Consider the following 121,896-nt stretch of genomic DNA (forward strand, 5'->3'; position numbering starts at 1 on the left):
CGGGACGCTTCTGTGCTGAGCAACACAAACCCCCACCCACAGTCACCACAGCCAACCCCAAGCAAGAGGAGCCGGGTTAATGCCCCGCTTGCCGCCTGCCCAACTGAGCAGTTCAGAAGCTGCCACGTGCTGCCAGGGTCCCCAGTCGCCCACCAGCTGGTCACCCCTTGACTGGCCCTGCTCCCCGCGGTGCCCTGCCTGCTGCGGTGCCCTGCCTGCCCATCCCCGGGGGGCTCTGCCTGCACATCCCTATGGGGCCCTGCAGGGCTGCACCAGGGACACTGGGCACCTCTGGTGGGAGGCACCCGAGCCTGGGGGCTGGGGGTCCAACCCCCGCAGTGCCAGGCCCCTCAGGACTGTGCCGAGGCTCCAAGTGGCCGGTGAGCGCAGAAGCTCTCCTTCCCTGGAAGCGCCAACCGTTGCCTGCAGCAGGAAGGTCGCTGTGGGCCCAACCGCAGCTCACCCAGTTTCACATCCTCCGTCTGCCCTCCCGCAGCCTGCAGAGCCCGGTGGGGCAGCGGCCGATGGCTGCTCCCCGACAGCAGCCACTGCTGCAGCACCCAACGGCCGCAGCCTGCCCACGGTGCCCAGCTGCCCCCGGCCCACGAGCCCCCAGCTCGGTCCAGCGCAGCCCCAGCCACGGGGCAGCAGGGACCTGTCCCTGCTCTGGCCTCGCGACAGAGGGAAGAGCCGGCTGCGAAGCGCCTGCGGTCGCCTGCACGCCGTGGGGAACTCGCTCCTGACCACAGGAAGCTGCCGCAGCCGCGGGCGCAGCGAGGCCAAGGGGCTCTGCAGAGAGAAGCTGCCTCTGTGAGCAAGCGCAGCCCCGACAGACCCCACTGGGGGACCGGACCCCGTGGGGTGCTCGGGCGGGCTCTGCCTGGGACTTGGCCATGGCATTCGCAGTCCCAGGTGCAGCCTGGCTGTCCCCACCACAGGGCTGTGCCGTGGGCGTTGCGCTCCGGCTGCAGGGTGCTGCTGGATGTTGGGGCTGCAGCGCGTGAGCTCAGCTGGTCCCCGGGGCTGCGGCGGAGGGGCTCAGCCTTCTGTGGCAAAGGGGTGCAAGTTCCCCCAGGCTTTTGCCCCCCCCCCCCTCCATCCACCACAGCCGGTTCCCAAATTAGCTTCCTTCTCTGTGGGTTCCCGATAAGCAGCTGCTTCCCATGGCTCAGGTGAGGGGGCCGGTCCCCACCACCTCCCCAAACAGCAGCCCCAGCCCAGCACTGGCTCCTGCCTGCAGCCCGGGCACGGCAGTCCCTGGATCTGGGGGCTCTTCACCTTTTGGGGTCTTCTCTATGGCAGCCAGGGGCTGCAGGGGACCTGGCTGTGGGGGCTCCTGCAGCGGCACTACGACGGGCAGCACAGCACAGCAGGCACAGACCCCAGCTCGGTGCCCCCATCCCAGCTGCAGGCAGGGCCCCAGGCCCCCTCCTGCGGTTGTGGAGCAGACCCCGGTACTCGGTGGGCTCTGTTCCCCCCGGCCCCCACGGCCAGGCTGCCCGTCCTGTGGCACACAGAGCACAGGCAGCGGAGCTGATTTGCATAGTTCTGAACATTTAATATCTCAGTGTCTCTAGCGTTATATCCACATCCATTAAATTAAAAACAGGCTCAGGAGGCAGCTCCCGGCTGATTAAATTACAAGAAAAAATTACTGTGCACCAAAAAGTTATAGAAAAATAGTCCTGTGGCCCCCGGCCAGTGGCTCCGTCCGCAGTGGGCCGGTGCTGGCACTGGCCCAGGGCGGTGGGAGCCTGTGCCACGGCCCCGGTGTGTGGCGGCAGGCGGCGAAGGGGCTCGCAGCACCGGCCCCCAGCCCGCGGGGAAGGGGCAGCGAGGGCAGTGCCGGGCAGGGGCTCCGGCGGGGAGCAGAACGGATTGTCACCAAGTGGGGGCAAGGCACGTCGGGGGGCAGGGGCGCGGGGGCTGGGCTCTGCCTGGCACAGGCAGGGTGCAGGCAGAGCCAGGGCAGCGCAGGCACCGGCACTGCCCGACTGCCCCAGCCAGCAGCGCGCACAGCCCTGCCCGGGGCAAAACACGAGGGGGCCCAGTGCAGCCCCACAGTGCAGGGTCTGTGCGAGGGGTCCCTGCCTGCGCTGGGGGGGCTGAGCTTCGGGCGCAGGGGAAGGCGCTGCCCTGCCCACGCTCTCCGGTGCAGGGGGGCTCCTGCCCACGCTGCAGGCAGCGGCAGCTGCGGTGGGATGGGCAGGCAGCGAGCAAGCAGGCGGCAGGGGCTGAGGCCTGGCCATTATTGCTGTTGAAGGGCATGGGTGGAGGTGGACTGGCCCTTCGGAGGTGGCGGGCTGCCGGGACGCAGCGGGCCAAGCCAGCGCCGCGAGCAGAGGTCTGGCGGGTGCCCGGGGTGTCAGGGGCAGGGGGACGCTGTGCCACAGGCTGGGCTCAGTGCTGGGGGGCAGAGCATGTCTCAGCTCAGGGCAGAGCCACCCTGCCCCGGCCTGCCCAGCCTGAGCAACGACAACGCAGGGACCCCACTCGCTGCCCACCCTGGGGGACTCGCGTGACCCCCAGCAGCAACAGCCCGCCCAGGGCAGGGGACACAACCGCCAGTGCAGGGCCAGTGAGCGCCAGGGCCCCCACGGCTATCAGACACCCCAGCGCGGGGCACAGGATGGATGCAGGGCCAAGAGAGATGGTGCAAGATGGACGGTGCCGAGCTGGGGATGGTGCCAGCAGGGCTGTGCCCGGCAGCCCAGCCTGGGACCAAGGGATGGTGCCGGAGGTGGGGAGCCCCGGGCTGCTGCGGTGCGGGAGGGGGACGGGGGCAGAGTCCGGGGCCCCTCGGCCTCACCTGCCCCAGCCCTGCGGTGCTGGGCAGGGAGGAGGGAGGGGCAGGAGGGCTCATCAAAGGGCACTTTGGTCTCTGATGAAGGCAGTCCTCTCGCCGTGGGCCTCGTACTCCTCACCGTCCGACTCGGAAGGGCCCTCCTCCTGCCAGATGTCAGAGGGGAGCCCCTTGTAGGAGATGATCCCGCTGTCCAGGGCATAGACCTTCACGCCCCGCAGGCTGAAGCCTGAGCGTGCCTGCAGCACCAGGAAGACGGTGACGAAGATGACGACAATGAGGACACAGCTGAGGCTGGCGATGAGGACAGGCAGGTTGGCTGTTGAGGGCGCCTCAGCCAGCCCCTCGCCATCGGCCAGGGCAGGGGACGCGCGGCTGCTCTGCGTCTGGTGGGAGCAGGAGAGGTCCAGGCTGCTGAAGTGGGAGTGCGCGGGGCAGGTCAGGCACTGGTTGGGGCCGGGCCCCACGCAGGTGGCACAGGAGGGGTGGCAGGGCAGGCAGAGGTGGGGCGCGATGGGCTCCACGCTGTTCTCCAGGTTGTTGTATGTGCTCTGGACGCCGGGCGCGAAGCCGGGAGGGCAGCGCTTCAGGCAGCTCTTCTGGTGCAGGTAGTACCCCTCCTCGCAGACTGTGGAAAGGCAGGGTCAGCGCAGCCAAGGGCCCCCCTGAGCCCCACCCCCCGTCCCTTCCCCACCAGCCCCACACTCACCCACGCAGGTCTGGCTGGGGGTCAGGGTCTTGCAGCCGCTGCTCTCCAGCTGGTTGGAGAGGCTGGGGGAGTCGGTGGCTGTCCCATACAGCACGAGCGTGAACTTGGTCAGTGTGCCTGCAGTGACAGGGGGTGAGGACCACCGACACGCCCATGGGACCACCCGTGCTCGGGACAGGCACGAGGGGCTTGGCACTGCTCCCCGCCCCGCGCTGTCAGGACAGCAGAGCCGTGCCCACCCTCTTCTCAGGAAAAGAGCCTGACGCGGGACTGTGCCCCTGCACAGGGCTGCCCGCCGGGCACTGCTGCGGCTCAGTACCGCGTACAGGGCTGCAGCTTGCTATGTCCTCGCTAGATAAAGAGGGGGGAGCCGGGCCAGCTGGCACGGGGCACAGCTGCTGCCCCAGACCCTTGCTGCCGCAGAGCGGCTGCGTCCCCTCCCCGCGTGCCCAGCTCCAGCCTCTCCCCAGCCGGGTCACGGCGAAGCATCCGCGGTGGCACTGGCCCCTCAGCTCAGGGATGCTGGGGGGACACCGGGTGCCTGTGCTGCTCCCACCCCAGCCCCGAGCTCAGAGGCGGCAGCGGCGGGGGCGAGGCCAGCCCAGCCCTACCGTAGTTGTTGGCATCGCTGGTGTTCTCGATCTCCAGCACCCACTCCCCGGAGGGGTCCTCGTCCCACGAGTGCGTCGTCATGAAGGCCCAGTCGTTGAAGCCGTCAGCTGAGAAGTCATGGGGCCTGGGCGAGGCAGGGCGAGAGGTGGGTGCCGGCGTCCTACACACCCACTTGTGCCAGCGCCGGGCACCCCACCGCGCCGCACCTACCTGGCAGCCAGGAGGGTGGAGCGGGTGCCCATGGGGCTGACGAGGTGGACGGCCAAGTCCCCCCGTCGGTTGTAGGACAAGGTCAGCCTGGCCTGTGCGTGCTCCAGCCGGCTGATGTAGTTGGCTTTCCCCAGGCAGGCGTCCACCTTCCGCCGCACCTCCAGGCGCTTCCCGATGTCCCTGCCAAGGACCGGCAAGCATGAGCCCAGTCGCAGCGCAGGGGCACGCGGCAGGGCGCCCCGGGCCCCGCTCCCCGCCACAGAGATTTCCGTCTGCCCCAGCTCCCGGGCGCGGGTGGGTTTGCTCTGCCGAGCACAGGCTGCCCGCTGCGGCCTCCCCAGCCGCTGCGCTCTGCCAGCTCTGAATGGGCCCTTTCTTCGCCCGCCTTGGGGCCGGCTCCACCCTGCCCGGCGCAGCCAGGGACGGGACAGACACGGCCGTCCCCGTCCCACTCCTCGTGTGCGGCCGTCTGCCCCGCAGCCGCCTGCGGCAGCGGCCCTGGTGCCAGCGCAGGATGCCGGTCACAAGGAGTGCCGCTCTGGATGGGCAGGCTGGGTCCCAGGGGTCCGTGGCAGGGCAGCAGGCAGTGCCCAGCCCCGGCTTCCTCCATGGCCAGGGAGGAACCACCACCCACCCCCAGAGCCCCGGGGAGCGCCCCGGCCGCACACGAGACTCGGCACACACTGCGCCGTGGCCAAGCGGGAGTAAAAGGAGCTTCTGTCCGACCCTGAAAAGCCCCTCTGTCTGGGTATGACTGGCGCTGGCTGCTCCCAAACCGCAGCGACGCAGCCTGCCCACAGCCCCCGGCCCAGCCCCAGCAGGCGTGGGCCGGCTCAGTGGTCAGCGCTGGCGCTGGACGGCTGACGGAGGCTTTCCTGGCTCTTCCCAGGCTCTCGCAGGAGGATGGCCTGGGGTCTCGGGGGTAGCTCAGCCCCAGCGATCGTCCCCACTCCCCACCCCGAGGCACCCAGGCTCCCGCACAGGGCCGTGGACGCCAGGCGATGCCCTGCTGGGCTCACCAGCCCTTACTTTGGCTCCGTGAGGACATCGATGACGCACTTCCTCTGCGGTCCCACTGTGGTCCAGTTCTTGGCCAGGCTCACCATGGCCCCGGCATCCAGCAGGCCGTAGCCGTAGGAATGGCTGACTGTCGACAGAGAGGGGGTCAGGGCTGCTCCCGGGTCCCGGCCAGGCCACGCATGCCTGGCCATGCTGCACAGCTCACTGGGAGCCCCGTGGCTGCCAGGGTGCTCTGCCCAGCACCCCCAGGCTAGCGGTGCTTGCAGCACTGGAAGCCCCTGGCCCATCCCCAGCACCCCAGTACCTTTGCGGCCGACGCCGTTGGTGACCCAGTCGTTGGCATTGAGGTGAGCCGGCTTCGAAGTCTGCACCACCAGGTGCTGCATGTCCCGCCAGGTCAGGTTCTTGCTGCGGGGAGACACGAGGCTCAGGCACCAGCGCTCAGTTCCTCCCGGCGCCCCGCATCTCCCTGCCCGAGTGCTGCTGCCTCGTGGGGCCGTCTCGGCTGCCCCAGCCCAGCCCCACTCCGTGCCCGCCCTTACTTGGCTTCCAGGGCGAGGGCGATGATGCCAGCAGCCAGAGGCGCGGAGGCCGACGTCCCTGTGTGCGATTCGGTGCATTTCTGCCTGAGGTCAGTTGTCACCTGCAAGGAGGAGTGTCGGGGTGGGAGCTGCTGCGGGCACCGGCCACATCCAGGAGCCGGCTTGGGGCTTGCACCCCTGTGAGGGTTGCGGGAGCCGAGGCAGAGCCACCGCTCCTGGGGCAGCTCACGAGCTTCCCCCCTGCAGCCCTGAACTCACGGGGCCAAGCCCCGGGAGCGACGCAGAGGGCGGCAGCCTGGGGCCAGCCCCGCTCACAGCACCACAGCCCACTCAGACCCCGGCGGACATCCCCCCCCGTAAGCCCCCGGCCCGCAGACACCGACAGCCCCGACTCACGATCTGCTTCTCGTTCTGGTTGCCGCTGCTGTAGGTGGTGGCGAGGGTGGAGGAGCAGGCCTCGCTGTACCAGGGCACGTTACCGTACTGCGTGGTGCTGCTGATGGACAGCGTGTAGATGCTGTTGGTGTAACCGTCACAGTTGCAGCTGTCGTGCTCGCGGCCCCCGTTCCCGGATGCCCAGACGAAGATGGAGCCCAGCCCCCCTCGGCCCTAGCAACAGAGGCAGGGTGAGGGCCAGCACTGGTGTCACCCGCGCTGCCATAGGTCGGGAAGCCCCAGGCCGGAGCTGGGGACGAGGGGACTGTGCAAGCCCCAGGGAGCCCATAGCCTGAGCAGGAAGGACTGAGCAGATGCAGCGGGGACAGCGGGATGCCACCAGCCAGCCCACTGCCTGGGCGCCCGGCACCCCATCCCTCAGCACCACCATTCCCACGGAGGATGCCGAGGCTGCCCCGACAGGCAAGGCTCTGCGAAGCAGGGGGGCCTGCCGAAGCGGGGCTTCCAAGGACTGATGTCTTTTTCCGCTCTGCCTGCGTGGGATCTGCAGCTGCCCAGCAGCGCTGCGGGAGCTCGGCAGAGCAGTCCCGACCAGCCACGCAGCACCCAAAAGCCACAGCTCCACGCACAGCGTGTAGCAGAGCCAGCGTGGCACAGCGCGGTGGGCTCGCCAGCATGCTCTGCGCAGCCCACGCGTCTCTCCGTGCAGGGAATCCCAGGCAGAACACGGGCACAGCCGAACCAGCCAAGGCACCGGCTGCACTGACAGCACACGGAGACAGCGCGGGAGGACAGGCGGAAGACGTGAGGGCAAGTGGCTGGCACAAAACCAAGCAGGAACCAGCACAGGGCTTCAGAGAGCAGGGAGAGACCGTCCCGGCGCCGGGCTGCACAGGAGCCCTCCAGCAGGGAGGACGGGACTGCTCAGAAGGGTGAGATAAGCAGTCTGCATGGGAGGAGACCTGACTCAGAGCCATCGCGCAGGAAGAACAGGAAAAACCGACAGAGCCTGATCCTGGAGAAAGTCTGGAATACAGCTCATCATGGGAGCGCTGGGACAACGACCAGGGCAGGCAAAGCAAAGGAGATCTGGGGGAAGGGGCAGGAGCTCAGCCGGTGCTCCCCCGGCAAGCTCTCCTGCTCACCTGGCTGACCCCTCGGAAGAAAGCCTCCTCCGCCAGCCGGGCCGGGCCATCCACAGTCTTGCCGTCGTCCTCAGGGCCCCAGCTGGCACTGTAGATGTGGATGTGGTTGGGGTTGAGGCCCAGGGAATGGGCCTCCACAGCATCAGTCACCTCCCCATCCAGCATGCGCACGCCTAGGGCCAGAGAGCAGACGTCACGGGCGACCGACGGGGCAGGGCAGCCGCACGATGCAGGGCAGTGGTGCTGCTGGCAAGAGCCCTCCGTCGGCTGCTGCTGCTGCCCCGTGCCATGGGCCAGCACAGGGCTACCTTGGCCAGCAGCGCCGAGACCCCCGGCACAGCCCACTCCTCCGGCCGTGAGGCACCTGCGGAGTCCAGCGCAGGCTCTGCCCTCGACGCAGGGCAGGGTGGCACCCACCTCCGATCCTGGCGTTGTAAGCCACGCCAACACCGCAGATCCCGTTGTTTGCCACAGCAGCAACTTCCCCGGCGCAGCGTGTGCCGTGTCTGCAGCAGAAACAGGACCAAGCGTGCTCAGGTAGGGCACGAGGATCACAGGGCTGCCCAGGCTGCCTCCACCCTTCCCGAACCAGGCAGCCAACAAAGGCCCCGCAGGGCTTCTCCGTCCACCCTCGTGCTCTGGAGCAGGGGGGACCAACTGGCCTGCACTGGTGGGCAGCCCCCAAGGATGCTGCTCGTGTCAGAAGGGGAGGGAGGGGGTTTCTCCGCAGCGCAGAAGCGTACCCCCGCAGTCCCTGAGGGCCGGTGCTGCCGCCGAGTCCCTGCCGCCCACCCTCTTCCTCACCTGTTGTCGTTCATCTGCGTGTAGCGGGGCTGCGGGTCTGGGTCCTGGTCATTGACATCAAAGCTCGCCCCTGGATCCTGGAAGACAGACCTGGCAGTTAGAGACCACCCACCGCACCCAGCGAGCCCCACCGCCACGGGGCAATGCCTGTACTCCATGGCCCCGAGGCTGGGCCGAGCAGGGGGGCAGGCTCCAGTCCCACCTCCACCGCTTTCCTCCATGTCCCGCCACAGCAGGCACAGCCTGGTGCCACGCACCCCCGGGGCCGCACCGAACGGACTCAGCTGCCCAGACAGGGTCCCGTGGCACATGGCCCTGCGGCATTGCCCCACACTTACGTAGTTGCCCTCCAGGTCAGGGTGGTTCTTCTCAATACCATCATCCAGGATGGAAACCACAATGCCCTTGCCCGTGTAGCCCTGCTCCCAGGCCTGACGCACATTCAGGTCCCGCTGGTTCGTGTTGTACTGCCGAGAGAAGCCCTGGCAATAGCAGCTGCACCCAGTTGCTGGCACTGCAGCAGGGTGTGCCTGGACCCCTCCCAGGCCCAGCTGGTGGGCGAGAAGCAGCCTTCCCCCCGCCCTGCTGTGGCATGGGGATGAGGAAACCCCAGGGGACCTGGGCACAGAGGGCTGGGCACCGAGAAGGGCCATCCAAAAGGAGACCGAGCCCCAGCTGTGCTTGGGCCCCATAAACATGGCTCCCTTCGCAGAGATCAGGCTTGCGCCCGAGCGTGATGACACGGACAGGCACGGGCACAGACTCGTTCCTGGGCCAGGCAAAGGGCTGCTCCCACCTAGTCCAGCCCCGGGTGCTCCCCAGCCCTGACAGCCACCCCTCAGGTGCCACATCTGCATCCCCAGAACCTGCTGTCGCGACCGCACAGCTCCCCTCCTCGCCCAGCAGTGAGCAGCCCCTGCCTGGCACTCACCAGGTACCACTGCTGTGGGAACTTGGGGTCTGTGGGCTCCATGAAAATGTCTCGCTTGGTCCTGCGCTTTGCCACCTGCTGCTCCAGCCACTGCACCTGGGGACGGGGAAGGCATGGGGCTCGCCTGCTGCCCTCTCGGCAGCTTCCTGGCCCGCAGCCAGCAGCCTGCCCAGAGGGGCTCTCCCTGGGGAGCTCACAGCCAGCCCTGGGCTGGCAGAACAGCTCACCCCACCAGCTGCCGCAGCACCCAGACCATCCCCCCGGCCTCCCCTGCCCAGCCGCGCCGTGCCGGGGCAGCAGCACCGTCAGCCCCACGAGAGGCTGCGCTCCAGCGGAGCGGGCAGGTCAGAGCGCAGAGCTCTGCTGAGCAGCGGGCTGCCCAGAGCTGCCAGTGCCGCAACGCGCCGCATGCCCCGCTGTGCCCAGCCTGCCAGGGGCCTGGGCCGGAGCCAGGGCACGGAGGGCCTGGCAGCCCCGGCACACCGCCGTGCTGGGACCTGGCGCTGCCGGCAGCGCCCTGCACACCTTGCCCCTGTACAACGACGGAGAGCCCAGCAGGGAGCCGAGGCCACCCCGCGCCCTGGGACCGCGGCAGCCCACAGGACGGCGACGCCTGCTCTGCCACCCCTGCCCTTGCCAGCCACATGCTGGGCTCCCACCGGCACTGCCAGCGGACGGCTCACGGCAGCTCAGCCCCATCCTGTGCCCCGTGCTGGCTCACACGCCAGCGTCAAGTACCCAGGACCAATGCCAGGACCCTGCAGACAGTAGGCAGGGCCCCCCCGCTGCACGTACCTGCGGCTCCCTGGACAAACGGCTGTGCGAGGGCTGGTGGGGCGAGAGGGAACGCTTCACCACACCGCTGTGCCGAAAGTGGTAATAGTCACCAAAGATCTGTAGTGGAGAAAGGAGTGGGACGGACATGAGCCCAGTCTCCCCAGTTCCCCATTCCCCCACCCGCAATCCCGAGCCCAGGTAGGCTGGTCCCCCCACTCTGGTGTGGCTGTGGGGCTTGTGTCCAGGTACCCAGGGCAGGACCTCCTGCGAGAGGCTGCAGCGACTGGTGACGAGGCAGCTGGGGAGACCCTGGGGCCACAGCGATGCAGCCTCTGCCCAGCTCACCCTCCTGCGGGTCCCTGCACGGCAGTAGGTCTGAACTGTCCGACAGCGGCTGCGCCGGCAGGCAGGCCCCAGGCAAGCAGTGGCAGAGCGCGACAGCCCTTTGGAGCCAGCCTGGAAGAGGCACCAACCTCGGGAGACAAACTGCCGCTCCTCTCCCAGAGCCACCCAGCACCCTCTGCTACTGGGAAAGGGGGACCGGGGGGGTCCAGGCCCCACTCCCCAGGCGGCCCCAGCCAGGGCAGGCAGGTCTGAGCCAGCCCCTGCTCCTCCAGACAGGGCACCTGCAGAGCCCTTCACCCCGAGGGCCCCCGGCCAGCGACCCACCACAGCACCCACCCAGTGCTGGCCTCCACTGCGGGGCACGGCCAGCTCCAGCGGAGCAAAGCAAGGGGGCACGCCAGGGTACGACCCCAGGCAGGGGCAGCCGCTGGCCGAGGAGCTGTGCTGCACCGGCCACGGCTCAGTCCCCACGCGCGCGGGGACAATCCCAGCCTGGGCTGGGGCAGGACGGGGCTCCAGCACAGCCCGGCTGGGCCAGGAGGCCGTGCAGCCGCCCAGTCAGTTATTTTTAAACCCCGAACCTCCTCCAGCACTGTCATTTCCTTGTCCCCTCCTGCACATCCCAGAGGCTGGTGGGACCACGGCAGCCCCTCCCCTGCCACCCACGGCCCCCAGCCCAGCAGCCACCCCAGACTCGGGAGAAGGGGGCCGAGCGCCCACCCTGCCCCGCAGGCAGGACCCGGCGGCCTGGGCTGCACCATCACCCGCAGGGCTGGGCTGCAAGGGCTGCGGGAGCACGACGGAGAGGACATCTGCCCTCCACCGCCCCAGGCTGCCGCAGAACAGTTTGGCTGCAGTTAACAAACCCCACCAAGCTTCGCAGAGCTCTGCAGATGGGCCGCCACTCCGGCCGGCCACACAGCCGGCTGGAGCCGAGCCGGGGACGAAAGGTACACCCGTCTGAGCAGCACCCTCAGCCTGGGGCAGCAAATCTGGGCTGCAGCTCTCCAAGTCATGCACTTCACCCCAAAGCCCCTGTGTGCTCCATGGGGCAAGGACAATGCACCCCAGCACCTGGAGACGGGCCTGTACCACCCCCGGTCGGGGTAAACCGCGTGCCGGCAGGCCAAGCCCCTGCCTGCCGAAGGGGAACTGCTCCGCTCCGGAGGGATCCCCCCATGGCACAGCCCCCCCACACCCACTGCTCCGTGGGCAGGAAAGGGAATGGACTCAGCTGGTGGCAGCCCAGCAGCAGCAGCACAGGACAGCAGGAGCCGAACACCGGGGTCAGGACTTGCATCCACAGCTCCGTCACGAGGGGAGTCTGGTGCTCGCAGCACACCAGCACACACCAGCACACACAGCTGGCTGGGCCCCAGTGAAGGGGCAGGTGAAGGCCCCGGCTGCCAGCTCAGGACCCTGCTCCTCTCTGCATGTGTCCCCCAGATCTTGGACCGTGGTGGGGAGCAAGCTCGCAGCAGGGGACAATGCAGTGTGCAAATCAACCCCACACTGTGCCAGCTGGTGTTATCCAGGGAAGCTGCAGACCACACCAGCTGCCCGAGACATGGTGCTCGTGACGGGGGGCTGCGTTTCCTGGTGCCAGTGGCAGCTGGGCTCTGCTCCGGCCCTGGGCTGGTGGAGGAACGGCCAGGACCTGGCCTGCAGCTCTGCACCTCCTCCCTGCGCACACAGCCAGCTGCAGAGCTGCAGCCCTGCCTGCCAGGGCAGCACCGCACCTCCAGAGTCACTGGGGACAGACCAGGCCAGCTCCCCACAGCACACTGCACCCCCCCACTGCACACTGCACCCCCCGCAGCACACTGCACCCCCCCGTAGCACACTGCATCCCCCCCGCAGCACACTGCACCCCCCCGCAGCACACTGCATCCCCCCGCAGCACACTGCATCCCCCCCGCAGCACACTGCACCCCCTGCAGCACACTGCACCCCCTGCAGCACACTGCATCCCCCCGCAGCACACTGCACCCCCCCTGCTGCACACTGCATCCCCCCCGCAGCACACTGCACCCCCCGCTGCACACTGCACCCCCCGCAGCACACTGCACCCCCTGCAGCACACTGCATCCCCCCTGCAGCACACTGCACCCCCTGCAGCACACTGCATCCCCCCGCACAGCCTGGGACGCCCGGCAGCTCTGAGCGCCCGGGGAGGTGCCGAAGCGAAAAGCCTCTGCGCTGGGCTGGCAGAGGGGAAGGCAAGCTGCAGGCCTGCTGCCCTCCCCCAGCACCCCTCACCCCGCCGGGGGTAAGGACAGAGCTCCGATTGTTCCTGCAAGCAGATCGCCGCCCTGCCTGGCCATCCGGCGGGATTAGGTCTGCACAGACACTGCGGTGGCAGCCAGGAGCCGGCCAGCCCACACGCTTCCACCCTAATCCCCACAGTCCCTGTCCTCAGCAAGGGCAGAGCGGCCCCCCAGCCGCGCACGTCCCCGGGACTGATCCCACAGAGAGCAGTGCCAGCTTGCCGCTCCTGCCTGACCTCCCACCACGGCTCATGGCCACCTCGCAGTGCCGGGGCCAGCAGGCTGCCGCCCTCCCGCTGCGTCCCCAGCAGCAGGGCGACGTGCCGGGTGGCAGCAGGGCTCACGGGGACCTGCAGCCCAGCGGTGTGGGAGGTGAGAGCACTCCTCCCTGCGCTGCTGCCGCGGCCGCTCAGCCCCGGGGTCCTGCCCGAGCACCCCGGGGCCGGCACCAGCAGCCAGACCCTTCCCCAGAGCTCCCCATACCCAGCTGGGGCGGGCAGCGCCTGAGCCCCTTCCTCTGCACCAGCGGCACGTACCACCGCAACCCCCCCACTGCCGCATCCATCCCTCCCCTCTGACCCCCGCCCCCCCAGCACCGTCCTTTGGTCTCCTTCAAGGCCCCTGGCACCAGACGCGGGTGCTGGCAGCTCTCTGTCGGAGGCCCGGGGTCTGCCCGCCAGCCCGGCTGCGCAGGCAGCGGTGGAGCAGGGAGTACGCCGGGACAGCACGCCTCCAAGGACAGCGTCCAGACCCCGGGCTGAGGCCAGGCTCCTCGCAGATAAGGACCCTGGGGGCCTCTCACTGGGGCACTGCCAGAAGCACCCGGTCCCCCCCCTCCCAGCCTGGCTGCCGCATCCTGTCCCAGCCGCGCACACCCCCAGGAACAGCAGCCCAGAAACCTCCCGGGGGGGAAAGCCCAGCTCCTCCTAGCCCTGCTCTTCCCACTGCAGCACAGACACCAGGATGGGCTCCAGAATGGGCAAAAACGTGCCCAGCCCAGCAGCTCCGGCGGCAGCCCAAGCTGCCGCAGCTCACGAGGCTCTGCCTGCAGGTGCTGCCTTGTTGCTGCTGCGCCAGCAGCTCAGCGGGCTGGGAGAGCCGGGGGGTGCCAGCCTCCAGCCGCAGAGCAAATGGTGCAGGGAGAAGGTGGGCATGGGTGGGCAGAGCTGGCACAGAGCCTCCAGGACTCACAGGGAAGGACCCCAAACAGGGCTGACAGGCACCCCCAGGCCGGTGGAGACATGGCCGCAGAGCCCGGTGCCCCTCCACCCCGGCAGCTGTGCCTGGGACCTGGCACCGCAGCGCAACGGGAAATGCTGCCGGAGCCAGGAGCAGGCTGATGGTTCCTCAGCCCCGTCCCCCACTCCCAGGGGTCTCAGTGGAGACCCGGCCCAGCAGGACATGTCCTGGGCCACTCCCCCCGTCCCCTCTGCACAGTAGCCACCCTGGCCTGACACGTCCTTTGCCTGACATCAGCTCTGAGATGCTTCCCTGCAGACAGCACCTGTGTACATTGTCCCCGCAGCCCAGATGCCCTTGCTGGGGCCTGAGCCCAGGCCCCACAGATCTCCCTCTGCTGGCACAAGCCCCAGAGGATTTGGGGCTCCCTGTCCCCAGAGCCCTGCGTGCCCACCGCCCCACGCAGGGCTCCTTTTGGGCGGCAGGGCAAGGCGCCCGCCAGCTCCAGCGGCAGCCACCTTCCCCACCGGCTGCGGCTTGCGGCAGCTGCTCACAGCGAGGTCCTGACACCGCAGCCATGAGTTGTGCAATTTCCTCTGGGATTTTGTCCCTTGCTTCCTTCCCGGAGAGCCAGCCCAGCCCGGCGGCAGCACCCCGCTGCGGGGGCAACAGCCCCCCGGGCACGCAGGCAGCCCGCCAGCCTCACCTCGCCGGAGCAGCGCCAGCCCAGCGCCCGTGCCTGCGCGGCGCCCAGGGGTCATCCCGCTGGGCCAGCCCTGCTGCGCCCGCTCCCATGGGATCCCCTTGGCACCCCCCTGGCCACGGCAGCCATGCTGGCTCCATCTCCATCGGCAAAGCCTCCACCTGCCTCCAGTGCCCTGCCCGCAGCACAGGGCCGAGAAAAGCCCGCCAGATCAGCCCAGGGCAGCCGCCACCACGCCACAACAGTGGCATCAAGAAGCGCTGGGCTGCACGAAGCGGCCTGCCAACAGAGACACGTCCTGCCCGCAGCACTGCACTGCTGTCGGCCCGCCCGGCCCCACGGCACTCGGCCACAGCCCGGCTTTCACGCCGACGCCTCGGGAGCCAGGCCTGTGAGCACCCTTGCTAGCAGCGAGCGCACAGCGTGCAGCCAGCCGAGGAAAGCAGAAACAGGGAGCACAGGGGAGCCAGGCCCTGCCAAGGCTGCCGGGAGGAGAGCACCGCGGGGCTCCTCACGCTGGGGACAAGGCCAGGAACAGCAGGGACTGCAGGGAACATGAGGGGCCCTGGTTCCTTCACCGTCACCCCGTCCTCCCCGCCCCGCTGCCAGGAGGGTGACAGCCCCAGCACAGCTGCAGGCGCTGCCCCATCCCACCAGTGGCTGAGGGCACAGAAAGCCGAGCGCGGTGGGGACCTGCTGACAGACCTCCTGTAAAGGGCAGCTTAGGGCCAGGGACATGCGGCTGCTGTCGGCTGCCCGCTCTGGGGACATCCAGAAGCTGCTGCTGCCCCAGCTGGGCTGAGGCCGTGCCATGCTGTGGCAGCTTGCTGCGGGGAGCACTGGTGCAGACCGGGAGCCCTCCCCTTCCCCACCAATGCACAGCACTCCCAATTTCTTCACACTGGGACGGGCTTTTCCTCCTTCCCCTCCAGCAGGCAGTGTGCCGTACCGAGCCGTGCCACGCCACCAGACCATCCCGTCGGCAGGGAGGAGGCCCCAGCTCCATCCAGCTAATTACCACCCTTGAGTCAACACAGCGGATGCCGGAAGGCGGCAGTGAACGGGCGCAAATGCAGTGGCCCTGCTGCCAGAAAGAGCAGCTCCCGAGCCAGCTCCGGGGCCGAGCCCGGCGCCCGCCTAGATCGCGGCAGAGGACACCACTTCTGCGGGGAGAGGGAAGCGGGCAACTTACCGGGCCCAAGTTGAGGAATCCATGCTTCCTGGCCAGCCTGTCAGCCTCCTGGGGCCCTGCGGGGACGAGCACGGCCCAGGTGTTCGTGTAAATACGCTGGGCCAGCACCTCCTGGGCCAGGAGAGCAAGGGCAACCACGAGGGTCCAGAGCAGGAGCAGCGAGCAGGGCCTCAGATCCATCAGAGTATCGGGGTTCCTCTAGCTGGGGAGCAGGAGGGTCCTGGGAGCAGCAGGTCCAGCGGCCTCCCTGCGTCAGCGCCCCGAGGCACGCCGGCCTCTCTGCCCCGCTGGCGCCTGCTCAGCCCAAGAGAGCATGGGGACAAGGCCGTAACAGCAGGAACAGAGCGTCCAGGACAGCAGTACAATCTGCAGAGAGACGGGAGAGCAGTCAGACCGCAGGGCACCTCTCCTCCAACCCAGGGAGGGCAGCTCTGGCACTGGGCGAGGGGTCCTCGGCACACAGCACCCGTGCCCACCGCGGCGGCCGCTGGCTCAGAGCCACTGTTTACCCTGTCGATTGCCCAATGTGCACTTACGGTCTGTGCTTACAAACACGAGAGACGAACCAGCAGGGGAGAGGGCAGCAAAGGAGGGGGAGCAAGGCAAGGGAAGCCGTGCCTCCTGCTGCCATGGTCTGCAGCAGACAGGCTGCCTTCTCCAACCCGAACGGGCCTATCTGGGCACAGAGCTGGGAGCAACCGGGATGGGAAGCCTGCATCTCCAGTCCCAAGCAGAGATCAGAGGAGATGCCCCCAGATACTGCGCGAGGAACCCCGGCTAAACGAGACTGGGAGGAGGAAAGCCAGGGAGAGTCCTTGCTCTCCGTTTAGCAGAGCCCCAGGCCCCAGCACCTCCACAGCCAGCGATGGAGCAGGCAGTGCCTGGCAGCAGTGCCGAGCGCCGCGCTGCCTGTCACCAGCAGCAGCTCAGCTGTGCCCTTCCACCGGAGCACAACATGGTGACACCGGTGTGACTCATCTTCACAACAGAGAGGAAACCGGCACAGGGATGAGGGAAAGGGGCGCACCGTCAGCTCCAGCACACACCCAGGGACCTGCACACAGGGACGCCTGGGGACAGGAGGGCACACACCAGAAGCTGGGAAGGCAGGTGGAGAGCAGGGCAGGGAGGAACCCACCCGGCGCAAAGGAGTGCACAACACGATGGTGCCAGTGCAAGCTCCACAGGGACCCTGAAATATCTGGCCATGTTTCAGAGACAGCGGGAAAGGTGAGAGCTGGCAGTGCCCAGAGCAGCCCCATTCCCCTCTGGCGAGCAGGGAGCCTGCGGCGCTGCCAGGGCAGGAGAGCAGCTCCTGGCAGCCGCCGGAGACCCCGCCGCAGGCTGCAGCGCAGACAGTGCCGCGATTGAGGCACGCTGCGGCTCCCCCCCAGCAACCGGACCTCGGCCGGCTGCGGGCCTGGCTGCCCTGCGAGGCACCCGGGGCCGCGAGCCCCTGCTGGAGGCTGGACCGGAGCCCCGGGCCCCGGACTGTGCCAGGGCCCCAGTCCCAGTTTCCAGTGGGAAGGCTCACGGAGCACCCAGGGAAGGGAAAGAGCTCGCAGGAGCGGAGAGCGGAGCAAGCACAGCACAAGGGGACACTGTCTGCCGCGGCTGGTCCCCACGCCGGCGCCTCGCCCCCCCGGGTCCCCACGCCAGGCAGCCTCCCCCGCCTCGCCGGTCCCAGGGCCAGCAGCCCCCTGCTCCCCCCGGGACAGCGGGCCCCCGCCACGGGGAGCGGAGCCCGGCGCTCCATAGCCCCGGCCCTCGGTGCCTGCTGCCCACCCTGCGAGACCCCCCAGCTCCACTGCACGCCCCGGACCCGCCCGCAGACCTCGGCCCGCAGCCCCGGGAGCAGGAGCAGGGCCGCGCCCCCCGCCCCGCAGCCCCGCAGCGGCACGCCGGGATCCCGCCGGGGCTACTCCCCGCGGGCCGGGCCGGGCGGCGGGGCCGCGGGCGCTGCGAGGGTGGCCGGGACGGGGCCGGCCCCGGGCCGAGGCCTGGCTCCCTCCGCGCCCCCGGCCTCCCGTGGCCGCCGCTCCCGGCCCGCAGCCCCCGGCAGGCGGGCTGTGCCCCGCGGAGCCGGCCCGGGCCGCCGCACCGGGGAGCGCCCGCCCCGGCCCGCAGCGCCCCTGGCCCGGGGCTGCCCGCCGGCCCCGCCGCCTCCCGGGATCCCGCCCGGCCGGGGCCGCCGCAGCTGTCAAACCGCCGGCGGGTCGAGCCCGGCCCCGGCCGCGTCCCCGCGCCCTTACCGCGCGGCCTGCCCGCTCCCCCCGCCGCGGCCGGGCCCGTCTGTCGGCGGCGCCGCGTCACGCCGCGGGGCGCCCGCAGCGCCCGCCCCGGAGCCGGGCCCGGCCCAGGCAGGGGCGGCCGGGGCGGCCGGCGGGGCCGCTTGTTTACGCCGAGCAGCTGTCAGCGCCGCCTCGCCCCGCCCCGCCGACCGACCGCGCGGCCCGGCCCGGCCCGGCCCGGCCCTGCCCGCCTCGGCTCGGCTCGGCCCGGCGCGGCCCGGCCCGGCCGCCGCTCCGCCGGGCGCCGCCGGATGCCGTCACCGCCGCCCGCCCCGCCCGCACCGGCGCCGCCGAGAGCTCCGCGCCTGGCCCCTCCGCCCCGCGGGGCCGGGCTCCCGCGCCCCCCGCCGCCAGCACCAGGGCCGCCCCGCTCGGCCCGGCCTGCGGAGCGCGGCCCTCCGCCGGCACCGGGCACGGCCCGGCCTCGCCCTCCCGGAACACAGCCGCGGGGCTGCCGGTGCCCGCCGGGGCTGCCCGCGCCCACCGGGGCTGCTGGTGCCCCCCGGGGACTGCCGGTGCCCCCCGGGGCCTCGGGGTGCCCGCGACCCCCGGGGCTGCCCGCACCAGCCCAAGCAGCAGCCCCGGACCGGCGCCGTGCAGGGCAGACCCCAGCCCCACGCAGGGGTGCCAGGGCAGAGCAGGGCACCCCGCGGATGCCCCGTCTCGCGCCCAGCGCAGCGGCCGGCGGCTCTGCGACGCGGGGCTGGCAGACACGAGCCCACCCGCACCATGCTCCGGCCCTCGCAGTCACCCGCGCAGGGGGCTCCTGGGGAGCGGCACCGGCCCCCCCGCGCGGTGCGTGTGGCCGGGGCTCAGCCGCCACGCCGCAGCCCGCCGGAGCAGCTCTCTGGCAGGCAGCAACACAAGGAAAACCCATCAGCCCTGCTCCGGGCTTCAGGAGGGAGACACCCACCAAGGAGAAGAGGTGAGCGGGGAGCCGCGGCTCATCTGGGCTCCGGTCACTTCTGAGAAACAGCTCCTGTCCCCCGCGCGCGCGGGACCACGCCAAGAGCAACGCAAAAGCCGGGTCAAGAGCAAAAAGCAAAAGCAGCAGAACCCAAACTGACCTGGATCCTCCGCACCTCGGAAGCGGCCTGGGGAGCCCCGCAGCAGCGGGTCCTACAGCTCCTCACAGAGGAAACGCAGGCACTCGGGTATCACGATCGAGATCATAAAGCATTAGCAATCGCACAGGAAACAGTCACCTTGGCAACGGGGATGCTGAGAACAGCCCAGAAATCCCGGCACAGGGCAGGCTCTGTCAAACTGGGTCAGTGTCGCAGGGCAGGCGCCCGGCTGCAGCGTCGCCACGGCAGCGACTCCGGCCGGGCTGACCCGGCGGCCGGCCCCGACAGCTGTTGCTGGGGACCACGGCCGCGGGGCTGCGGTGTCCCGGGCCAACCCTCCATGGCCGCGGTCCCATCGGGCAGCACTCACCCCTGTGCCACCACAGCCCGGGTGCGCAGCCGAGCCCAGAGCGCCCTGCGGAGAGACGCAGGGGGTACAGGCGCTGGTCCTGAGCCGGACCCCAGCCGGTGGTGGTCGGCAGGCTGCCTCCCGCCCCACCAGCGTGCCTGCGCTGCAGTTGCCTCGCCGGGCGCTGGCAGCCCTGCCCGGGAGGTGACGAGCGCTGCACCCGGCCCCTGTGACATGTCACACTGCCGAGAGGAGCTGACAAAGGGCCTTGTCACCGCAGCTCACCGGGGTGCCGCGGGCAGGCAGGCAGCACCTCCCCTGCAGCCACGACTGGCCTGGGGCCCGCGCTGACCCCGCAGCGCTGCCGAAGACAACGCCTGTCCGCAGGAGCACTGGGCCGTGGGGCGAGGCCATGGATGCGAACGGGACCAGCTTTCCTAGTGGCCCCCCCGCCGGGGCCGGCTGCAGACGGGGCAGAAAGTGGCGCCGCCAGGCTGGGCCTGAGCAGCCACGGTTTCCCCCACGCCTTACGGGGCTGCTCGGCATCCCTCTCCTCAGCCCTGCCTGCGGGGCAGCGAGGGTGCAGCAGCTACCGTAGCCGGGTCTGCCAGGACCACAAACCCTCCCCGCAGACGTTTAACCGACTCGTGGGCCATCGCTCGGAGGCGTCGGCGCATGCCGGGAGAGGGCTGCTCTGTGCCGAGACGCCCAGTGCCCCATCACGCCAGGCGATGGCCCGCGGCATCCCCCAGAGCCCACGCTGCAGGCACAGGGGCCAAACTGCTCCCTGGGGCCGGGGGAGACCTCCCGTGCTCCTCTGCACCCAGCACACTACATGGTGTGGCCCAGCAGCACACAACAATCAATAGAAACCTACTTTCACGGAAAAATCAGGTCAATTTTTGGCTTTCGGGTTGCAGAGATGGCACAGGCTCCAACAGTGATGCAACTGCCCATCTGCGCGCCTTTCCGGGAGGCAGAGCAGCGGCATGGCCGGCCCCCCGCCTGCAGGGACCCCCGGCCCGGGGGGAGTGTGGGGAGGCAGCAGGAGGGCGGCAGTGCCACGGGTGAGGACAGACGGGGAGGGGGGAGGCAGGGCAGAGGGCCCTCAGAAGCAGCAGGGAAAGCCAAGCAGCGGGCAGGCGCGGCAGGCCGAGGACATCAGGGGGACTAGATCGATAACGACATGTTTACCTGGCACCCAGCAGCCTGCCCTGCCCCCACGCCCGTGCCAGTGCGGGGCGAGCCTGCAGACCCTCTGCTGCGCTGCGTTCGCGCTTCCCAGCCCCGTCGCAAGCTCCGGCCGCAGTCCTCTTTCCCCGGAGTCTCTCTGCCCCTCTCCTCCCTTTCCCCGCTGGGTGCTAGCAGCAGGCTCTGGGCAGGCCCCCGTGCCCCCCGAGCAGGGCCTGCCACGGCCCAGCCGGGAGCTGCCTCCGCAGGGTCCCGCCGGCTCCAGGCTGTTCCCAGCCACGCTCCCAGACACAACATCTCCGCAGTCACACGCAGTGCTCGACACCAGACCAAACACCCTGACCTTGCTCTGCGGTACAGCTGCAGACACAAAGAGCGGCGCTCGGGATGGTTCCGCAGCTATATCTGCCGCCGGGTTTGTCAGCAGCAGCCACGGTACCAACCCACGGCGCTGCCCCCGCCGTCGCCTGTCCCCCCAACGCCGGCTGTGCCGGTGCAGGGACGCCCTTGCCCAGCGCCAGCACCGTACGGTGCCTGCGGTGCCCGGGGTCACCACAGAAGTGCCACGCACTGGGACACAAGCACCCGCGTGCAGGAAACGCCACGGGCAGAGCCCACCTGCGCCCTGCAGCAAGCGCCCATTCGCCCGTGGGCTCCGTGGGCTGGGAGGGGTGCTCACAGGCATGGACACACAAACCTAGCCCAGAGCAAGCTGGCAGGGCTCTGAGGAGCAGACTGGCCCGTGCCGGGCGCTGGCCGTGCTCCAGGCTCGCTCCCGCCGGCAGCTGCCAGCCTGACGCAGCCCTGCACCGCCCCGGGAACGGGGGCTCAGCCCCGCAAAGTGCCCCTGGCTCCTGCCGCAGCCCGGCCGCCAACTGCCCAGCCGCTGCAGGGCTGACACGCCAGCAGCCCTGCACTGGGGGACAGAGCTGGGGCTGCCCTCGGCCACAACAGCTCGTGGCAGCCCGTCTGCCGCACCCCAGGGGATCCGGCAAGGGCAGGCACAGAGCCACGTCCCCTCGCGTCCCCTGCCGCACCAGCTCGGGCAATGCCAGCACTCAGCTTGCCCAGCTCGGCTGTGCCTCTCGAGGGGATGCAGGCAGAGAAGACACGTCGCAGGCTGAGGGCCACTCGAGGCCTCCGACGCCTGTGGTCACGGAGCTGAGCCAGGCTGTGACAGCATCTCCCTGTTTGCTGAAGTCTTCAGTTTTGCTTCACCTGAACGGGACATTACATGCTTTGTGTGCAGTCCCCAGTTTTCTTTAACTGGTGTGTCCAATTGTTTCGCCGAGCGCTGCCGGAGCTCACTCCTTGCCACGGTGGCACAGAACTCCCGAGGTGGGAACACTCTGTGACAGCCCTCGAGATTGTATCTCATCAGATGACCAAGCGCAGAGCGGGAGCGCTAATTGTCATCTGGGCATAAAGGCCAGAGACACACAAACGAGCTTTCGCTCGCTCCTGGGCAAGGTGGGGGAGGGCCATCAGCTGCTGTAGGGTTACAGAGCTACGAACGCCTCAGCCACCACGGCAAACCGTAAGCTGCAGCGCAGCAAGGGAGCCCTGCGGCACCGGGATCCCATGTGCACCGCGTCCCTCCTCCCTGCACACCTCTAACGGGGCAGCCCCAGCTCCTCCAGCTGCTGCCGGGACGCGCTGAAGCAGAGGGGCTGAGGAGAGCCCACCGCTTTGCCGGAGGCAGAAACAGGGTTGTCTGAGCCAGCTCCAGGAGGGGGCCGCAGGGCGAGCCTCCCCCTGCGCCGCGGTCAGGACCGAGCCCAGGACGGCCGGGCGCAGGGCTGCGAGGGCTGGGTCCAGCCGCCTACGCCCGCAGCCCGGCAGGGTCCCTGCCACCCGGCTGGGTCTGCCCAGCGCCAGCACACAGAGGTGCCAGGGAGAGTGCAGGGTCCCCAGGAGAGAGCCTGCCTTCAGGCCAGCCCTGGGACCTCTGCAGCCAGTGCCGGGACCCCCACCTCAGTGGAGCCGGGCCCGGACTGGGGGCAGTACCGCTGCCGAGAACCGGGTCTGCGCCCCCTGAGAGCGGATGAATGAGACCCGCCCGGGAGGGCATCTCTCCGCTGGGAACGCCAGAAGGAAAGGAACTCCCTGCACTGCCTCCGGGGCCGCGCTCCAGTGCTGACCCAACTGGAGAAGCACGCTTGCTGCTGTGCTGGCCTCGCCCCCACGGCCCCCGCCAGGGCAGCGCAGGGTTAAAGCACGGCTCGGGCCCTCTGCCTCGAAAACCCCGGACGAAGGGTGCCAGCAGGCAGACCTCCCCCCCGCCAAAACCTCTTCCTTCCTTTCGAGCAGGCAGCACAGGATGGCAGACGTGGCTGCGGTGGCTGGTGACACAGTTCTGCCCAGCTTCAAGAGAAGTCTCACCTCTGCGGCTGGCTGCCAGAGCAGGGCAGCTCGCGCAAGCCAATCGCCCCCAGCGCTGCCCTCGACTTTCCTCTGCGCTGACGTGTGCCAACGTGGGCCGCTTACAGAAAACCCCTCACGCCTGCCGCGAAGCCGGGACGGCCCCAGCCCTTCCCGACATAGGTGCCACCGCCGCCACGTCACCAGTGCCACCGGGAAGCCCGGGGGCTCCCCCAGCCCCGCACCGCAGAACGGCGGGAGCAGCCCCGCCTCCCGGCACCGGCCGGCGCGCGGCTGAGCCAGGATACGGGGCTGCGCCGGGGCCGCTCGGCGGGGCCGGCTGTGCGCAGGCAGAGCCGAGGGCCGGGGCTCGGCTCCGGCTGGCAGAGGCAGCGGCCGCCCAGCTCCGGCTCTGCCCCGAGGGCAGCGACGCGGGCGGCGGGCGCGGCGCAGACTCTCCGGCGGCTCCGCCACCGGGCCCCGCTGTGCGCCAAGCCGGAGGAATGCGGCCTCCGGGCAGGCGCAGGGCGCGCGGCCCCGCGGGAGTCCCGGGTGATACTGGGTTGCCCGGAGCCCCGGAGGCCACCGCGGCCCCGCACGGAACGGGCCCGAGCCCCGCAGGGCTCGCCAGGGCCCGGCGGCCAGCGAGGCGGGAGGGAGGGCGGGCGGACGCACCGCACCGCGCCGCGGCGGGAGGCGGAGGGCCCGGCCCGGCCCGGCCCACCCGCCGCTCCCCCGCCCCGGGCCCGGCCGAGGCCGCCACCGGCTCCGCGCAGGACGAGCCCGTCCCGCAGAACGCGGCGCCCCGGAAGTGATCCCCGGTAACGCCACTTCCGGTTACTCGGCGCAGGCAGTCGGGGGTTCCGCTTCCGGCGGAAGTGGGGTTGCGGTTCCAGTTCTGGGTGAGCGGCTGCGCGGAGCCCTTGCCAGCGGCCGCTGCTCGACCCCGGCCCGGCCTGTCCCGGCGCCGGCCCCGCCGCCACCATGTCGGTCCCCAGCGCCCTCATGAAGCAGCCGCCGATCCAGTCCACGGCGGGCGCCGTGCCCGTCCGCAACGAGAAAGGTGAGTGGCGGGGGGGCCGCGGCGGGGCCGGCCCGGCGGTGGCGGCGGGGGGAGCGGGGCCCGGGCGCGGGGCCCCCGATGACGGCCCGGGCGCCCGCAGGCGAGCTCTCCATGGAGAAGGTGAAGGTGAAGCGGTATGTATCGGGGAAGCGACCCGACTACGCGCCCATGGAGTCCTCGGAGGAGGAGGACGAGGAGTTCCAGTTCATCAAGAAGGCGAAGGAGCAGGAGGTGGAGCCCGAGGAGCAGGAGGAGGAGCTCGCCAACGACCCCCGGCTCCGGCGCCTGCAGAACCGCATCGCCGAAGATGTGGAGGAGCGGTGAGTGCCGGGGTCGGCAAGGAGCTGTGCCCCTGCCTGCCCTGCCGCGCTTCCCCACAGGTTTGCCCTCGTAGGGGGCTGGGGGTGCCGACCCTGCGCTTCTGCCCCGCAGTGAGGAGTTGCAGGAGCGCTGGGCAGCAGCCGGGAACGTTCTCCCGGCAGTGCGGGACAGCCTCTGGCTCTTCTCCATCTGCACTGTACCATGCCTCAGGCTCTGGCCCCGCTGTGGGCAGCCCTTCCAACCCAGAGCTGCCGTTTTCCAGGGCACAGCCTGGGTGCAGGTGAAAACAGGCTCCGAAGTAAAAATTACGGCAGTGTGCTGAGGCTGAGGGTGGTGGGAAGGGACGGTGCCGCGTGAAGCGTGCCCTGGGCAGGCAGTAATCAAGCGCCGTTTGCCTCCTCCCATGGAGCTGCTGCCTTTGGTTCCAGTGACGGGGCGGCTTCCCGCTGGGGGCTGCGTTCCGGCTCAGAGCACAGACGGGGAGGAGCTGCCAGTGCCCAGCCAGTGCAGCTTCCCGGGAAAGAACGTGTGGGGTCTGCCCACGCTGGGCAGTTCCAGCATTCGCCACGGCCTTGTTAGGAATGATTCATCAACAGTCAACCTCTTGCAGCCTCTCTGCATTCAAAGTGCCGTTGTTTAACCGGGGTCTCCTGCAGGCTGGCAAGACACCGTAAAATCGTGGAGCCTGAAGTGGTTGGAGAAAGTGATTCAGAGGTGGAGGGGGAAGCTTGGCGCCTGGAGCGGGAGGACACCAGCGAAGAGGAGGAGGAAGAGATCGATGATGAGGTGCGCTTGCAGGGCCGAGTAACAGGCCCAGGGAAGCCCCTGAACAGCAGAGGCTGGAACCACCTTTTGCAGGGCTGTTGGCTGGAGCTGGAGAAGTCTCACAGCTGGCCGTGACTTTACGGGTGGGTTCCCATCCTCTTGCGTGGGACGGGATGCCGGGAGAGGCCACCCTGTGCCCAGAGGGATGGGCGCATCATCTCGTAGCCCACACTCCACACATCGCAGGTTTTGGACAGAAGAGCGAGAGGGAAGCGGTAGCAGGGCTGGGTGTCTGACTCCCCTCTGCTTGTCCCCGTTAGGAGATTGAGCGTCGGCGTGGGATGATGCGTCAGCGAGCACAGGAGAGGAAAACCGAGGAGCTGGAAGTGATGGAGTTGGAAGATGAGGGTCGATCCGGAGAAGAGTCTGAGTCAGAGTCCGAGTACGAGGAGTACACGGACAGCGAGGATGAAATGGAGCCGCGTCTCAAACCGGTCTTCATCCGCAAGTGGGTGATGCGGCCGTGCGGGGCAGCCCTGGGCGAGGACACCGGAGTTGGGAGCTGGGGCCCGAGCAGACACCGCTGCCGTGGTCTCCTCCTCCCGCTGTGGGGCCGCGGCTCGCCCCGCCGGGGGGGAGCAAGGGCCGATCCCTGCACCGACAGCCCCGCGTCGGCTGCAGCGGTCGCTGCGGATCAGACTGTGGGTCGAAGTCGCAGCGGGGTCTGACTGGAGCCCTCAGGCAGGTGCTGTACAGCAGCAAAGGGAAGCAGGTGGCGGGCCGTGCCCCACAGCCGGTGGTTTGGTCACGCGTCGTTTGTTTGTGCACCCGCAGCTGTAGGGGAACAGCACTGTGGCCCTGGAAAGGGGAGAGCGCTGGGCTTCAGCCCGACCTTGGAGAGAGCGAGGGCTGCACACAGCTGCAGGGCAGGGTGGGGGTGGTCTGCGAGGAGCTGAGATGCTGCGCTGGCTCACGGAGGGGCTGAAGGCTGTTGTGGTCCCTGCCGCAGGAAGGACCGGATCACGGTTCAGGAGCGAGAAGCAGAAGCCCTGAAGCAGAAGGAGCTGGAGCAGGAGGCCAAGAGGCTGGCGGAGGAGAGGCGCAAGTACACGCTCAAGGTGCTGAGGGGTGGGCTGGGGGCCGCACGGGGGGGCAGGCGCCGCAGCGAGCTGAGCTCAGTCCTTGCTGCAGATTGTAGAAGAAGAAGCTAAGAAGGAGCTGGAGGAGAACAAGCGGTCGCTAGCAGCGCTGGACGCGCTTGATACAGATGATGAGAACGACGAGGAGGAGTATGAGGCCTGGAAAGTACGTGAGCTGAAGCGCATCAAACGGGACCGTGAGGAACGAGAAGCGTAAGTACTGTCTGCGCGCACAGGCTGAGGGCAGCTGAGGCGTCTCTTCCTCGAGACTCCCTTTGGCAGCACGGTCTTAGCTAGACTGAGCACCCAAAGCCTCTCGCGCCCGCCCGCGGGCTGCCTTCGCTCCCCCGGAGCCCATGAAGGTGCAGGGCGGCGGCTGGCGACAGCAGCTGTTCCGGAGGGTGCTGTGGGACACGGGGTCTCAGGGGCTTCCCTCCCACCCACCCAGCATGGACAAGGAGAAGGCGGAGATCGAGCGCATGCGGAACCTCACGGAGGAGGAGCGCCGCGCCGAGCTTCGGGCCAACGGCAAGGTCATCACCAACAAGGCAGTGAAGGGCAAATACAAGTTCCTGCAGAAGTACTACCACCGCGGCGCCTTCTTCATGGTGAGTGGTGCTGGGGGAGCCTGGGCTGGCAGCAGGGGCTGGGTGGACCCCCGCCGCAGTGCCTGGGGCTGGGCAGGAGCCGGCCCTCGGAGGCCACACGGGGCTGAAGCGACCGAGGTGATCTGAACTCGGCCAGCTCCGACGGCAGAGGGGAGCAGGGATGCCGCAGTGTTCTGCCGGGCGCTGCCCTGGGGAGCGCGAGCGGGCTGAGGCCGCTCCCCTGGAGCTGCCCTGTGGAGCGTGAGCGGGCCGGGGCCATTCCCCTGGAGCTGGCCGGCGCTGCCGCCCTGCAGTGCGCTGGGTGGAGGGTGCCCAGCCGAGACGGAGCCGCCGCAGCAGCGCTGTCCCTGTGCTGCTGTTGGGGCTGGCAGACCCTGCCAGAACCAAGGCAGCTCCGTGTGGGCTGCAGCCCAGGCTCTGGAGAAGGGGCCTGAGGGGATGCGAGGGTGGCTGCCAGGGGCAGGCCTGCGGGACAGTGATTGCGTCCCCACCTTTGGCAGTGGGTTAGCAGGAGTGCAGGCACCGCAGCAGCCCCCGGCAGAGCAGCGATACGGGCTTCTGGTGGCTCTCCCCCACTGCCACCCGCTGCTGGCGCTTGCTGGAAGCTTGCGGGCTGAGCAGGCGCGACCTTCTCCTGCAGGATGAGGACGAGGAGGTATACAAGAGGGACTTCAGCGCCCCGACCCTTGAGGACCACTTCAACAAGACCATCCTGCCTAAAGTCATGCAGGTGGGTGTGCTGCCTGGGGGGGTCAGGGCTCCTTGGCAGGGCAGGGGGAGCAGCCGCTCACGACCGGTTCTGCTCCCCAGGTCAAGAACTTTGGGCGCTCCGGGCGGACGAAGTACACGCACTTGGTGGACCAGGACACCACCTCCTTTGACTCGGCCTGGGGCCAGGAGAGCGCGCAGAACACCAAGTTCTTCAAGCAGAAAGCAGCGGGTGTGCGGGACGTCTTCGAGAGACCCTCAGCCAAGAAGCGAAAAACCACCTAGGGCAGCGGGCAGGAGGGCACTGCTCTGCCAGCTGCCAGGAGCCGGCGCAGGGACAGAAGGGACGCAGCACCGGGCTGGGCTGCGCGCGGGGCCGAGCCCTGCCTCTGTGCCCCCACAGCACACCTGCCCTGGCGACGTGGCATCCGGCTCCCCCCCCCGGGTGCCGCAGAGGATGATGGCCACACTGTGCCGCCGTCCACCAGCAGCCGCTCCGAGAGCCTCGGCAGGGCCGTGCGGGCGTGTGGCAACACCCCCGGCCCCAGCACGCCCGCTCTGGGGGAACTAAGGGACCCTCACGGTGGTCAGGCCCACAGCACCTCCTGCTCGCTCTGCTCCCCCCGCAGCCAGCTTGGGCCCTGGTGAGGGGAGCAGCGGTGACCCCGCAGGGCTTGGCTTTTCTACCTGTGCAGGGAGGGGTGGGTGATCGTTTTCATTAAAGCAGTTGTTTTCTTACACACTCCGGCCGTGCTGTCGGTGCACGGGGCCGTCCTGTGCCCGGTGGTGGGACAGGAGGGGCCGGCGTGGTCCCAGGGGTGCTGCCAGCGACCTGACAGCCCGCGCCAGGCAGAGCGGGGGCCGCGGCGGCTTCAGCTGGGCCCTGCCCTGCACCTGCCTTGCCCTGCTCCTGCCTGACCGGGCCCTGGCCTCGGGCTCCGGGTGAGGCAGGAGGGGCTGGTGCGGAGCCCACCAGCGGCAGGCAGGGACAAGGCGGGTGGGAGCCACTGCCTGCGCCCCGCGGGCCTGCCCGGCAGCCGCCCGGTGCCGACGTGCACAGCAGGCAGAGCCTTGCCCAGCTGCTGCCTCCCACCCCGGCTGTGAGGTGCAGGGCGCTGGCAGCATCGGCACCGCCGGGCACGCAGCGCAGACCACAGCACAGCCCAGTCCCACCAGTGCCTTTATTGGGGGAGGCGGCGCCCGTCCCCGGCCGTCTCCGTGCCCGGTGCTCAGTTGGTGAGCGCGACCAGCGCCTCCACCACGTTCCCCATGTGCTCCCGCAGGCTGCGCTCGGCGGCTGCCCGCGAGATCTCCATCTCCGTCATCTGCGGGGGAACGGCCGCAGCGCGGCCGTGGAACAGCGTCACGGGGGCCGCAGCAGCGACTGGGCACACCCGGGGCCGGGGACCCGCCAGCGCCCGCCCGGCCCCCGCCCCGACTCACGATCAGCTCCAGGTCCTCCTTCTTGATGGTCACCTTCGCCAGCTCCTTCTCCCTGCGGCAAGAGACGAACCGGCCCCCGGTCACCGACACCCCCCCCGGTGTCGGGACGGGCTGCGCTGGGGAGGGCACCGGGCGGGACGTCGGGCAGAGCCGCCGTGGGCCGGGGCCCGGTGCGGGCCGGGCCGCTCCTCAGAGCCCCGAGAGAGCGCGGCCGTTACCTCTCCTGCTTCGCCTTCTGCTCCCGGGACCGCCGGTCTCCGATCACCGACATGGCCTGCCAGGACGAGCGCGGTCACCGGGCGGCTCGGCGAGGCCATGCGGGCGCGGGGCTCGGGGCCCGGCCCGGCGCGAACCCCCGCGGGCAGCCCCCGTGCCCCGCCCGCCCGGCCCGGCCCGGCCCCGCCGCACCGTCTCCAGGTTGGAGCTCTGGATCTCCTTCTCCTCCGCGTAGTCCGTGACGCGCTCCAGGTCCGCCGCCCCGCTGTCGTGCTTCCGCGGCTTCTCGGCCGCGCGCCCGCCCGCCCCATCGCCGCCGCCGCCGCCGCCGTTCGGCTCCGTCTCCAGCTCCAGCTCCACGTCCCCCTCCGCCGCCATCCCACCGCCCGCTTCCGGTCACGTGCCGCCGCCGGAACCAGCGAGCGGCCAGCGGGCGGGCCAGAGCGGCGCTGGGGGCGGGCCCGGAGGTCGGACCGCCCCCTCCCGGCGGGGAGCCCCGCCCCGCCGCCGCGCGCCAGCCCGCCCCCCCGCACACAGCCCCGGCGGAGCTGGGCCTCGCATCTGTCCCCGCCCCGTCCCGCCACGACCCCCGCCCGCCCCAGGCGCCTGGCTGGGGCAGCGGGGACCGGGACCCCGCGCAGCACGGCCCGGGCGCCGGCGCCGTGTCACGGCTGTGCCAAACTGCTGTGGAGGGGCCGGGGGTCGCAGGGCTCTGCGGCAGCGGCGGGGCCCCCGCCCCCCGGCTCCCCCCGCCCCCCCGGCTCCCCCTGCCCGCGCCGGGGGACCCCGCTCCCCGGCCGGACGTGGTTGTTGCTGTCCCGCTGCCCACACGGTCCCCGCCCTGCGGGGTACCCCCGTCCCTTGGGTGCCTTCGCACCCCTCCAGTCCTTTGGGACCCCCGTGCCCCCCCGACGCACCGCACAGCACCACGGCACCTCGCTGGCACCAGCCGTCGCCACGCAGGACAGCACCCCGCGGACACCCACACCAGCCCGTGGCTCAGCCGGCTGCCGTGGCCTCATCCTGCCCAGGGAGGGACCGGGGGCCCGGGCTGGTGTCCCCGTGGCCGGGGGTCACTGGTGGGCCCTGGGCAGGCTCCTCGCCCCGACGGCGGCTGCCAGGGGTGGCCGCGAGCAGATGGCGGGGCGGGCCGAGCCGACAATCCCCCTAATCCCATCAGGGCAGCGGGGCCGAGCGGAGCCGAGCCGGGCCATGGCGGGCACACGGGCACACGGCCGCCTCCTGCACTCGCTGCTCTGCCAGGTGGGGCCAAGGGGGCTGCGGGGCCGGGGGGGCTGGACCGGGGCAGGGGGGCCAGGCCAGGCTCAGGGGCAGCTCTGGCCCGGTGGGGTCCCTGCTGACCGTGCCCCCCCCAGCTGTGCTGTGGCTGCGGCTCCCGCCGCGGGCTGCGTGCATCCACGGGCACCCGCGTCCTCTACACGCTCCTGCACGTCCTGGCCTCCGCCGTGTGCTGCCTCATGCTGTCCCGCACCGTGGCCCAGGCCGTCAGGGAGAAGGTGAGGGCGGGAGCTGGGACACGCGGGGTGCCGGGGGTCCCCGGGGTACCGTGGGTGCTGGGGGTGGGGAGGGTGTCGGGCATGCTGGGGCTGTCAGGAGTCCCGGGGAGCTGGGGGGGCCGAGGGGTGCTGGGCATCCCAGCAGCCCCATCGCGTCGCTCACCGTGCCTGCAGGTGCCCTTCTCAGCGGTGCTGTGCGAACACCTGCCCGGGGGCACGGACTGCGAGCGGCTGGTGGGCTCCTCGGCCGTGTACCGGGTCTGCTTCGGCACCGCCTGCTTCCACCTGGCGCAGGCCGCCCTGCTCCTCAACGTGCGCTCCAGCACCGACTGCCGCGCGCGGCTCCACAACGGGTACGGGGACGGGGTGCTCCGGGCTGCCGGAGGCTGCAGGGGGACAGGGTGCTCCACGCTGCCGGGGGCTGCTGGGGGCTGGGGGCTGCCAGGGGATGGGGGCTGCTGGGGGCCCTGTCTCGCTGACGCACGCTGCCTCACAGGTTCTGGCTCCTGAAGCCACTGGTGCTGGTGGGGCTCTGTGCTGCCAGCTTCTTCATCCCTGAGGATGGCTTCATCCAAGGTTTGTCCCCCACCCCGGCCAGGCTGGCAGCCCCGGCCCGCGGCCCCTGCGTGCCCCCCAGGCTCACCCCACGCTGCCCTCTCCCCCCAGCCTGGCACTACACAGGGGTCTGTGGGGGCTTTGCCTTCATCCTCATCCAGCTGGTGCTGATCACTGCCTTCGCGCACACCTGGAACAAGAACTGGTGAGTGCCGGGGTGCCGGGCGGGCGCTGCCCGCCGCTGGCTCTGACCCACTCTCCCGGCAGGTTGGCAGGTGCTGCGCAGGACAGGCGCTGGTACCTGGCCGTGCTGCTGGCCACGGCCGCCTTCTACACCCTCGCCGCCGCCGCCTTCTCCTTCCTCTATGAGTACTACACCCACCCGGCCGCCTGCCAGCTCAACAAGCTGCTGCTCAGCATCAACGGCAGCCTCTGTGGCATCATGTCCTTCATCTCCATCACACCCTGTGTGCGGCTCAGTGAGTACCGCACGGCACGGCACGGGCCGTCGCATCACACAGCCGGCTGCGTCCCGGGGCTGGTGGGGCGGCTGTGGGCTCCCAGCTCAGGGCAAGCACTTGGGCAGCTGGGGAGCACCCAGATCCCCGGGGCTGCTGCTGGCCCCTCCTGTGCCTCAGCGCAGGGCGTTGGGAGGGGAGTGGTGGGAGGGGGCTGCCCCAGACCCACCTGGAGCCATCCACCAGCTCCTGGTGCTCCAGGGGCTCTGGTGATGCCTCTGACCCACACTTACAGAGCAGCCACAGTCAGGGCTCCTGCAGTCCTCAATCATCAGCTGCTACGTGATGTACCTCACCTTCTCTGCACTGTCCAGCCGTCCCCCGGAGAGAGGTGGGTGCTCCCGCCTGCTGCCGGCAGCCCCCCCGGCTGGGACACGTGCCTGTCTCACCTCTGCCTCCCTGCAGTGCTCTACGAGGGGCAGAACCTCACCGTCTGCTTCCCGGGCGTGCGGCAGGACGAGCTGCAGACGGAGGACACCACCGTTGCCGTCCTGGGCGCCGCCATCATGTACGCCTGCGTGCTCTTCGCATGGTGCGTGAGCCCCGGCGCGGGCTGGACAGGGCGCCCGCAGCCCCATCCCTTCCAGGCACGGCCAGCCCGACAGGCGCCGCATGGGGACCCCGTCCCCAGCCTGCGGCACGGCCAGCGGGGCCGCGGGGTGTCCCGGGGGGTGTCCCGGGAGGTGTCAGGGCCGGAGCAGGCTGGGCACCTGCAGATGGGCAGAGGCAACACAGGGACCCCGGGCACAGCAGGTCTCCTGTGGGTGGGTTGGATCCACAGTGCAGGCTGGGGGCCGGGCACAGGGTGGTGGGTGCCCATATCACGATTTCCGCCTCTCTCTCGGGCACAGTAACGAAGCCTCCTACCTCGCCGAGGTCTTTGGGCCGCTCTGGATGGTCAAAGTCTACAGCTTCGAGTTTAAAGTGAGTATGGATGCTGCCCCTCCGCAGCCTCCTCCTGCCACCAGCGCCCCAGACCCATCGCCCCAAGCCCTCCTGAGCCCCAGTCCTGGGCCTGGGGAAGGTTCATCCAGCACAGGGGGGTTCCCACAGCGCTCCCCCACTCACGCCAGCTCCTCGGGGCCAGGCAGCCCTGGTGTCGGGCAGGGCCAGACCCTGCGGCAGGGCTCAGCCCAGCAGCGATGGCCGTGGGGCCGAGCTGCCCTGCCCTGGCAGCAGTTGCCACCACACTGCTTCTCTCTGCAGAAACCCTCCTGTTGCTTCTGCTGCCCCGAGAAGATGGAGGAGGAGCTGAGAGGTGGGTGCAGGGTGCTCGGGCACCTGTGTCGCAGCCCAGGGGTGCCTGCATGGAGGGGATGCAGGAGCCACCATGCCCCGTGCTCTCCCAGGCACCGAGCAGACGTGTGAGCAAGTGGAGGAGATTGCCGGGGGACAGTGCATCATCCAGGATGAACGAGACCGGGTGGTCTACAGCTACTCAGCCTTCCACTTTGTCTTCTTCCTCGCTTCACTCTACGTCATGATGACCCTCACCAACTGGTTCAGGTAGGGGCCCGTGCTGCTGCCCAGCCTTGCTCGCTCTCGTTCCCCTTCCATACTGCTAGTGCAGCTGCGCAGCCTGAACTGCAGCCCTGCCAGCTTTGTCACCCGCTCAGCATCATCACCTCGCCGGCTCCGACCCGCTCCCGGCACGGGCTCGGGCTGCCGTGCTGCACTCTGCACCGGCCCTCTGCTCTGGGCCGTGCCAGCATCGCCAAGCTGGCAGCTGCTGGGGAAGCGCCCAGCTCTGCACCCGCAGACCCACACCGCTTCCACCAACAGCCCGTGCCAATGGCACACACTGCAGAGAGACAGGCTGGGGTCTGTGGGCTGGGGGTCTCCCGGCCGGTGGGGTGTGCCCAGGGACACGCAGCTGCTGGGCCATGGGGTGGCCTGGCAGCTGCAGCTGGAGCTGGGATCCCCTGCGTCGGCGTCCCTTGGGCGCCCAGTGCCTGCCTCTCCCACCAGCTACGAGAACGCAGTGCTGGAGACCACCTTCACGCACGGGAGCTGGTCGACCTTCTGGGTGAAGGTGTCCTCATGCTGGGCCTGCGTCCTGCTCTACCTGTGGCTGCTGCTGAGCCCCCTCTGTCTCCGGGGCTCCTCCCAGCACCGGCGCAGCAGCCCAGCCCTGCGCGTCCTGCGGCGACGACGTGCCCCGCAGCGCGTCAGCGTCTCCACGTAGTCCCTGCTGGGATGGACTGTGCCTGGTCCCGTGTGCGGGAGCAGCAGGGGCTGGTCCCTGCCGTGCCCTGTGCCTGTGCCCTGGCCCCACGGGGCCCCACTAGTCCCAGGCAGTGGGTGCTCCTGGGGACACCGGTCCTGCGCCGAACTGGAGCCAGCTGCGGGGCTGGCCGGAGCGGTGGGCGCTTGGCCATGGCTGCTGCCAAGGTCCCTTTGCGGGTGGCTCCGGCCACGCGCCGGCTGCCCTGAGCCTGCCAGGAGAGCAGGGGTCTGCCCCGGCCGCCCCCCGTCTCAGCTCACCCACTAGCACCGTGCTCATTGTAAATAGCTCCTTGAATACATTTTTATACAAAACTCTGAGCCAAGCTGTGCCATCCACTGCCGGGCAGGCTGCAGCTGTGGGGCTGGGCACGGAGCTGCCCGCAGGATCCCAGCGCCAGCCCCATCCCTGCAGCAGCCAGGTCCGGGGGTGCCTTCGGGGCAGCTCTGCCGCAGAGAGGGGCAAGCAGGGAGGGTGGCAGGGCAGGGAGCGTTGCCCTGGGGCCCGGTGCCTCGCCAGGCCCAGTGGGAGGTGAGACTGGGGGAGCTGGAGGCACTGGGTATGGGTACCAGTGCGGGTACTGGAGCAAGCTGTGGCATTGGGGGTCCCAGCCCAGCCCCCCGGGAGGGCTCAGCACTGATGCAGGATCCTGGGCCAGCCCCAGGCCCCCACTCCACCTGCAGAGCAAACACGGCAGGTTGGCTCCACGGGGTCCGGCAGGGCAGCAGGACCGTGGCACCAGCTGCACCCAACGGGCCCCACACCATGCTGGCGGCAGTCGGTGCCGGACAGGGACCAATGCCCATGGCCATGGCTCCTGCAGTCCCTGCGCCCACCGCAGCCAGCATGGTGCAGCCCACAGATGAGAGCTGCATGGCAGGGCAGATGACACTGGGGTCCGGGCTGGTCCGGTGCAGCAGTGCAGTGGCCGTGGGGTCCCCAACAGCAGCAGCAGGGGCTGCACCGGGAGCAGGGGTCTGCAGTGCCAGGTGTGGGGCTGCAGCTTGCTCCTCTCCCTCCCCAGGAGAGGGAAGGACCCACACAGGGTTCTGGGATGGGCATCAGGCAGCTACAGCTTGGGGACATCACTCAGGGCTGGAGGGAGTCCCCACAGCCCTGGGCACCCAAGGGCCCCTAGGCCCAGGCTGCGCCCCAGCGGGAACCTGTCTCACCCTGCCCAGGAGAACGATGCGACACATCGCACCCTGCGTGAGGCCGAGCACCACGTCTCCCAGCTGTGGGCAGGGCTGGAGCAGCTGCAGGGGGATTTCTCCAAGCAAGGCTGGCAGCACAAGAGGTGGTGTTTTGGGGAGAAGGGGATGGCAGGGCTGTCCCCAGCTCCGCAGGAGACCCTGCCCGCACACGGTCCAGCAGCCGGGCAGGGGCACTGCCCCTGGGTGCCCCACAGAGCCCGGCCATCAGCTGGGGGTCTGCCAGACCCTGTGCCCAGCTGCTGCGGGGACAGCCAGGCGCCTCTCGGGGAAATGCTGCCCTGCTCAGCCCTGTCGGGAGCACGGCGGCTGGGAAGCTTGCCTGGAGCTGCTGACACGTCCGTCCCTCCAGGCCTGCTGCCAGGGAGCCCTGTGACGCTGGGTGTCCTTGGGGCTCCCCGGCTGACCCAGCACCTCCACGGCCCCAGGCGTGGGAGCGCAGCCCCGTGCCAGCCCAGGGGCCCATCCTCGCAGGGGCCCTGCCTGAGGATGCTGAGTCCCTGCAGGGAGCAGCGGGCCCTGCGGGAGATGGTGGAGGAGAACCTGGCATTTGCGAGCTGCGTCAGGATGTGGCAGTCCAGCCAAGCCTGGCCAGGCAGTGGTGGGGGATGCTCCTGCCTGGGCCGGGGGCTGCCATTGCTGCAGGCACAGCCATCCCCATGGTTGGCCCTGGCTGCCCCGGGCCTCAGGCTGCTCGATCCCCCCAGGACAGCGAACAGGAGCCTCTGTGAGAACAGCAGCCACCTGCCCTCAGCCCTGCTCACACGTGGACCCACGAGCGGTGAGCCCTGCCGCTGCCGCAGAGCACAGGGCCAGCACCCACAGGTGGGGAGGGCAGCGACAGTGGGTGCTGGCCACAGGCTGGCTCGGCTGCCCTCGCTTGCCCTGTCTGCACCCCCAGCCCACGGGGACACAGCACACAGGCTGCCACTGGCACTCGGGGACCCCCATGAGCCCCTGGAGCTGGAGGCCACAGAGCCCCCCGGGTAACCCTGCACCCCTCCATGCTGAATACCCTCTCCCCCACAGCCAGCCCCCCCTGGGGGCACCCGCAGCAGGTGAGCAATGGAGGGCAGAGGGGCAGTGCTTGCTGCAGACCCCCCTCCCTGAGCACTGCTCTCCAGCACAGGAGCACAGGACACAGCTTCCTGCTGCACCATCCCAGGCACAGAGACCCAGGCCACGGCAGTGCCAACCTCAGGCAGCAGCGGAGATCAGCCTCCAGCACAGACGCAGCCTCCTCGCCCAGCAGCGCCCGCAGCTGCAGCTCAGAGGATGGCTGTCCCCCCCCAGCCAGGGCACTGAGGTGAAGGATCTGTTCCTGGCCTGGCATCCCGGGCTGGGGAGAGGGACACAGCTCTGCTTGCCCACAGCTCCCAGGCTCCAGCCCCTCACTGTGGTGTCTGTCACCTAGCAGACCCCCGCCCCGCGACCTGCAAGGCCGAGGGACCCCACTGCTCCGCCAGGCACTTCAGCAAGAGGAAGCTTCCCGCCTCTGCACCAGAGGTAACCGGCAGCTCCCCATGCGGTGCGAAGGCCCTGGCTGGGGGAGCCAGGGCACAGCCATGCCGGCCCCTGCTGCCACTTGTCTCCCCAGGGCCGCCAGAAGAGGAGACCCCGCTCCCCCCTGCACTGGCTGCTGCTGGTGGGGGACAGGGGCACAGAGAAGCCCAGCTTCCTGCTGCACCTCCGCACAAACGAGTTCAGAGCAGACATCCCCAGCACCCCCGGTACCCTCCTCCCTGTCCCCCCAAGCACCCTGGGGCCCCTGTCTGGGACAGAGGCACAGGAGCAGTGCCCGACTGTCCCTCCTGCAGGGGTGGATGGAGAGCAAACCATGCTACAGACGCAGAAGAGGTGAGAGTGCAGTGGCTCCTGCTGCCAGGCTGGGCAGTCATCGACCAGCACCAGCGACACCCCCAGCCCCACGTACAGGAGCATCCCCCAGTCCTACCTCCACAGAGCCCACAGCATGCTGCTCCTCTGTGAGATCAGCTCCCCAAGCAGCTTCCTCAGCTTCTGCCAGGGCATCCAGGACATCAGGGAGCAGGAAGGGTTCACCAGACACTCAGCCCCCCCAGAGAAGGCCAGGATTGAGGCTCCCTGGAGGGGCTGGGCTGTGCCGCGCCCCAGGCAGTCCGTGGGGAGCAGGACCGAGCCAGGCTGCTTGCCAAGCAAGGTGCAGGGCCAGCAGGGCAGCAGCAGGAGCGATTGCCCCCCGCACTGGTGTTTGTGCAGGGTCTGAAACCACTCTCCGCTCCCGGACACGGCCCAGGCATGGTGGAAGGCAGCCGGTGCACACCGCAGAGCTCCGCTGCTGCCAGAGGAGACAGAGGCCTCAGCAGCAGCTGGGGGCTGCCGGCCCCAAGCAGCCCTCAGACCCCCCCCTCCCCCCCGCAGGCCACCAAGGGGCCGCTGCCACCCGTGCTGGTGGGCAACACGGCGGGCTGGGCCTGCTGGAGGTGGCGGGGCTCCGCCTAGCCCACAGGCAGCAGCTGGCCATGGTGAGGGGGCACGCAGCCGGGCCGGGGGCGGCAGGGACCCTGCTGCCACCACTGCTCCCAGGCCACAGCTCCCTGCGCTGCGAGCCCAGCGCCAGGACAGCACCGACGCGGTGCAGCCCGCATTGCGCCTCGCCCGGCGGGAGCCCTGCCCAGTCCCGCAGGGAGCTGAGGAGGATGGCGGGCCAGGGCCAGAGCACCGGGCTGAGCCCCCGCGGGCGGCCCCGCGCTGCTGCCGGGCCCAGCCGCTCACCCGCACCCCCCCCAGCCCCAGCCCGCCCTCCCGCCGCTCCCCAGCGCCACCTGCCCCCAGCCCGGCTCCCCGCGACCCCGGCCCGGCTCCCCGTACGCCCGCGGCCGCGCTCCGGGTCCCCCGGCACCCCCCGGGCCAGGCCCCGCCTTTGTTCCTCACCGTGACGCCGCAGCCACCTCGCACCGTCCACGTTCCTCGCCAGCACCGGGCGCGGCCACCAACGCTCCCTCCCGGGGGGGGTGTCGTCCCCCCCCCCGCTGCCCGGCAGCCCCATCCCCCGCCCGGCCGCGCCGCGGGAGCACAGGGGGGCCGCAGGGCTCCACAAGCTACTTTAATAGGAGACGGCCCCGGGGCGGGCGCCGGGCGCTGCCGGGGATCCCGGCGGGGCGGCCCAGCCCCGGGGCTGCGCGGGGCATCCTGCCGGCGGGCGGCCCGGCCCCGGGGCGGCGGCGGCCCGGCCCGGCCGCGGGCTACTTGGCGCCCTCCTTCTTCTCGTCGGCCTTCTTCTGCTTCTGCTGCATGATCTCCGAGTCCCTGCGGGAGAGCGCGACGCCGGGCTGGCAGCGGCACCGGCACCGCCGCCGCGACCAGACCGGGGGCGGGGGGGGGGGGGGGCGGGGGGAGGTTGGCGGGGCGGCCCGGCGCTCACCTCTGCTTGCGGGCGGCGGCCGAGAGCCCGTCGTCCCGGCGCTTGCCCTTGCCCGAGTCGCTCTGCTTCTTCAGGTTCTTCTGCCGCGCCAGTTCGCGCTGGTTCCCGCCTGCCACGGCGCGGCCGCTCAGCGCGGCCCGGCCCGGGGACCGCACACGGATCCAGGCCCGCGCCCAGGCCCAGACCCCGCGGCCCAGCCCGCGCCTCGGGCCACAGCGCACCCCCACCACCCCACCCACCCCCATCCCCCCGCCCCGGAGCGGGTCACGACGCGCGGCCCCCGCGGCCCGGCCCCGCACTCACGGGTCATGGCGCCGCTGCCACCCGCCCGCCGCTCCGCCGCCACGTCCCACACTGCCCCCCCCCGCGCCCCGCCCCGCCCCGCTCTTTAAGGGCGCGGCACGGCCAATCGCCACGCCGAGCCCGCCCCCGCCGCACTCCTATTGGCTCCCCGCTCCGGCTGAGCCCCGCCTGATTGGCCGCGGGCTACGGCTGCTGTTCTGCCGGCGGGGGCGAAAAAGCCGGAAACTGGGGCGCAGGTGCCAGAGCCGAGGAGCCGCGCCCACGCGCCGGGGGAGGGGCAGGGCGCGGCCACGCCCCGTGGCAGTGCGCTAGGGGGCGGGGCCTCCCCGTCTCCTTTCCCCCGCCCCCCGCAGCCGGGGCGGCCCCGGCGGGGCGGGGCGGGGGGCGGGGCCGGCTCCTCCGGGGCTGCGGCCGGGCGCCGCTCAGGCCGCTCCCTCCGCCGCGGGCGGGGCCGGGTCTCTGCGGGGAGGGGCCGCCGTCAGCGCTGCCGGGGCCGGGCGGGCCCGGGCCGGGCGCCCGCCCCCACGACCCCCCTCCCCCCGGGCGGCCCGGTCCGCCCACGCACCCGGGGCTCGGCGGCGGCACCGGGCCGTGACGGGGCTCCTGCGGCGCGGCCTGGCCCGGGGCGCTCCGGCGCTTTACCAGCCGCGAGAGCTCGGCGTGGATCACCTGCGGGCGGCGGGGCGGCTGCGGCGGAGCGGGCTGCAGCGGGGCCCCCGGTCACCCCCCCGCCCCCCCGCCCCGCGGCCGGACCTTGCTGGCTGGGTCCAGCTCCAGGGCTCTGCGCAGGGCGAGCGCGGCCTCCGCGTCTCGGCCCTGCTGCGCCAGCAGCTGCGGGAAGAGGAGCGGGCGGTAGCAGGCGCGGGGCCGGGGCGGCGGAGGCGGGCGGGGGGCGGCGGGGCCCACCTGCCCGCGCCGGAGCAGCGCCCGGCCGTTGTCGGGGCTGATGCTCAGCGCCGCGTCGCAGGCCGCCAGCGCCTCGGCCTCCCGCCGCAGCCTCACCGCGGCAGCCGCGCAGTTGTTGAGGCTCTTGACGCGCTGCTCCCGCAGCTCCGCTTCCTCCTGCGGCCCGGGCGGGGCTGCGGGGCGAGCGCGGGCTCAGCGACCCGGGACCGGCTGCCCCCCCGCCGACCCCCGACCCCCGCCCGGTCTCACCGACGGCAGGGCCGTCGAGGGCGCGCAGGGCCAGCCGGTACGAGCGCAGCGCCGCCGCGAAGTCTCCCCGCGCGAAGTGGAAGTTCCCCCGGTCCCGGCGCTGCGAGCCCAGGCGCAGGCGGGCGGCGGGAGGCAGCGGCTGCGGGTCGGGGTCATCCCGCACCTCCAGCAGCGTCACCTCGAACAGCAGCGGTGCCTCGGGCGGCACGTCGGGCTCCCTGCGGGCACAGCGCCGGCTGCCCCGCACTGCACCGCACCCCGGACCCCTGCCCCTGCCCGCTCTGGCCCCTCGCCCCTGCCCGCCCGGGACCCCTGCTCGACCCCGCTCCCCACTCTCCCGGCCCCTGCCCGCCCGGGTCCCTCGCCCGCCCCGGCCCCTCGGTCCCCGGCCCCTGCCCGCTCCGGTCCCCGGGCACCTGCCCGTCGCCCCTGCCCGTCCCATCCTCCTGCCCTCCAGGCCTCTCGGCCCTTTGCTCGCCCTGGCCCCCTGCCCTCCCGGCCCCCTTCCTGCCCGGGCCCCTACCTGCCCAGGCCCCCCTTCCCTACCTGCCTGGGCGGCCGTAGCCGTAGGGGAAGGCGGCGAGGAAGAAGGAGACCTCCCCGGGCTGCATGGTGGGGACGCCCAGCTCCAGGGCCTGCGGGCACGGCGGGGCTGGCGGGGCGCGGCACGGCACCGCACGGCGCTCAGCCCGCCCCGCACCAAGCCCCGCACCGCGCCGCGCCGCCCGGGGCTGACCTGCACGGCGTCGCCGTGGCCCGGCACGAAGGTGAGCCGCGGGTCCCGCTCCACCAGCCCGCCGTCCTCCAGCGCGCCCAGCACCTTCACCGACACCTCCTGGCCCGGCCGCGGCCGCGGCCCGCCCTGCCCGGCCCGCACCACCCGCTTCCGCAGCAGCCGGTCTTCTGCGGGGGGCAGGGGGGCCCTGAGAGCCGCCCCGGGACCCCCCGGGGCCCCGCACCCCCGGCCCGGCTCCGCTCACCCGTCAGGTCGCTCCAGCCGTCGGCGGCGAAGAGCGGCCCGAAGCCGCCGGGCCCCGGGGCCGCCAGCGCCTCGAGCCGCTGGTAGAACGGCCGCTCCTCCTCCCGCACCGACGGCACCGGGATGGCGGTGTGCGGCAGGCGGAACCGCACCCGCCGGCCCCGGCCGGCACCCCGCGGCGGCCCCCCCCTCTCCCGCCTCCCTCTCCGGGGAGCCGCCGGGCGAGGGTCCTGGCATGCCCGCCCCCGGCCCGCCTCGCCGCCCGCCGCTACCCGCCGGCCTCGGGCCGGGCCCCCCCGGGGCTCGCCGCCCGCCGCCCGCGGCCCCCAGCCCGCACCGGCCCCGCCGCCGCCGGCCCCGCCGCTGCCCGGAGCCGCCGGGGCCGGGCCCGCCGCCGAGGGCATCGCGCCGTTACCTAACGCCGGGAAGCGGCTCAGGGGATTAGCCCGGCCCAGCGGCAAAAATAGCCGACCCGGGCCGAGCCCCGCCGCGGGGCTCCCGCCGCCGCCGCCCCGCCCCGGCCCGCCGCCGTCCCCCGGGACCCGCCCGGCGCCGCCCGCCCCGCCACCGCCCCCCGGGACCGGCCTCCTGGGATCGGCCCCCGGGACCCGCCCGCCCCGCCCGCCGCCGTGCCGCACTCCGGGCCATGCCGCGGACGGAGCTGCGCGGGCGGCTCCGGTACCGGGGCTGCGGGCCGGGCCCCCGGCTCAGCCTCCTGCACGTGCGGCTCCCGGCGGCGGCGGCGCGGGCGCTGCGGGGCTGCGGGCGGCGGCAGGTGGGACCGGGCCGGGCGGGCGGTGCTCACCGACGGCCGCTGTTGTTGCAGGGGGCACCGGGGCCCGTGATCGCCTTCCGGGGCGGCCAAGGGGTGAGTGCGGGGTCCGGGGGCACCGGGGAGCCCGGGGCGGCCAGGGCGTGGGGGGGATACCGGCGGGACCCGGGGGACCAGGGAGTCCAGGGCGTGGGGGGACCAGGGGCACCGGGGAGCCCAGGGCATGGGGGGGACCGGCGGGGACCGGGGAGCCCCGGGCGTGGGGGGACCGGAGGAACGGAGGGGAAACCGAGGGGGCCGTGGAAACCAGGGAGGACGCGGGTGGGCGGGTGGGTTTGGGGCCCGGGGAGATCGGAGGGCCGCCCCCAACTCCCACCGACGGGACCACCGCGGGGTGGATCCGCTGCGCCCCAGGGGACGGGGAGGCCCCGGGGGTCGCGGTCCTGACGGCCGGTCCCACCGGCAGTGCCTGACGGTGCCAGGAGGCCCCGGGACCCCCCCGCAGCGCTTCGCCTTCTCCCTCTCCCGCTGCCGCCGGGACGAGCCCAGGGCCAGCTTCGAGTGCGTGCGGCTGGCCGTGCCCCGGTGAGCCCGCCGACCCCCACGGCCCCGGTCGCCGGCCCCGGTCGCTCTGCGCCTCGGGGCCAGCCCTAGCCCCGCTCCCGCTGGCAGGGCCACAGGCACCCACGGGCGGGAGTGCGGCCCCGGGGTACCGGCTCCCACCGGCCAGGTTCGCTCCCGCTCTCCTCGCGTCCCCGGTGGCCCTGGCCGAGCAGCCCGGTGCTTTCGGGGTGTAAACGTCCCCGTCGCCCTCTCTGTGCCCACAGCACTGTGAGCTTGGTCCTCGCGGGGACTTCCAGAGGGCCGGGGCAGCGGCAGCCCTGGAAAGGCGGCCTCTGGAGACAGTCTGGGGACAGATGCGCTCCTCCCTTGCTCGCCCAGGGTGCCCACCTCGCTGGGCCTCTTCTGGGCGTTGCGTGGGGCCGGGGCAGCGGGCTGGGCTCGGCTGGCAGGCGGTGCTGTCTTCTCCCAGGCTGGGTCAGAGCCGGCTGGACAGCCTGGGCAGCATCCAGGGGAAAATCACTGTCTGTGCCTGGGCGAGCAGCTGCCCACCGCTGCGGGAGCGCGTGTCCCCATCGAAGGAGCCCTGCAGCAGAGCAGCGGTTGAGCCTGACCTGGCTGAGCTTGGCTACGGTTAGTGGGGTGCCGCAGGTAGCACTGCCCGGGGTGACGGTGGGTGCCGAGCCTCTGCTGCTGCCGGGCTGGGGTCTGCCAGCAGCAGGGCCCCTGCTCTGCCGCTGGGACCGCAGTGCCACCTCCTCTGGGACCGGCTGTCCCTGGGGTGCGGTGGCTGCTCGCCGTGGCGGTGGGTCTCAGGCTGCACCAGCAAGCAGGAGGCACCAGTGGCACTGGGAGAGCTGTGCAGTGTCCCTGTCCCGTCAGCTGGGGGGGCGGCCGTGACGGGTGAGGAGCACAGGGGCTCGGGGAGCTGTGTGCCGGGAGTGGTGGGGGAGGAAAGCAGAACCTGGTGGGATTTTCCTGGGGGCTGATGCCATTATGTCCCGGCACGTCCACAGGCAAAGGTGTCACAGCTCCCCAGAAGGATGGCGTGATGAGCCTGCCGGGGAAGGGCTCTGCCCACCATGTCCCCGGGAGTGGGAACCTCAGGCCTGCGACAGCCAGCCCTACGGCTGCGGTTCAAAGCCCGATTCAGCTCCAGGCCCAGCGGCCCCATTACAAGCACAAGCCCCTGCGGCGGCTGGAGGGGATGCCAGCGGGCAGGCCTGGTGGGGCACGGCTGCGGGCGGCACTGGAGGAGGTGAGGGCTGCGGCTGCGGCAGCTGTGCGGGTGCGGGAGCACTGCAGCACACCCACCCTGCTGCGCTCCCCCAGGCCGCTGAGCTGGATCCTGCTGCCTGCTGCTGCCGCGGGAAGGGGACCCCGGCAGGCCAGGCACCTGAGGACTGGCCGGGGAGCATGGCCCGGGAGCAGCAGCAGACTGCCCTGCTGCAGCACAGGTAGAGCAGGGGCCCTGGGGCAAGCAGCAGTGAGAGGAGCAGGGTCTGGGGGTGCTTGATTGCTGCTGGGGTCCGGCTACGGGCATCCTGCATGCATTCCCGGGTACTTGGCACGCTTTGGGCAAGACTGGACCCACTCCGCTGCTGCCTGGGCACTTGGTGTTTGGAGATGCTTTCCCCAGCCTTGCTCTCTGGTCTCTGCTGTCTCTCGTGCCCCAGGACCCAGGATGGCAGACCCTCATCCCCGTCCTTCCTTGTGCCTCTGCAGCAGCCTCTGGAGCATGGCTGCCCTCCTGCTGCTGGCAGAAACCTTCTGGGGGTGGTAAGCGCTCATGGGCTGCGGCAGCAGAAGGCCCCAGGGTGTGCACGGGGAGAGCCCGGTTCAGCGTAGCCGCTTCCTGAAGGCATCACGCTTCTTCCTCTCTCTCTGTGCCTCCTTCCCAGCAAAGCACCCCTCAACCCCCAGCCCAAACGCTCTAGAGGCTCTGGACTCTGTCCCAGCCACCCCTGTGCATGATGCAGCAGTGGGGGGCCGGCCCTGCTGAGACCCCCCAGCACAGCCCAAAGGACAGGGCACCCCTGAGTGCTTGCAGATGCTGCGGCCCTGGGCTGTGCGGGCTGGAGCTGGTGGGGGACCTGCAGCACTGGGTCCCGGCACGGGAGCCCAGGACAGGCCTGTGGCAGAGCGAGTTTGTCTTTCAGAAGCACCTGGCCCTGGTGAACCTCCCAGATCCAAGAGCCAGCAAGAGGTCCCGCGCCCCGGTGCCCAGCCCTGGCTCACGAGACCGGCACCGGAGCTGCCCGCAGATGCTCAGCACGCAGCACGTAGGAGCACAGGGCCAGCAGCAGGCTGGGCCCCTGCCCCGCAGAAGCCGCGCTGGGGACGCGGAGAGCCCAGAGAGCAAGGAGGCGGACGGCAGCGGCTGGGAGGAGAGGGCCCCACGGCTGGAGCAGCACCTCGCTGTGCCAAGAGGTGAGGGCTGCCCGGGGCAGCAGCCAGGGACGCAGCCCCAGGGTGCTCGTCCCTCCCAGCACACGCAGCAGAAGATGGACCTGGCCCTGGGGTGCCCTGGGAGGAGGTGGGTGGCCCAAAACAGGGCTCCTGGTGAGCAGAGAGGCTTTGGTCCAGTGGCCATGGCAAACACCGGGACAGCGCAAGGCTGGGTGAAGCGCCCAGCCTCGCGCTCTGGGGCCGTCTCTGCTGCCGCCCCCCTGGGATCTCCCCGGTGGGCCAGCGGCTCCAGGCCCACCAGAGACGTGCGACTGTGGGCTCAGCTTTGGGGAAGGGGCCTTCCGGTGAGCCCAGCAGCAGGACAGGTTCTGGGGGCGGAGAGGGGCTCCAGAGAGCTGTAACCCGTGTGATCTTCTGCTCCTTGCCAGATGCCAGGTCCCAGGCTAGCAGTTCCTCCTTCGCCGAGACCCCGGATTACCTGCGGTAAGAGAGCTTGGCACTTGTCGCCACAGGGCTCCTCTGTTGCTTAATGGCTTTCGGCCAAGCGCCGCAGCAGTGGGCGGGCTGGGGCGAGCTACCTGCCTCAGCTCCCATGGCAGCAGCAAAAGGGCTGCAAGTCAGGCCCCACGCACGGCAGGGTCGCAGCCCTGCCCGCTTGCTGCCCCTCATAGCACTGCCAGCCCCCTGCCCCGCCAAGAGCAAGGGCTCGGCGCTGCTGCAGAGCTGTGTAGGCCCAGGGAGGACAAGCTTCTCCTGGTCGCATCAGGAAATACCACCCCATCTGCTCGGCGGAGCAGCGCAGAGCCTACGAGGCAGCGTTCAGTGCAGACTACACGGAGTACCGCAATCTGCACACTCGCATCGGTAACGTGAGCCAGAAATTCATTCAGCTGGGAGCCAAAAGGAAGGCGCTGAAACAAGGGACGCAGGAACGCAAGGCAAGCGGGAGACCTGGGGCACGATGGCACGATACAGCCGCGCTCCAGCTCTGCTCACCTGCTGCTTCTGGGTTCCAGGCAGTTGAAGCTGCAATCGTGCATGAGTACAGCCGCTTCAAGAAGGTGAGGCTGGATGCGGGGCAGGGACTGGTTTCCCTCTCAGAGCTGATCCATACATATGGGTTTTTTTTCCCTCTCCAGACTTATCCTGGCTACCAGCAGGAGAAGAATCGCTGTGAATACCTCCACCAGAAGCTGTCTCACATCAAAAGCCTGATTCTACAGTTTGAGGGAAGTGGGAGCTCGTAGGCAAACCGCTGCTGCAATTCTCTTTTCCTTGCTTATGCAGGATGTGTCTCCAAAGCAGTGGAGGAAGCAGATCCCCAAGAGTGTGTTAGATTAAGGAGGAGGTTCACACGTGCCCTGCTGCCCTCAGTGCTTCGCCCAGTGCCCTGCAGCCCAGGAGCGGCCGCTGCACAGGACTGCGGCCCGCTGCCGCTGACCTGCTCCAGCTGCCCACTGCCCTGCGTCACCCGGAGCCAGCTGGTTTTCTGCTCCCTGCAGGAGAGCAGGAGGCCTGGGCTGCAGAGGGGAGGCAGCACCGGGCGCTTGGAGACCCTTTGCTGAGGCCAGAGCCCACCCGGGTGGATGCATTACTTAAACCTTTGGGTGGTGGCTGCCCTCTCACAGGGCTGGGCCAGCTTTCCACACAGGTCTCTTGCTGGAAGCAAGGCCTGTGTCAGTCATTTTTGCTGAGTTAACCTAGGACTCCTTCCTCATATGTACATTTCTCCTCAACTGAAGCCTCATTAGCTTCGGTTTAATTGCAGCCCCCAGTAAGGGGTACCTGGGCAGCCACCAGCATTCCCCAGCACAGTGCCCTTTCTCACATCCTTTGTCCCTCTTGCCAGAAAGCTTCACCACACCTGTGCCTGCTGCACCACTGCTGGTCCAGGCACCAGCACTGATGCTTACCAAGAGAGGGCTCTGGGCCAGATCCACTGAAGAGCTTCACTCACACTTGGTGCCCAGCTGCCACCAGGTCTGCAGTTACAGGATCAGAAGAGCTTCCCCTGGCTCTCCCTCACCAGACGCAGGGCAGGGCCCTCCCCATCAGGGAAGCAGGGCTCCAGGTTGCTTTACCAGAAGGCCAGCAGCAGAGCCTGTTGCGTGTGCCCCTTCCTCGCACTGAAGTCCACAGCCAGCTGCAGGGGTCCTGCCACCTTGGGGTGTGAGGACCACTCAGTGTCAGAGAACCTCCCCCACCCTGCCCAAATGTGCTGATGTCCGCTCTGGGAGGCAGAGCACCTGCTAGCCAGCAGCAGAGCACAGGACCTAGATGTGGTTTAAGATACTGATGCAGCTGGGGAAGAAATTCTATTTCAGAACTGATGCATCATAGCTGCTGTAGATGGAGAACCACGTGCTAAGCGCTGTATGATCTACTGTACCTGGAGAATTCCAGCAGCAATAAATAATTGGTACACAGCCGTTGGAGTTGCAGGGGAGGAATCCACAGAGAAGGCAAGCACTGTGTCTTACCATGGTAACTGCTGCAACACAGCAGTGCCTTAGGAGTCTGCTGATCCTTACTTCAACTCACACAGCCCGAGAAATTCAGAGAGCCAGGGCAACAGCCCATTTCACCCACCACCTCACTCCTGACCTTCCTGTACTCCAAGATGGTCAGTCACAGCCTGCACCATCCACCTGCAGCACAGCATCCTATTCCTCTCCCTCCTCAACAGAAAGCCACAGCTGCCAGCCTGCTGTCTACAAAGAGAAGTAATGATCTTATAATTAACTGGTCTTAACCATCCTAGCCCCACACAAGCCACAGACAAGCCCACTGGCTATGAGAAACACCCTGAGCACTGGCCCTACCTGCATTTGGGTAGAGTACGTAGCTAGCAGCACCGCTTCCCTACACTTCAGTACCTTTGCACCAGCTTAAAAGCTAATTCATTGCTGCTGCTTGTATGCTGGTGAGCAAGCCCTATGCCAGACTGCTCTGTAGGCCTGTGCTTGTCTACCTTCAGCAGTCACATTAAGCATAAGGCAGCGGCACATATTGCAAAAGCATTTGTGATCAGAGTGCCCAAGCCCAAAATCTGCACAAATTTAGGATGTGAAACGCAGCACATTGTGACAGTTGTTGCTACTACACTCTGGAAGGACTCTGATTAGCCCAGGAACAAGAACAGGCTAAAGGCTGAAGTTAATATCCAGAAACAGACCTCCAAAGGCTCACTGAAGGAAACCAGGCTCACAGTAGGAAGTTGCTGCCTCCAAACAGCAGGATCCTGGTGTTAGGTTTGACAGGTCTCAACAGGAGAGGGACACTTGGTCTTAAGGGGGTCATTTTATTGTTTCACATCTCCAAATGTACAAAAAAAATTAGAAAATAACCCTGCCCCCCACCCCCTCCCAAACCACAAAACAAACCAGTCTGGGGAGCCCCACAACAGTGCAGCTAAGAGGGGGCAGGAAATTAAACAGAACTAGATACAGCAGCTGGGTCCCCTCAACCCACATGGTCACAGGCTCTCCACGACCCAGAACTGGCCCCAGTCTGCCCAGTGCTTCCCCAATTCACACAAAGCTCATCCTGACAAGATGGCAAGTGGGTACTTTACAAATCCTCCTTCACCTTCTTCTTGGATTTCTTGGTTTTATCTTCCTCCTGCAGCACGGGAGTGTTGGTTGCCTCCCGCTTCAAGTAGCTAATGAAGTCACTCACTTCTCTGCCACCCTGCAGAAAGCACAAGACAGTAAGGCAGTGCCCGTACTCCGTGGGGGACTCCCCTTTGATAGAAGGGGGAGCTCAGGTGCCAGGCAGGAGACAGAAGGACAGCAAGCAGAGCTCCTCCCGTGGGCCTGCAGCATGCAGCACAACGTGCCACCGGGTGCGTTCCCAGGGTAACTAATGGAGTTGCAGCTGGCACGCTGTCCCAGAGAGGCTCTCCAGGTGTTATTTGGACACCTGGATGCTACTTCTTTACAAAGCACCACGAGCAGCAAAATACTCGCCTCATACTTCTTTGGACTCTGCTTCTTGCCAGCTGGAGCAAAATAGATGGTGGGGAAGCTGAGGAGAGAGAAAAGAGACATCTGAGCTCCTAACGCTTTCTTTCAGACCAGCGGGCCAGCCCTCAAAGCCACTCACACCCTGCATTCCTGATTTAAGGTGCTAACAGCTGCAGCAGCTCTTAAGCCAGGAGGTGCGGCCTCCAAAAGCCTGGCCACATCTGCAGAGCTGGCTGAGCTCAACTGTGTCCAAGTTTGCTACATAAACTGTTCTCAGAAAAAAGAGCCCAGCATTGTTTTTATGCTGACAAGAACAGAACTACAGCGATTCAAATGCAGCGAGACAGGCCTCCAGGCACAGCCAGGACACTGGAATCCCAGAGAGGCAAGGCAGATGAATGTCCTTTGTTTTCACTCCTGATTTCTTCACTCTAAGCAAATGCCTAACAATCACACACCAATCACCCCCACCCATCCTCCCAGGGAGACTCTCTCAGCTCTTCTCTTGTGGCTGCTGGTCAGAGGCAGAAGCCTGAACTCATCCACTGACACAGGAGCGTCACAAGAGCAAGACCTACCCTCGGACTTCATACGGAGAAGGCACATCATTGGCTGTGGCATCCATTTTGGCAATGATGATATTGGGGTCTTTACTGAGCTGTTGGTAGAAAGAGCTTATTAGTAACCATAGTAGTTAACACCAGGAACTCACTGCTCAACATCATCTAAGACAGCGATGTCGGCAGACAGTGCACACAGTATGCCGAGAGGTGAGCAAATTACTTCTGCCTCCACAGGGGCAGAGGGAACAAAGTCCCTCCTCCATCAGCTGTATGCACCACACATCTCCCAGTGGTACCTGCTAAACTGGTCTGGTGTAGCTTCTGGAAAATGCTTACTCCAGAGCAACTGCTTACCTTCAACCCTAGGAAGGTGAGCTGTGAGGATATGCAGTGCTCAGAAGGAAGGGGTGCCTGACGGCCAAAGAGCAAAGGCTGGTCAGATTTGGGAGAACAGGCTTACTTACTCCACTTGTCAAAGCATGCAGGGCAATGTCATCCTTCACCAGATGGGAGACTATAGCCATGCAGAGGGAAAAGACTCAAAAAGGAATTTTGCCAGATGAAGCCAGTCACTGAATCGGGCAATATTTATGTGCCACAGCAAAGGGAGCAGGCTAAAGCTACTGGTGTAGTTGCTACCACACTCCAGATCCTGCTAATGTACTTCTGCATTCATAGGAGGTGCCAAAACTCGTAGTCCTGAGGAAGGCACAATTATGCCCTGTTATCATAAAGGCTGGACAGAGACTGTAGGATTGCTTAGTGCTGCAAAATTCTAGTTTGCATTTGCAACGGAGTCCCAGACCTACCTTCTCCCCCAATTCTTTGTATTTGGGCTCCAGATTCTTGCAATGGCCACACCAAGGTGCATAAAACTCTATCAGGACATCTTTGTCTTCTGCATTCACAATTTCATCAAAGTTCTCAGCAACCACCACCTGATAATGTTTGATCATACAAGTTAGTTTTTTCTCAGTCAAGAGCCAGGCTGTAACATGACGCACCCCACACACGCTGCCCAAGAAGGCCTCGCCCTCCCGCAGTAAGAGTCACACTGCGCCTACACAAGAAGCAGCAAAACGACCAAACACGCAACTCCTCAGCTTGCAGGTAAAAACCCATCATAAGGTACCAGCACTACCTGCAAGTGAGGTTTGCATCTGGCATCCTCACAGGAGGAGGACAAAGTAATTTCTTTTTAATCTCAGCAAGTTCCAGGCTGCGGAATCAGTTGAGCAAGACTGGCTGAGGCCATCCTCATCCACACAGACACAAGCAGCGACTTCCACTCCTTTACAAGGCCTTCATCATAAAGCCAGGCCATGGAATGCTTCCATTCTGGCAGAATTTACTGGGAGGGATGAAAGGTCGGAGTTGTATGACCCTCCCCAGCAACAAGATGAACACGTAACTCCTTAGAAATAGCACAGTCACGACCAGCTTGGAAGCCGTGCCACAAGGGAGCACAAGCCAAGACAGCAGGCCTCTGCATAATCCCAGTAAATCTGGATGATCTGATGTAGAGCACATCACTAGTGTGCTCACGCAGCAGCTACTCTGCCAACAGAACAAAATGCAATCAAATTGTAAGCTGCATTTCTCCCTTTGCTCAGAAAACTGCAACATGACAAGGGAGTGAACTCTTCTTCCATCTGTCACGGCAGAGGCTTCTCAAGATGCCACAACGCAGCACAGGATACTGACATACGACTAGAAGCTGCTGCTGAACAGCGTCTTTTCATCCACTGGTGGGAGCTGCTGCTACGCTCGGTACAACACTTACCTTCACAGGGCCATCGTTGCTCTCAGGGACAGGCTCTGATTTCAGATACTTTTTCAGGTTTCCGTCAAAGTAATCTTGCAGGAATCTCTCCAGAGCCTTTCCATCACGGCTGAAAGTGAAGTGACATTTTGCAGTCATCACACACAGAGGATGAGAGGGGGAAACTTTCAAGGCTGATTTAAGCTCCTTCTGCCCACAGAACAGATGCTGCCTGCATCTCCCAGAGCACCAGTCCGGGGCTGCTTTAGAAGACCCCAGCACAAGCTCAAAGATACCCTTAAGAGTTTGACAAGAGGCTGGATGTATACCCCATTCTAAGCTTTAGGCCTTCCAACACGCTTAAGTTAATTTTCACAAGAAGAAAGGCACAATTATTTTCTCTGCCCTTTAATGCATCTTAGCTCCTAATCAGACACTTAAATACCTTGAATTAAACTCCCTACCTCTGTGTAACAGGACATATAGCAAGCTCTCTAGAGGGCACGAAACCTCACAAGTAGGAGCCATTTTGACCCAGCAATCATTTCTTCCAGCTGGAACATACAGTTTTTCTGTTTCCTCCAAGCTAAGGAAGTATGATCTGGTCAGAGACCACCAGACTGAAGTCCATCAAGTGACAGGCAACACTGTTAATTTCAAAAAACTTACGAGAACTCTTCCTGCATGACGTATTTATCTCCTTTAGAGGTTCTGATGGCAACAACTGGAGCCTCACCCACGCTGCTGTCTAGACCAAACTCTGAAAGCTCGTGGCCAAAGGTTTTCCGACTAGCAACAGCAAAAGACAGTTTGTGGCCAGCATCTAAGAACTTCTTTGCAACCATCATAACTCTGAGGGGAAAAAAAACAACAACAAAAAACAAAACACAAAGCATGATTCTTGGGAACATTATCTTCCACGTGATGTAACACCCTTCAAGTTGAAGTGCACACTGGACAAGGAATTCAATGGCATGATGTGTTTTGCATAGGCAAGCCCTGTAGAAATGGTGTTGAGAAGCAGGAGAGTATGCCTGCGTCTACTGTGAACGAGGACTGTGCAAATATTGTCTGCTTTCATCCTCTGTGCCTGTCGGCATGACCACCAGTGTCTCGGGCACTGGGGAATACAAAGGATAGAATCCCACACAACACCAGTAAGGAAGTTCGTGTTTATGGTCTAAGGACTAGGGATGCAAAAGCAAGCAGGTGGGGTTTCAAGGGATATGCATATTGCATGCTTTGGGCTCTGCAGGCAGCTGCCACCCCAGCAATTCTACCACAAACTCAGCTGGAGGCTTTCTGGGAGAGCAGAATCTACCTATGAACAACAGCTCAGTTTACAAAGCTTCTCCTATGCAACGCCATCAGTGCAGGGACAAGCAAGAGAAGGCAACCGGCCCTCCGCCACTGCGTACCTGTTGCGCCAGTAGTTGGAGCCCTTCGCGTTCTTCTCGTAGTCCACATCATAGTATGCCACCAACAAGTCCTTCCCCTGGATCAAGTCTTTATTGTCTTCAGTCATATGTGGACAGATGCCAAAGCTATCAATGAGACAGATGTTAGCAGCTTCAGCTGCACCGCCCAGAATCCACCACCTCCCAGGAAAGGGCCTGATGCAACACACTCTTGTTTCCCACCCAGGAAGGTTAAATGCCAGTAATCTACAAGACCCAAGGAAGGAACACTCTGCCCATTCATGTACCATGTTATTCTAAGCCAATGTCCAGCTCTAGCCACAATGTCGGTGGCCATATCTGACCTAAATAACACCAAAGCTGGCATACTTCTCAGGAAGTTTAATTTTTAAACAGAAGTGTGGTTGTTAAAGACTATGGAGAGTAAATGCTGACAACCATGCCAGGATTTCCAGAGAGAAGGTGGCCCCCAAAGGAGACAGCATGGGCAAGACAGCTCTTCTGGACACTAAGCATGGAACTGGCCGCTATGCCAGTTAGCGAAAACAAGTTCTGACAGGGACGAATCCAACTGAGGCCAGTCTATCATGTTCTCCAGTGAGGAATCACTCACATGTTCTCCTGGATGAATTTCTTGATCTTTCCACTGATGATTTTGTCTTCTGTGTACTTGATGGAGCTGTCCTCAAACTTGTTCATCAGGCGTGGAGGACGGAATAAGACTATACCCCTGAGGGAAGCAGGTATCATGAGTTAGTTTAAAGTATCCCCAGGTTTCCAAGGATGGCAGCTAGACGAGGTAAGAACCCCGTCTCCAGTGACTATCCCTGTTCACCGCTCATAGTTTCAACAAGACTGTCTAGCTTCTTGGAGGCACTACTGCATTAGATCTACCTGTCAGACCCTTCTCAGCTATTCAGACAGGTCACAATGAGAAACAAAAAAACCCCACCATAACAAGCAACAGGGAAGCAAAACACCTCGAGATACTTCCCACCTGGAGGCAGACACTAACCCTCCAGAGCCTGCAACCATTTGTACCTTTCTATCTTAGTTCCAAGATTTAAAAGAGATATGCCACTGGCTGTTGGGGAAGAAACAAGACCTAAGCTATGTTCAGAAAGTGAATCCAGTTTACAGCTAGAATCCACAAATTGGTTCCAGATGTCTCAATAACAAGAAATCCTTGTGTTAAACAACTTACTCTCCATCTTCCTCATACTTCTGCACCAACTGGTCCTCACTGGTGTGTGCAAAACGGTAGTTATCTCTTAGGTTGTTGGCGGCTTTCATGAATTCTGAATACGCATCACCAGATGCATCTCCAAAGAAGCCTGCAGCAGAAAGACAGAAGGTGACCCCAAACCAACGCAGCAGCAGTCACTGTGCAGCCCTCATCACTGACCTCTACAATGCACTGAAAGATCACCTCCGAATCAAGCTCTCCAATGCATGTTCAGGCCTTCACCTTTGACAGCTTCTCTCCCATTTTTACTGTAACCTTTCTATATTCCCTCCCTTCCACCAGCAGGAAGCTACTCAAGAGTCTGCCCAGCTGAGTCATCCAGCCAAAAGACAGCTGTCCTCTGAGCACCAAGATCTCTATTTGTAACCCCATGACACTACTAGTGATAACAACTGCCAATGGCACTTAGTAAGTTTGGGAATGCTGATCAATACTCAACCAGTTACACTTGTAAGACTGCACCTGACCTGCACAAAGGAAAGCTGCTACTGCCACTTGTAAACTGTGATCAAATCATACGATGTTGACATCCTACCGGTGCCACGAGACAGCACCCGAATGTACTTTCGAGCAATTCAAAGCTACCTGTTGTCAGCCAGCCAGCAAAGCCACAAGCTTTAAAAAAGCTAGACTACAGGGCCAGGAGATCTGACAGTCAAAGAATCAAGATGGGGGTGGAGAAAAAAAAAGGTTGGAACGAATCCCCAGAGGTCACCGAGTCCAACCTCCTGCTCAAAGCAGGACGAGCTTCAAAGTCAGATGAGGTTGCTCAAAGCTTTGTCCAACTGAGTTTTGAAAATCTGAATGTTTCGAAATCCCCCTGGGCACACACTCCAGTGCTTTATCATTCTCATTATGAAAAAACTTTTTTGCTCACGTCCAGCTGGAACTTCTCTTGCTACAGCTTGTGACGCTGCTTCTCATCCTTTCACAGGATCCTTCCCCAAGGCATCTCCCAGAGCTGAGCGTCCACTCATTTCAGTGCTGCACCAAATCTACTCACCCACTACAGAAGCATCTTTATCACCGATGAATTTCTCAAACTCAGCCACAGAATTGAGAGCCACTGAAGCAGGTCCCGCCTGTTTCTTGAGATGACTGACAATCCCATCTTAAAAGAAATGTTAAATGGTTAAAGGGATCAGTAGAAAATTCTGCAAGACATTCTTCAAGCTTCCCAAAGCAAAAGTTATTTCTACAGAATCGATGCACCTCTCCCACACAGTAGATATGATGTGAATTGACAAGTGCCATCACCAACTTCACATATGAACTTTCTAGCATTTTCCAGATGCTGCCTGTCAAGGGTACTAGGAGTTAAAGACAATGTAGAAACCTTCACCTTTAAAGAGAGCTTTAAGTGATACTAAACACCCAGGGCCCTGCCAGCACAGAGCTCTGGAAAGGGCAAGGTGGGGGTGTGTGTAGGCAGGAACCTTCCTTGTATCTCTGAACACACAACATCCCTGACACAAGGCTATTACACATGGGCCTGCCTTCCAGCACCATTTCAGCAACTCAGCTGCTTGCCAACGAGCTCCTACCTGCTGTCCTGGGCCCATCATAGGTTCCTGCCTCTTCTCCATCTCGAAAAATCTTTAAGGTGGGATATCCGCTGACTCCATACTTATTACAGGTGTTCGAGTTTGCTGTGCAGTCAACCTAAAGGAAGAGAAACATTGCTACTCAGTGACCTAACCATCCGTACGCATAAAATCAAGCAGCTTTGTCGTTGTCCACATTACCACATATAAAGTCCAGAGGGTCTGAAAACTCTTGTGTCTTTAACTAAGGCTGGATTCCTTTCGCATAAAGTGTAAGAACACACAAAGCATCTACAAGACCAAAAGCTGGAGAGTCAACACTGAGGAAGGAGGTAACAAGGGTGTAAAGACAGGCCCAAAAAAATATTTAGGGAAATACTGGAAAGACTAAGTAGCTGGGAGTTTGGCCAAACTTCACATAAACAAATACCAGAAAGGGTAGATTCTTCTAATCGGTGACATAAGCTTGTCAGGAGTCAATTGTTCCCAGCACCTCATCAGCCCTAAAGTGCCTACAACGCCTGAAGAAAACAGGCTGACCTCATGCGACAAAGAGGCCACAGTGCCAAGAATCCATGCCACTTCCCAGAAAGGACGAGGAAGACTCCGATTTGAAAAACACACAGAAGTTTCCTGGTGGAAAAGCAAGCTCTTACAAAGCAAGCGTCGCAGTCTAAGTGAAGGGACAGCACCACGAAGCACAGCACCACGCCAGCTCCCAGCCCGGACTGCGCAGCTCAAAGGCGGCTTCTTCCTCCCGGCCCGGGCTCGGCCTCCCTCATGCGCTCACACACACTCGCCTCACGCTCCGCACACCGCCCGAGCTCTGCGCTCCGGGGCCCGGCCTCCAGACCGCTCCCCAGCGCCGAGGCCATCCCAGAGCCGCAGCCGGTCAGAAGTTCGCTGCAGCAGCGAGGCCTGCACCCGAGCACAGCCCGCCCGCCAGCCGCCACCGAGCCCCGGGGCCGCCCTCACCTTCACCAGCGGCACGATCCCCTTCAGCCGCGTCGCCGCCGCCTCGTACTCCGGCGCCAGCCGCTTGCAGTGCCCGCACCTGCGAAGACGGCGGGGTCAGGCCGGCCGGGAGGGCCCCGGCCCGTCCGCCCCGGCCCCGCGCCCGGGCCTACCCCCCGCCCGCCCCGCCGGGCCCCGCTCCGCCGGGCCCTCACCAGGGCGCGAAGAACTCCACGAGCACCAGCCCCGGGCGCTCGGCCAAGCCGCTCTCGAAGTCGGCATCGCTGAGCTCCACCACGTCGGAGGCGCGGGCGGCGACGGCGAAGAGCGGGAGCAGCAGCAGCAGCGCGGCGGGCCGCGGCCGGGGCGCGGACATGGCGGGCGGGGCGGCGCGGGGTTCCCTCCTCGGCGGCTGCGGCGGCTGAAGAGGGGCCGGGGGCCGCAGGCCGGAAGTCCCGCCCCCCCAGCCGGATCCGCCGTGTGGCAGCTCTCCGTTGGGCAGAGCTCCGCGCGTCACGCCAACCCCGGCCAATGGGCTGCCGGCGAGGGTAGGCGGGGCCAACGCAGCGACGCTGCCCGCCCCACCCTCCCCGGGCGCCGGCGCCGGGCGGGCCGTGAGCGCTTCCGGGGCGGCCCCGGCCCGGCGGTCCCGACGCCGCGGGCTGAGGCGGGCGGGAAGGGTCCCTTCCCGCCCGCCTCAGCCCGCCGCCGTGGCTGCCGTGCTGCGCCGTCCGTGCCGTTCCGGAGACTGATCTCACAGCCGTCCCGGTTACTCACAGAGATCCGAGACTTGCGTTGCTTGTGCAGTGATTCTGACCATCCCCCACCTGTTACATTGGCGGGTGGGGAGGGGCCGGCAGCGCGCACAGCCGGTGACAGCAGCGGGACGAGGCGGCGGAGCGGCTCCCCGGGCCGCGCACCGGCACCGGCTGCGGAGCGAAGTCCTCGCTGCCCTCCCACGCCCGGACCCTGGAGACGCCCACCGGCGCGCTGCCCCCAGGATCCAGCGGGGCTGAGCCGCTGGCCCGGCACCGGTACCGGCACCAGCGCCTGGGCAGGGCGCTACGGCCCGCGGGCAGCCGCCCGCCGCCTCCCGTTACGCGGGCACGGCCGCCCGCAGCCTGCTCGTCCCGTTACCGCGCGCCGGCGGGCCCGGCCCGGCGCCAACCGGGGCCGGCAGGGGGCGCTGCCGCCCGCTCCGGTCACCCCGCGGGAGCTGGGGGGGGGGAGGGGAGGGGGGGGGTGGGTGCCGTCCCACTCCGGTCACCCCACGGGAGCGGGGGGGGGATGTGGGGGGTGGGGGTGCCGTCCCGCTCCGGTCACCCCGCGGGCTCAGGGGCCGGAGCGGGGGCTGGGGCACACCTCGGTCTCGGCGGTCGGTGGGACGGGGTCTTCGGGCCGCCCCTGTCGCAGGAGCGCTGGGGGCCACAGGGGACGCAGGAGCGGCGGGGGCTGGAACCGGGCTCCGCGGGCAGCCCTGCGGCAGCTGCCGGTGCCGGCCCCGGCGAGGCTCACCGACCTGGCCCCCTCACCCGCTCCCGCCGGCCGCGGGAACGGCTGCGCCCTCCCTAGCCCTGCGGTGCTGCTCCCGCCGCTGCTGCGGGATCCCGGCTCTGGCGAGTCAGCACGGCCCCCGGGACCGCGGAGCCGTGGCGATGGAGCCCGGCCCGAGGGGCTGTCCCGCTCCGCCAGCCCCTGCCCCCTCTGCGGGACGGGGGCCGAGCGCGGGGTCGGTGCTGCTGCGGCTCCCGCCGCGGCGCGGGCCCCGGGCCGTGCGGGCCCCTCCAGAACCCCGCGCCGGGGCTGCGGGACGCCATGCTGCGGGTGCTGCGCGGGGGAGCGGCACCGGCTGCCCGCTGCCTGGGGCCCGCAGCCCAGTGCACGGTGCCTGCTCCTGCTCCCCAGAGCCTGCTGCCCGGTGCCCACTCCCCAGTGCCTGGTGCCTGCTCCCTGCTGCCCGGTGCCCGCTCCCCGCAGCCCAGTGCCCCACCACCAGGCAGGCGCTGCCGGCCACCGGGCGCTGCGGGAGGGCGGTGGGCAGTGTCCCGGCTGTGCCTTGCCGCGGCTGGCTGCCCTCTCCTCGCGGGTGCTGTTCGGCCCAGCTCAGCCACGCACCCTCGCCAGTGCCCAGCCCGCGGGTGTCACCCGGGGCCAGCGCCAGTGGCTCAGCAGTGCCCAGTGCCAGGCCCCGGCCAGTGCCCAGCACGGGGAGAGCGGTGGGCGGCTTCTGACCCCACGCAGCGCCCAGCTGCCTGCCACGGGCCCTCTGCCTGGTCACCCCTCGTCCCTGTGCCGCCCCTCTGGGCTCCGCACAGGCACCCATGGGTGACAGGAGGGCTCGGGTTGTGCAGGTTTGGCCCCGGTGCCTGCAGGCTGCCCGTGGGCCTGCTGCCCCCCCTGCCTGCCCAGCTCACACTCCCTGTGCCGCCATGTCCTGTGTCACCTCTGCCCAGAGGAGACCTCCCTGCTTCTGCTCCCTGCCCTGAACCCAGCTTCCGAGCGGCAGCACCCTGTGCCGTCCCTGACCTGAGCTGTTCGTGCCTGTGCATGCGTGTGTACGAACACGTGCGTGTGTGTGAGCACCATGAGGGCTCCTGAAAGCGGCAGGGATGTGAGCCTCTCCACAGTGCCAGGGCTGCCACGCTCAGCTCTGATGGTGCTTTCTCTCTTGCAGGTGGGAGCGGGGCCCGGCCCCAGTCTGGCTCCACCTTGGCTCTCCTCCTCTGCCTGCCCCGCTGCTTTGTGTGAGCATCCCGCTAATAAACCTGCGATGGGCACACAGCTCTGCTCCTGCACGCCTGCCTGCCAGACACGCGGCCCCAGAGCACCTTTCCCTGTCCAGCCCAGGCTCCCTGCAGCGCCTGGCACCCTGCAGCAAGCTCCCCCCAGCCCCGGCTCCCTATCCACATGCAGTCCCTTGCGGCCTCCCAGACCAGGGGAGCCCCAGTGGCCCCGCTGGCCCCTTCGCCAGGGCAGCAGTGGCTCAGGACAATCCCAGGGAGGGCTGCTCAGGGCAGGCACAGGAAACCCGGGCCCGGGCAGGTGCCCCTCTGCAGGGCACAGGGCACTGGGGAGATCAGCGGGGCGGTGGGTGCTGGGGGGCTGGGGTAAGGAGGAGACCAAGCCACGGCTACAGCAGCGCACGTTTATGGGGTCTGGCCTGGCGTGTTTTGGGTAACAGGACGCAGCGACATGCTGGGCACAGAGATCGCGTAAGCTATGTGGGAAGCTGGGTCCCGCTGGGCTGGCGCTGCCTCGGTCCAGCTCAGTGCCGGAACTGCGGCACCGGGGAGGGGATGCGGATGTCCTGCCCCTTCTCCAGCCGCCGCTCACAGTCGATCAGGTAGTTCACACCGTCTATCACCAGCTGCACCAGCTCCACCTGCACCAGGAGCACACACGTCCTGACTCGGGGGCTGTCCTGGGGGCCGCACCAGCAAGGCACCCGGCTGGCCCCACTGCGCTGAGGGCTGGTGTCGCCACCCCCAGTCCCCGGTGCTGGCCCCAGCACACAGCCCCAGAGCTCTTCGGGCGCCGCGGGCCTGTCATGCACATGCACTCCAGAACTTCCCTCCCCAAAAGCAACTCTGCCCAGCACCCACCTCAGACTTCCCCAGCCGGTCCAGATTGGAGATGTCGAAGACGCTGCCAGTAGCCGCAGTGTCCACACCGCCTGTCCCACGCTTCTGTAGCCGGAGGTTCTCCAGGATCTTAGGGAAGCGGTTGTCCTGGTGCCCAGAGAAGGTGTCAGTGCTCAGCGGGACCATCGGCAAGGGAGTCAGGGTCCTGCAGTCAACTGCTCCCTGGGGCAGCCCTCCCACCACGCACCCCATCAGCAGGCTCATGATCCCCACAGGGAGCCCTGCCCTGAGCAGACCCAGGCTGGCAGCTGGGTCCCCGGCCCCTCCAGCCATGGATGCAGGTGTGGGCTGGGCCGTACGCTCCGCTTCCTGGGGGAACCTGAGTGAGGTCCAGGGCCGGGTGCCATGCAGTCCTGCACCTCCCACCCGGCTGGGCCCCCCGCAGCCCTGGCCTGGCTCCCCACAGGACTGGCCATGGCAATACCTTGCTGAGCAGCGGCAGCTTGATGTGGACGCCTGCTCGCAGCCCGGTGCCCAGGTTGGAGGGGCAGGTCAGGATGTAACCCAGCTTCTCGTTCCACATGAACTCCCAGCCCCGCTCCTGGATGAGCCGCTCCACCTGGGGCGGAGGCACGGGCATCAGCTCAGCCCCGGCCGTGGGGTGCCAAGGCCTCAGCACGGCAGCACTGCCCAGCCGCAGCCGAGCGCAGGGGCAGCCCCGCAGCGGCCCTGCGTGCCCGTCCGCCTGTCCACGGGGCCGGTGCAGCGGGGGCTGGCGGTCACTCACCTCCTTCAGGCCCCGACAGAATCGCTCAAAGACGCGCTTCATGTTGCCACCCTTCTCCATGGAGATGATGCGTGTGTGGTCCTCCTCGTTGATCCAGATCAGGAAGGTCTTCTCATTGTTGTGCCTAGAGACAGGACAGTGTTTGGCTGCGCTGGCAACCGGCAGAGCCCCCGTGCCCACCCAGACACTTGTGCCAGCCTCAGCCATGCCCCTTCTGCCCCTTTGGCCATGGTGCCAGTGCTGCGCCGTGGTCCCGGCACTCTGCCTGTGCCCATGGCAGGGACCGTGTTTCCAGAGCACAGCCTGGCAGCAAGGCAGACAGCCAGGAGATGCTCCTGGAGATGGGCCAGTGTTCTTCCACACGCACTGCTGTGGGCGACGGGTGCTGGCTCCGATGCCATGGGCACGGGCAAGCGCTGCTGCAGAGGAGTAGCGCAGTGCCAGTGTGGTGGCAGCCCTGCCTGGACTGGGGACAGGACCACGGCTCCTGCACCGTGCAGGCGGTGGGAGGGGGCTGTGAGGCACGGGGTGCGTGTTGGGGGGCTGGGTTAGGGGGTGGCTGGAGCTGGGGACCATGTGTGCCGCGGAGCTGTTTTCCATGAAGCTGCTATCAAGGCGCGGTGCCAGCGAGGGCGGTGTGGGCGAGTGCGTGTGCCGGCTGTCACTCTGCGGGTGCGGGGGATGTTGCGGGGGATGCCGCATGGCTGTGCAGATGCCGGGAGGGAGCAGTAAGATGCAGTCGTGGCAGGATAATTTGGGGGCGGGTCGAGTGTGCCCAGGGAGCGCTGGGGGTTGCCTTGGGAGCAGAAGGCAGTTACAGGTTTTTGGCAGCCTAGAGCACAAGGTGCTACACGATGGTGAGAGCGGGCAGGACCGGCAGCAGGGGCTGGCTCCAAAGCCCCGCTTCTTCGGAGGACGCTGTGGTTTGTGTATGGAGCAGCTGGCTGCTGACTGCAGTGCACAAGGGGCTCCCAGGTCAGGTGTGAGCAGGGAGAGCCCAGCTCTGCGTGGCCATAGAGCCTGGGGTGGATGCAGACCAGGGCCACTGGGGTCTGCGGTGCGGCAAGCACAGGGAAGATGGGTGGTGGTGGGGGGGCAGCATTCCCCCCCCCATTTCTGCCCTGCTGACTCCCCGATGCCTGGGAAGATCCTCACCAGATCCCTCGGGCGTCGGGCCAGTCCCGGGCCATTCCTGCTGCCGTCAGGAGCGGGGACACCGGCTTGTCGAAGAGGAAGTGGTCCTGGAGGGAGGCAGAGTGTGTGGGGTTGCAGGGCTGCCCAGCTGGTGCCAGGGCACCCTGTTGCACTGGTCCCAGCCTGCCATGCAGTCAATGCACTGCCGCTGTCCCAGGCAGGGCAAGCTCGCCTGCTGTCCCTGCCTGTGGGCAGGAGCCCCTGCCTTCCTGGCCAGGGAGGCAGGGGGCTGCTGGTGCACAGCCCACCCGTAACAGAGGCTGACAGGCACTGGCCGTGTGCCATGAGCCCGCCTTCCCCTGGGCACAGGCAGGGACATGGGGCGAGAGCCTGAGGGGACCACGAGCTGCTAGGGCTGTCTTCAGTGAGCTCCATCCTCCCCTGGCTGGGAAGGGCTGAGCAGCACCAGCAGCACCCTCTGCACCGCAGTGCAGCCTTGCTGGGGCAGGGGGTCCTGGTCCCACAGGACAGCGGGGCTGGGAAAGGAAGATATGGTCCCCCGGAGAGGCAATGCCAGGGAAGGGCTCCTGCTCCATGGGCACCCGGGGTGAGTGGCCAGGAGCTGCACTGACTCACATCAATGAGCTGCTGCTGCTCCCTCTCCGTCATCTCGCTGAGGCGGTAGTACCGTCCCGCCAGGTCTCCGGTGAGGCCGTTCAGCGCTTCCACAGCCACCTTCTCCACCTCTCGCCGCTCAGCACGGGTGCAGGCTGGTGGCAGGCTCAGCCCACGGATGCTGCGCCCGGTCCGGACCCGGGAGGAGAGCACATAGCGCTCATCAAAGTGACCAAACTTTATCTGGAACAGACACGAGCCGTGGGGCGCTTATGGGGTGGTGCTGGTGCTGGCAGGGGCCGGGTCCCCTGTGGATGGGGAATGACCCTGTGTGCAGCACCACTGCCTGGCCCGCGCACCTTGTTGGCATCCAGGTCTGTGACGTGCTTCATGGTGCGGGGGTTGTATCCGTTGTGCCGCTCCTGAATCACAGGGTCAAACAGGTCAGCAAACACCTGGAAGCAAGCAGGATGATGTGAAACACTGCAGACCCAGCGCCCCACGAAGCCCCTGCCACAAGCTCAGCGCAGTCCCACTGCCAGCATGAGGCACGTGGCAGCAGCGGGGCTGCAGAGGGGGGCTGGGGGCCACGGCACGTCCTGCAATGCAATGGCCATCCACAGGGCTGGAGCTGCCCAGGCAAGTGGGGCTCGGGGAAGGAGGAGGAGGAGGTTGCAGGGCTCTGGGAACAGCTGCTGTGAAGGAGCCCTGTGTTCCCAAGGGACACGCTGGGGCTGGCCAAGGGCTGGGCAGGAGCAGGCAGGCAGTAACACCCCAGGCTGCTGGATGCTCCGCAGCACCCGGCACTGCCTGCGCTGCTGCAGGTGCCCTGGGGAGCCTGGATCATGGCAGCGCTCTGGCCACCACGCACCTCGTAGGTTTCTTCATCGCCAGCTACCATGCCCACAGTCTTGATGAAGGGGTGGCCAGGGTTGTCCACACCCGTCTGGATGCACTGGTCCAAGGTCCAGCCATTTGGGGTTGCTTTGTCACAGAGCTTGGCATAGATGGCTGGTGTCAGGTTGCTGGCCATGCAGTTGTTGTGTTTCCGCAGGTCGGGGTACTCAGCGCTGCGGGAGGAGAGACTGATGAGTCCTCTGGGGCCAGGGGACCCCAGCACTAGTGTCCTTGCCCCCCAGAGACCCTCAGGACAGGCGTGGACAGGGGAGCTCTGGGGAGGGAGGTCAAGCTGCTCCGCATATCTGCACCAGCAAAGGCCAGCTGGGAGCAGGAACGCAGTCATGGGTATTGCATGGTGAGGGCAGAGAGCAGCATGAGCTGAGGGCTGACACTGCCACAAGGACAAGAGTCCACGAGCAAATCTGGACTGGTTGGTAGGGTGTGGCTCCTTATCAGCCGCGCACCAGGGCCCCAGGGTTGGGAGAGCTTGCCGGGGGAGCGGCAGCAGCCACGTCAGCCCTAGCCCCGCGCTGGGGCACAGGCAGCTGGCAGGAGCCTCTGTGCTGAGCTGCCGGGGCAGCCGGGCCCGCGGAAGGGGGTCTCGCTCCCCTTCTCTTCCCTGGGGCTGCCCAAGGGGAGGGTGGGTGCTCCCGCTGCCCCTTCCGCCCAGCACCAGGCTCTGCCCAAGCAGCAAGCAGGGCAGGCAGGACACGCAGCCCTCGGGGGCCCTGGTGTGCCTGGCCCCTGGGCCCCAGCCAGGCGCCCCGGCCCCTGGCCCTGCACCCCCGGGTGCTGCAGGGCAGGAGATCGGTTGACCCCGATCTGCAAGCCGGTGGGAACCACACTGCTCTGGTGCAGTTTATTGTATTAGGGGGATGCTTTCCTCTAATCAGCTTAGCGGGAGGCCGTCTCCTGACCTCATTCCCACTTTAGCCAGGCTTTGTGCTTGTTCTGTGCTCTCGGGGTAATTGGCAAGGCAGGACCCGACAGTGGTCTCCTTGGCCAAATCCCGCCGGCCAGGAGGTAGTGCCTCCGCTTGCCTCAGCGGGACAGGACTGGCCCTTGTCAGCCCAGGTGACCTGGCTGGTGGCTGGAGGGGGTCCCACGACCCCTGGGGACGCCTGTCTCCTCTCCCAGGAGGCTGACTTGGGCGTGGGGGGTCGTCCACGCAGGAGAAGAGGAGCCGAGGCTAGTGCAGGTCTGGGTCGGTGGGAGCAACAGCCAGCCACCATCCCCAGCAACAAGTCCTGGCACCCTCCCAGCGCCCAGGTCCTGCTCCCGAGCTGGGCGTCCGCACAGGGCGCCGGGTCCGGCTGCCAGCGCCTGGCCCTGGTGCTGCAATGCAGAGTGCTGTCGCTGCAGCCGCCTCCTCCCCTGCATCTGCCGGCCAAGGAATGTGCGTTGGCCCTTCGCCTACAGCTTGGCTACTGCTTGTGGCTTCCTGCGCTTTGCAGAAAGAAAGGGAGGTAGGGCTTACATTGTCTGCTTTGCTTAGGGAAGCACTCGGCTCCAGCCTGGACCAGTGCAAGGAGGCGTTTGCTCCAGGCAGGAACTCGTCCCAGGCCGTGCAGGCTCAGGGCTGCTCCCCCAGCCCACACACATATCTGTGTCGTGTCAAGATGCTCCATTTCAGAGGCAGACTTGTCGTGTATGGGACCTCCCCCACTGCTCCTGCTGCCAGCTGGCTACGGACCCATGTTTGCCCAGGGAGAGATGCTCTGGTGAAAAGCATTTGCTGATCAGAATGGGACACTTCAGCAAGTTCCTTCCTGTCCCCCCGCACGGGCAGTGCCACCTGGCACGCCAGGACCACCGCCTGCCCACCCTGCTTTCCACCCTGGGAGCAGTGGACTGTGTTCAGAGAGCCAGCAAAGGTTGCTAAGGGAAGCAGGCTTACTGCCAGTGAGCAGAAGATGGCTGTGCGCTTAAGCATGCTGCCTGCTATGGTCAGTCCACACCTTCACCAAGGTGTTCAGAGAGTCCAAAACCCTGAGAGACTCTGGCCCCTGCTTGCAGGGTCTGTGCCTGCTGCAGGGGTGGTTTAGCTCCTGGCCTGAATGCACGCTCCCCCAGCAGAGCCCTGAATCACAGCCAGCAAGCTGGGGGAATCTCGCTTTGGCCTTTCTCGAGCACCCGAACTAGGCTGGATGGTGCCGGGATCAGCAGGGCAATGCAGGGACCAAGGTGCTGAACACTCAGTGCCGTGCTTGCAGCCGGTGTCCCGCAGAGCTGCAGAGGAGACCGCCCGTCCCTGCGGCCCAGGGCTGGTGGGGAGGGCTCGGGGAGCGGGCGCCACACTCCCACAGTGCTCTCCTGGGTGTCCCAGTGTCCTCACCCACAAGCATGACAGCAGCGCTGCACTTGGCCTTACAGGGGCTGCCTCGGCCCCTTGGCTTTTGTCCCCAAAGCTGACTTTTGAATTATGACCCTGTCGGCACCATCTTTTGTTCCCAGTGCCCCACGGCCAAGCGACAGGCTGGGCTCCCTCCCAGACCCTGGCCGCAAAGGCTGGAAGTGTCTTCAGCGGAATGCGGACATCTGCCAGGAGCGCAGCTCGGCGCAGGGGCTTCATGACCACCCGTGCTGTCATCCTGCCCACTGCCTCGGGCTGCTGCTGCCTGCAGCAACTGCCCTCTCTGCCCTTGCGCGACGGGGTGCTTCGCCGGAGGAGACCTGCGGAGCCATCAGCGGGTGTTGTGCAGTCCACCACCGACCGGGCAGCCTCCCTGGGGGCAGCAGCCCCCTGCATCTGCCCGCAGCTCTTTGCCACTCTCCAGCATCCCGCAGTGCCCTTCCCGGGGTCACCGGCTCTGCGGGTGCCCACTCTGACGGCAGGCCCCAATGCACATGGCCTCTGGAGAGGTGTGGGCGCATGTGGGGCACGCGGCATGGACCCTGCGTGGTGGCGGTGGGCGGGCGGAGCCGGGAGCTGCAGGTTGCTGCAGGCAGCGCAGCACGTGGCTTGTTGACACAGGGAGGAGGGGGCTCGGGCGCTGTGTGGAGACGATTTGGCGGGGAGCCCCGGCGTGGCAGTCCGAACGCAGCACCGTGCCGCGCATGGGACCCCGGCTGGCAGCCGGCACAGCCCTGCCCACGTCCCCTCGGGGGAAGGGGGTGCCCATGCCCTCCCCCCAGCATGGCCATTTGCACTGCGGCACCTCTGACGAGCAGCCGTGGAGTGCGGCGCAGATCCCTCAAGGCTGTTGCCAAAGTCTCGTTATTTAACCTCAAGACTAGAGCAGCAATGTCCCCACGTGGGCTGACTCGCCTCTGCAGAGCGGGATGCTGTGGCTCGCCCCTGGGGTTCTGTCCAGGCTCTTTCCAAGTGCCAGCACCATCACAAAACCGTTCCCAGCCAAACAGACCCTCACAGGAAGCTCATTTTAGAGCTTCTCAGCCACATCCCCTACCTTGATTTCATCCCCTCCTCCAGGCTCAGCTCAGCCCCCTCCTTCCCACAGCCTCTGTCCTTGTTTTCAGCTGGGATATTCTGACCTGCTGTTTTTCCCCAGCCGCTGATCCTGCCACTGCAACATCTTCACAGCACGACTGGCTTGGCCCCTGCCCCTAGCCACAGCAAGGACACAGACGGTGTTTTGGGAGCGCAAGGGGACAGTGGTGTGTGTGGGTTCAGTGGGGACAGGCCAGCCCTCCTCACGCCCAGGTGCCCTTGCCTGCAGGAGCGGAACACGGGCAGAATGCCTGCCTTTCTCACAACAGCCTGCAGGTCTCACAGTCCCGGTGTTTTTCCCTCACCATCCTCACTCGGTGAAGACCTGATGTCTGTGGCCCTGGAGTTGTTCAGAAAGCTTGAAAATGCAGTCTTCTTGGGAGGTGAATAAACAATAACATCCAGCCTTCACCATTCTTCAAACTCACTCCATTTCTGTCCCCTTGCTTCTGTGGCCTGACCCAGCACGTCTGAGCCCCCAGGTCCAGCTCTCAGCACTCTGTCTGCAAGAGCAGGGCTCTCAGCCTGCAATGCAGCGCAGCACCGCTCTCTAACTGCACGGTGTTTGGTGCAGGGATTACAGCAGCCGCATGTGTCTGGAGCACTAACGTGCTGCCTCCTTCCCCACTCCGCTCCTTCACTGTGCGCAGTCTCTGCCGGCATCACGATGGAGAGGAAAACCCACTCTTTGCTCTCCTGCCTCTGAGCTGCGCCAGGCCAAGCAGCCAGCGCCGGTGCAAGGCGGAAGGACCGGCCGGTGGCCACCATGTCCCTCCCCCCTCCCGGCCCTGTCCCTGCCCTGCCCAGTCCTTGTGGGGCACAGGCAGCTGCCACCTCCAGCCCCCATCTTGTTCCATGGTCCTCCCAGTTCCTCGGGGCCAGGCAGCGCGGGCACCAGGCAGGACCTGCCTCCGGCTCTCCGGGCCCCAGTGCCCGTGCTTCCTCACTGTTACGGCAAGTGGCGGTGAGCGGAGCAGCGGTAACACCTCCGTGCATGGCAGCCAAGCGCCCGGCCCTCTCGGGGCCCCACTGGGCTCCCCAGGGAAGCCCTTAGTAAAGAGCAGTTCCAAGGGGGAGCAACACAAGACCTTCTCTGCTGGAGCTTGAACCTTAGCATCACTTTGCAGCTGACACTTATCTGGCTTAAGGGATCAGGCATCGGCTGTGTAATTAGGGCCAGCGGCTCTTGCAGAGCCAGCATTACCCCAAAAGCACCCCTAAGCCAGGCCATGGCTGCGCACGTGGCTGCCCAGCCCGGCTTGGCCCCCTGCCCACCTCCCCGGTGTCCTGATCGCGCAACTCCTCATCCAAAATTTGCCTGCAGGCTGGGGGCTGCCCGCTCCACACCCGTGGGTCCCTCCGGGTCTCCGTTTAAGAACTGCCCCTGAGATGGAAGAGTGAGGACCTGCCAGGAAACCTTTAGTTTCGCAAAGAGAAGTCCCTGGCCTGCAGGCAGGCACTGGGCAGGCTGGCACAGCCAGATGGGCTCGGGCCAGGAGCTGCTGCCAGCCCCCAGGGGCTGCCGGGGAGCCGCTGCCTCCACTCTGACACCGGCCCCGCTGACCGAGCTCCTGGGTTTTTCCCCAGAAGAAGAAAATGAACCCTTTTGCTCCGTCCTGTTCCCACCAGGACATGGGCAAGTCATCCCCGGCTCCTCCGAGAGCGGGGCCGAGCCGCGGCACGTCCTCACCCGCACGGGCTGTCCCGGCGGTGCTGCTCGCCCCGCCCGCCCCGCCGCCCGGCACCCCCAGCCCCGTCCCGCCCGGCATCCCGCAAAGTCCCCCCACGCCCCAGCCCCGCCCCGGGCTGCCGGCGGTTCCGTGCCGGGGCTCCCGGCGGAACGCTGGCGTCCGGAGCCGGCCCGCGGGCACGGGGATGCGCCCGGGGAGGCCCCCGCAAGCCCCGGCCCTGCGTGGGTCCGTGGCGGGGCCCCGCGGCAGCGGAAGGACCCAGCCCAGCCCCGGAGAGCCGGGCCCCGCCGCCCCCCGCCCCGGCGCGGCCGCCTGGCCCTCGGGGGGTCCGGGCAGGGCGCGGAGGCCCTGCCGCGGCGGCGCCGGTACCCTCGGATGCGGGCACGGCGGGACCCGCGGCGGCCCGAGGCAGAGCGGCCCCGTCCAACACGGCTGAGCCCCCGCCGCCGCCGCCGCCGCCCGGGGCCCCGGGGGATCGGTTCCCGGGCGTCCCCGGTCACCCCCGCCCGCGGACGACAAGCGTCGGCCCCGCCGCCCCCACCAGCCGCTCCCGAGCCCCCGCCACGGCCGGAGCCCCGCGCGCTCCCCGGTGCCGGGGGGAACGGCCCCCGCCCGCCGCCCCCCGCACGTGCGCCCCCGCCGCCCGCGCCCGGTACCTGGGCGGGTACCGCCGCCGCTGCCGGTCGCCCGCGCTGACCGTGTCCCGGGCGAGCAGGAAGCCGGCGGCGAGGGAGCCGGCGCCCACCATGGCCAGGAGGCCGGCGGAGCGGCGCGCGGAGAGGACGCGGGCGAAGGTGCTGGCCATCGCGGGGCGGCAGCGCGGCGGGGCGGGCGGCGGACGTGACGGGAATGGGAACGGGAGCGGCAGCGGGAATGGGAATGGCAACGGCGGCGGCGGGCGGGTGCGCGGGGGGCGGGGAGCCGGCCGGGGACGGGGGGGCTGCGACAGCACCGCCACCTGCTCGCGCGCCCCGCCCCGCCCCGCCCCGCCCCAGCCGCCGCACCGGGGCCGTCGCCTTCAGCACCGCGCGCCGGACAGCGCCGGAGGGGCGGCCGCGCCGGGCCCCGCGCCCCGGCTGCGGGCGGGCACGGCACGGCACGGCACGGCACGGCCCGCACGGCGAGGGTGCGGCCGGGGCAAAGTCCGCGCACCTGGAGCCGGGAGCGGCGGGGCGCGGACCCGGGGAGCGGCGGACGCGGCTCCCCGACGGCCCGGAGCCGCGCACTGGACGCGGCCCGGGACGGGTCGCGGGGCGGGCGGCCGGTTCTCGGCGGCCCGGCCTGGCGCGGGCGGCCGTGACAGGCCCTCCCGCCGCGATCCGCGCCGCCGCTCCCCCCCGCCCGCGGCCCCCGCACGCCGGGCCGGGCGGACGGCCCGCGCACGCTGTGCCCGCGGCACCGGCGGGGCAGGGAGTGCGCTGGGGTCCGCCCCGCCTCCCGCCGCCGCAGACTCCGCGGGACGGGAGTGGCCTCCCGGTACAGCCGCGCGCCCTGCCCGGGGTCCCGAGCGACGGGGGGCTGCCCGCCCCGGCCCGGCCGCACTGTCACCGCGGGGGACGCATCGGCCCCCCAGGGCGCGGACCCAAGGCCGCCGGTTGCGGCCCGGCGTCCCGGGAAGCGGTCGCCGTGGTAACGCGGGACTCGGCGGCGCTGCCGGTGGCCGGCGCTGGGCCCGCGCCCCACGTGCGCGCGGCGCGCTCGGCCGCGCAGCGTCCCCCTGCCGCCGCCAGGGGCCGCCACGCCGCGCCCGCCCGGAGCCCGGCCGGCCCGCCCCTCTCCCCGTCGATTGGCTGGCTGCGGCCGTCAGCAGGCCGTGATTGGCCGGCGGCAGCGCCGGCAGTGCAGGGTGTGCTGGGAGGCCGCAGGTGAGCGGAGGGAAATGGCGGCGCCCGGCGTGGCGCCCCCTGCTGCCGCCGGTGGGGCGTCGGGGTGTCCCCAGTGCGCCGAGCCCGTGCCCGAGCCCGAGCCGGGGCTGTGGGCAGGGGGCGCCGGGCCAGGTAGGGGAAGGGAGGGGAAGGGAAAGAGGGGGGCAGCGCGGCGCGGCGGCGACTGACAGGGAGCGCCGGGTAGATGGCACCGGCGGCCCCCGGCAAGGCGCGGCCCGGCTCCCCGCGCGGGCCTGCCGCCCTGCCTGCCCCCGCCCCCGCTCCCCGTCGCCCGCCCGCCCGCCCGCCCCTGTCGGGCCCTGGGCACCCGGCGGCCTCCGGCGCGGCCTGCCCCCCGGCAGCGAGCGCGGCGCGGGAGCTGGGGCCGAGCGCGGCGCTGCCGGTGAGGCGGCAGTCGGGGCCCTGGCCCGGCTGAGCGGGCCCGGCCGCTGCGGGGTCTCGCGGGGAGCGGGCGGGCTGCCGCGGGCCGGCCCGTCCATGTCGGTGCCGCCCGGCTCTCCGGGTGCTCGGCTGCTTCCGCCCGGGCCGGGCCCCGGCGCTGCCCCCGGAGGAGGAGCCGCCGTCCCGCCGCCCGCCGGGAAACCCTCGGGACGGCCGAGCCGGGCGCGCCGGGGTCGGGGTCGGTGCCGGCACCGCTTAACAATCCCATAAAAAGGTCTCATTACCAACAATCTTCTAAGACAGGAATTGCTCTTACTGCTGCAACTGTTGTGTGAGCAACGTGAGGCTTGCTCAGATGTAGAAGTTTGTACTGAATTTGCAGACGGCTTTGTGCAGCCGCGGGAGCTCCTGGCCGGGGAGGGAGCAGCGCTGGCACCGTTGCTGTGCGCTGGCTGGGTTTGAAGGTGTTGACAGATCTGGAGCTCTGAGAGTGCTGGTCGAGCAGGCAGAGCTGCGCGTTTAGAAGCTCGACTTCAGCTTCCTGGTTGTGAACACACGGAACTGCTATGTGAGTAGGACATGGGGAGCTTTTGTTGGCACGCCAAGCCCAAATAGCTTTTAATCATTAACTCTGGAATAAGGTGTTCCTTTTCTTGTGAAGCAATTCAGTGTCTATGATAAGTGTAGAGCTTTCACCTTTTGTATGTAAGTATGTAATTAACCTTAATACAAATAGTCCTTGTGACAATGGTGGTAACTCTTTGGGCAAAGATACTTCACTGATCAAAGCCTGACCTTTCAGGGTTGTTTTTTTTTGTTTGGGTTGTTTGTTTGTTTTTAGTGCCCACAGCAGTTTCAGGTAGTTCAACAGGATGTTCCAGCATTAGTATTTTAAAATGCCAGCTATGTGTATTCTTAAAGGTTACAATCTTGCAGATAACTTGACCTGTTTCAAATGGGGCTGTGGGTCTATAAGCTAAGTTGTCTTTGCCAGCCTGTTGACATGCAGCAGTACCCTGTAGTCCCTGGACCTCCTGCCTGATGCTTCCCCCGGGCTCCCTGGGTGCACAGGCCTGGTGTCCACTCCTAGAGATGCCCCTTCTGCCGCCGTGGCCACTGCCACCAGCGACGTGATCAGCTGTGCTTGTTGCTTCATGCCAAGACTAAAGGCAGTTGTTGTCCTTCAGCCCTCCACTGTAGGGACTGCACTTTCAAGTCATGCATCTGCACCTGTAACAGGCTTTGTTTAAAAAACAAAACAAAACAAAAAAACCAACACCCAAAGCCACTCTTTTAGGGGTTAATGCCACGCTGAGTACAAAGTTAATACAAGACCTGATCATACCTTCTTCTGTCTTAAATTTATGGTGCCTCAGAAGTGGGGTGCCAAGAAAAAGTCTCTGTGAACATCAGCTGAACAGTGCCAGAATGATCTGCTGAGCAACCGGAGAACAACTTACTATCTCATTTCTTATCACTAATACAGAGTAGTCTAGGGAGCTAAATTAGTCCCCGGACACTTAGGGGCAAGGTCTACGTCTCAGTTTCAGGTTGTGTGTCAGCAGCTTCTGATTGCCGTTAGGTGATTATGGTAACATTTGGTATGATTGTGTAGCAGCTCATAGCTGCCCTTCTTGGAAGAGAGTGGAGGGACCTCTTTAGCTGTAGCAGCTGATGCGTACTTCCTTGTGTATCTGTGATGGGATTAGCAAGCCTGAACAGTCTTTACTCAAAGCCAGGACCACCTTTACCTGTCTTGTGTGTGTGTCAGAGCCGTGTTAATGCTTTTGTCTGTCTTGGACAATACAGCCAGCAGCATTAACTCAACACTTAGTTTTGTTGCTGTGATTAGTGGAAGGTGAGACGTGTACCACTCTCAGCAAGAGACTTGTCTGAATGCATGACCTCTGGGAGCAGTTAGCTCAGGAAGCAGTGAGAGTGATGCAGCACCATCAGCATCACGTACTGTCAGTGCCTCTCATAGCTCTAGGTCTGAAGAAAAGAAGTAAGTGTTCGGCGGTGGTGTGGGCTGAGCGCCGCCGTACGGGAACCTTGCTGGTACCATTTCTGTAAGGGAAGCTGGCACCCTCCTGGCACATGAACACTTTGATAGCCCAGCACTAGAGCTGATTCAGGCGTGGTGACAAAACCTCATGTTATTAGCCTTTGATACCAGAACAGAGCTCCACTTGCTTGTTTCCCTTTAAGAGTAACAGTCTGTCTGAATTTTAGATGCCTTAGTTATGCCTGTAGCTAAAAGTTCTGTTTCATCAAGAGTCTGTAGTCTCTCGGTAGAAATCTAGTCAGATGAGGGATTTACTTTAAGAAGAAACTTGAAAACGGTTTTGGTTATACCCTCTGCCTTTCCCCACACCAGAGACAACCTGAGATCATGAGGCTTTCCCTGTTACCACTGAGCGGATGCCTGATGCCTCGGTGGCCGTTGGCTTCGGTGAGGCTCTGGGTTTTTACCTGGTTTGAGTATGGCATGTCATGGACTCTAGAAAGAGGTACAGAGCAAGGCAGATGCTTTTTATCTGAGATAGGAGCAGGAATGTAGAGAACTCATTGCTTTCTTAGTTCTTAGGGCAAAGGTTTTCCTGCTGCTTGATCTTTTTTTTTCCAGGAGGGAGGGAAGAGTGAGGGATTGGAGAAAACAGCCCTCCTCCTCTCCTTGCATGGTTTACTTCATTAAATCATCAGCCAACAGGCTGACAGTGTACTTGCTAAGGTCTTGTTCTACACTGGCGTCCTGAGGCAGCAGGGCACAAGAATGAAAATGCTTCCTGAGCATGTTGGGAATCCTGCGCTTGTCCTTCTGTGGAAATAGTAGGACGATGTGGAGCACACAGTAAAATGCCTGTGTAGCTTTGTCTGCCCGTGCTATTGCTGCCACTAGCAGAGAGCACTGATGGTGAATTACAGCTTTGACTCTCACTGATCGGGACACTTTTCTGTGCCGGGTGGGCACTGTGCTTCAAGGTTTGTGTGGGAGTCGGCAGCACTGGCCTTGGTGCACGAGTGGAATACCATCGTGAGCTGGGAGTCAGGCAGAGGAGGTCGTCCCTGGTGCGGTAGGTGCAAAGTCCAGGCTTGCTGTGTCACCCTTCTGGTTTCTGTGGGGTTGGTGTCGGCTCCCCTGGTAGATCTGGTGTGGTAATCAACGGGCTTGCTGTTGAACCAGTGCCTGGTAGTGTGGCTGCAGGACCTTGTCCGGTGTCCTTCTGCTCCAGTGCTGTGTCTGAGTGCTTGCCTGTTACATCTCCTGTCCTTTCTGGGAGCGCACACAGCCTTTCCGTGTGGAGACGTGCTTTATTTTTACCCTCATTTCACAAACAGCTGGATTGCTCTGTGTGTTTGTTTCTTTTGCCCATTCCAAGCCTGCGTGAATGGATTAAGGTAATCTCTCTCCGTTGTTCCTGGCGAGGGGATTCTCGCCTACCGTGAAACTGTGCTGGCAGCAGACCGATGGTATTTGAGTGTGCCTCCTTTGCTCTGAGAAGAGCAGCTGCCAGAGGACTGGGGACTGACAGCTGTGTATGGCACTATAGTCTCCTACAGTGTACTGGCTGTAAGGGGAAGCATGCTCAAAAGAGGAGAAAATACAGTAACTCTGAGTCGGGAGAATGCTGGAGATCATGTGAGAGCATGAGAAGCAGTGGTAGAGAGTGTCTCATGTCTGTTTTTAGGAAGTACTTAATGACACAAGGTGTTCACAACGTCCTCAAAGTTGCACTTACATGGGAGGAATGCTCTTCACCACTTCATAGTTGGGGAAAACATGGTGAAGGGCAACGTCTTGACATTTATGTATGTGCAGCTATGGTCAGAGGTGAACAGCTGTGTCCTTGGTGTGTACAGGTCATGCGTACTGCCTATTCAGACTCTGTCATTTCTGCGGCAGACAGTGCTGCTACTGTAGGTGACAGTGCAAGACACACTCTTTTCCTGGCATTTATAAAGCACAGCTCATACCCTGATAATCGGCCTCCATGGTCGCAGAGTAAATCAGAGACAACTTGCAAACCCAGAAGCCCTGACCTCCTACAACCAAAACTGTTGCTGATGCTTCCTCTGTGCCCTCTTTCCCTGCCAAAGAGTTGTTACTTCTTCCTTTTCCCTCTTCCCTGCAAACTTATGTGCCTCTCAAACTGCTTTCTCTGTTACTGTAGGTCTTCTTGAGCTGAAAGGATGAAAATTGGCAATTGGAAAGTCACTGTCCTAAGCTTCATCCTAACTTCTGGAGTCCCAGTGGATGTCTTTGGGTGTACAAGCCTGTGAGAGTGTCCCCTGTCCCCTTCCATGATTTAGACAGCAGCTTGGAGCATGCATCATTGTAAGGTTTACATTATTTCAGCACTGGCGATGACACTGTCCCTTTCCTAGTTGGTGCAGAGGGGTTAATTGCACAATGGAGCTGCCTGTCTGAAAAGGTCCTGAATCCTGGATCCCCTCCCACCCTGAGGGTCTCTTCCTGCTCCCTCCTTTCGTGCTGGGGCAGCAGTCCTGGGGCTCACTCATGCCAGATCAGTCCCTGCCCTCCCCACTGTCACCTGTTTCCAGTAGTATCAGCCAGCCCCTGACTTGCCCTGTGTCTGACCTGCTCTATCCCTTTTTGCATTGCTGTGATTCCAGAGCGGGATGGTCGGCCACCGGAGCTGCAATGTCGTCCCTGACGACGTCCAGTGAGGGAGAGATCTCCACTCCCAGGTTTGTTGTTGGTTCCAGGGATGATGAGACAGACTCTCTGGGATCAAACATGAAGACAGACGAAACCGATTTCTTTGAAGATGATGAAGAGGAGGAGTCGGTAAGGAGTTCCCAGTGTTCTGGGTTGGAGCATCTGTGCAGAATTTCTGTCCCTCAGCCAGGGTTTGCCCGGTCGCTGCTGGTTGGCTGCGTGGCACAACTGTGGGGAGCGACAGTGTCGTTTCTGACAGGACGTGTTGCATTGTCGTGCTGCTGTACTCGATGCTTCATGCTGCAGTAGATTCTAGCCTGTTCGCTTGTAGGTCTTTTTCAGGTACAATAGTGGATTTCTTTGTCCTAGCAACTTAACCCTGACACTCCTGTAACCCTTTCTGTTTCACCAGTGAAATTTTGAGGAAAACTCTGGGAGCTGTGGAAAGGGAAAAGGTGTGTCTGCAGAGAGGAAGCATTTACTCTTTTCTGTAACCTCCAGGAACAGGATGCAGAAAGGAGAATGATCTCCAGCTCCTGACTGCTTTTGGCCACTGTTCAGTGTTATGTTAAATGTTACATGGGCTGTTCTGCATAGTGGACGTGGATGCTGCAGGGACACTGCTGCTGGTTGTGTGAATTGCTGGGACCACATGCCAGTGCAGCGATTGTGTCCATTGCCTCTGTACCCTGAGTCTCCATTGCAAGTGGGTTGTTGGCCTAGGAGTCCACATGGGCTCCCCTCAAACCCAGCAGAGTTGTGTACCTTGATGCTCAACAAAGAGCAGTTTATCAGATGTGGTGAAGGATTTGGAAGCCCTTTCACTTTCCGGGTGTTATTTTTGCTGTGGAACCTCCTTGGCTTTGCAAGTCAGTGCAGTAACTTCTGTAGTCTCAGCTTACAGTTTGAAGCTGTTTGTGCTGTGCAACCCACAGTCCTGTGTGTATCCCTTCAGAAGATCCCACTGCATTTAATCTTGCTTGGGCCAGAGTTAATCTGTCAGGAAAACATCCAGTCTGGGGTTTCTAGACACTGATGGAAGATCCACCACAGACCTTAGCCTGCTCCGCTGTTAGGGTTACCAATGCTTTTTGAATGCACACCTTCTCTCTTGACTTACTGAACTTCGTCCCACTGGATGTTGTTGTACCTTTGACAGATACATGGAAGAGCACTTGGTACTGTTTCTCTTCTACTCGTAGCTACTATTACTGTTGTAATCTCCCCTTCATTTTCTCTCAAATACGACAATCGGACAGAGCTCCTGGACTTTCTTGCTATAAAACTTTTGCGGCTCTTCTCTGAGCCTGCCTAAGTCCACCAACCGTCTTGGTGAGTTATGGGCCAGAGAACATGATGTGAGATTCCAGGCCCTGCTGCTTGTTCAGGTGCCCTGTATTTAGTTCTGACCTTAGCGTTAGTGCCCAGTAAAAGGAGGAGATACATACTGCCTGGTAAAGACGTGGCTGTTTTGGGCTGCTCTTGCATGATGTCTTCCAGTGGACTTTAGTGGGAACTGGAAGTGTGTATGAGTTTGAGTCTAGCAAGAGCTGTGAGTGCATAATGTTGGAAGAAAATCCCTTGTTTGTTCTGCATTGCTGCATTTCTATACTGCTATAGTTTAAATTTAGTAAAGTAGTTAACCCTGTACTAAACTGATCTCTGTCTTCCCTTAGCCACCTGAACGTCAGATTGTGGTTGGAATCTGTGCCATGACCAAAAAGTCCAAGTCAAAGCCCATGACACAGATTCTAGAGCGTCTGTGCAAATTTGAGTATATCACAGTGGTGATTATGGGCGAAGATGTTATTCTGAATGAACCGGTGGAGAACTGGCCCTCTTGTGACTGCCTAATATCATTCCACTCCAAAGGTAAAAAAATCTGTGGCAGGCCTTAGCCTACTTGAGATCTGGACAAGGGATCTTCCACTCATTCTTCCGCCCCCCCCCCCCCCCCCTGTATTTCAGGATTCCCCCTGGATAAAGCTGTTGCTTATGCCAAGCTGTGCAAGCCATTTCTGATTAATGACCTTGATATGCAGTATTATATCCAGGACAGGTAGGGGTCTGTGATCCACTAAACCCCCTTCTCTCTTCCTTTGTTTGATTCCTCTCTTCAGCATGCCGTGCAAACTTTGTCTTCCTGGCCACAAGCAAACGAGTGAGATGGGGAGGAACGGGACCTTAGCAGTGGATTTTAGGGGTTGTTATCTAAAACATGGAGGGGAATAGATTAATGTGTAAAACCACTGAGACTTGGTGTGTTTTGTTTTCTGGTGCAAATGTCTTGTAAGGAATGACTAGATGAAGTATGACATGGAAGAGGTCTCACAGAACGAGATTGCCACGACTAAGACAAAAAGACTAGTCTGAGTAGGAAAGCCAAGTAGAGGGATGGGATTCTGGGACAGAAATTGGGAGCAAGGCCAGGTCAGATTCTGAGGAGGATATGTTGGTCAGACACCTCAAGGGGCCTCTCAGTCAGCCCTTGGTAAAGGTCACCAGCAGTCACATACTTCAGTGCCTACAGACAGGCTGGTTTGATTGCATGTGCGTAGGGCTCATACCAGACTCCAGATATCCTGCCATGTCTTTGGGTTGTGAGCGGTGTTCTTGTGGGTCCTGACAGGCACCCTACGGTGCAACTCCAGTGGAAGAATTGCGGTTTCCCCACTGACATCAGATGAAAAGAGGCTCTGCTACATCTGCCTGGCCTGGGCGTTGGACAGCTTAGCGTGGCAAGGCACCCTTCAAGAGGGCAGATCTGGAGAGGTGCTGTGTGCTGGGTGTGGTGCTGTGGATTGGGCACGTGCTAGTAAATGAGCATCTGTGCTTAGACCAGGCAGAGATTTACTCTGGGACATCTCTGTCAGGAGTAGGACCGAGGCATTCCCCGTAGCCTGTAGATTTTGTCTGGAGAGCATGTGCTGAGAAATATTTGCACCATATCTTGAGGTTTCTTTGTATTCATATGACTTTGTTCTTCGTCAGTGAGAGTGAAGCCTTTCCCTTGGCTTGTACTGAGGACCTTCTAGACTCTGCTGACGCTGTTTCTGTCTTCTGCAGGCGTGAAGTGTATCGTATCCTTCAGGAAGAGGGGATAGACTTGCCCCGCTATGCTGTGCTCAATCGAGACCCTGATAGACCAGAAGGTCAGTGTCCAGGCTCTGCCAAAAGGCATTTTCACATATTGGACTATTTAAAATACTGTGCAGAGAACAGGTGCTGATTGTCAGCTTAAAGAGGCCTGATTCGCATGTCTGTTGTTTTTTGTGGACAAAGGTCCCAGCAGCAAGACTCGCAGGCTGGCCAGGAATGGAGGGCTCTGGCTCTGCACCGGGGCTGTCTCACCCTTTCCTAACATGCTGCTGCTGTGCTTTGTCTTCAGAGTGCAACTTGGTGGAAGGAGAGGACCACGTGGAGGTAAATGGAGCTGTTTTCCCAAAGCCATTTGTAGAGAAGCCGGTCAGTGCTGAAGACCATAATGTGTATATTTATTACCCGACGTCAGCAGGTGGGGGCAGCCAGCGGCTCTTTCGGAAGGTAAGGAGGGGGACTCCAGTTCTGGTGTTGGAACCAACAGATCTGTGGTTCTGAGAGCCGTGTGGCTTTAGGAGGGAGCGTTGGGGCAGGCGAAGGGGAAAGGAAGGTTTTGTGTTGGGGAAATGTAGACCTTCTTAGCACTTTTAGTTGAACCCCATCTACCTGGGAGTTGCGTGAGGGATATATTCTAGTGGTAGTGCTGACTTCGCCTTCCCCATCCTCTGTTTGACCTGTGTCCTGTCTAGCAGTCATGGAGACTGCCTTATCGTCCCTTATTGAGTTGCATACTGTTCTTTCCAGATCACTTCCTCGGTTTCACAGAATCACAGAATGATAGGGGTTGGAAGGGACCTCTGTGGGTCATCTAGTCCAACCCTCCTGCCGAAGCAGGGTCACCTACAGTAGGTTGTAGAGGACCTTGTCCAGGCGGGTCTTGAATATCTCCAGAGAAGGAGACTCCACAACCTCCCTGGGCAGCCTGTTCCAGTGCTCCGGTTTGTCAAGATGATTCATTTTTTGAAACTTATATTCCTGTACTCTAACATCATTGTTGCCCTTCTCAGCTTAGTGTGGTTTGCAGGTGCGATAAATGCAGTATTTATTCTTAGATTCCACAGGGAATTTGCCTTTACTCACTTCCTCCACTTTGCCAGCGAAAAGTTAATAGCTGTGATAAATCTTTTTTTCCAACCAGTTACACATCTGCCATTAATAATCTTAAAATGATTGTTTCCTTAGCTAACATACAGGCATGCCACTGGAGATTGTGTCTAAAGCCTTACTAAAAATGAAAGCAACATCATCCTCTGTCAGTAAGATCAATCAACTGTCCTAGAAGGAAGTTGAATTGGTTTGATTATCACCTGTCATCATTTATTTTCATGTGCTTATTAGCTAGGCTCCTTACTTTCTAGGCCTTTATCCACTGTTTTTTGTTCCATATCCTTGTACTGATTGGAATCAACCTAATGGTCTATGATAACTTTTCTCCTCTTGAAAGCCTGGAAAAGGACATACCTACAGTCTGTGTTTTGGAGTCTCGTCTGTCCTCCATAAATAAGTGTGCTATAATAGCTGGGGGTTCTGAGAGGTGTTCCGCCAGTTCTCTAATATGGGATGAAACTTAGGCATTTTGTTCTTCTGTCTCAGAAAAGAAGCCCTGTGCTCTTCCTTGAGGTGTTTATTCTGTGCTTTCAGATTGGCAGTCGGAGTAGTGTTTACTCCCCAGAGAGCAGTGTGAGGAAGACAGGCTCGTACATTTATGAGGAGTTCATGCCTACAGATGGCACTGATGTAAAGGTAAGGAAAAGCCTGGAATAGCTCCTTCCTTCTCCAGGCCTGGGATAGCTGAAGGTCAGTCCTACTTAGTCCTACTTAGATTCTGGAGTGTCTGTTTAAGCTGTGAGGTGCTGACTGTGTAGCTTGGATCCCAAAGCTGGGAGTGGGTGTTCTGTAGGTCATACATGGAGGAATGACCAACTGATCTTCTTCTCTCTGTGTCTGCAGTAGAAATACCTTCTGGAAGCTGAAGTTAGTCTAGGTGGTTATGTCAGGTGTAACTGTTTCTCTTCCCAGGTGTACACTGTTGGGCCGGACTATGCCCATGCAGAGGCTCGCAAATCCCCTGCTTTGGATGGGAAGGTTGAGCGGGACAGTGAAGGGAAAGAAATCCGTTACCCAGTCATGCTGACTGCCATGGAGAAACTAGTTGCCCGGAAAGTCTGTGTAGCCTTTAAGGTCTGTGCTTTCTCCTTATGCAAGCAGGATACTCCACGAATGTCTGATTTGAATCTCGGTCAGTGTTAGAGCTTGAGCTCTTTTAACCTGATGTGTCTCTGGTGCGATGGTTTTCCATGCCTGATGCCAACTGCCATCTCTGCTGGCTGGGTGCAGCTGCTCCTGCTGGCCATGGCAGTTTGCTGGTCGGAGATGACTGGGAAGTCAGGGGGTCCTGCAGCAAATTCCCCGTGCTGGCAGTTGGCTGGTGTCCAGCGTACATCTGAGCATTTAATACCAGATTCTGGGCGTGCTGCTGCCCATCTGACCAGTGCTCGTCCTGCCTTTACTATTTCCTAGTTGTGTTTGTGTGGAAGGCTTGGTCTTCTTTTCTTCTGTGTGTCTTGTTTTTTTTTTGTTTTGTTTGTTTTTTTCTATTTTTATTCTGGCTTTGGTGCACATTGGTGTTCTATTTTACCGATCGGTGAGTGTGTGAGTCTAGGTGTGGTTACATGACATCTTCAGCAATGTCAGCAGAAGCAGCACTTGGCTACTTGTTCCTGCCCCCGGTGCAATCTGCAACCCATGCTGTGGACTTGTTTTCCCTTGTAGCCTTTTCCACACATTGATGGATGTCTGTGCTTGCACCACTTGTTGTCTGTACTTGTCAGTCTGGTTCAAAACAGTTGGATTTAGAAGCAAGAGCAGGAGAGCTAGGAGCTGTTCTGTCTTAAGCCTTTAGAGCTCTGGGAGGTTGCGGGGGGGGTGGCCTTGATGGCTTAATCCAGGGGCTCATGGGCTGGGGCTTTGATACAGCTGTGAAGGTGTAGTGGTTCCTCTAAAGGGCCTGTTACTGCTGGCTAGTGGCTGTATTTTCACACTTCTTTAAGGGTCATGAAGTAGGCATAGAGTGGAGGACAGCTGCAGCACCAGTGGAGCTGAACTGGGAAGAGTACGCTGGTTGGGTCTGTGCATGCACCCTGCTTGGCTGGCAGCTGCCGTCCACTTGCTGCCCTCCCTCACAGTCTGCCCATGTGTCCTCTGCTTCCTCATGCAGCAAACAGTCTGTGGGTTCGACCTCCTGCGGGCAAATGGCCACTCTTTTGTTTGCGACGTGAATGGCTTCAGTTTTGTGAAGAACTCTATGAAGTATTACGATGACTGTGCCAAAATCCTTGGGTATGTAAAAATCAAGTTTTGGCAGTGGGTAGGGTAACTCATAGCAAAGTAGAATGATTGTGGAGTCCTGGTTAGTATGTTGGAGAAGTCTACAGGTGGTTCATATGGGGACATTTGTTTAACAGGTGAAAGCTTGGCTCTGGGAGGAATGAGTTAATTATTTTTAGACCCTGGAGCTCCTGCCTACATTGGCGTTAGCTGTCTTTGTCTACAGCTTGATGTATCTTAAAGGACTCCTCACTGGATGCTAAGCCCAGCTACAGTATGGGTGATGTGAGGGAAATCGGTGTCCCTTTGGGGTGCCCTGACTAGTCTGTGATGTGATAGATGTCTCTGCAAGGAAGGGGAGGAGAAGTTCTGTGCCTCTCTTCAAGTCTTTCACCTGGATCACTGAGAAGGAGGTGGACAACCAAGGGAGTGGAATTTCTGGTGAATTTTGTATTCTAATTTCTTCCAGAAATATAATCATGCGGGAATTGGCTCCCCAGTTTCATATTCCTTGGTCCATCCCAACAGAGGCAGAAGACATTCCCATTGTCCCCACAACTTCAGGCACCATGTGAGTACCTGCCATCTTCTCAAAAGAATGCTGGTGATGGCTACGTGAGGGATGAAGTGCAAAGCCTGTCCAAGGGACAGACATCACCAAGCAGCATGGTGTTTTCCAGCTGCTGTGTTGGCTGAAACTGTGAAGTGCCTGTGGAAAGGCTCAGCCATGCACATGAAAGGGGTTCTTATTGGTCGCTCGAAGACAGGACCCCAGCTGTAATAACCATTCTTCTGAACCAAGCTGTTTTTTCCTGGGTCTTTCTGAGTGATCCTATGAGCATTGCACAAGTTGGGTATGAAAACAAGCTTGGCACAATTCAAAATGCTGTTTCTGTAGATACTGTAACATCCAGCCTGGTCCTTTATGTTGCAGATGTGGTTCTGCCTGTCATATTGCAGTGCTTTTCCCTGATAGGAGATCAGATGACCTGTTAATGTCTGCAATACTTTGACTGCTTTTACAGCCTTGGCACTTCTGCCTGGTTTAGTGTGGGAGAAGTTCTGCCACCGATGCGGAAAGCAGCTGTCAGAAGGATGGGTCTGAAAGAACAGTGGGAAACTACTTTCTGGTGGCAATTCTGGAGTGCAGGGGCACATTTTCAGGTGTATCTTGTGTTTCACCAGGATGGAGCTTCGTTGTGTTATTGCGGTCATCCGGCATGGAGATCGCACCCCAAAGCAGAAGATGAAGATGGAAGTTAAGCATCCCCGGTAAGAGTCAAGGCAAGAAGATGCTGTGCTGCTGGGAAGTGAGGAGGGCCCATTTTCTGAATCAAGAAGAGGAGCAGAAGGGCTGAGTGCGTGGGAGGCAGTGCTTCTTCCTGGCTCCATTCAAACAAATGCTTTCTGCCCAGCTGAGGGAGCCCCCTTTCCCCATAAGGATCCTGGCACCTTCTGTGTGAACGCTGGAAGAAAGTGAAGGTCTGCTAGGTGCTGCAAAGGGAAGTGCCTCACTAAATGGGAAGCTAGTGGCTGCTTACATTTCGTACCTGTGGCTGGAAAAACTTGGTTTTTTTCACAGGAAGGAGCGAGTAGGCCTGCTGGTTCTCCCTGAAGAACAGAGCGTGAATGCCTATGTAGGGATGACAGTCCTTGTAGCACTGAAATAGCAGAAAATGGATCAGGGTTCTTTGTTGTCTATTCAGGTTCTTTGAATTATTTGAGAAATATGATGGCTACAAGACAGGGAAGTTGAAGCTGAAGAAACCAGAGCAGCTACAGGTGAGGGAAGTCCTCTCTGGGGTTACTGTGTGGGAGATGCAGGTAATACAGATCCCAGCATGAGGCAATTCTTTGGGAGAAATTCTCAAAAGGGCAACAGTTTGTTGCACAAACGCTCCCTTTCTCATTCCCTCCATGCACACTCATCAGTGTGATAGCATGAGAGCAGAGTGCAAACTGTTCCTGACTGATGTGAAGACTGTAGGATGGGGATGACCTGGTGCAGCTTGCCCATCTGTTGTGGTTGCCTCTGGGGAAAGATGGGTCCAGGCGAGGGAGTGGGGCAGCTGGAGGCACCTGCTTGGTTCTGAACGGGGCTGGAGCACAGGGTGGGGATGACGCAAGCTGCAGTGTGAAAGTTTGTCCTGCCTGAGTTGTGTCTTATGAAATGATGTGTCTCTGATGAGCGTGTATGTGGACCTGGTGCTGGGTGAAGCCATCTGGAGGCCTTGCACGTGTACAGTGGTGAGTCTGAGGCAGAATTGCTGGGTGCTTGAGATGGTGTCTGCTCTCCAACAGGAAGTGCTGGACATCGCACGGCAGCTTGTGGTGGAACTGGGAACCCACAGTGATTGTGAGATTGAGGAGAGGAAATCCAAGCTGGAACAGCTGAAGAGCGTCCTGGAGATGTAAGGGTTCATATCTCGGGGCACCATGAGTTTGTCTTAGAGCTGCGGGTCAGGATGCGATGCAGAAAGAAGCTGTGCTGCTGATGTCCTGGCCAGCTGGCTCCCCAGAGGTCAGAGTCTCCTCTGTCCCCTGTTAGCAGCTGTACATAAAAGGTGCCATGCTCTTAACATTTTCACCTTGACATCAAAACTACTGCTGATTCTTGTTCCAAGTGTGTCTGGGTTTTGGCTAAACAACTTGAGACAAAACTGAGCTTCTCTACTGTCGGAGAGGAACTGGAGTCCTGTAGGGACCGCATAGATATGAGTCATTTTGATAAATTTGGAACAAACCTTGTTTTAGATAAGGCTGTCCTGGTGCCAGAAGTTTAACAAAAAGGAGCTTGGAAAACATGAGAAGATGTGTCCTCTCAGGTTTCCTACAGTGGAAATAAAAGACAATATGGCGGTGTCGGCATCATAGAAACAAAAGAAAGGTTTCTCTTGGAACCATAGCTTGCTGTGGCATACACAGGCAGTGTCTATGTTCAGCCAGTGTCTGTGGAGTGCAGAGGATGATTTTTTGCCATGATCCCTTCTTCTGCTCTTTGTGCTCGTTAGAGATGTGGTTATTCTCAGAGCGGCTGGCAGATTGTTTTTTTTTTTCTGTCGTCCCATTAATTCACTTGTTAAAGATGTAGATAGAAATTAAATAAGGTTGATTAAAGCCCTGGTGGGCTATGAGACCACAGAGTGCTGTCAGCTGAAGAGCAAGCAAGTAAATGGATCTTTGAATTTCATTTGGGGGGGTTCTTTGGCTTTTTTTGGGAGTGTGTGCCAGGTCACAAGTAGATGACAAAAATGTTCAAGTTCTTGGCAATTGGTGTTGCAGCGTAAAGTCTCTTGCCTGTGCTGTATTTTTGCTATGTGTTGCCTAGGGACCTCTGGACAAAGGGTAAGTGGAGTTGATTTATTTATGTTTCCCCCCCCCACTCTCCTTGTGACAGGTATGGACATTTTTCTGGCATTAACCGTAAGGTGCAGTTGACTTATCTGCCTCATGGACATCCAAAAGCTGCAAGTGAAGATGAAGGTAAAGAAACCTGATGTTGCTGTTGTGATCTTAAAGCCTAATGTTCAAGAGTGTGTGCAGCCATCCTACCCTAAATAGACTTTTGGACATGCAAGCAAAATTAGTGACCCACATCTTATCTTTACTCACATCATATGAAGGGTTGGAGTGATGCATAATGTAGTGTACCAGTATACCCCAGATGGTGCCACAGGGCTTATGCTTCCAATTTCATGAATGTCAGCCTATACCTTCAAAAAGTAGTAACTGTTAATTTCCTACTTGCTGGTTTGGTTCCTGGGAATTTTGGGTCAGACTTGTGTTGAGAACACTCTGCAAGGTGCTGATGACAACCTCTTCTTCCTCCCCTCCTCTCTCCCTGCAAATTCAGCTTTGAGATCTGAGGTAGTAAGTACCTGTTTCTCTCCTAGAAGCTCGCCGAGAGTCTTCCCCATCTCTTCTCCTGGTGCTTAAGTGGGGTGGAGAGCTGACACCAGCAGGAAGAGTTCAGGCAGAAGAGCTGGGGCGAGCCTTTCGCTGTATGTACCCTGGTGGCCAAGGTAAGCTTCGTCCACGTGTCTCTGGTCCTGCCCTGTGACTGTGCCACACTGCTCAGCCCAGGTGACTGTCACCAGCGTGAGGGATGCTTGGACCTTTGTGGGCTGTGTGCAGCCTGTGTGACTTGGGTCATGGCTGGTTTTGTTCTTTTGAGTTGACCTGGTAAGGATAAATAATTCAAATGGGTTTTGCACCTAAAGATCCCTAGAGCTGTCTGCTGCAGTGGTTAAACTTTAGTATGTCTTGGAGCACAATAGCATTCTTTCAATTAATATGCCAGCATTCAAAAAAGGGAAGCCATTCTAATAAGATACATTCTGATGCAGCAAATACAATTCAAAATTTATGTATGATTAACAAAGAATTTAGATCAGATGTAGAGAAAGAGGAAGTCTGTCTTGGAATACAGATAATTCTGCCTTGAGGCTGGAGAATAGGAAGGTAACTTCTCCGTATTTTCTCCACTATAGTTCTGTGACTCTGAAAACCATTTAGTATACACAGGTCAACAAGACGCCAAAGGGACGGGGAAAAAAAAAAAAAAAGACGACTGGGATTGCGTTTTTCGCCCAAGTAAAGTCAGAAGTGATACACTACTACTGTACTGATCTGATGAGACAAATATTGGATACTGATTATCTTTGATGTGTATGTTTAATTAATTCAATGTAATGAATTAAATTTCAAATTAATTAAGCTAATTTTAAATTGAATTGGAGAAGATTTCCTTCTGGAATAAGGAAGACTTACCCTTGGAGGAAGAGGATCAGGTCAGGGAATACCTAAGCAAACTGGACATACATAAGTCCATGGGCCCTGAGGGGATGCACCCACGAGTGCAGAGGTAGCTGGCAGATGTCACTGCGAGGCCACTCTAGATTATCTTTGAAAGATTGTGAGGACCGGGAGAGGTGCTTGAGGACTGGGGAAGAGGAAACATCACTTCTGTCTTCAAAAACGACAAGAAGGAAGACACAGGGAACTGCAAGCTGGTCAATATCACCACAGTCGCTGGGAAGGTGGTGGAGCAGCTAATCCTGGAAACCCTTTGTGGGCACATGAAGAATAGGAAGGTGACTGGGAGTAGTCAGCATGGATTCACAAAGGGAAGTCATGCTTAACCAACCTGATAACCTTCTACAGTGAAGTGACTGGCTTGTTTAGATGAGGGGAGAACAGTGGATATGGCCTACTTTGACCTCAGTAAGGCTTTTGGCACTGTCTCTCAAACATCCTCATTGCTGATGAAGTATGGGCTGGATGAGCAGACAGTGAGGTGGACTGAAAGCTATCTGAATGGCTGGGCTTAGAGGGTGGTGATCAATGGCACAAGGTCTAGTTGGAGGCCAGGAATTAGCAGTGTAGCCCAGGGGTGAAAACTGGGCCTGATCCTCTTTAATATCTTCATTAATGATCTGGATGATGGGGCAGAGTGCATCCTCAGCAGGATGACACAAAACTGGTAGGAGTGGCTGACAGGCCAGAGGGTCATGCTGCCATCCAGAGGGACCTCGACAGGCTGGAGAAATGGGCTGGCAGGGGCCTCATGATGTTGAACAAGGGGATGTTGTGCGTGTGCAAAATCCTGCCTCTGGGGAGGAACAACCCTCTGCACCAGTATGTGCTGAGGGTTGACCAGCTGGAAAGCAACTTTGCAGAAAAGGACCCAGGGGTCTTGGTGGACACCAGTTGAACATCAGCCAACAGTGTGCCCTTGCCGCAAAGAAGGAGAATGGTATCCTGGGCTACATTAGGAGGATTGTTGCCAGGTGGTTGACGGGAGGTGAGCTGTGAGGTCAGATGCTTGTGATCTCAAGAGCACATTTTTAGCTAACATGGGGATAAACTTTCCAAAAGATCAGAAAACTAGGTGCACGTGGTGTTGCTTACTGCAAGGTGCCAACAAGTAGAGCAGACTGTCAGTGCACAGAGGCTAAAGGAGGAGAAGGAGTGGTAGTGGACAAAGGATCTTCATGAAGAGGCCGGTGTGCCATTCTTTAAGATGGGAACGGCGAGTTAGAAAGGCTGGGGACTTCTGGTGCTGTTGTGGATCTCTGAAGTCCGGAGCTGAGAGGATCAGCCACTGACTTGGTCAAGAGATTGGGGAGACCAGAAGACAGTGTGCAGGAGAGTCAGTTCCAGTGGAAGTACAGGGAGTAGATTGCTGTTTAATGAGCCAAAACCCGAGAGAAGAGACCTGTCTGCAGCGCTCTGGGCAAGTGGAGTGCAGTTACCAGCAAGCTGAGCTGAGCCCCATGGTGTGGTCTATGCCAGTTCTGAACTGAGTGCTCTGTATCTACTGAGTGGCTGCCCTGTTGCTCACAGTAGGGCTCGGTCTGAGCATGTACAAGGCGACTTCAGTCCTTCTGAATCATGGCCTTGGAGACTTCTGCATCACGTGGTCATTTGTGGAGAGGGAGAGATCTTACTTTGCAGTGAGATGCTGTGTTACATTTCCTGGGTAGCAGCTGGTACATGGCAGCTTTGTCCAGATACATAGCTCACTTCTGGCTGATGTCTGTCCTTGTCCAGCAGGGTGTTTTTCTGAGTTGTGAGCTCAGAGCTGGGAGCAATTTTCCCATCTTCTCATACAATGTGACTGGGTACTCTGGAAAATCATCACAAAATTCCAGGCAGCAGCAACTTAGTCACCACTGCACTGTCTTTGGAGGGTCAGACTCAAGAGCTGCATGAGTTGCTTCCTCCCATTACTGATCTGACTCCTGTGGCTGACTCAGCCATCGTAAATAAACCGGCATTTTGTGCTGCAAGATAATTGTAGCTCTACAGGATATGCTTTGGAAGCCAGGTGCCTCCCTACTGAATAGCTCTGCCTGCAGTTCTGATGGTAGCAGTACCTGCTCTTGTGCAGAGAATGAGGAGGAGGAGGCAGCTCTTTTTGTGCATCTTTGTTCTGCAGAAGGGCATTCAGGCTACAGACTGTTCAGAGAGGGTTGCTGCAGAATTTGGGAAACATCAGACTTGACTGGTGAATGCTCACTTTTTCCTCAAAATTAACTTTCCCAAGTTAAGCAAAGCCTGAATCAGATTTCTAGCCATCGTGCATGGCTAGAACTGTCTGTTTTGGAGCAGCCTGAATGCTGGCTATGAAAGTGATAATTCTCTACATAACTTTGTTACTACAATAAAGTTTGTTATCTAAAACAGTCTATTCAGCTGATAGTTGTGCAGGTGTCAGAATATTAATTTTGAGTTTGTTTTCTGTTCCAGGTGATTATGCTGGTTTCCCAGGATGTGGCTTGCTCAGGCTGCACAGCACCTACCGTCATGATCTCAAGATCTACGCTTCAGATGAGGGACGAGTTCAGATGACAGCAGCAGCTTTTGCAAAGGTCCTTCCTCTCTTTTGGGCAGCTTTTAGTTCTACTACATTAGTCTTAAAATGTGCCAGTTCTAAAGGAAAACCTCTGGTGCTGAGAAAGGAGCTGTCCTAGGAGCTTCCCTTTCTCTGTCGGGAGGACACTGGTACACTATGCTGATAGAAGGTCTATGGGGTGGTAGTGGAAATCCAGTGTAGCTGCACGTGTATGTCACCTTTAGTATTCTGTCCAGGATAGGCCTCTGACTGGAGAAGGAGCTATTTATGGGTTATTGCTAGTGTTCGATGTTAGAGCACGTCAAAACTGTTGCTGGGTATTAATTGCCTACAAAATGAGAGTTTCTTGGATGACTGCCCAGCCAGAGGGTTTTTTCCCCTGACTACTGGCTTTAAAAGGGGAATGAAATGTCTTAGGTGCAGTGTGGGGTGGGGGTAGAGGAGAAGACAGGTTCGTCTGCAGTTAAAGCCTGAGCCAAGGGGAATCCTGTGGTGACCTTAGCTGTTCTTCAGGGCCTCTGCTGTATCTACATTTTCCAGCAAACTGAGTTGGCTGCTCAACAATTGCCTAGACAAATCTGGGGCTGCTGCAGGCAGAGCTGGCCTTTTGCCTTAAATAGCTCTAGAAGCATACCAGAGTTACTGGTGACTGTAGGTGCTGTTGCTATAAAAGTACTTCAAGGACAGCTGAGATTTTACTTATGCTGGATGAAGACTGGCCATGAAACTACCAGAAATATTTGTTGCTTGGGTTGCACATAGCTGAAATCTTGTCTTATGTTGCTTTAGGGACTGCTGGCCCTGGAAGGAGAGCTGACACCCATCCTGGTGCAAATGGTGAAAAGTGCTAATATGAACGGTCTCCTGGACAGTGACAGTGATTCTCTTAGCAGCTGTCAACACAGAGTGAAGGCACGACTGCATGAAATCATGCAGAAGGATGCCGAGTTCTGTGAAGAGGATTATGAAAAGGTAAAGCACCTGTGTGGCTTTATTGCTTCCTATATCTGGAAGGAGAATAGCATTGCTCCAGTGGTTTGACGTGGAGCCTGCTGCTATGGACAGTAGTTTGGTTAATCTGAGATCAGTTCTGGACAAAATGACAGGATATAAACAGAATTTTGGAAAGGAAAGGGAAGGTTTTTTTGGGGGGTAATAGCCCCTGCTCTTCTCCAAGTGAAAATCCTCAGTGTTGCTCCACTCTTTCGTTCAAGAATCATCGTGGTACCTTCCTCTTCCTTTAGAAGTCCAAATGCATTTTAATCTCATGGGTGTGCTAAAAGAAGAGTTCTTGTCGTTTACTGCATGCTGCCCAGAACAATCCCAGTTACTGTGGACAGGGAGTACACCTTGCCATAATCTAGATCTGTGCTCTGTGTGTGTGTGAACAGATCTTTTGGATACAAATCCTTTTGTGGTCCTATCAGTGCCTGGTAACTGCAGAGTAGAGAGCATGGGCTACATCCAGCACAGCAACTAATAAAAGCACTATAGCTGCTTCTCTGACAAGTACTCAAAACACTATTTTTCCCAGACTCTGAGATTACCAGATGGAAATCTGTTACCATTAAAGGACATATTTATCACCTCAAAGAACTACTTAAGACTCTGTGAAGCCCTTCTGCTCAAGCAAAGAAGCAAAGTGAGACACAGTGAATATTGTAGGTGGAGGGAGGTCTGATCTGATAGGAGCAGTTGTTTGCTCCCTCTGAGTTTGGTCCTGAGGAAGTTTTTAAAACATGCCCAACTACACCTAGGAATAGGCCAGTGTATTACACTCAGCTGGGAGCACAACTTTTGTACCGAATCAGAAAGCAATACAGCTGCAAAATGCAGACATTTTGTGTTCCCAGTCTGTAAAGATACTAACTAATCTCTACTGCTACCTTCTTTCAGCTAGCACCTACAGGCAGTGCTTCTCTGCTCACCTCCATGGCATTTATCCAGAACCCAGTAGAGGTCTGTAACCAAGTGTTCACCCTGATTGAGCATCTCACTGCTCAGATACAAAAACGTCTGGAAGACCCAAAATCTGCAGGTGAGCATCAGAACTGGAAAAGGTCTGGAGCAGATTAATTTATTGTTACATCTTCAGAGCTCCCAAACACCACTATGGTTTATGTTTGTCTGTAGCAAAGAAATTCTGAAGTGAAATTCTGTATGTGCTGTTGATGTAGAAGGCTCCATTCCACTTACAACTACTGTGAAAGAGAGCTGTAATGTAAAGAAAATTATATGTGCATCTTGGGTTTAGGGTGAATGTAAACAGCAGCAGTATAGCCTGGAGAGGTATGCCTAATTTCTTCAAGAATTTGCTGGAGGCGAGGTCAAGACTATAAACAGAAAGTTTTTCGGTCACGATTTCCTCATCTCTAAGAGCTTTCCTAATAACAGTGCAGAGGTTTTAAAAAGGCATCTGTGGGACATTTCACGTGATTTGTGGCAGACATAAGCCAAAAGGCAAGCAGTTTCACTCTTCTCAGGTATTTTGGAAGTAGCTTATTGCTGCAGATTAAAACTCTGTGCAACAGGTCCAGTGGCTTTTCCAGTCTGTGGGTGACATAATAATTAGAGCCCTTCTGTGCTGGGAGAAGTCAGTCATAGCTGTCACTTGAAATCTGTGCAGCAGTAGTCAGGATGTGAATGTGGTTTGGTGTTCTCTGCTGTTTAGACCTGCAGCTGTACCACAGTGAGACTTTAGAATTGATGCTGCAGCGCTGGAGCAAGCTGGAGCGAGATTTCCGCATGAAGAACGGGCGTTATGACATCAGCAAGATCCCTGATATCTATGACTGCATCAAGTATGATGTACAGCACAACTGTGCACTGAAACTGGAAGGCACAGCCGAGCTCTTCAAACTCTCCAAAGCCCTGGCAGATGTGATTATACCCCAGGTATAGCCTGTCCTGCCTGTGTGACGATGTCTGTGGTGTCAGTTTCTGACCCTTTCCGTGTCTGTTTTTTCTTGATTCTCTTGCACATTAACTCTCAAGGCAGCATATCACAGGTGTTTCTGATCTATCTCTTAGTGTTTATATAAGGCCAAAACCACTGATGATTTAAGATGCGGCAGGGCTTGCTTCCTGGATGGGGATTCTGACAGTGTCAGAATAATGAGCAGCTGACGCAGCAGCTTCTCTGTGTTTGTTGTAGTGCATTATAGCACAGCTTTGAGCTAGTGTGTGCTATAGCAACATCCCATTCTCCACGTCCAGGACTGTATGAGGGAAGAAAGATTAAGTGAAGGCTTGTTCTGGCCAGTTTGTTATTCTTGTCAAACTTGAACTTGTTTAGTTTGCAAAGTGGCTTGCTTCTCACAAAGTTTATGCCCATGAACATGGGAGGGGAAAGGAGGGCTCCATGCGATGGATCTCTGTATTCACCATCGTTCTGTTCCACTTCTGGCAGAAATTCTTTATTTATACGGGATGAGCTTCTACTAGCAAGGTCCAATTGCGCTTGTGCCAGTGTAGAGCAGAAGTGGTCTTCTATGCTTTTTCACAGTGTTCCTGATGAGATGCAGTCTGGCTATTTCCAGCATAGCACTTCAAGTTCTCTCTTTGCAAATAGTAGTTGTTGCATTAATGGCTATGCGAGTTCAGGGTATAAGCTTTTTTGTCATGAGAGGAGGTTCCCTAATGGTACTTGCGCCTCTCAGCTGCTGGAAGAATGCTGACAGTCATATCTAGACAGACTGGGATTCTTGGAGCAGTCTCTGTCCTCTATTACCCTCTGCAATATGTGGATAAAAAGTAAGAGAAAGGTTCTGGGTGACATTTCCCTTGCTGCCCAGGCTTAACTGCAGTGGTGCTTGCAGACAGGACTACTGAAGTCCAGCCTCCTTTCGTGTGAGGATGTGGCAAAGAACTAGGGCTCAAGGGTATCTGTTGTTTCATTCCTGCAGGAATATGGGATTAATAAGGAGGAGAAACTGGAGATTGCTATTGGCTTTTGTCTTCCTCTCATTAAAAAGATCCAGCTGGACCTACAGAGAACCCATGAAGATGAGTCTGTCAACAAACTACATCCCTTGTAAGGACTGTGCTGCATGCTGCTGCTGCTGGTGGGGAGGGCAGCTTTGGAGCAGTGTGTGGGAACCATGCCAGAAGAGCGTACTGGTGTGGAAAGAGGCACTGAACATACACTGAAGGACACACCAAGAGGGAGGCATGTTGGTGCTCCTAGAACTGGAAGGGAAATGGAAAGGCATCTTGAGACGGCTGAGTGGGAGCATGGTGCTGCAGAAGCTTAAACCCATTGTAACTGGATGGTGGTGCCTTCGTCCCTGTCTCTGCGATGAGGCCACCTCTGCCACGCTATGTGTCTCCATTAGGATACCACAAAACTTGCTTCTTCTGTGCCCAATGCTCTCGCTGTTTGTTCTGTTCCCAGTGTGGGGTTATCTTATTCTGTTAAATGTGCAGAAATGCTGCTGTGTGATGACAATTCATTGGCAGCCTATGAGTAACACTGGGCTGATTTTCGTTTAGGTACTCAAGAGGAGTTCTGTCACCAGGTCGCCACGTTCGGACACGACTTTACTTCACCAGTGAGAGCCACGTGCACTCTTTGCTCAGTATCTTCCGCTATGGGGGGCTCCTGGATGTAAGTGTCCCAGCAATGCTCACAGAGTAAGCCTCCCTGCTTTTTTTCAGTGGTCCTTTCCAAGATGGACAGTGTATGTTTGTAGGTTGCCCCTCTAACCAGCTCCCCCCAGTACTGACGTGCATTGTCTCTGCTGTGTTTGCATGCTGAAGCTTCCTGCCTTTCTGGCATGTGGGAGGATTGTTCTTCCTCAGTCCTGACACTGCCTGCCTTGCTTGTACAGAGGTCTGTTTTCTCCAAGAGCTGTCCTGCTGGTTTCAGATGAGTAGACCACTTACCTGTGTAGCAGGATAGCAGGCAATGGGGATGAGGGAATTTCTCTCTTCCTGCTTCCTTCAACCCTTGATTTCAAGAGCTTGGCCCTGTTACTTAGTGACTTTCTGCCAAGTCTGTCAATTCTGCTTACAGAGGAAGTGACCTGAGGTTGCAAATGCATTGGGGGTGCTCTCTACTACCAGAGGGACAGACGACACATTTCTAGGGGACTAACTCATCCAATCCAAGCTTCACTTACTCTCATAACCTGCTTCCTGAAGGAAATGGCATGCAGACCCTGAGAAAAGCTCTGCTTTAGACTCCTCAAGAGAGAGTCTCTGGTTTATCTGCCCATTTTGGAGCATGCTGTTCTGAAATGCCTTGAGAGTTTGGGCTTGCTTAGCAGGCATGATTTCTGATGTCTGTGGAAGCTCACTGTAGCTGCAGGCAGTGATCGTGCAAGTACCACTGAATTGCTTGCTCAATAAGATGCTACTTTATTCCCCAACTTGAGTGTCGGAGGATGCTGTGTTGCCAGCACAGGGATATTAGGCTGCATCTGGATTCGTTTGTACCAGTGGGGTTCGTTTCATGTCTGTCAAGGTGATGAGATGCTCCACAGCAGCGTGAGTGGCACTTCAGGTATGGCCATTCCCTAGCAGTGTTGGGCAGCAATGATGGGTGGGCTGCCCTGCCTTGTGGAGCCCAGGGGTCCAGCGTCGCTCTGTAGACTTCATTCAGCATCGTGTAAAAGCAGCTTCACTTGGTCCCTTTTTTAGCGCAAGTTCATCCCTGGTGATTTTTTTGAGATTTCGTTAAAATACTCCATTCTGTAGGCCACTGTATGAGAATGACTGTGTTTGGGAACCTGTTGTGGGTTATGCTTTTCTTCAGTCAGCATGACGTAGGGGGCTTGCAGCTGGATGTGCTCAGATCTGCATGTGGATTGTATGGGTAGCTGTAGCGTCCCTCTATGCAGTTGCTCCTTACTCTAAGCACCCCGCTCGCATTGCTAGGTCGTCTCTCTTCATGCAAGTTAAGCAAGGTGTTTTTTGTCCTCACAATGTTGTTATCTTGTGGAGAGACAAACTCACTCAGACCCATTTCACTGAATGCTGCAAGGTGTCTGCTGTTGCTTATTCCATGCGACTGTTTATGTGTATATATCAGGAAAACAAAGACCAGCAGTGGAAGAGAGCCATGGACTATTTGAGTGCTATCTCAGAGCTGAACTACATGACCCAGATTGTTATCATGCTCTACGAGGACAACAACAAGGTGAGGGATATAGCTGTAGGATAAAATCCTTCCTGCCAAGATGCAAGGTACCATCGCTGAGAGATGCATTCAGCTGCGAAGTTTGTAACCTGAGCTCTCTCCGCTTGAGAATAAAGATGGGCGGATCATTAACAGAACTGCTAGTTTTTATTTTTAGGTCGGAGGCAGTGACCCAGTTAATGCTTGTTATGTGTAAGCAGAATGCCACCCTGAGCAGTAATACCAAACTTAAGTAATCAATACTATCTATTTTAAAGCATTTCCTAAAGCAAAATAATTTTCTGTTTCTTAATTGCAAACGAACAGAAGGAAAAAATAAATAAAACCAAATTATATTTGGCATTTTTTTCCAAATAGTTCTAGAAAATATCCAGAAATTTCACATTCATAAACTGTTTTTATTTTAAAAATACACTGATATAATTAGGGAAGTATATACTGATATCTTCCTAGTGCTGTTTGTCAAAAAAAAAAAAAGTCTGAATACAGCTCTTAGGAGTGGTGTAAATCTGTTAGTAAGTAGAGATGGTGAAACTTTTGGGTTTACATCATTAGTGTCAGGTACTGTAAAAGCTCTTGCTTCCTTTGAAAAAAAAAAAAAAAATAGAAACAGTTACTTAAATCTTGGAACAACCTGACTAAAGGTCTGGGAGGGAACCAGTCTCTCCCTGCCGCAGTGTCTGCTGGTTTTGCAACAGGAGTGGATGGGAAGGGGCTATGCTTTAGGTTTGTGTGTGTGTGTATATATATATACACATATATATGTACATAGAGCCCAATTCTGTTTTGGTCCTCTGGTGGCTGTTGTCACAAAATAACAACAATTTGAATGCCTCAGCTTTGTGCTAATAAGGGCTGTCCTTTTGGATGGAACAAACCTAGAGCCATTACGTTTGTAGTTTCATGTTGCTTCCGCTTTCCTTCCAAAAGGATGCGCTTGGGATGCGTGCTGCACTGGCATGGCAGGGTGGCCCAGGTCCAGACTGTGGCCTGTGCTGACAGTGGGACTGATTTTCACCTATTTACTTGTTCCCTGTGCCTGATGTTCACAGGACCCGTCTTCAGAAGAGCGTTTCCATGTGGAGCTGCATTTCAGCCCTGGTGTGAAAGGCTGTGAGGAAGAGAGGAACGTGCCCACGGGGTTTGGCTTTCGGCCTGCCTCCGCAGAGGTGAGCCGGCTGCCTGGGCGGCGCGTGGGCTGCCCGGCCTGTTGGGGACGCAGCGGGCACAGACCCTCGGTGGACACAGACCTGCTGGGCACCGGGCTGCTCTGCCGGGCGCCACTGCCACCTGGTCTCTGGCAGCAAACCTTCCTCTGACCTGTCTGCATGCCCACGGGCTGTTAACAGGTTGTGTTGCCTGTTGGCTCCGAGGGCTTGTCAGGGCAGTCTTTGAGAGCGCTGGTGTCCTCCTGAGCTCAGCAGAGCTGGAGATCACGGTGGGAGTCCGTGCCTGGGCAGTGCCTGCGAAGGGTGCGTGCCTGTAGGTGTCAATGTTTCCCTACTGCAGAATGAGGACAAGAAAGCCGACCAAGGCAGCCTGGAGGACCTCTCCAAAGAGAAAGGTGTTGATGAGCCCGATCGCGCACAGCAAAGGTCTCCACAGCCTTCTGAGCCGGTCAGCATTCAGCGAAGATCACCACTGATCAGGAACCGGAAGACAGGGTCCATGGAGGTAATAATGCAATGGGGGCCCTTGGTTGTTCTAGTGAAGGTCTTTTGCTTGGTTTTGGGTTTCTGACATTACTTTTAACATGCCAGAGTTTGAGTTGATTCTGGGAAAAGATCTGCAGAAGTAAGAGGGATTTTTTGGAAGGCAGACCTTCCAGACTCCTCCTCATTGAGGAAGGACAAGGGGAACACAGGTCAGAAGAATTGATAGGACGAGCAAGTAAGAAAATGCTTGAGCAACAGAAGAATTATTTGGATTACAGGCTCTATAGAGGCATCAATGTAACCAGCTACGAGATTGCATGCAACCTCTTCACCTAGCCACGGTGACATTTTTGCCTGCTCTCAGACTCCAGCCGTTGCTTCTCACGGTTCAGTTCCACATTTACTGTTCCTGTCTCCCATCTAAGATCTTGTGCAAATCAGAGCTCCCTGTTAACTGGTGGGTTTATTACAGAGTGTTTAAACTGTCACAGGGTTCAGAACTGTCCCATTCACTGATCTGCTACAGTAACAAACATTGATTTTACTGTTCTTACTTCTCTTTTCCAGGGCCATTATGTGTCATAAGGCTAGCTTCACAGTCAGCAGGTAGCTGGCACCTTGAAAGTGCCCCTTCTTCTGGAGGAGTTTCACAGGCATTTTTGCTATCTGTTTTCTGAACCAGTGAAAGCAGGGTGTTAGAGCTTGAGGTATTTGTTAGCCAGCTTCCATCTCTGTGTCACTCATGATGTAATCTTTGCATGCAGCACTCGAGGGCTCTTTGTAACAGGCAAATACTAAGTTAAAGGGCATACAGTTTCCTGCTGCTAAAGAAGGAAGTCTGTGTCCCAGTGACCCCAGCAAGAGTCTTGGGAGACAAGGAGCTCAGTACAGAAGTCCCTTCATAGTTTTGAAATCTCCACTGTTCCACAACCCAGCACAAACTGGAAATGAAAATTGAGCGTGCACTGTCTCAATGTTAGCATATGGGTATCTTTATGCTTCTTGAAAATATTGATTTTAAGGAAGAGACATACTTTTCTTTGCCTTCAATTGATGTATAAAGGCTTTCAAGACCAGTGGGTAACTTAGAGCACAACACTGATTATACTATCTGTCTTTGCAGGTGCTATCCGAATCTTCTTCCAAATCAGGAGGTTATCGCCTCTTCAGCACTTATTCCAGGCAGTCTTCTGAGATGAAGCAAAGTGGCTTAGGTATCGTACTTGACCTGTAACCAGCCTGATCACCTGTACCTCTGTATTTCTGTGGGCACGTCTGTCTCTCCACATATACATCTGGCTTTAGTTCCTTTGTATGTCTCTCCATGTGTATTATGTCTTCTTTTAGTGTTACTGTTTAGACCACTGTAGAGACGATCTTACTGTATTTCCTTTTGTGTACGATCTTCTCCTTCAGCTTCTAGCAATAGAAGATGCACTTTTTGTCCTTTATAGTATGGGAGCAAGAGAGTAAGCTGCGTACTTGCAGGTTGGCCTTCTGGTTCCACGTTGCTATCATTTGTTGCACCATTTCTGAGCTTGTTAGGAAGAGACGATTTTATGTGAGAACTAGCGCGCTTTCTGCAAAACAGTAGTTTACATGCAAAGCTGCTCTTCATGTAAGACTATTATATTTCTACCTTTGCTTTATAAAGATCTCTTGTATAGAACAAATCTGTAACTGAGCTGGAATCCCTGGTTAGCCATTCTTTGCATGATAGCCAGCAGAAGAGAATATTTTGGGGCACTTGGTGTTCTCTGCCTGTCCTTGAGAGTACTATTCCCTGTCATCCTAACCTAAACTATGTTTTAATAGTTGAAATGCCTCCTGAAATATTCTTTCTGAAATGTTCTTTCTAAAGCAAGATCTGTTTGGGAACTGCTGCTTTTGCTGTCATGAGCTTAAGAGATAGCTGTGAAACCTAGATCTTGCAGATGACAAATAAGCACCAGGAGGTGGAAATGCCCAAGTTATGCCCACATTCTTTTTCTTTAAAACTATTTTTGCATTATGGCATGGCTGTAGACTTGCAGCAGTTCTGACTCAACAGTTCTTTACTCTGTTATGTGGACGTCCTGCAGCCAAGAGATTTCTGAAAGGCCTGATCCTTTCTTTGTCACTTTTGAATGAGCTGCTTCTTTGGAAGCTAATTCTTACAAAGTAAAGGGAATTTTATTCAGAGTGGTTAGGAAGTATCCCTGTAGTCTGCCAGCTATGCTTCCAGACAATTGGAAAAATCTAAGAAGGAATGGCCAATGCACATTATTTTCATAAAGGCACAATAGTCTTGGTCATAGTGATTTTTGCATGTGCTGTTTCATGTGGTGGTGGTGCATCTGCTTACTTCTGCCTTTCATGGACCACGTGCAGGATTAAGTAAGCTGTAATAGCCTGCCTTGTTTAGGCTTGAAGAAACCTGTGGTTATTCTGTGAATCCATGTGAATCAGTATGATAATTTCTGAGATGGCACACAGTCAAGGAAGTGCATCTGCTTGGAGAATTACTGAGGACATCAAATGCTACATGCAAACCATCTTTATTGTTTGGATGTGTGAGTACCAGAAGGCATGTGCTCTGGAAAGCAGATATTACAGCCTATTTGCTACAGCCTTTTCCAGGTTTCTGAGGAATGTCTGTTTTGTCAATAGAGAAGAATACTACTCTGCTGGACCCTTGCACAGTACTGCTTTTCCTTGACAACAAAATTTGAAATGTGATCCCAGCAGGTTTAATGTCAGGTTCTTGCCTGACTTGCCTTGCTGGGAAGCCTGTGTCAGTCCCAACTATGAAGCTCTGCAGAGACAAAACTTTGAATAGGAATTGATAGACCTGATCTGTGACAGTAGACCTCTAGCTGGATACTCAGTCCGGCCATCATTCTTCTCTATAGAGTCTTGCAGCTGCAGGCACAGAAGGGTTGAGCAGGAGAGACCTGTGGTGCCACACCAGCTTGCACGATCCCTGGTTATTAGAAGGTCTGTGTTTCTGTGAATTTCTCTTCACCTGAGAACTGTTAAGAAGAATGATGCCTCTTTACCTGTAGAAGTCAAGCTCTTCAAGGAATCTTCCTGATTCCTTTCCTGCTTGTTTTGTAATTTCTTCCCCTTTTATGATTTGAAATGCACTCTCTCTGTGAGAATTAATATAGAACTCACAGGAGCTTGAACTTTGGCTTTAATACTTGTCTCAGCAGCTGTGCTATGAGTGAGGGGGTTCATTCAGACACTGCCTGCTATTTCTGAGCTTTTCTGAAGTTGAGCCTGTCTCCTGTTGCCTGACCTTGTCAGTAGCTGGCTATTGTTCTCTCTGGGAGAGTGTCTGTTCAGGTATAACCTCATATGTTCAGGCATGCAGGAATGGGGAGCAGGACAGGGCTCCTATAACAACCCTGCTGCCCTACCTGCCAGAATTGTGTATTTACTGTAATTTAAAAAATGCCTGGAAATGTCTGTTTGGAAAAGGGGCAGGCTGCAGCTTGCTTTATCTATGCAAAGTGGTGCTTTGGAGTATGCCACGTTTTTCTGGGCGGGAGCAAGTGCATTACTGTGGATTGTCCGCAATATTGCCTATGCTTCTAGCGTGAGAAGCCTAGGGAAGTTTCAGTGCCGTTCTTTGCTTGCAAGAACACTTCAAAGTGGGGTAAAATCACTCCTTGCTGTTTGAGCAGTAGTGGTGGTGCATTGCTGGTGGGCATGAAGGTTTGTGCTGAGACTCCCGTAAGGAAATAAGGAATGTCCAGTTTTTAAACATCTGAAACGCTGAATGCACATCTGAAAATTAAATACACAAAAAAGATCCAGCACGTACAGTAATTTCTAGAAAATGTTGCTACGTCTTAAATCCGAATGGCAAGTGTACCATTATGTTCTTTAGGATGTGTGTGTGTGTGTGTGTGTGTGTGTTTACTTTGGCTACAGCGGTCTCCTAGAGTTCACTGTAGACAATTGCTGTTGTCCATAGAGTCATCCTTGTAAATTCTCTGCTGGCTTACGGGTGCTAACAAAATGCCTCTGTCTACTGTAGAATAGCAGAAACACTGGGGTATCTTTAGCTTAATGATTACTGGCACAAGGTTGCTCAAGATAGGAAGTCATAAAAATCTTCTGTTCAATTTTTGTCTGCCAGTAATGAGTCTTGTGGTTTGGTTGGTTGGTTGGTTGTTTTTAAGCTGTGGAAGGACGATTATGAGCATCATGCACTGAGCTTCAATTTAAGGCATTAGGGGGAACTTTTCTAAGACTTGTGTATCAGTCACCCTGCAGGCAAGAGTTCTTTGCCTGTTTGTCCAAGGACACGTCTGTGCTAGTCTGTGCTCTGGAAAGCTACCAGCAGTGTCACAGTGGTGGAACAGCTTAAGTTCAGTGCGTATGAGAACCCTTACAGTCATCCCCCACTGTTCCCAGGAGGAGATACCGTTAGCTTAGACTGAGCTTACATGGGAATAGCTCAAAATTCAGGATCTGTGTGTTTTCTCCAAAGAAGCTCTGCTAAAAAGGAGCTTTGCAGGGAAAGAGCTGGGGTCCTGAAGCGGACGTGAGGCAACAGTGTGTCCTTACACCAAAGAAGGCTAACAGGATGCTTTTCTGGATTAGCTGGAATACAGGCATCAGGCAGAGGGATTTGGTTCTTCCCCTCTATTCACCTCTTGTGAGATGACGTCTGAGGTACTGTTGTCCTGTCCTGGGCTCCCTAGTGCAAGAAGGGTGTGGACGTAGCGGGTGTAAGCCCATTAAGGGACAGCAGAGGTGGATGGGGGCTGGAGCACACGACCTTGAAGGAGAAGCTGAGAGAGCAGGGGTTGTTCAGATCAGAAGCTCTGGGGAGTGAAGACCTTAATGCTGTTCAGCCACCTAAATGAGAGGTTACAGAGAAGACAGAGACAGACTGTCCTTCAAGGCGCCTGGTGATAGGACAAGAACCAAGAGATGCAAGCTGCAGCATGGGAAATTCCAATTAGCGAGGAAGAACAGATTTTTCACCATGAATGTGCCAGATATTGGAACAGGGGCCCAGAGAGGTTGTGAAATCTCCTTTCTTGGAGGTATTAAACACTTGACTAGACAAACCCTAGCAAGCTGATCCAAATTGGCCCTGCTGGGCATTGGGAAAGAAGCCGCCAGAGGCTAAACCTAAATCATGCTATGATGCTGTATTTTAGAATGAAGAGCTGCTTGGAATATAGGCAGGATCTTTTTAACACTAGTAACAGTTCATAGAATCATAGAATCACTAAGGTTGGAAAAGACCTCTAAGATCATGAAGTCCAACCTTCAACCCAACACCACCATGCCTACTAAACCATGTCCCAAAGTGCAATATCTACACGTTTTTTGAACACCTCCAGGGATGGTGACTCCACCACTTCCCTGGGCAGCCTGTTCCAATGCCTGATCACTCCTTCAGTAACGAATTTTTTCCTAATATCCAATCTAAATGTCCCCTGATGCAGCTGGAGGCCATTTACAGTTACACTGTTCCATTTAAATACTAATAGGCAGTATGTCAGGGTTTTTGCCTTGGCAGACAAGGTGGAACAAGATCAACCTGCTTGTTTTGGAAGCCTTTTGCATGTGGGAGTAATGTTGGTTTTAGCGGTTGGTATTCTCACTACAGAATGCAGCATCAAGATGATTTAGCAAAGAATGTATAGCCAATCAGTGGCTTTGTCTGGCCCATAATAAGGTTTTGTCTCACAATTGCTTCCCTCAGTCGACAGAACTGTTTCAAATGCCCGATTTTCCATAAATATCACATAAAGACAGGCCACTCTACAGAACACTGAGCCTTGGAGGAGCAACCACCAGCCACTGCCAAAGCCACTGGTATTAGGTTGTCCTCCTATGCATGAGATCGTCTTGCATGCCATGTTCCTCGCCATAGGTTAAGCAAAGTTCCATGCTATGTGCACATCTGGTGCTTTGCAAGGGTAGTTCATGGAACAATCAGACCTACCCTGGAGCAGCATGATATGACCAAGTGAATGTGAAATATCATCCGGGCAGCAGCTTGTGAAAGAAGACTCTCTGGCCACGTTGCTTTCCTTACTGGTTGACAGACTGATTAATCCACATTTGCTGATCAACAGATCAGGCAGCCCTTTCTTCTTCTCAGTGTCCTACAGAAAAAGGAGCTTTCCAAAGAGAAGGGGCAGAAGACCAGAGAAATGAAGCCCTGTGACATGAACATCAGTGATTTGGCATCCTGGCTTTTCTGACAAGAGTATGTAGATTTGCTGACCGGAGGGTGTCAAGGTATTTCTCCTAGGTCAGGACAAGAAAGCCAAATGGAAATAAACCCTTGGACGGAGTTAGGAACTTTCCTGGTGGTGAGGTTTGGGCTACCTGTTGTGCATTTGGCACTACTGAATTTGGAATGGGAAATACTGCCTCCCCATGCTCCCTGGCATAATTTTTTTTCTGAGATTGCCTGCTAAGTGGCCAGTTCATTTCTCATTCTTTGACTAACCCTGCTTTTCTGTAGTTGCATGTAGTGGAGATGTAATACTAACACCTTCCATGCCTTTCCAGGGTCACAATGCACCGGCCTGTTTAGCACCACTGTGCTGGGAGGCTCCTCCAGTGCCCCCAACCTCCAGGACTACGCACGCAGCCATGGCAAAAAGTTTGCCAGCAGCCTGACATACAAAGACGGTATGTGTGTTCCCTGTGCAGCAGGTGGTTTTTGGTGTGGACTTTGGTGTCTCAGGATGCTACTGAGGCAAAGACTTAGACTGCTAAGAAGAACGATAGTTGAACGTGTATATTCGCCGTATCTACAGTAATGCATTTTATCATATCCCAAGAAATTGTGATCCTTGCTAGGACAAGACAGGAGCTGACACTGTGCGAGGAGTTTTATGCTGATGTATGGTATTGCTGGGGTCTGATTTTGGTCTGACATTTTAATACTACTTGCTGTTGTGGAGGAGGATTTATTGGTCTAGATAGTAAATAGGTGTGTCTTGGTATGGAAATCCAGCACATCACATCATCTTGCTTAGCTTGGTTGTCTTGCTGATGCTAAATGAAGCTTTTGTGGAGACAGTAATCCTCACCCTATGGAAGATGGAGCCGTCCCAAAGGCAGAATGATATGCTTGGGACTGGATAAGACGGGTACTAGAGTAAGGCTGGACACAGAGAAGAGTGCAAGGTAGCTGTCGGAAAGCAAGTGTAATATGCCTGAAATGCTTGAGGTAAGTGGAATACTTGGATGAAGTACTGCAAAAGGATTGAAAAGTCTAGTTATTGTGCAATTCTGCAGAAACTGCCTAAAAGTTCAGCAAGACAAGGTAAAATGTATTTGGGTCATTAGTATAGATGTTGCCTGATATTAAGGGGTGTTGCCAGCTGCGCGTTGATCTGCAGTTGGTACTAGTGTGGTATGCATTGAGAAGCAGAGAGGGTGTTGCTATGTTCAAGGAAATTGCAGCACAGGGAACGACTGAGGTAACCTGGAGGAGATGGAGGGGTGTAACGCACAAGTGCAAGTGTCCATTGTGATCCCGATAAGGAAGGCACTCAGACTCTGTAAGTACTGATTAATATACAACTTCTTGGAACACTGAGTTCAGCAGCATTGAACAAACCACTCCATGGATAGGATCTGTGCAGTGTGCTGTGCCCTGGTTGGAAACCCACCTAATGTTGCACAGCTCGGGCTTCCCAGCATCTGAATGGATGTAAGATTATCTGTCTTCTCTTTTTCCTTTTTGTGTTAATTCTAACAAATGGTATTTTAATCAATACTTTACAGAGTCTGAGTGCCTTTCTTATTGGGATCATAATCAACACTAGTACTGGTGGATTACAAGGTGGGGAGATGCTTAAGGCAGTAATTTGGGGCCTTTGGGGAAAACAGGAGGTTGGTTCCTGTGGATTTTTGTCCAGTTTTGAGGCAAGGAAAATGGCCTAGCAGATCAGGGTGGAAAGCTGCTATCCAAGTCTCAGACCTATTGGAACTGCATGAATGCTGTCATGCTGAGACTGTTATGTGTACTGGCTTTCTGTGCTGCTTTTCACTGTGCGAGAGAAAACTGTCTTGCTTCTCAGCTCTGCAGGGAGCTCCCTAGCACACAATAGGCTGTGAGTGATAGAGACAGGAGGGTGAACTGGGAGGGTTTTAAACCCTGCTGTACCAGGCTGAGCTGCTCAGGGCAGCAAGTGCTGGCTACTGACAGGTCCCAGGGTGAGTGCGTGATGTTTGGCACATGATGGAGGTGTGAATACCAGGAGAGATGCTGAAAAGGCCAGCAAGGGCTCTGGCTGCTTTTCTTCCATAACTCTGCAAGCAGTGTGAATTCGAGGCAGCACTAATTCTCAGCGAAAAGCATCGAAGACTGCTTGCTCTGTACCCAGCTGGGAACAGAACAGAATATCCTCAATTCTGGTGCTGTGCTGCCTTTCTCTCTAGGCTGTGTAGTAGGAGCATGCCTGCAACTGGCTACTCGTATTCAAGGTGCAGACCAGAGTCCTGTTGCGTTAGCCTAAATTCGGTGACAAGGTCTCTGCATGCTGGGACGTGGTTGTACCCTCAAATACTTAAAAGGCAGACTTCTTTAACTAGCATGTGGCTAACACAGCCCATGATTACTCATCTTGGTGTTATGCTTCTTTTTTCAAGTTTCTTAGTGTGCTATGGCACCCTGTGCAACCAACACCTTGCTGCAATAAGAGCAATTGTGAGGAAGAAGCGGGGGGACTGGGAAAACAAGTAGAAGGCAGAAGGGCATTTAGCTTCTGAGGAAGGTAGTTGGGAATGTGAAATAAGCCTTTGATCTGCATGTTCCTGCTTAAATGAGCACCAGTGAAATACTGAACAATGGCATTTAAACCAAACATCACAAGAGCTGAATATAGTAAATGACACAGCAGCTACAGCAGACTCTTGGAGTACATTTGTATCAAGGCCTTTTTCATAGTCATCAGGCTAATCATGTTTAAAAACCTTCAGACTCTGGAGCACATCTTTGCATGAACTCTGATCATGGCTGTGATGCTTGAAGGTGTGATGCATGGCTTATAGCACTTCATCAAAGACTTGCTCAAGTGAAGTTAAAATGGCCCTTATTTGTGAAGTCTTTTTAGCTTGGGGCTGGAAGAGGGCTAAGGAACAATTCCATGGAAGGTTATGTCACAGCCTCAGGTTGAGGGAAGGTCTGATGATGGTGATGTTTTGAAGTTGGCTTGTCTGAAGCCAGGGATCCAGTAAGCTATGCTGCAGTACCATTTAAATTGCTGCGCTGTCAAGGCAAGGGGGGGACATGGGATGGAATGGAAATGGTTACCAGCTGGCTGAGTGCAGCTCCGGGACGTGGACACTTCTAAGGGACTGCATATATAAGGAAGCTTGTCAGGCTCCATTTGTTGAGTTTAAAGAAAGAAAAACACATTTTAGGGCTGTTATGCTGGGGAAGGAAGTAGCAGCAAGTTTGAGAGTTGGTTTAAATATATTATTTGGCCAAGTCAGTGGGTGTAGCTAGAGAAGCACAATGGGGGTGTGAAGCATAAATTGATATGTATATCTCTTAACCTTGGTGTACAGGGATAGGCATATAGACCCTATAAACTAGGTAGAACAGTTGCATGAAACATGAAAGTGAAATAAAAATAGTCCATAAAAGTTCCTAAATAGCAGCAAAAGGTATGATTGGCTGGGGTCTCTCATCAAATCCTGTGTGCAGATGATCTGTTCTAGGCCATTCTTTCCCATGATAGCTGAGGAATTTGCCGAGTGGGAATAAACTGAAGGTTTCACCTTTTTTTTTCCTGCCCTTTTTTTTTTTTTTATTTGAGCACATGGAGACTAATCCATGTCTTTTAAAGCTCATCTGTTTGCACCTCATTAGATGCCTAGAGTCTGTCCTTGCACTGTCTTTCCGATGTGTGATTTCTATGGGAGAGCTTGGCCTGGCCTGGGACATGGCCATGAGAAGCCCGAGGACCAGCCTGACAGGTGTATCCCAAAACTTCTTCTGTACTGAAGGGCTTTGAGCATCAGAACTGTAGCAGCATGTCTTCATGGGTCTTCCATGGCTGTGTGGTCCTAGTTGCCGGCTGCTCGCTTAAACCACAAAAGTCCCCTAATTAGTTAGTTGATTTAGCTTTAAACTCATAAATAGCTCTGTCTAGCTTGCATTAAGAGGGTGTTTTGAGCCGCACTTACCTATGCCAGGGCTTTTCAGTTCCTCTGCAGAACATCTGTCATTTTCCTTGGGCAGAGGTTAGTCTTGAGAACCGTCCTCCTGCAGTGCTGCTGGTTCCTCAGCCATGTGCTCTGGTGGCTGTGAGCATGGCCTAACTGCGTCTTGCACCGGACTGAGCCTGCGCGGCCCTCAGGATGGCTGGCAGTGTGGTGGGGACGTATGAGATGCTGTCTGTGACTGAGAGAGTGTGGCCGAGGTCTTTGTAGTGTCAGGGGAGACCCTGGCAGGGCAGAGCAGGGGAAGTCGGGACCAGCAGACTACGAGAAGCCACGAGGTTCAGTCAGACCCGCAGGCAGAGAGTGCCCGGGGTGCAACAGCAGTGCTGACGTGCGCATGTGTTAGGGGGGTCAAGCAGAAGGTGAACCTGAAAAGGCAGTTGCAAGCATATGAAGGTTGGGGGATCCTTAGAAGCAGGCTGTTAACTGAGACGATCTGTTTTTATTTCCTCAGAGCTCTTGTCTATGCCAGCCGTAAAACGATTTTCTGTGTCGTTTGCAAAGCATCCGACTAATGGTACGTTTGCTTCCTTGATTTGACGTTCCCTCACACTTCTAACCCCATGCTCACATTCAGTTGTCTCTGCACGTGTTCTTCTCTCAGCCTTCTTGTGGTTGTTTTGTGTCTGTGTATCTGGTGTCCAAACATGCTTTACCTTCCCCCATTGTCTCATTGTGACTAACTTCTTCGTTCATTCTCTGTTACTGCTCAGTGGTTCCTCTGCTGCCTCCCAAGGCATTTGTGTCCCAGGTGAAAAAGCAAGAGCCCTGGCTCTGTGAATGGACTCCTACAGCAGCCTTTAATTCCACTGCTAACATTAGGCCTTCTTTCGTGCTCCTTTTTTTGGGGGTGGGGGTTGGAGGAAGAATACCATTGGATTTGGGGGGGTGGGAGGGAAATCCACTCCGTATTCTATAAGAGCATCAGCAGCTTAGGTCCTCAGTTTTTACAATGCAGATTTGCAGGACCAAAGCAAGGATAGCCTGAGGCTACCTGTGTGTCACCTGGAAGAGCGCAGTCTTCGGTGGGAGAGAAGGAGGTGCTAACAGCATTCCCTCTGCGCATGGTATTCTTCAGCACAGTCGCCCTAGGAGTACTGGTAACCTCATGGCCTCCTATTTGCAAAAACTTGTCTGTTAGGGTGGTCCCTTGGTTACTCCAAGCATGGTGGTGTTGGTGGGAGTAGGCTCACCTTTCCTGCAGACATTAACCTGGGAATGGTGTCTCTCCAGAACTTTCACTCATCTGCTGTTTGGTGGACAATGCTGCCTTCCTGAGGTTGGAGGGCTTCGGCACCATGGCACCAAGGGCGATGTAACCTGCTTCACTCCTGTCGTGCTAGTAGCTATGAAGAGGCTTGGTAAAGGATGTCTGACAGTGCTTATGTTTACTCACGATCTCTGCTTCATATTGCTACTAACCTAACACCTGAACCGTGAGTCGTTCGAGGTTAAAGACCACTAGCTCTGTTGTAGCAGATGCCTTGAACCAGTGTTTACTATCCAAGTCTTGCATAGAAACTTTTGGAAAAGTTTGTTTCACAGCACCACTCCTACCTCATGGCTCCTGCTGATGAGCCAAGTTAGAACCAAAGCAGATCACTGAAAGATATCAAGCTAAGTATTTCTGTCTTACGTGATCAAGGCTGCTTTTGCAATCTTGTTGCTTGGTAAATATGAAGATACTCTGCTTTGCATGATCTAGAAGATGAAAACTGTTCAGAAGACTGTTATGAAGACCAAAGTTTTGGGAAAGATGAAAGGGGAAGGGGCAGCAAAATGTGGCTTTATTGTTTCGAATATCTGAAGGGAACCTATTTTCTGTGTTTGCTCAGTCTTGTTTTTCCCAAAGTGGCCAACTGCTCTATTTGTTTATATGTCTGGATACCATCTGAGCTCGCATGGTGTATGTCAGCAGGATGTGTCATTCTATCTTGCCAGAGAAACTTGTACCAAGCACCAGTCTTTCCTAAGCCACACTGTAAAGCAACTGCCCCCATCCCAAATGCAGTAAAGTGAAACTGGGCATCAGTTTTTTCCCAAGAACCCTGTGAATATTTGTAATGGCAAAGTGCTGCTTAATCAAGAAAACAAAGACAGACGTCCAGCAGGTGTGAGCTTGAAGTAAGGCATATTTGGTCTAGCTTTGGCACTGGTTTTTGCAGGAAAGATGTTTAGCCATGTGAACCACTTGCCTGAGGATGCAAAAGCTATTCACAGCTCTGAATCTGGATTTTGTTTCTGAAGAGCTGCCTCTGCGTGGTGAAATGGGATGGGTGAACCAGAGCAGTGGCCAAGCACAGCGTTAGGCCAGATGCTTTATGCCCTGTCTTGTGAGTCTTGGGAGTGTGATATGAGTCCTGAGGCTGTGTACGTGGGGCAGAAGACATGTCTGCATGCTAGTATCTTGTCTGCTGTGTGAGGATATCACAGAAGATTGCACAGGGCTGTTCTGAGAGTCTAGAGAGGGGACGTCAGCACCTCTGTGCCCACTCTGTTCTTCCGCACTCTAAGCACTATGCTCTCAGTCAAACCCTGCTCTCCGCCAGTGTCCTTTTCACAGCTTCCAGTCTTCTGATGCTGGGTCATTTGCTCTCTTCCATGTGCTGGGGTGGCTGGCTATGCTTGGACACAGGACTCGAATGCTCTGTTGGCAGTCTGGATTTCTTGTCTCCACTGGGGGAGGGCGAGTGTGGAGCCTGACCTTCTTACCTAGACAAACCTGAACTGTATTGGAATTGGAACGTGTCCTAAAATTTATTCACTTGTCAGACTTTCACTTACAAAGATGAAACCTTGCTGCTCAGGGACTGTCCCTGCGCTGCAGCTATGGTTGGCAAAGGCTGGGCCAGATGGGAGGCTGGTCGGCTGTGGTGTACTGGGGGTATGGCAATCTAAGGGTACTCCTGACCTGCTTGCTGGGGGAGGGACTGGGCTTCAGCATGTGGTGTGAGTCTTTCCCACTCAGCAGCCCTGGTGTTGGCAGCTCCATTCCCACACCTCCACAATTTCTCTGTCTCCAGCTGCACCTGCCCCTCTCCTCTCACTCTGTGGCCCCCTTTCCTCCAGATGCATTTGATCACCACCACGTTGCCCAGTTGCTGCGCCGTTTTTCCTCTGACTATGCCACGAGCCAGAACATCTCGCTGGATGCTGCTCTAGCCCACCACCTCCAGCAGTGCTCTTACCACCTGCGCCTCTTCAGGAGCTGGCTGATCTCAGGGCAGGATGACTTGGAGTGTCTTCACGGTACTGCACGCCGCAGCTGCCTTGGTCCCATGCTCCTGTAGCTGAGCAGGGACCACTGTCTGCTTGAGAATGCAAAGTATGCTTTGCTTCTAAAAAAGGAAAGCGTTTCCCTCACCGCATCCCTGAAATCTCTGGGCTGCTGCTGCAGCAAGCTGTGTGGGCTGTTGCACCTGGCAGTTTTGGAGCCTTAGGCAGCAGCCTTTCCACGTGGAGCCAGTGCTCTTTGTGGGGCTGCAATTGTGCTCTTTCCATCTTCAGCAATTGTTCGTTGCCTCCTTCCTTTAGCCAGGGTAAACCCTTAAGCTTCCTTCAGATTAGATGCTGAGCTCCTGCTGCTGTGATGCCCTGCTGACATGATCCCCCTGTGCAGGTCTCCAGGGGGTGCCACGAGGTGTCCCGTTATTAATGGAAAAAACCAAAGTGAATAGTAAGAGTATGGGAAGAAAGAAGGTTAAGAAGGTGCTGCAGCTGGTCACATGCTGAGTGAACTTGCTGTGGAAGTTTTGGGGAAGTGAGTGCTTGTGGAATTGTGTTGTTTCTAGAGAGACCAAGTTAAGATAGGGTAGAAACTGAGCTTCCATGTGGCTGCATTGCATGGCATCTGTTTTGCCAGTTAGGACCTCTGCAACATGTCATGTCTCTGGTGGGAAGAGGTAGGCGATTTCAGTATTGAATCTAGAGGTTATAAATTAAAGCTTGCTACCGTTTCTCTGATATTTTTCAGACTCTGGCACAGATGGGAAGTCTGATGCATTGAGGTCTCAGTGTTTCGAAGACAAGTGGAAAGATTCCCCTCTGAGAGGGGCATCTAGCTAGGGCCGGCTGTTAATGTTTACCTTGCACCATAAAACCTGCTTGGTGCATGCGGCTTGCTGAGCTGTGTGGTGTGATGCATGAACCTTCCTTTTTCATTCAGACCCATAGGTGGAAGGGGATTCTTGTAGTGAAGCAACAAGATCAAGCATTTTAAGAGCCTGGAAGAGAGAATGTTTCTTACAGAGTCTGTTTTTTCTTGCTGTGGCCCTTTCTGTCAAGTAGGCAATTTGGAGATGGCAGTTACTTTTCATATATAATTAGGACAATCCTTGGTCTCTTAGCAACAAATACGAAAGAGGAGCAAAATTGCTTCAAGGGAAGAGATGCTGGAACACGGCAGACTGCTCCAAAACCAAAGATGAGCTTCCCCTGCTGGAGATCTGGGCCATCTCCTGTGAGCTCCGGTAGAGAGAGGCAATGAACTTCAGTGCTTTGGGCAGCGATACGCCAAATATTGCAGCATGGTGCTGGGTGGTGCAGCCTTCCCTGATGCAGCCAAACATATGAGTTACATCCCTCAGCATAGCAGCCTTCCTGTGTGGAAGTCAAATCTCTGCAGTCAGTGAGTTTTTTCTTGCTGTTTTCTCAGTCTGTCATCAAGCTCACAGTTAATTAGCGTGTTTGGGATTCCTGCTGGGGTTCTTCTCAGAGCAGGCGTGTCTCTGGTCTCTGTAGCTGACAGCCCAACTTCCCCCCCCATGAAAACTACATACTCCTATCCTCTCTGTCTTGGTTTACAACCGTCCTTCTATCCACACAAAGGAAACATTAATTAAAAGATAGAATCAGGGAGTTAAAAGTATGCAGTTGGCATCCTTAGTTGGAAAGATCAACGGCGGAGCCCTGAAGCAATGTGTTTCGGAACCTGTGCTTATCTGTGTGGTCATAGCTGGAAAAAAAAAAGAGTGTGAAGTAGGTTCATGTTGGTAATGAATTACAGTGGTGCCGAAGCCAAAGGTCAGCTGTGAAGAAACAGAGAATGACCCCGTGATAATGAGTGGGAGTAAACCAGCAGGTAATGTTCAGTGTAAATATAAATTTAAATGACAAGGGAAAACGGCCTCAAATTCATATATAAAATGGTGGGCTCTGATTTGACCATCACCACTTGGGATGATGTGGAAAAGGTAGAAATTTGCAGTCTGGGAAAGATGTCTGTGACAGGAGTTGGAATGGCCTGGAGAGGGGTGGTGGGGATCCACAGTTCAATGTCTGTTCCAGTACTGGGGCTAGGAGTTTCTAATGGAGTGAGTAGAGGCAGCTTCAGACAGAAGTGATTTTTTTCATGCAGAGTGAAACTCCTTACCATGGTACATGGGGTGTTAGGAGCTTAACTGAGTTCAAGGGGAGACTGGAGAATATGGAAGAGACACATCAGGTTCAGAGCAGTTCTGAGCCACAGGTCACTGGAGCTTGGGGGACTGCGTGGGGGAAGAGGCACTACATGCTGTCTAGTCTGGCACCCCTTCTTTCATAGCTGCTGCTGGCACTGTGGGCGGAGAGGTGCTGGACTAGGATGTACCTTCAGGCTGACTGTACAGGCATAAATTTAGAAAGGCTGGTTAGCACAATCCTAGTTCACGTACATATCGTGTGCATATATAAACACGTACAAATATACGTGGCTTTTTGGAGCTCTCCCAACACAATAAGGCTGGACTGACCAAGCATGTTGGAGAGGAACTTGCTGAGTGTGCTTTCTCCTGTGCCCTTCAGAATTTGTGCTGAGACTGGGCAAGCGCTTCTTTACTCCAGAAGAGCTGACATACAGACTTTTGGTGTACAGACCCTTCAGGGATGTGCCAGGTGCCCTTGGTCTGCCTGCTGCTTTCAGGATCTCCATTAGAAAGGAACAGGTGCTGTCTCCACTCCAGTGCAGAGTTCACAGCTGGAGAGCTGGGTAGTAAATCGGCAACTTTTGCTAATCAAATTATGTGTAGTAACATTCAGAACTCTCAGGCAAAAATATAATACACAAAAAGGATTGCTTTGGACCAGAAGGACTTCTCACCTGAGTCTTCCTTGGGCCCTGTCTTTGTCTGTTGGCTGACAGCAGTTTGGCTGCTTTCAACTTGCTAGCCTGCTGCAGCAGTAAGTACGTTCTCTCTTTTAACGAGCCCCCTGTGCTAGCAGAGAAGCTTGCCGTATTTGGGACCTCAGCTCAATCTTAGTAAAGCTGAGGAATATGCCATTTGCACTACTTGAGGACTGCTCTTTGTCATGCCCACTAGCCAGGCAGTCTGCTGGCTTCCCGGTAATCTACTGAATTACCAGCTCTGAGGGATAATCACACCAACACTGATGTCATTCCAGGGGGTGCACGTGTTCCGTATAAAATCAACTTTCCTAACTTTTATTACCAGTAAGCTTTCTTCTTGTCTCCTTGGGACATACATAGAATTTAGGAAAATTTGTGTTACCTTGATCCAGATTAGATGCTTCCTCTTCATGAACTGGTATTGATTTCCTCTTGAAGGTTTAGACTGGGACATCTCCTGCAGTAGTCAAGAAGATGCAAATGAATTCAAGGTCTTGTTTTCTCCCGTATTCTTCCACTTTCCCAGTATGAAAATATGCTTATTTTAGTTCTGCTGCTAATACCTTTGGTTGAATTTTCTTTCAGACCTCAGGGTGACTGAAGGAGATATAGCTAAATGGATGAAAGTACCCATTACATCTGCAGTGAAAGAGCGGTAGGGTAACACAGCATGTAGGGTTCATTCAGAGATCTGTAATGTATTTGATTGGCGTTCAAGCCATTTAATGATAAAGTAGCTGTTGGCTATTTCAGAATTCATCACTGGGTAGTGCAGACTCTTTCATTGAGGTCATCTGCTAAAAGGTAGCTGTTCACAAGAGTTTTATCTGTGTGTTCCTGCTGCCTACTGGAGTCTCCTAGAAATCTGGGATTCTCCCGTTCAGATGAAAGATGTGAGACAGGTGCAGGTCTCCATTTGCTTTAAACGATACAGCGTGCTAGATGATCTCTGTAAAAGGGTCCTTAAATCACCTTCTTAATATTCTTATGAAGTGTTGTGTGTCGGTACTAGGCAGCTCTGAAAGCGTCTTGCTCTAAGGAGAGAGTCACTCCCTCCTTCAGTGTCTGGAAGACTTCATAAACTGTGATTATGCTGAGCAGACTCTGACAGTGTGCAGTAAAGTGTGCACATGCCAAGAACTTGAAGCTCCTGGGAGAAGAGCTCAAAGTGGAACATCATTAGCGCTAAGGGGGTGGGCCTTCAGCTTTGGCATCAGTGTGCCTGGGAGAGTCAAAACAGGGCTTGTAATCCTCGAGCTGGATACTGCCTCTGGTGAGGTCACCTGTGGAATGGCTCTTCAGGCAGTACCATTCTCTCGGCTGCTGTGTCAGGATGCTGCTGCATTACTGATTCAGAGTGGAGATTCCCCCATAGCTGCTTCCCCACATGACAGAGTCTCCTGGACATCCAAAGTAATATATACTCAGCAGATTCCTCTGCCTTGTGTATCTTAAGTTTTTTTCCCATAACCAAATCTTGTTTCCTTTACTCTAACAGATGGTTTCTTCCTGTTTTACCAAACAAAAATTTTGGAGCCATAACCATGCTGTACTCCTTGCCCAGAGAAGGTTGCAGTTGACCTTGGGATTCATTTTTAGTTACTGTAGTCTGCAGACCGCCCCCCCCCACCACGTGCCTTTGCCTGCCAGGCAGGCGTCACTGTGGAGGAAGCAGATTGCCCTCTGCATCCCTAATGCAGCTAGTGTGGTCAAACTTGAATGAGACGAAAAATGAAACTTGTTCCTCTGTGGGCTGCTGTTTGACTTTGGTACAAAATGAATGGAATTCTGCCTTAATTTCTTGCGCCATTGTCGGCATCACAGGCTCCTGCTCTGCAGGTCCCGGGAAAAGAGTTTCGGGAAGCATCAGCAGTAGCCAAGTGGTCAGCACTGGGTGACTGTTGGCCTGGAAAGGTTCCTGTGGTTTGCACTCATGGTTTATTTTCATTGCCCCTTCTCACAGATATCGGTTCTTTGCTAAATGTGCGTGGTGCAGCAGTGGTCAGAGCCTTTGCTGGGGACTCTGGCTGCTGCTGTGATACGTGTAAGGATGTTGCAGCAACTTCTGCTTTGGCTCTACACTGGAGGCATGAGACTGCCATTGCTGGCCTCTCCCCAGCGGCTAAGCAGGTCAAGGGAGGTGTGCAGGGAATTGAGCTGCCATAGACAAATGAGAGGGATTCCTTGAAAAGAGTAGTGCTTCACCTTGAGATGGGAAACTTTTGCCTATTTCTCTACTTTCTTGAGACTGGCTAAGTGACATAGTGCTGAGCAGAGCTGTGTGAGCAGGCATTTGTCACTTTGGGGATATAAGTGTATCATTTCACATCAGCAGCGTTGTCGGTGTTCCATGTTTCCTTTAACCCTGTACCTTTCATTTCCTTTTTTTATTGGAGGAGTGCCCAAGCCCTCAGATCCTCATCAGTGCCTCCAGTCTATCTCATAACTATGTTGCTTTGCCCTATGTTATATTCAAACTTCTTCCCCTTTTCTTTGGAGACCCCAGTAGCTAAGCCAGCTTTGCCCCCTCTTAAACCAGTTGTGAAATGAGATTAGCCTTATCCTGTGCTGCTTCACAAACATCTCCACGTGGATATCTCCACATGGCTGTTCACTAAGTCCTGCCCTCACACTTTTCCTTTGGCTCTGTTTCCCAGAAAGCCTATGAGAAAATAATGAACAGATACTCTTCCTTATTCAGCACTTCCACTGTAAGGACTTCTCAGCAAGGGACAGAAGAGTATGGTATTCTTCCTGTGTCTTGCATTCCTTTGTCCTAACCAAGGATTTATTATGCCTTGAATTGGCGTTTGGAGGCCCTTTGTGGCATAGGTAACCTCTCTGGACTGTCTGGAGGGTTTTGTCTCCAGTAGCTGTTACAGCAGTGAATGTCTCTGCAGCACTGCAAACTGGTGATGACCTGGTCTGCAGCTTCCTCATACTGCATGTGGATTCACTCTAAATACCATCTGCTGGCTCATGCTCCTTGCGTTTTGTAGAACTGGGTTAGTTGAGCGGATTGGAGCAGAGACTGTCCTAGAGGTGACTAGAACAACGACTACGCCTAGCAGATAATCCAGGTGCTCTAGGTCTTCTCCTTAGGTGCTGTCAATCTGCAGGGATGAGTTTTACCCTGTCAATGTGCTGGGCAACAATCCTGACACAGTAATGCATCAAGTGCTGTTGTACTTTTTGCGCCTCGGAGTAATTTCCCTTCTCTGTGGGAACAAACCAAATTTCTTCCCAGGGTATTTTTTAGCTCCCTGGAGGGAGCTAGGGAGTCACAGAATGGGAAGCCGAAGCTTAAGAAGTTTAGAGGCATTTAAACTCAAGAGGCACAGAGCAGGAGGAGGCCTCATTCCCATATGCCCAGAGACTCATTTGTTTCTTCCTTGCTCCTCTGACAGTTTCGGACTGGCTTGGTGCCACAAAGCATTGCCGAGAAGCTTTGATGAAGAGGAAGATGCTTTGCCGTAATACTCTGCTGGCTTGAGTAGCAAAGAAGTTACTGTGAATGGTTGTCATGCAGCTTAGCTCTGAGCAAGTGTCTGTTAAACGTTGAGATACCTTTTTCTACTAATTCTGGGCTTGCTGGCAGTGAAGTCTTGTTAAGGGGACAAATAATTCAAACTGTTGCCCAGCCCCTCCTTGGGAGACAGTCTGTCAGGTGTACACTGGAGGGTCTGCTGTGAGAGAGGGAGGTTCTGCTGCTCCCTACATTTGCAGCAGTGGGCCCTGCGTCACTGATGGGGAGAGGATGGGCTGTGTCCCAGGCTGGGGGGGTCACTAGTGGTGGGAGTCCTTTCACGGAAATTCAGTTGACTTCACTCAAATTCCATTTAGCTTCTGTAAAGTGTGGGGCACTGTACCAAGTTCTTCATCATAAACATATATTTTATCAAAAGGGTCACAGGCTTTGCAGCAAACACAACTGCTGCTAGATACATTTCCTCCTCTTCCCTCTCTTTCTGCGTGTGCCTGAATGCTTGCTTTCAGGTCTGTTACTGCATGTGATTGCCTAGTGGTGATTTTCTTGGCTTAGAAGAGGTGACCGTAGACCTGAGTGTGCCTGTTGTTTGATTCTTAGGCTCCCCGGCTCCTTCAGCCATGAGTGGTCCTGCATGGATTTACGTTGCTGTTTGCTCTATTCATTTTCTGATTGGCTTTATTTCCAGGTTTTGAAGGCTGTTCCATGGTTCCCACCATTTATCCCCTGGAGACCCTGCACAACTCCCTCTCTTTGCGACAGGTCAACGAGTTCCTGACGGCTGTGTGCAGGAGTTGCAGCGAATCGCATGTCCAGTCTACTGCAGGTACTGGTGAGGTGGGCTTTTCTGTGGGTAAGCCAGAACAGAGGTGAGGCAAGGAGACCTTTTGGTCTTTTACATTATCGGGACAGATCAACCTGACAGGACTGGCAATAAGCACAGTCTCTGAAGCCTGTTCCAGGGTCTTTTAGCCCAGGAGTGAGCTATGGGATCCCGCTCAGAGCTATACTAGGCCACTTACTTGAGAGACAAGTAATCAGTCAGGTCTGTCTGTGGCTAACAAGTACAGCGACGGGGATACAAACTCCAGCTTGGGAAATCTTAGCCTCACATTCCCAGGAGCTGCGGGACAGGCATGGGTCTGAATTTGCACTGTTCTTGAGCTCTTCCCAGAGTGCCTGCTCGTCACGCTGCTGGGCTACAAGCCATTCCTTTATGTCTGTCTGAATATTACTAATTTGTGTATTTTTTTTTCTTGAAGCATTGTTTGATTCAATGATTGGCAGCCAGATATCAGGAGACCCCTTTATGTCTCAGCGAATCCTGTCATCATCCTCTTTGCCATTGCGCCAGCGTTCAGATAAGCCCCCTTGGTGTGAGTGAGCTCCTTTCTTGATCAATGTGATGGTGAGGGAGGGAAATGAAGGGTGCCACATGGTGGAAGCCAAGTATTGGTGCTCAGAGTTTCTGTGCTCTGCCCTTGAAGGAACAGAAACAGAAAGAGGAAATAGGTAAAACGGAAAGTAGTCATAGGTGAAAAAGCTTCCAAAGAAACATGCAAAAAGGGACTTTCTGTAGTATTCCGTATCATGGGGACATCTACTGTTGGATGGATGCTGTCTCTGCAGACATCCTCTGCTTTGTGTGCTAGGACATGGAGGGCCTGAATGCACTTCATTTTCGTCTCAAGTTTTGTGATTCTCCCTGACACATGGCCAGCACAGTGTTGGCATGTGGAAATGCCTTCCGTTCCTAACCAGCCACATACTTGCCTCACCCAGAACTCCGTATAGGACAGCCGATGGTTTAGTTCTTCACTTACAGGCTTTTCTGCAGCTCCTGTGCCTCACTTGTCACAGTCTCTACAGAGCTGGTGACTGTTGTTAGTCCTCTTTGCAGATCTGACTGGAACTTGGAGAGGAAAGGGTTAACCAACAGTTGCACAGCAAGTGCCTTAATAACACAAGTCAAAATTGCCACTGAAAGAGCAGTCCTGCTCTTCTCCTGGCTGTATACTCCTTGTGCCAGGAGTAGTGTGTGTTTGTGTGGGCAGCAAGGTCAGAGAACTGATCTGACTGAAAACAGTTGTTTAATCCTCCCCTGTTTATTGGATTAGATGTAATTTAGATCTGTTCTCTAGTTTTGCTAGAATAAGCATTAGTGGACAAGGAATATTTCTTCTTCCAGTGGTGACTCTAGCTCAACATTCAGGGATTGTGTATATCAGGAACCAAGAGGAGCAAAGTTGAAGCTAACAGTGTTCCATAATAATGAGGGAAGAAAAGAAACTGCTTGTCAGCTGAAAGCCCAACATTACATTTCACATTTTGCTCTACAGTGACAACAGTATCCACTATTGGCTATATGCCAACATAGCACTGTGTGACAAGATGTGTGGTGTTTGTGTTTGGGTTTTCGTCAGCTGAGCTCCCAGAAACACACCGAAGAGCAGCTGCAAGCCCCTGTCATGTTGCATGGCATGGAGACAGCCCTCCCCCATTGGTTGTAGAACTGTGGGGCTGCGACAGCTTGGGTCTGCCCAGGTTTTGGGTGGGGGAAATACCAGCTAAATGTTTAAGATTTTTCTTCCTCTTTGCAGACAGCAGCGGCCCCTCCAGTACTGTCTCCAGTGCAGGCCCATCCTCCCCAACCTCTGTGGACAACTGCGCTCGTTTCAACTTCACTGAGAAACTTGCCATCAGTCCCCCAAAAAGTGAGGAGCAGCTGACTAGCCAGTGCCCTGAGCAAGGAGAGCAACAGCCTCCGGGCAGAGGGCTTGACGTGGAGGGGGGGATGTCTGGGTTGTTGGTGACAGAGCCAAGTGCCCCAGAGACCCTGGTGTGGAATCAGGACCCAGAGCCAGCCAGTGTCCTGGAGCTGCGCAAGGAGGAGCTGGCAGAGGAGGACTCTAACCCAGAGGAGAAGAGCATGGTGGAGCTGGATGAAGAAGAATCAGCTGGGGAAATGTTAGAGCCAAGTAACACAGGGAACCCACAATGTGGTGCAGGCTCTGAGATAAGGCTGGCTGGGGAGGGAGTGAAGCCAGGTGAGGGGTGCACAGGGGGAGTGGCTGGCCTTGATCCACCAGGGCTGTCCAAGGAGATCTTGGTGCCCTGTGAAGAGGAGCTGCTGGGAGAGGTGTTGGACCCGGAGCATATGGGCAAGAAGGTGCTAGGGGACAGTGCTGTGTCAGGCCAGTTTCTGTCTGGTCACCCGTGCCAGGTGCAGCCACTGCCTCCTGAGAAGAGTGTGGAGGAGCTGCCGGTGCTGTGTTGGGAGGATCAGCAGAATTAGCAGCTCACTGGACAGCACACTGCAATTGCTTCTAGCCTGGGGGCAGCCCAGCTTCGTGCACAGCACCCATGCAGCTGGCTGGCCACAGCACCGAACAAGCCATGTCCCAAGGCCACAGGACCCTGGGGTATGGAAGAGTCTGCTCTGCTCCTTCACAAGCCATCTCTTTGCCATTCGGCAAGAGACAATACCCCATTGGCCTTGTGAAATGAACAACAAACGCAGTCTTGGTACTGGCATGGCACCTCCATGGAGCAGGGACGCGGGGCTGCATTGGTGTCCCAAGGGCTGTATGCTTGCTGGGACAGCTGAGCTGGAGGATTGGTACAGCCAAGGCTTTTGGCGTGGTATGTCCAAAGGGGACAGATGCTCCCTTGAGATTTTTTGGCCCATAGCCTTCAGGGAAGGGCATTCTGGGCCCAAAGTAATCAGATCCATCACAACCACCAACCTCCTCTCTGTTCCTTCCTTCTTCCTCTCTCAGTTCCCACCACTGGCCACCATAAAGGGGTTCAGAGAGTCCAGGGCAGAGAGACTAGGAAAAGCAGAAAGCGTTCTGAGTGAGTGTGGGAAGGAGAGTAATGAGGGGATCAGGTTCAGGACTGCTGCTTGCAAGAAAACGTGTCTTTGGCGTGGCCTTGGAATGTTTTCCTGCTGGGCTGGGGCAGGCGGGCAGGAGCCTGGGGATCCAGCCTGAGAGAGGTGGGCAGGGAGGACACACACGGGTTTTTTTTCTAGTCCCCAAGGGTCAGGCAGGGTACAGCTCTGAAGTCTTGGTGACAGAAATTAAAAGAAACTGCTATTTGAACAAATCAGGATTATTAGAAACCAATAAGGAGAAATCTTTATTATATGTAAAATGAAAAGTATTTAATACATATTTATGTAAATGACTTGTGAGCACAAACCTGGGGGCAAGATTGACACGAGTGGCCCTGCTGCATCCTGAGTGCAGGCCAGGGCTGTGCCTCCTGCACCTCCTGTGTTTATGGACAAGTCTGCGTGTTTGTCTGTAGCTAGGATCTGTGTTTTTGTGAAGCTGTGCCCAAAGATCTCCACGCTGTGTTGTGATGATGTGCGTTCACAGTAAATCTATGCTGTGGGTCTGGCGTCTCTCTGTCTCTCAGGCTGACTTGTGCAGCAGTGTGTGTGTGTCCGAGCTTGCAGGTGCCCAGTACAGCAAGCCCTGCTCGTTGTCCACCATCCTGGAAGGGGAACTGTGGGTGAAGTCACAACTGAAGTGAGTGCACAGGCGTGGGCCTTTGCTCAGGAAGGCCAGGTATTTCCCTCCCCTGGTCATGCTGGAGAAGAGGTCCTGGCTTCCCAGGGTGGTATTGCAGTAGAACGAAGACGCTTGGGCAGTGTCTTTGGCTCCTTTCACTTGCTCCACACCTCCTTGTCAGGTCCAAGCACGTCCTGCGTACTGTGTCCTCTTCCTCATGCCTGATAATCCCCAGCTGCAGTTTGGGTATTTAAGAAAGGTCACATTTACTTGCACTTGAAATGCAGCAGTGGTACGGCTGCCTCCAGTGCAGCACTGTGCCAGGAGGGAGCCTGGCCCCCTCCTCACAGGGCTGTGCCAGCCTGCTCTCCTGAGGACGTGTGCCGGGCTCTGGGAGAAGGGGCTGCCTCCTGCACTAAGGCAGCTCTGGCTTTCATTGGCAACCCTGCATTGAAGACCTGGAAGGACAGACACCCTGGCTGGCGGCTGCTGGGCCGCGGCCGCAGGCCTGCAGCGTGCCCCTGCCCCGAGAGCTGGCTGCGGGAACGCTGGGGGCCGAGCCGCGCCAGATCCCGCTCGCGCCCCTGGGCACTGCCCGCGTCCCACACCCCGCGCCCTCGCAGCGTCAGCCGTGCGCGGCACCTGCCACCGCCAGCACTGCTGCTCCGGCAGCCGGTCCCTGCTGCACA

General features: G+C 59.2%; 9 protein-coding genes and 1 long non-coding RNA gene across 22 annotated transcripts; 3 read left to right on the forward strand and 7 right to left on the reverse strand.

Annotated features, from left to right (window-relative positions):
- Positions 1 to 1,534: 1,534 nt before the first annotated feature.
- FURIN (furin, paired basic amino acid cleaving enzyme) lies at positions 1,535 to 23,234 on the reverse strand. 4 transcript variants are annotated; one of them, XM_075431278.1, is made up of 16 exons: positions 22,916 to 23,234; positions 15,636 to 16,001; positions 9,968 to 10,066; positions 9,173 to 9,268; positions 8,580 to 8,708; positions 8,242 to 8,318; positions 7,855 to 7,943; positions 7,438 to 7,610; positions 6,293 to 6,505; positions 5,897 to 5,997; positions 5,659 to 5,762; positions 5,364 to 5,481; positions 4,335 to 4,514; positions 4,124 to 4,248; positions 3,513 to 3,629; positions 1,535 to 3,431 (listed from the first exon to the last, which is right to left on the reverse strand). In XM_075431278.1, exons 2-16 carry the CDS (start codon positions 15,813 to 15,815, stop codon positions 2,863 to 2,865), a joined length of 2,370 nt encoding a protein of 789 aa, XP_075287393.1. In that variant the 5' UTR covers positions 15,816 to 16,001; positions 22,916 to 23,234; the 3' UTR covers positions 1,535 to 2,862. The 4 variants fall into 4 exon arrangements, with proteins under 4 accessions (XP_075287393.1, XP_075287394.1, XP_075287391.1 ...); XM_075431279.1 differs by lacking the exon at positions 22,916 to 23,234 and adding an exon at positions 18,994 to 19,410; XM_075431276.1 differs by lacking the exon at positions 22,916 to 23,234 and adding an exon at positions 17,888 to 17,965.
- Positions 23,235 to 23,777: 543 nt separating this feature from the next.
- Positions 23,778 to 28,236, forward strand: MFAP1 (microfibril associated protein 1). Its single transcript, XM_075432144.1, has 9 exons — positions 23,778 to 23,957; positions 24,058 to 24,277; positions 24,935 to 25,064; positions 25,364 to 25,551; positions 26,053 to 26,161; positions 26,235 to 26,395; positions 26,631 to 26,790; positions 27,431 to 27,520; positions 27,601 to 28,236. The coding sequence occupies exons 1-9, from the start codon at positions 23,879 to 23,881 to the stop codon at positions 27,781 to 27,783; spliced, it is 1,320 nt and encodes a 439-aa protein (XP_075288259.1). The 5' UTR covers positions 23,778 to 23,878; the 3' UTR covers positions 27,784 to 28,236.
- A 424-nt stretch (positions 28,237 to 28,660) lies between these two features.
- Positions 28,661 to 29,550, reverse strand: HYPK (huntingtin interacting protein K). Its single transcript, XM_075431844.1, has 4 exons — positions 29,350 to 29,550; positions 29,160 to 29,215; positions 28,942 to 28,993; positions 28,661 to 28,823 (listed from the first exon to the last, which is right to left on the reverse strand). Exons 1-4 carry the CDS (start codon positions 29,533 to 29,535, stop codon positions 28,728 to 28,730), a joined length of 390 nt encoding a protein of 129 aa, XP_075287959.1. The 5' UTR covers positions 29,536 to 29,550; the 3' UTR covers positions 28,661 to 28,727.
- An 819-nt stretch (positions 29,551 to 30,369) lies between these two features.
- SERINC4 (serine incorporator 4) lies at positions 30,370 to 33,932 on the forward strand. Its single transcript, XM_075432266.1, is given in 13 exon segments — positions 30,370 to 30,420; positions 30,534 to 30,674; positions 30,849 to 31,027; positions 31,171 to 31,250; positions 31,341 to 31,434; positions 31,497 to 31,708; positions 31,983 to 32,078; positions 32,153 to 32,279; positions 32,599 to 32,671; positions 32,954 to 33,017; positions 33,020 to 33,082; positions 33,085 to 33,253; positions 33,716 to 33,932. Coding segments are annotated over 13 exon segments (1,566 nt in total).
- On the reverse strand, positions 31,331 to 37,233 carry LOC142362624 (uncharacterized). Its single transcript, XR_012765203.1, has 3 exons — positions 37,137 to 37,233; positions 31,531 to 32,208; positions 31,331 to 31,419 (listed from the first exon to the last, which is right to left on the reverse strand). It is a non-coding gene; the product is annotated as an uncharacterized LOC142362624 (long non-coding RNA).
- Positions 37,234 to 38,254: 1,021 nt separating this feature from the next.
- SERF2 (small EDRK-rich factor 2) lies at positions 38,255 to 38,985 on the reverse strand. The gene is made up of 3 exons (XM_075432268.1): positions 38,889 to 38,985; positions 38,586 to 38,694; positions 38,255 to 38,470 (listed from the first exon to the last, which is right to left on the reverse strand). Exons 1-3 carry the CDS (start codon positions 38,893 to 38,895, stop codon positions 38,407 to 38,409), a joined length of 180 nt encoding a protein of 59 aa, XP_075288383.1. The 5' UTR covers positions 38,896 to 38,985; the 3' UTR covers positions 38,255 to 38,406.
- On the reverse strand, positions 38,974 to 41,259 carry LOC142362539 (peptidyl-prolyl cis-trans isomerase FKBP8-like). The gene is given in 9 exon segments (XM_075431311.1): positions 38,974 to 39,085; positions 39,454 to 39,557; positions 39,642 to 39,719; positions 39,795 to 39,967; positions 40,044 to 40,261; positions 40,590 to 40,683; positions 40,686 to 40,946; positions 41,024 to 41,198; positions 41,200 to 41,259. Coding segments are annotated over 9 exon segments (1,275 nt in total).
- A 6,786-nt stretch (positions 41,260 to 48,045) lies between these two features.
- Positions 48,046 to 56,640, reverse strand: PDIA3 (protein disulfide isomerase family A member 3). The gene is made up of 13 exons (XM_075431976.1): positions 56,432 to 56,640; positions 56,238 to 56,316; positions 55,263 to 55,380; positions 54,722 to 54,829; positions 53,677 to 53,806; positions 53,086 to 53,202; positions 52,473 to 52,598; positions 51,724 to 51,906; positions 51,076 to 51,184; positions 50,102 to 50,230; positions 49,308 to 49,387; positions 48,733 to 48,790; positions 48,046 to 48,454 (listed from the first exon to the last, which is right to left on the reverse strand). Exons 1-13 carry the CDS (start codon positions 56,590 to 56,592, stop codon positions 48,335 to 48,337), a joined length of 1,518 nt encoding a protein of 505 aa, XP_075288091.1. The 5' UTR covers positions 56,593 to 56,640; the 3' UTR covers positions 48,046 to 48,334.
- A 2,707-nt stretch (positions 56,641 to 59,347) lies between these two features.
- Positions 59,348 to 69,293, reverse strand: CKMT1A (creatine kinase, mitochondrial 1A). The gene is made up of 9 exons (XM_075432267.1): positions 69,032 to 69,293; positions 63,205 to 63,403; positions 62,693 to 62,788; positions 62,355 to 62,576; positions 61,740 to 61,825; positions 60,585 to 60,708; positions 60,282 to 60,416; positions 59,819 to 59,944; positions 59,348 to 59,598 (listed from the first exon to the last, which is right to left on the reverse strand). The coding sequence occupies exons 1-9, from the start codon at positions 69,178 to 69,180 to the stop codon at positions 59,482 to 59,484; spliced, it is 1,254 nt and encodes a 417-aa protein (XP_075288382.1). The 5' UTR covers positions 69,181 to 69,293; the 3' UTR covers positions 59,348 to 59,481.
- Positions 69,042 to 121,241, forward strand: PPIP5K1 (diphosphoinositol pentakisphosphate kinase 1). Of its 10 annotated transcripts, none has more exons than XM_075432256.1 (32): positions 69,042 to 69,169; positions 74,815 to 74,978; positions 75,278 to 75,452; positions 77,000 to 77,195; positions 77,292 to 77,382; positions 78,390 to 78,475; positions 78,712 to 78,866; positions 80,064 to 80,165; positions 80,442 to 80,603; positions 81,640 to 81,761; positions 82,219 to 82,320; positions 82,935 to 83,021; positions 83,456 to 83,531; positions 84,051 to 84,160; positions 85,147 to 85,232; positions 85,643 to 85,771; positions 89,001 to 89,122; positions 89,896 to 90,078; positions 91,003 to 91,144; positions 91,778 to 92,001; positions 93,012 to 93,139; positions 93,598 to 93,712; positions 95,138 to 95,245; positions 96,298 to 96,414; positions 96,755 to 96,919; positions 98,024 to 98,114; positions 103,429 to 103,551; positions 107,555 to 107,617; positions 110,170 to 110,349; positions 117,379 to 117,516; positions 117,953 to 118,066; positions 119,291 to 121,240. In XM_075432256.1, exons 3-32 carry the CDS (start codon positions 75,306 to 75,308, stop codon positions 119,983 to 119,985), a joined length of 4,359 nt encoding a protein of 1,452 aa, XP_075288371.1. In that variant the 5' UTR covers positions 69,042 to 69,169; positions 74,815 to 74,978; positions 75,278 to 75,305; the 3' UTR covers positions 119,986 to 121,240. The 10 variants fall into 10 exon arrangements, with proteins under 10 accessions (XP_075288371.1, XP_075288372.1, XP_075288370.1 ...); XM_075432257.1 differs by lacking the exon at positions 69,042 to 69,169 and adding an exon at positions 70,192 to 70,240; XM_075432255.1 differs by lacking the exon at positions 69,042 to 69,169 and adding an exon at positions 70,256 to 70,372.
- The last annotated feature ends 655 nt before the right edge of the window (positions 121,242 to 121,896 follow it).

This window comes from Opisthocomus hoazin, chromosome 10, assembly GCF_030867145.1.
Source record: "Opisthocomus hoazin isolate bOpiHoa1 chromosome 10, bOpiHoa1.hap1, whole genome shotgun sequence".
NCBI lineage: Eukaryota > Metazoa > Chordata > Aves > Opisthocomiformes > Opisthocomidae > Opisthocomus > Opisthocomus hoazin.

What these genes read in the sequence shown, in the direction of transcription:
- FURIN (XM_075431278.1), bottom strand. Translation starts at nt 15,815, where the DNA reads ATGGATCTGAGGCCCTGCTCGCTGCTCCTGCTCTGGACCCTCGTGGTT. An exon ending in ACCAGAACGAGAAGCAGATC is followed by an intron (nt 5,998 to 6,292) that starts GTGAGTCGGGGC and finishes TCCTCCTTGCAG; the next exon opens with GTGACAACTGACCTCAGGCA. An exon ending in GATGTCCTCACGGAGCCAAA is followed by an intron (nt 4,515 to 5,363) that starts GTAAGGGCTGGT and finishes GGTCCTTGGCAG; the next exon opens with GGACATCGGGAAGCGCCTGG.
- MFAP1 (XM_075432144.1), top strand. Translation starts at nt 23,879, where the DNA reads ATGTCGGTCCCCAGCGCCCTCATGAAGCAGCCGCCGATCCAGTCCACG. An exon ending in GCCCGTCCGCAACGAGAAAG is followed by an intron (nt 23,958 to 24,057) that starts GTGAGTGGCGGG and finishes GGGCGCCCGCAG; the next exon opens with GCGAGCTCTCCATGGAGAAG. An exon ending in ACCGCGGCGCCTTCTTCATG is followed by an intron (nt 26,791 to 27,430) that starts GTGAGTGGTGCT and finishes CTTCTCCTGCAG; the next exon opens with GATGAGGACGAGGAGGTATA.
- HYPK (XM_075431844.1), bottom strand. Translation starts at nt 29,535, where the DNA reads ATGGCGGCGGAGGGGGACGTGGAGCTGGAGCTGGAGACGGAGCCGAAC. An exon ending in AGAGCTCCAACCTGGAGACG is followed by an intron (nt 29,216 to 29,349) that starts GTGCGGCGGGGC and finishes TCGTCCTGGCAG; the next exon opens with GCCATGTCGGTGATCGGAGA. An exon ending in AGGAGGACCTGGAGCTGATC is followed by an intron (nt 28,824 to 28,941) that starts GTGAGTCGGGGC and finishes GTTCCCCCGCAG; the next exon opens with ATGACGGAGATGGAGATCTC.
- SERF2 (XM_075432268.1), bottom strand. An exon ending in GCCGCCGCCCGCAAGCAGAG is followed by an intron (nt 38,471 to 38,585) that starts GTGAGCGCCGGG and finishes GCTCTCCCGCAG; the next exon opens with GGACTCGGAGATCATGCAGC.
- PDIA3 (XM_075431976.1), bottom strand. Translation starts at nt 56,592, where the DNA reads ATGTCCGCGCCCCGGCCGCGGCCCGCCGCGCTGCTGCTGCTGCTCCCG. An exon ending in GGATCGTGCCGCTGGTGAAG is followed by an intron (nt 55,381 to 56,237) that starts GTGAGGGCGGCC and finishes CTCTTCCTTTAG; the next exon opens with GTTGACTGCACAGCAAACTC. An exon ending in ACAAAGAATTGGGGGAGAAG is followed by an intron (nt 49,388 to 50,101) that starts GTAGGTCTGGGA and finishes TTCTACCAACAG; the next exon opens with CTCAGTAAAGACCCCAATAT.
- CKMT1A (XM_075432267.1), bottom strand. Translation starts at nt 69,180, where the DNA reads ATGGCCAGCACCTTCGCCCGCGTCCTCTCCGCGCGCCGCTCCGCCGGC. An exon ending in CGGCGGCGGTACCCGCCCAG is followed by an intron (nt 63,404 to 69,031) that starts GTACCGGGCGCG and finishes CTCCTCCCGCAG; the next exon opens with CGCTGAGTACCCCGACCTGC. An exon ending in GCGATGAAGAAACCTACGAG is followed by an intron (nt 62,789 to 63,204) that starts GTGCGTGGTGGC and finishes GCTTGCTTCCAG; the next exon opens with GTGTTTGCTGACCTGTTTGA.
- PPIP5K1 (XM_075432256.1), top strand. Translation starts at nt 75,306, where the DNA reads ATGTCGTCCCTGACGACGTCCAGTGAGGGAGAGATCTCCACTCCCAGG. An exon ending in CAGTATTATATCCAGGACAG is followed by an intron (nt 77,383 to 78,389) that starts GTAGGGGTCTGT and finishes TGTCTTCTGCAG; the next exon opens with GCGTGAAGTGTATCGTATCC. An exon ending in CTGAAGAGCGTCCTGGAGAT is followed by an intron (nt 84,161 to 85,146) that starts GTAAGGGTTCAT and finishes TCCTTGTGACAG; the next exon opens with GTATGGACATTTTTCTGGCA.